The sequence below is a fragment of the Sminthopsis crassicaudata genome, chromosome 6 (assembly GCF_048593235.1).
Source record: "Sminthopsis crassicaudata isolate SCR6 chromosome 6, ASM4859323v1, whole genome shotgun sequence".
Taxonomy (NCBI): domain Eukaryota; kingdom Metazoa; phylum Chordata; class Mammalia; order Dasyuromorphia; family Dasyuridae; genus Sminthopsis; species Sminthopsis crassicaudata.
In genome coordinates this window covers 138,120,439-138,264,617 of record NC_133622.1, presented here as the reverse complement: position 1 = coordinate 138,264,617, position 144,179 = coordinate 138,120,439, and the positions used below count along the sequence as shown (strand labels likewise).

General features: G+C 34.9%; 1 protein-coding gene across 8 annotated transcripts; it reads right to left on the bottom strand.

Moving 5' to 3' along the window:
* Positions 1-44,059: 44,059 nt before the first annotated feature.
* SLC9B1 (solute carrier family 9 member B1) lies at positions 44,060-137,149 on the bottom strand. Of its 8 annotated transcripts, none has more exons than XM_074276213.1 (12): positions 136,985-137,149; positions 126,159-126,207; positions 114,562-114,673; positions 105,721-105,891; positions 96,095-96,237; positions 93,550-93,677; positions 91,742-91,917; positions 74,961-75,067; positions 73,910-74,059; positions 51,412-51,520; positions 50,685-50,821; positions 44,060-44,357 (listed from the first exon to the last, which is right to left on the bottom strand). In XM_074276213.1, the coding sequence occupies exons 2-12, from the start codon at positions 126,195-126,197 to the stop codon at positions 44,157-44,159; spliced, it is 1,473 nt and encodes a 490-aa protein (XP_074132314.1). In that variant the 5' UTR covers positions 126,198-126,207; positions 136,985-137,149; the 3' UTR covers positions 44,060-44,156. The 8 variants fall into 8 exon arrangements, with proteins under 8 accessions (XP_074132314.1, XP_074132315.1, XP_074132313.1 ...); XM_074276214.1 differs by lacking the exon at positions 136,985-137,149 and adding an exon at positions 130,326-130,412; XM_074276212.1 differs by lacking the exon at positions 136,985-137,149 and adding an exon at positions 128,554-128,663.
* Positions 137,150-144,179: the final 7,030 nt, after the last annotated feature.

The following is a 144,179-nucleotide window of genomic DNA, read 5'->3' as shown; positions in this document are numbered from 1 at the left end:
TGCTTTGCCAAGGGACCTCTTGCCCACTACGAAGAGACCTTCTTCTCAGTGATAACTTTTGTTATTTCTCTGTCAAGACCTTGTCACTCAGAAGTATGTATTCCTAGCAAAACTGGCTTCGCAGTGCCAACACAATAAACTTCCCTTTTGCCACTCAGACTTTTTGGGTTCGTGAATTCTTTCACATTGGACCTGCGTCGACCAGAGGGGGTTCCCAAAACTCTCTGCACTGCCACCAACCACATCATATGCATCAGATGGCATAGGATCTAAATTCAAAAAAGAAGTTAAATGAGTCACAAGAGGAAACAGACAATAAAACTATAATAGTGGGAGAACCTCAATTTTCTGCTCTCAGACCTAGGTAAATCTAACAATAAAATAAACTTTCTTAAGTTTTTTCTTAAACGTAAAGTGACATAAAGAATTTTGGAAAAGTTAGATATGGAAAAGTTAGATCACTGGAAAATATCAAATGGGAATTAGAGATATCATATATCTTTCTCAGCTGTGCATGCTACTTTCACAAAAATTGATTGTGTATTAGAGCATAAAAACCTCACAAACCAATGAAAAGGGTAGAAATATTAACTTTTTCTGACTATAAGGCAATAAAATTATATTTAGTAATAGCTTTGAAGTATAGATTAAAAATTAATTGTACTACAGAACTTAGCCCTTAAAAATGTGTGGGTCAAAAGAATAAACAATTTCTTAAAGGTAAAGACAACAATGACACAATACACCAAAATTTGTGGGGATTCAATGAATTGGTCTTGCACCTAAAAGAAGTAAAAAACCAACAAATTAAAAATTCTCAACTAAACACTAAACTAGAAATCCTGAAAATTAAATGAGAAATTAGCAAAAGTGAAAGTTAATCCCTCCACAAATCCTTATATTAATAATCTAGCAACTGATTAAAAAAAAAAAGTAGATAAACCATTGGGTAGTTTGATTTTTTAAAAAAAGAAGAAAATGAAATTACCAACATAAAAAAGAGATGAATTTACAATCAATAAAGATAAAATTTAAAAATTGCCCAAATGTATGGCAACAAAACTATTAATGAAATGGATTAGTATTTACAAAAATATAAATTGCTCCAGGTAATAGAATAGGATATAGAATATTTAACCTTATCTTAGAAAAAGAAATTGAACAAACCATAAATGAGCTCTTCAAGAAAATTCTCCAGATGACTATGAACCACTACATAGAATTTCCAATCCCTCTAATTTTGTCCGCCTGCATTTTGGATTTCCTTCACAGGCTAAATGTACACTATTTCAAAGTCCGATTCTTTTTGTTCAGCAAAACAACTGTCTGGTCATGTATACATATATTGTATTTAATTTATACTCCAACATATTTAACATGTATTGGTTGACCTGCCATCTGGGGGGGAGGGGAAGGAGGGGGAAAATTGGAACTAATGGTTTGGCAATTGTCAATGTTGTAAAATTACCCATGCAAATATCTGGTAAATAAAAACTAGTAAAATTAAAAAAAAAAAAGAAAAGAAAAGAAAAGAAAATTCTCCAGGATCCAACCAGAATAAAGGGAGAAACATACATATCATATAAAGGGTTTCATACAGCCTTAAGGCAGGTAGCAAAAGTAACTTTTCTTATTTGGGATGTTGAGTTCTTTGTCCTTCATTCTTGAAAAGGACTATGATATCAGGGAGATGATGTCATAACATGCAATAGAATTGGATTCCATTGAGGAAGGGCTGTGTAAGATCCTCAGCTTCACTTTCTCCTCCAGAGTCATCTGGGTCCAGATCAGGACAATTGGAGATGGCTCTAGTTGCAGTGGAGACTTTGGTCTTTTAAAGCCCTACGTTAAAAACAGGTCTCAAGTTTGAGGCCACATTCTTTCAGTAATTAGTGCTAGGTAGCAACTGAGGCAAAGAATAGCCTCTTTCATCTTTTCAAAAAAAAATTCAATAATAAATTTGGGAGAGGAAGACCCTCAAAATTTATGGCCAAACAGTAATGATTGTTATTTACATTCACTCTGAGACAATCTGGACCCAAACTATGACCAATTGATGCAATTAATGAGAGTCAGTGATTCGGATTTAAGGGATGGGCCTTTAAGAAGTATAGCCAGTAAACCCCAAGGGTTCAATCATCAAAAAAAAAAAAAAAAAATTAAGAGCACCTGCAGGTAAGGGTATGTGAACAGAGAAAAGAGGAAGAAAGAGAAGGAGGAAGGGAGGAAGGAAGATTGACATGTTATCAGCTGATAAGGCAAGGGTGGGAATGTGTTAAGTTTGGTTTGGTGATCAATTATTCCTTTGGTTTTGTTATTTGTTAACCACGATGTTCCTTGCAGTTAAATTCATCAGTTCTCTTGGTGGGATAGTATCTACTTATAAGAATGTCTAGAATGGTGGAGCCTTCCCTGTAAGATAGAACCAGAATAGAAAGCAGATTCAGAGTCTGTATTTACACAAATCTGAAAGCTCCAATTCCTCTAATTTTGTCCGCCTGCATTTTGGATTTCCTTCACAGGCTAAATGTACACTATTTCAAAGTCCGATTCTTTTTGTTTAGCAAAACAACTGTCTGGTCATGTATACATATATTGTATTTAATTTATACTCCAACATATTTAACATGTATTGGTTGACCTGCCATCTGGGGGGGGGGGGAGGGAGGGGAAGGAGGGGAAAAATTGGAACAAATGGTTTGGCAATTGTCAATGTTGTAAAATTACCCATGCAAATATCTGGTAAATAAAAACTAGTAAATTTTTAAAAAAAGAAAAGAAAGAAAGCTTGATTTATTTGACCCATAAGGTTACTTTAAATTAGTAGCACTCCTAAATTTAGAATATTCCAGTTCATCTATTTATTCTACTGTTGCAATGTTATGTTTTATTATATTGGCATGGCTATTCACTGAATATTCTTCCAGATATTTAAGTAGTTCTTTATTTCTTTAAGGAATATTCTTTTTCTATTCATTGTTTCTTAGATGTTTTTGTCATCATGCAGAAATGTGTGTGCTGTGTGGTGTGTGTGTGTGTGTGTGTGTGTGTGTTGTGGTTTTCGGAACTATGACCCCTCCTCCCCATCTAATGCCTCTGTATCTGTTCTTCTTCTGTGCCTCATTTGTATAATAAAATTATTATTTTTGCCTTTTTCTCAGCAGTTTTGCTTTTTAGAGCAACTTTGTTTCAGTCTTCCTTTTGGGCTACCTAGCTGCTAATGTCTTAATTGTACAGTATGCATTTCTATGTAAAAAATGTTAAGTTCCCTGAAATTAATCTTTGATATTGGCTCTTATATGTTAAATTTTCTGTTGAGTTTGGTTTTTAGAAAGTCCTGAAAATCTGCAAGTTCTTTGAATGTTCTTTTTTTTCCATTCAATATTATGGAAAATTTTGCTGGATATATTTTTGACTGCAGACCTAGTTCTTTTGATTGCCAGTGTATGAGGTTGTTGACAAATCCTATACAATTCTAATTGTAGCTCCAGCATATTTGAATTTTTTTTCTTGTTTCTTGAAGAATTTTCTCTTTGATCTGAGGGTTTTGAAATTTGGCGATACAGTTTTATATGTTTTCCACAAAGGATCTTTTTGAGGTAATGATCAATGGACTTTTTCTATTTCAACTTTCCCCTCATATTCTGTCATTCTAGGATAATTTTCTTGGATTATTTCTTGCATCACATCATCGTGTCAAGGTTCATTTTTTGGTCACAATTTTCAGGTAGTCAAATTATTCTTATATTTTTTAGTTTTTCCTCAATGTCTCTCATTTGATTTTAAATTGTTTTTTGGGTTCTTCTATAAATTTTCTCTGGACAGGGAGCCATTTAGCATTACTCCTTGGGGTATTTTTTTTTTTTTTACTTCATTGTTCTCCTCGGTAGATGAACCCTGTTCTTCCCTCTTGCCAAAGAACCTCTTTGGGTTCTTTCTTATTTGCCAGTTTATTTATTTATTTTAAATGAGAAGTATTAGTGTAAATTAGCTCTAATTGTGGTGGGGGGGGGAGGTAATGCCTCTAGCTTCACTTTAGAGCTCTCCTCTGACCTGGAACTCCAAACCAAAAGCTCCACTGTCCCACCAGTACCCACAGCCAGCAGCATCCCTATCTTACTGCTTCTGCACAGGATTGCATTTCAGCATCACATCTGGGCCTAGTGTTCTTAATCAGCCGAGATTCCCTTAGTCCCCACTTAGTGTTTCTGTGGAGCTAGTGGTGCAGTAAATAGAGCACTGGCTGTCTCTACAACCCATTATCATCACTATTACTCAATATTGTACTAAAAAATACTAGTTATAATGAGAGAAGAAAGAACAATGTAGAAATAAAAATTATTACTCTTTGCAGATATATGATGATGAGATTTGATAACACAAGTTCATATTTTTCTATCCATTATTTTGCTGTGTAGGACATAAATTCTATTCTAATTCTCATTTTTCTCTTAAATCACTCATCTAATAGTCACATATTTTCTTCAAATTCCACAGGATCTTTTCTCTCATTAACCCTTCTGGTGGTGGTTTCCTTTGGTGCTGGATCTAAAAGTATCTTAGCTTCCTCCCATTGGGCAATTCAGGGTTCGCCAACTTAGTTACTGCCCCAAGTGACATTTGGAGGCATCCATTTTGTTGCCAAGTTCTTTTTGCTCAGTCTTAATAGCGTCCAGACACATGATGTCCTTTCCCACTCCTTCTGTTCCTCACTTCTCTGACCTGAAATCAGGGGAATTAGAAGTGTTGTAACTTGCAACTAGAGTTGATTCCTCTAATTTGGGTCCTTGAGGCTCTGGGAAGACAGGGATATAGGTTATGGGGTTGAACCCTACTTCAATCCCAGACACAAGTCCTGCCCATTTCATTTTCTTTCTCTACTTTCCTGAAGAAATTTTTTTACAGCACAAAATGTTGCCCTTGCAGCACATTCTGTTACAGCCTCACTTCTGGTGCCTGTTGGGTGATGGACTAGGGATACTGAATGAGCCCATGGATTTTGTTTTACTTTTTTAAAAAGCCTCTTTTGGATTCTAACTATTCTAGACAGTTAAAGAAATTTTATCTTTGGGATATAAATTTCTATTTTGAGAGGACTGAATAGTCATGGGAGAAAATAGCTAATCCTCTTCCATTTTATTAGTCATGTGACTCCGGAATTCTCCATTTGCATGCATGTAACTTATGTATGTGTGTATATATATATTTGGTACTTCACTCTGCATCAGTTTATCACTCTTCCCATGCTTCTCTATATCTTTAATATACACCATTTCTTAATAACTCAATAGTATTCTATTCATGAATTCACAGCTTGTTAGTGATTCCCTTGTCAGTGAGCATCTACTTTGTTATTATGACAAAAGGTGCTGCTATAAATGTTTTTAATGTAACCCAGTAAAGTGTTGTAACAATCAACATTTCATTGCTGGCAAATAGGCAACATTTCTTTGCCTAACCTTTAGAAATCGTTTCTTAGTAGCTGTGTGTAAAATACGGCTCATATGGAATATAAAGAGCTGCTCTGAAAACTAGAGATGATAAATGTGAAAATCATGTAAAAGACAGATTAAACACGTATTGAAATGTGTGTACAAAGTACTATAGATAAAAATATTTCTTCTTATCCCCTCGCCTTCCATTCCCCCCCAAAAAAAAAGAAAAAAAAAGCTTTGTTTATATTCTACTGGTGAATGCAATATCTAAATTAGAAAAGTACACGACAAAGAAAATTTAAAGTGGTAGGGTAGTTAAAGAGAGACCAACAAAAAATTAATGTTGCCCCTGAGCTGAGCCTTGAAGAAGGGTAAGGAATAGCACTAGCTGAGGTGACGCTATGGTTCTTTTGTTTGATCTCACATGTGCTTCTCAGTTCCTGGTAAAAACAACTCTTTTGGCAACAATTACAATAATGCACTACTGCTTCTGTAACTGTCCAAGGAAAAAAAAAGTCCAAGTAAAGATCAGCCCTAATGATACCAGTTACCAGTCCTAATTCCCACTATTTTGAAACTAAAGTATTTCAAAAAGTAAACAGAAGAGGGAAAAAGAATAATATTTTGCTGTTATATGGATGAATCTTGTACTGATGGGAAAAAATATCTTCATTAAAATATTTAAATTGTACAAAGAGAAATTCCATTCAAAATAACTGTCGATAGTATAAGATATTTGGGAATATATCTACCAAAGGAAAGTCAGGAATTATATGAGCAAAATTACGAAACACTTGCCACAAAAATAAAGTCAGATTTAAATAATTGGAAAGACATTGAGTGCTCTTGGATAGGCCGAGCAAATATAATTAAGATGAAAATACTCCCTAAACTAATCTATTTATTTAGTGCTATACCAATCAGACTCCCAAGAAGCTATTTTAATGACCTAGAAAAAAATGACAACAGAATTCATATGGAACAACAGGAGGTCGAGAATTTCAAGGGAAGTAATGAAAAAAAAATTAAATGAAGGTAGTCTAGCTGTACCTGATCTAGAACTATATTATAAAGCAACAGTCACCAAAACCATTTGGTATTGGCTAAGAAATAGACTAGTTGATCAGTGGAATAGGTTAGGTTCACAGGGTAAGATAGTGAATAAAAATAGCAATCTAGTGTTTGACAAACCTAAACATCCCAACTTTTGGGATAAGAATTCATTATTTGACAAAAACTGCTGGGAAAACTGGAAATTAGTATGGCACAACATAGGCATGAACCCACATTTAACACCACATACTAAGATAAGATCAAAATGGATCCAAGATTTAGGCATTAAGAACGAAATCATAAATAAATTAGAGGAACATAGGATAGTTTACCTCTCAGACTTGTGGAGGAGGAAGGAATTTGTGTCCAAAGGAGAACTAGAGACAATTATTGATCACAAAATGGAAGATTTTGATTACACCAAATTAAAAAGCTTTTGTACAAACAAAACTAATGCAAACAAGATTAGAAGGGAAGTAATAAATTGGGGAAATATTTTTACAGTTAAAGGTTCTGATAAAGGCCTCATTTCCAAAATATATAGAGAACTTGACCCGACCTGCAGGTCTAGAACTAGGGGGGTCTGAAGCCCCGTGCCAACCTGTAAGCAAAGCTGGTAAGGCTACAACCTGGGAATGGGTGAAGAAAGCAAGAGGCGGAGACAATTCTGTGTAAGGCAGAAACGCTCGTTTATTAGAGGGAAATACAAGATTTATATATGTTTCCAGAGTATAGGTTTGAAAAAATAGTTCTGTGACTAATTAGGGGGACTTTTAATGATTAAAGAACATCTGGTGGTAGATATGTGTGTCCTTGTGATGTTTTATGGCAGGATGCTCTCAGACTAAGAAAGAATGCTTTATTGCTAGAACCTGGGCTTAATGATCTTCAAGGCAGGATGTTCTCATGCTTCACTATATTGCTTATCAGTTCTTTGGTATTTGGGGTGTGGGGCAAGAGGCTCCAGCATGTCTCCCTTCTTCAATTTAAAAAAAAAAAATAGGAGGGAAGGCATTTTGATTCAGAAGAATCACGTCTAGCCAATTTGAAATTTTAATTATTATAATCCTATTGTTATGGTTTTTCTCAATTCTATGCATAGGGAGGAGAGCACTGAACAGAGTGGAGAATTAGCAGAGGCTTCTATCCCTAGGGTCAGATGGTCCACTGTGACCAACAGCTATGGGGAACACCAATTTTTGTTGAGTTTGTCTGTCTTTGTTAGGCCGTTGAGTCATAGGTGGTCCTGTCTATTCTATAGTAGGCAGAATTCCTAATGACCATATGTATTGCAGGCCGATTTGAGACAGGTATCAAGCATACAGTCCTGATGATCTTCCGGTGCTCGTGTGTTGCTGAGGTCAGTACCTTTCTGCCTTTCAGGGAACAGCCAGTGCATTATGAGTTTTGCATCTTCATCTCCGTATTTCTCTCCCCTAGCAAAAATATGAGAAAGCCTGGCCTTTTATAAAGGCTTATCAGCCAATTAGAGGTTAGTATTTGAGGGACTAATTCTTATGAATATCATTTTGCCTTCTCTCTTATCAAAGGTAAAGGCCAATGCCTATTGATGTACAACAATTTTCATTACATCAGATAACTGTGAGATTTTATTTAACATTATCCGATCCAAACTTTCTTGATGTCGCCAAGCAGCATTGTTTTTTATCATAAATTGTGGTAGAGTCGCAGCTAAAAAAGCTACCTCCTGTTGTATTTTATATATTTGCATTTCCTCTATCACATTAACCAATGATATAGCTGTATCAAAAGAACTGTCTCGTTTCATTCTAGTTAATTTTCTTATCATGTCTATAGACAAAGAAGGATTTTTACCAAAAAATTATTTAAGGGTTTGGCACATACATCTGTGCAGGTGCGGGGTACGGGAGGGCTTCACTAGTTGACTCGTTCCGTATCATCTGTATCTTGACAGTTCTTTATTAATTGTCTATGCCCAGGGAGGGAGCCACTCTTCTCTGGAGCATAACCATCTCTAGGAATGGCTAGTTCCTAGCATCTAGTGTCAAAAATATACAGAGTTCATGGAACGGTCAAGTTCCCATAATTTGGAAGCTGAGGCCTGTTAGATTTGAGTGAGCTTATAATCCTAATATGAAATTTTAAATTTCTTAATCATTTGGCCTTAAGATCACGAAAATAATAAGAGGACTGAACTAGTGGGGTGAAATTAGAGTAAATTAATTTCATTTTCCAATACATAAGACAATTACACATACATAATATAACTAGAAAGAGTAATAATAATACTATGGGTATAGCTAAACTATTAAAATAAATGGTAGCGCTACCTGATCTAAATAAGAAATCATACCAATGGTGGTTAGTATCCGATGTTACTAAATGAGAGGCCTCGATAAGTTGTCCTGCAGCTATAAGAGTCTGTATTCGATGTTCATTTAATGTGCGCTGATAAGACTCTAATAGTTTCTTTATAACTAAAGATCTGTTTAGGATATCCATATATATGAAGTAAAGCAAAGTAATTAGGTAAGACAAAAGGTAACACATGAAATTAATACATAACAGCCCATATCTTAACTTGACAATACACAATAGTTCCAGTACACCAAAAAGAAAAGTACACATAACATTTTCAGATCATTGTTTCTTCCATGCTTCTAGTAAATTAAACATATAATCCCACATTGCAACAATCTCTGAGCATTTTCTTTTTGTATCTAGGTATACATATTTTGTAAAGAGCATTTGGTCCACTTAAATAATTTACTAATATTTCCAGTAAAACCCAAACTAGTAATAATACTATCATTAAAAAACTTGTAAGAATTGGCCTTGACATTTTAACGTATTTTGGTGGGGTAGGATCGTTGTGGGCAACTATTGAGCATTTACAGTCAAAGCTTGAGAAACATCTTGTCCAGCACTGCGCAATCTGCTGGCCAAGATCTCAAGGTCTATTGAATTAACTATACCCAAACCAGTTCCAGCACCACCAAATAGGGTATCATACCAGGTTCTTTTCTTTCTAACACAATTCATCAGAGGAGGAAAAGTTACATTATTGGTACAAGTTTTTAGGAACTCTTATGATTGATGGAGGATGGATGATGTAGGAGGGGGAGGTGTCAGTAATAGATATTTTATCTAATAGTGAGGTTTCAATACCGCTATCAAGATTTTATATGCACAGTTCATCAGTTGCTTTTCAATGTCTGTCTCAGCTTGTTCTCTGCATTCAGTTGGGAAGTCCACACCCTCGGAGTCCACCAGTCCTTTAATTCTGATGTGCTGAGTCCACTCTCTTTCCTGTGTAGCACTGCTGTATCTGGTGTCAAGAGGATCTGGAACAGTCCTTTCCAGTTCAGGGTCAGCTTGTCCTCCTTCCATGTCCCAACCAGGACCCCGTCTCCAAGCTAGAACTCATGCACTGTTGAAATCCTAAGGGAGGAGTCTGAGCAATAAGCCTGTTTAGTTATAAAGTTTTCAGATGTTACAGTAAAGACATAACATATTTCCTTAAAAACAAATCCTTGGTTTCAAATATTGGATACAAGGAAGAATTTTGAATCCCTTTTGGATAAGGGTGACCATACAACAATTCATAAGGTGACAATTCCACATCTCTTCAGGGGTTTTGTTTTAATTCTTAATAAGGCAAGGGGAAGGCACTTGGTCCAGGGCAATTGTGTCTCTAATGCCAATTCAGTCAGTTGCTGTTTAATTTCCTTATCCACCCTTTCCACTTTACATGATGAGGGAGGATGCTATAGCTTGGGCCACAGATTGGAGGATCTTAGCTGTGAAATAGGTGCCTTGGCCTAAATCTACCTGCTCCACCATCTCATACCCTGGAATGATATGCTCAAGAAGTACTTTTACAATTACTGAGGCTGTTGCCCAGGCAAGAGGAATGGCCTCCACCCATAAAGTCAGATGGTCCACTATGACCAACAACTATTTGAGACACCCCACTGACAGCAGCTCAATAAAGTCCACCTGTATGCTTTGGAAAGGCCTGATACCAGGAGGCCTTCTTCCTTTTAGACTTGTCATTGGGCCGCCCTATTCATCCTCTGACAAACAGGACACCCACTGACCAGTTGCCTGCTATTGTGTACAAGCCAGTGCCACAGACCTAGTCAGCAGCACATCACACAGGTCTCGGACACCCCAATGACTGCCCTGATGTAAATGTTGGGGTACATGTCTCATACCTGCTGTGGTCAGTATCTCTCTGCCATTAGGGAGGAGCCAGTGCCCCTCTTTTATCCTTCTGAGCACCAAGACTTTTAGATTCCCTCCTTCTCTTCTGGGGTAAGGGAAGGTGGAGGCACTGAAGGCAGAAATGCCAGAATTAGCACCATCATCTCCTCTGTACTTACAGATTCCTCTTTTCCAGGCCGCTTTGCCTCCTCATCTGCAAAGCAGTTTCTCCTTATCTCAAATGAATCTCCTCTTTGGTGCCCCTGCACATGAATCACTGCAGCATTCTTAGGTAACATAAGATTAGTCAAAATTTCAGTGACCAATGCCCTGTGTGCCAATCCCTTTCCTTTACTGTTTACCATTCCCCTTTCTTCCCATATTTCCCAAATATATGAACAATTCCCCAAGCATATTTTGAATCAGTCCTTCAAGCAATTTTAGGGCTTGATTTATTGCCTATAATTCACAAATTTTGAGTTGACCACTCTTTTGGCAAGAATCCAGCTCGAACCAGAGTCAAATCTTCCCCATTAACAATAGCATAACCTTTTTTCCTTTTCCCATTAACTATTTGTGAAGAACCATCTATGAACTATTCAGTGCCTTTCAACAAAGGGACTTCCTACAAATCTTCCCTAACCTTAGTTTGGTAATCAATCACATTTGGACAATCATGTTCAAGGGACACATGTTCCCCAGGGGAAGCAGATAAGAACATGGCTGGATTAAAGTTATGATCTGGTGAGAGTGCCAAATCATCTCTTTCCAATAGTATTGCTTCATGTTTTAAAATCCTTGAATCAATTAGCCACCTCCTGGCCTCTTTGATTCAGAATTGATTGAACCTGGTGCAGGACATTCACTATTAAACTATTCCCAAAGGTTAATTTCTCACTTTTCTTCTACCAACAGTGCTGTGGCTGCCCTTGCCTTAATTGTGATAACACTCCTAAAGCCACATTGTTTACTGTATTTACATATTGAACTATATCAGGCTTCTCTTCCAACAAATGAGTTAATAAAGGCTTAGTTAATAATGCATATTTATCAATCCAGGTTCTACAATACTCCACAAATCCTAGAGATCTCTGGAGACTCTTTTTAGTTTTAGGCTTAGTAATTTGAAGAATCCCCTCCACCTATACAGGATCTAGTTTCTTTTTTCCTAAGCTTATAAAATGGCCTAAATATTTTACCTCATGTTCCACAAATTGCAATTTGTCTTAAGAAATTCTCAATCCCTGTGCTCCTAAATAATTTAACAAACTGATAGTGACTTGGACAAGGTCACTTTTTTTCTTCCTGTCACAAAAAGATCATCTACATTTTATAAGACTTTTAACAATAAGAAATTTATCTTAGAAATAATTCAGAATTTTAGCAAAGTCGCAGGATACAAAATAAATCCACATAAATCCTCAGGATTTTTATACATTACCAACACAATCCAACAGCAAGAGATACAAAGAGAAATTCCATTCAAAATAACAGTCGATAGTATCAAATATTTGGGAATATATCTACCAAAGGAGAGTCAGGAATTATATGAGCAAAATTACAAAACACTTGCCACAAAAATAAAGTCAGATTTGAATAATTGGAAAGACGTTCAGTGTTCTTGGATAGGCCGAGCGAATATAATAAAGATGACAATACTCCCCAAACTAATCTATTTATTTAGTGCTATACCAATCAGACTCCCAAGAAACTATTTTAATGACCTAGAAAAAATAACAACAAAATTCATATGGAAGAATAAAAGGTCAAGAATTGCAAGGGAACTAATGAAAAAAAAGTCAGAGGAAGGTGGTCTAAGTGTACCTGATTTAAAGCTATATTATAAAGCAACAGTCACCAAAACCATTTGGTATTGGCTAAGAAATAGACTAGTTGATCAGTGGCATAGGTTAGGTTCACAGGACAAGATAGTGAATAAAAATAGCAATCTAATCTTTGACAAACCCAAAGATCCCAAATTTTGGGATAAGAATTCATTATTTGACAAAAACTGCTGGGAAAACTGGAAATTAGTATGGCAGAAACTAGGCATGGACCCACATTTAACACCACATACTAAGATTAGATCAAAATGGGTCCAAGATTTAGGCATTAAGAACGAAATCATAAATAAATTGGAGGAACATGGGATGGTTTACCTCTCAGACTTGTGGAGGAGGAAGGAGTTTGTGTCCAAGGGAGAACTAGAGACCATTATTGATCACAAAATAGAACATTTTGATTACACCAAATTAAAAAGTTTCTGCACAAACAAAACTAATGCAAACAAGATTAGAAGGGAAGTAACAAATTGGGAAAACATTTTTACAGTTAAAGGTTCTGATAAAGGCCTCATCTCCAAAATATACAGAGAATTGACTTTAATTTATAAGAAATCAAGCCATTCTCCAATTGATAAATGGTCAAAGGATATGAACAGACAATTTTCAGATGATGAAATTAAAACTATTTCCACTCATATGAAAGAGGGTTCCAAATCACTATTGATCAGAGAAATGCAAATTAAGACAACTCTGAGGTATCATTACACACCTGTCAGATTGGCTAAGATGATGAATGTTGGAGGGGCTGTGGGAAAACTGGGACACTGATGCATTGTTGGTGGAGTTGTGAAAGAATCCAACCATTCTGGAGAGCAATCTGGAATTATGCCCAAAAAGTTATCAAAATGTGCATACCCTTTGACCCAGCCATACTACTACTGGGCTTATACCCCAAGGAACTACTAGAGAAGGGAAAGGGTCCTGTATGTGCCAAAATGTTTGTGGCAGCCCTTTTCATAGTGGCTAGAAGCTGGAAGATGAATGGATGTCCATCAATTGGAGAATGGTTGGGTAAACTATGGTATATGAATGTTATGGAATATTATTGTTCTATAAGAAATGACCAACAGGAGAAATACAGAGAGGCTTGGAGAGACTTACATCAACTGATGCTGAGTGAAACGAGCAGAACCAGAAGATCATTATACACTTCAACAATGATACTGTACGAGGATGTATGCTGATGGAAGTGGATTTCTTCAACATAGAGAAGAACTAATCCAATTCCAATTGATTAATGATGGACAGAACCAGCTACATCCAGAAAAGGAACACTGGGAAATGAATGTAAACTGTTATTTTTACCTTCTGAATCCAATTCTTCCTGTGCAACAAAAAATTCGGTTCTACACACATATATTGTATCTAAATTATACTGTAATATATTTAACATATATATAAGACTGCTTGCCATCTGGGGGAGGGGGTTGGGGGAGGAAGGGAAAAAATCTGAATAGAAGTAAGTGCAAGGGATAATGTTGTAAAAAATTACCCATGCATATGTACTGTCAAAAAAATGTTATAATTATAAAATAAAATAAAAAATTTAAAAAAAAAAAAAAAGAAAGAAATTTATCCCAGAATGTTCACACAATTCTTATATACCCAAGTAGATGTTTTATAAGTTGAACATTGTACCAATTATTTTGTTTTTAAAATACCCAATACACAGAAAAATCCCAAATTACATATTGCCATAACAAAAACATTTTCAAAAGGACTATTATACTTGGAGACCCTTTAAATAATTGGAATCAATACAATTAATTAAAACTTCTATTTTCACATAAAGGAATCTGAAAAATTCTTAAAAACATCAATTAAACATTTTTTTTTTTATAAATAACCCTTTCAGACTATATATCACATTTCTGATCATATTCTTTAAACACAAAAACCATTATATATCTAAGGAAACAAATGTTCAATAAATTAACATCTTGTAAGAGCAGCTTGACCCTTTATCAGTTTGCTTTCTTCAACCAAAAACAGCTGCAGCTTCCTACTGCTGTTCTCCCCCTGTAAAAACATATCCTGTCTCACAGTCATCTCTCCGTGACTCCCCTTTCCAACTAGTTCTTTCTTTTCCCCACTGATTTCTTCTTGAAATCTTTTGCTCCCACTAATCAATCCTTCTTAAATCACCTTCATTCTCCTGTCCCATCTCTCTGTCTTTCTCTTCCCAATGCTTACTTACTTAAACCTAACACTTCCAAACCAATAACTCTTCTGACTTCATTTAAACTATTAATTGCTTTTTGTAAATCAATCTCTCTTGTCCCTTTTCTTTAATCACCTTTTTTTTTAAACTTTAAACTTTAAGATTCATAACCCATAATGATAACAAATTACCCAATGTTTCAGAAGCAAACCAAATAGTTTTTTTTTTGTTTTTTTTTTTTATTCTGCCTGAGTGCTTCAAGGCCACTAGTAAGAAGCTTCCCAGGCGGTATGGTATTAAGCAGATAAGATTGTAATGCAGTTACTCTTCTTTAGCAGACTTTGAAAATCTGCTTTTCAGAGAAACTTCCCCACCAGCTTAAAATAGTCAAGTTTTTTTTCTTTTACTTACAAATTGGTACAACAGATTAAAAAAGTTTAAAATCACAAACAATTTTATATTAAGTAACATTAAAATAATCAATTCCCAAATTTCTTAATCATTGTTTTTAAAACTTAACAAAGCTCTTAAATCACCAAAGCAAACTAGAGGCTTTTCCTAGGACCCCCGCTGCCAGAGAGAAGTTTGTTTCACCTTGAACATTCTTCCCTCCCAGAATCCAAACAGAGCTTCTCTAAACTTCCAACCCCATTTTAATGCACTTCTCTGCCTTCACAGGGAATGCCTAGATATTCCATGATTTAAGACCACTCTGAAAGAATTACTATTCTGAATGAATTCCAATTTCCACAATTCAGCCTGTTATTTTTCTAAGCCTGTAACACAGAGGCTGAATTCTTATCTCTTATGAGCTTGCTAACTTTTAACACAGAACAAAAAATTCAAAGCAGACAAACATACACAGACAGACACAGAGCTCTATTTTTCTTAACTTTTAAGCCTCTTTCTCTAAAGCTTTCTTTTAAGATCTTTTATAAAAGCTTATTCTTTAGAGAGTTGGGAACCCATGAATGCGGCAGATGGCATACTCACCATTGGCAATCTTTTGATTGCTGAAGTAGGGGGGTCTGGCCAGACGGGTACGTTCCTTCTCCTCGCCGATCTGCCGGGCTGCCACGAATCTTCAGGTCCCTGTTCGAGGGCGCCAATTGACCCAACCTGCGGGTCTAGAACTAGGGGGGGTCTGAAGCCCCGTGCCAACCTGTAAGCAAAGCTGGTAAGGCTACAACCTGGGAATGGGTGAAGAAAGCAAGAGGCGGAGACAATTCTGTGTAAGGCAGAAACGCTCGTTTATTAGAGGGAAATACAAGGTTTATATATGTTTCCAGAGTATAGGTTTGAAAAAATAGTTCTGTGACTAATTAGGGGGACTTTTAATGATTAAAGAACATCTGGTGGTAGATATGTGTGTCCTTGTGATGTTTTATGGCAGGATGCTCTCAGACTAAGAAAGAATGCTTTATTGCTAGAACCTGGGCTTAATGATCTTCAAGGCAGGATGTTCTCATGCTTCACTATATTGCTTATCAGTTCTTTGGTATTTGGGGTGTGGGGCAAGAGGCTCCAGCAAGAACTGTCTCTAATTTATAAGAAATCAAACCATTCTCCAATTGTTAAATGGTCACAGGATATGAACAGACAATTTTCAGATGATGAAATTGAAACTATTTCCACTCATATGAAAGAGTATTCTAAATCACTATTGATAAGAGAAATGCAAATTAAGACAATTCTGAGATATCATTACATACCTGTCAGATTGGCTAAGATGACAGGAACAAATAACGATGAATGTTGGAGTGGCTGTGGGAAAACTGAGATACTGATGCATTGTTGGTGGAGTTGTGAAAGAATCCAACCATTCTGGAGAGCAATCTGGAATTATGCCCAAAAAATTATCAAAATGTGCATACCTTTTGACCCAGCCATACTACTACTGGGATTATATCCCAAGGAAATACTAAAGAAGGGAAAGGGACCTGTATACGCCAAAATGTTTGTGGCAGCCGTTTTTGTAGTGGCTAGAAACTGGAAGATGAATGGATGTCCATCAATTGGAGAATAGTTGGGTAAATTATGGTATATGAAGGTTATGGAATATTATTGTTCTGTAAGAAATGGCCAACAGGAGGAATACAGAGAGGCTTGGAGAGACTTACATCAACTGATGCTGAGTAAAATGAGCAGAACTAGGAGATCATTATACACTTCAACAATGATACTGTATGAGGATGTATTCTGATGGAAGTGGATATCTTCAACATAGAGAAGAGCTAATCCAATTCCAATTGATCAATGATGGACAGAATCAGCTACATCCAGAAAAGGAACACTGGGAAATGTGTAAACTGTGAGCATTTTTTTTTTTGTTTTTGTTTTTCTTCCCAGATTATTTTTACCTTCCAAATACAATCCTTCCTTTGCAACAACAACAACAACAAAATTCGGTTCTACACATATATATGGTACCTAGGATATACTATAAGATATTTAATATGTATGGGAATGCCTGCCATCTAGGGGAGGGGGAGGAGGGAAGGAGGGGAAAAATTCAGAACAGAAGGGAGTACAAGGGATAAGGTTGTAAAAAAAAAAAATTACCTATGCATATGTACTGTCAAAAAAAAAGTTATAATTATAAAAATAATTAAAAAATAGCATGAAACTAAAAAAAAAAATTAAATTGTAGTTTCCATTAGACTTTTTGGTAAATACTTCTGTATTGTCAGAATCAAGGTACTGAGAAAGTACTATATATTCAGAATCAAGGTGCTGAGAAAGTCCTCTATATTCTGTTTGATTAATCAAATTGATAAATCAAACAAACACAATATAAAGTAGGAAAGCTACAAAAATAATGCATCTACTTAATATCATGCTTCTAGCAACAAGAAATGTAGGTGCCTATTTAATAAAAAATAATGTTTGCATATATCCATGTGTACATAATAGAGACACACACAGAGGCACACTGTGAGCTTGATTCCAAATGACCACAATAAGACCATATTATATAGTCTTATTATAATATATATATATATATTATATTATATATATATAATATATATGATATCATATATATATCATATATATTATATTATAATATTATATATATTGCAATATAGCAAGCCACAGAAATTTTTTGGTTTCCTAGTACATAAAAAAAGTTATGTTTATATTATACTATAGTCTATTAAGTGTGCAAATAATCCTATGTTAAAAAAACAAAACAAAACAATAAGGTACATAACTAAAAATAATTTAGTGGATTAGAAATGAGGAGGCAGAACCAAGATGGCAGAGGGCAGAGTAAAGGCAGGAATTCACCCAACCTCTCCCCCAAACTGCTCCAAATTCCCTTAAATAATGACTCTAACCAAAGTTAGAGTATCAAAACACCTAAAAAGACAGAATAGAACATTTTTCAGCCAAAGGCAATTTAGGAGCTCAGCTGCACATCCCACTGCAAGCTGAGCCAGTGCAATTCCAGCCCCTGTCCAGGCCCCAGCCCAACATTTGAATCATAGACAGCACTGGTGACTTTCAGACCTCCCAGCCCAGAGACGCCAAAGATCTGGTCTGTCGGAGTCCAGCAAGCAATCCTAGTGCAGGATGCCCTGGCCCTACCCGGATCCCAGTATCATCAAGGTGGGACCTCTGAACCAGCAATAGTGCTGGAGACTTCTGGACCTCTCTCCTGGGATACCAGAGAGTACTCAGAAGGTCAATGGAGAGTGTGGCAACAGGGTGGGATCCTGGTGTGCAGTCCTATTGCAAGTCCACAGCTTGGTCTTGGCTTCATTGGTCTTCAGCAATATTGCTTTAGCACACTAGATTTTACAACTACAGTGGGGCAGGGACACTCCTAACAGTTCCAGGGCAGAAAAGAGTGCTTTTGGTCAAGTTCCTAGTAGGATCTCTGAAAATAGCTGGAAAAAACTCCTGAAGCTTGGGACAATGCACTATCCATCCTGGAAACAGAATCCTATTTTAACAAAAGAATTAAAAGCCAAGCAATAGATTGGGGAAGGGAATGAAAAGATTTAGCCATAGAAAGCTACTATGGTGATAAGAAAGATCAAAACACATGGTTAGAAGATGTTAACAAAGTCAAAGCTCCTATGTCCAAAGCCCCCAAGAAAAATAAGAATTGGGCTCAGGCAATGGAAGAATTCAAGAGGGATTTTGAAAATCAAGTAAGAGGGATAGAGGAAAAATTAGGGAAAGAATTGAGAGAGGTGCAAAAGGAAGTACAAAAAACTAATGAGGAAAAGAATGCCTTACAAAGCAAAATTGATCAATTGAGGAAAGTAATTCCTTAAAAAATAGAATTGAGCAAATGGAAGCTAAAGCAAAACAAAAAAAAAAAAAAAAAAAAAAAAAAAGAAAGAAAAGAAAAGAAAAAGAAAAAAAAATAGAAAAAAAAAGTGAAATATCTCATTGGAAAAACAATTAACCTGGAAAATAGTTCCAGGAAAGATAAATTTGTAATTATTGGTCTCCCTGCAAGTCATGATAAAAAAAAAAAAAAAAAAAAAAAAAAAAAGAGCCTGGACATCATCTTTCAAGAAATTATCAAGGAAAACTGTCCTGATGTTCTAGAACCAGAGGATAAAATAGAAATTGAAAGAATCCCTCCAATCACTTCCTAAAAAAAAATCCCAAAATGAAAACTTCCAGAAACATTATAGCCAAATTCTGGAACTCCCAGATCAAGGAGAAAATATTGCAAGTATCCAGAAAGAATTTAAGCATAGTAGAGCCACAGTCAAGATAACAAAAGATTTAGCAACTTCTACTTAAAGGACTAGAAGTCTTAGAATATGATATTCCAGAGAACAATGGAACTAGGATTAAAACCAAGAATCACCTTTCCAGCAAAACTGAGTGTAAACTTTCAGAGGAAAAGGTGGTCATTCAATGAAATACAAAATTTTCAAGCATTCATGATGAAAAGACTAGATCTGAATGGAAAATTTGATTTTCAAACATAGGACTCTGGAGAAGCATAAGTAAGTAATCAGAAAAATGGTATCATAAGGGATTTAATAAGATTTATCTATTTATATTTCTACATAGGAAGATGATACGTGTAACTCATTAGAACTTTCTCATTATTATAGCAGTTAGGAGTCTATATAGACATCAGATACAGGTGGGAATGGAATATGAAGGGATAATATATTTTTTTAAATGATGAAATTAAAGGGTGAGAGAGGAATATACCAGGAGAAAGGGAAAGGGAGAAGTGAAAATTAAATTATAAATTTAATTTATAAACAGTATAAATTATCTGTCATAAAAAAAGAGCCTGATTTTTCCTTCTACTTCAAGTGTCTGTCCACTGAAGTCCATCTTCCGTACTATATACAAATAATTTCCCTTAAATATAGATTTGAGCATGTGACTGTCCTATTAACTCCTCAAATTTTTTCTCCTATTTTCTTTTTTTTGTTTTTTGTTTTGCTTTATTGTATCTTGATTTCTTATAAAGTCACTAGCTTCCATTTGCTCAGTGGAGAGGAAGAGGGAGAGGAAGTGAACCTTACTTTTATTAGAATTGGCTCAAATAAGAAATAACATACATAACTCTATAGGGGTATAGAAATCTATCTTAGCCTGCAGGAAAATAGGAGGTAAATGTGATATGGGTAGGGGAGAGAGGAAGTGTGATAAAAGAGAGGGCATACTGGGGGAGGGAGTGGTCAGTAGCAAAATACTTTTGAGAAGGGACAGGGTGAAGGGAAAGAGAATAAAGGGGGAGGGAATATAATTAGCAGTGGTAATTGTAAAAAACAAAAAACATAAAACAAAAAAACAAACTTTTAAAGTAAGTTTCCCTGAGGCCTCATTTCTCAAAAATAGAGGGAACTGCATTAAATTTATAAAAAAAGAAAAGCCCTGCCCCAATTGATAAATGATCAAAAGATAAGATCTGTGCCCAAAGGGCTATAAATTCTTTGACCTAACTACACCACTACTTAAACACCAAAAGAGATTCAGTGGGGGGAAAAAAAGGAAAATGATCTATGTACAAAAAATATTCACAGCAGCTATCAGGACAAAAAAATTCATGAATTGGGAACTAGTTCAATAAACAGTTGCATGTGTTTGTGATGGAATATTATTATTTTCTAGGAAATGAGGAGCAGGATGCTTTCAGGAAAAACAAAACAAAACAAAACAAAAAACCTGGAAAGTCCTCCATGTACAAAGTGAAATGTGCTGTATACAAAATAATTATGATCATGACATTCAGCTGCCTTCAGAAATCTGAACAAAAGAATCCATCTCTTTGGAGCTTTGAACATGGGTTACTATTAATCTCCAGTGGAGGGCTTAATTTAATGCTTTAGGGTTAGAATTTACTTAGATTAGAGTATGGAGGATTTAAACAATCTCCTCTATCAGCCTTTTCTTGACTGACCTACAAGGACTAGTCCTTGTTCCTTAATGAGGAAATAAAGAGATAAAGCTTTAATCCTAATTTAATAACTGGTTATTAATAACAGAAAAATCACTTCTTTCACTGAAGTATACCCAGTATTTGGGTTCTGGTTCATGAATGTAGTAGGAGTAGCTTAGATTGACAGAATATTAGAGTTAGAAGTCAAAAACAATGTTTATTAAACTCCTACTTCTGGGAACTGTGCTAGGATAGAAAGAAAGACAAAATGCTTCCTGCCCTTGAGGAGCTCACAGTTTGATGGGGAGACAACATGCAAACAACTGTGCAAAAACAAGTTATAGACAGGATATTTAGAAATAATCTCAAAGGAAAGACACTAAGATAAAGGAGGATTAGGCATAGAACCTTGCAGAAGGTGAAATTGTAACTGAGACTTCACCTCCTTCCATTCTCTCCATCAGATTACAGATTGGTCATTCCTCCTCTGTCTAGCATCTTCAACCTCTTTCTATATTGAAGTTTTTTTTCTTCCTCCCTTCAAATTTACCTATACCTCCTCTATCCTTAAGAAGCTTTCCTAGACTTTGCCACTCTCTGGTCTTTTATCTCAGCCAAACTTCTAGAAAAACAAAAGCTTTCTATATTTGCTGCCTCTATTTCCTCTCCTCTCAATCACTATCAATCCTTCGTACTCTACTTTCCAACTTTATCAGTCAACTGAAACCACTGTCTCCAAAGTTACTAATAATCACCAAATCAAAAAATTTTTTTTCAATCTTCATTCTTCTGTTTCCTTTCTACTACACTGACATAGATGATAGTCTTCCCTTAGTCTTTCCTGGGTTTTCATGACACCACTTTCTCTTAATTATCCTTTTACTTCTTTAAATGCCTTTTTTTCATCTCCTTTGTTGTCTTATCACTGACATCACTTCCCCAACATGTTAGTATTCTATTCAAGGCCTTCTTCTCCCTCCATATTTTGTAAACTCATCAGCTCCCATGAATTTAGCTATCATCTCCATGCAGTTGATTTCTAGACATATACAGTCTGAGATCTCAACAACTACCATGAGCTCAACTTTCATATCTATATAGATGGGATTTTTAGATCTAGTTATCTAGCCCTAGTCTCTTCCCTGAGTTCAATCTTGAATCACCATTTGCCTATTGAACCTTTCAAACTGGATTTCCCAGAGAATAGTTATTCATTGTGGAAAAGAGCCATGATCATCAGAATTGATCATTGCATAATCTTCTTGTTGCATAATCTCCTGATTCTGCTCATTTCACTTAGTATCAGTTCATGAAAGTCTCTCCAGACCTCTCTGAGATCATCTTGCTGATCATTTCTTATAGAACAAAAATATTCCATAACATTCATATACCATAACTTCTCCTGATGGGCATCCTCTCAATTTCCAGTTTCTTGCCACTACAAAAAGGGCTGTCACAAATATTTTTGCACATGTAGGTCCCTTTCCCTCCTTTTTGATCTCTTTGGGATATAGGCTCAGTGAGACACTGCTAGATGAAAGGATATGCACAGTTTGATAGTCTTTTGGGATTATTGAGAAGTGGAGATGTGAGTGGAGGTCACTGAGCTGGAAGCAACAATCTAATTCAATTCATAGTCATACCTGAAAAAGAATGCTTATCATAACATACTACACAAGTCAGAACTAGAAATCTAATGAACCCAAATTGTGGATGATATGTAGTCAACATGCAGCTCTCTCTCCAGAGTTAAAAGAATAGTGTTGACATTCTATCCAAATAGTTCAAGTTATTATCTCTGTATAATTCACAGCCTAGCTTATCTTCTACAAAAGTGTTCTGTTGTGCAGTGGATAGAACACCATCCCTGAAGTTAGGAGGACCTGAGTTCAAATCTGGTCTCAGACTCTTAACACTTCCTAGCTGTGTGATCTTGGGCAAGTCACTTAACCCCAATTGCCCCAGGGGGAAAAAAAAAGTTCTGTTTTTTTTTTCTCTTTGGCCATTTTCATGGTAAGTGGCCATGCTTTCCTATTGGGCATTCTGTATTACTGTTGGGCAAACTGTTTTACTAATGTAATTGCATTTCCAACCAAGCCTGTTGTTTTTTTTTTTCTTTGTTTCTAGATACGAAGGAAAATATAAGTCTAAATTAGGGGTTCTCAAACTATTGCCCGTGGGCCAGATGCAGCAGTCTGAGGACATTTATGAGGCCCGAAGGGTTATGGCAAATGGACTGAGGGGCGGAGACAGAGTGTGAGTTTTTGTTTTTACTATAGTCTGGCCCTCCCACAGTCTGAGGGACAGTGAACTGGCCCCTATTTAAAAAGTTTGAGGACCACTGATAAATCAACAGAAAGAATGCTGAGCACAAGACCATACTATGTAAGGGACCTATGTAGTAGATTCTAGAGATTATTTAATGGAATATGTGGTTCTGAAGCTTCTTTTGAGAAGAAACAAAGAATGGGAGGAATTGGTGGAATAGAAAGTAAAAAGATAGAGACAAAAAGACAGAGAGACACACAAAGAAACAGAGACAAAAAGAAAGAGCAGATTTATTAGCTAGTCTTTACATAGTGCCTACAGTATGCTTGACATTGTGTTAAACACTTTACAAATATTATCTTGTTTGATCTAACAACAATCTTTTGAGGTAAATGCTATTATTACTCCCATTTTACAGTTAAGGAAACTGAAGCAAACAGAAATTAAGTGGCTTGCCCAAGTGTTATGGGCCAGAACTCTGTACTTAAAACAAGGATTCTTACAAGATGCTAACTCAGTGGAATTGATAATACAATGATTACCTAGTTTAGCATGGTGATTAATAGTTCTCTAGTTCAGTACATGTACTTAGTACTTAATATAGTTCTATAACATTCACACCTATGACGATGTAATTAAAATAGAGCATATAAAGTGGGACAAACTCAGCCAATGTCAGAGCCAAAGAAGACAGAGGACTGGAGGCGGGAGCTCAAGCTCTCGGAGCCAAGGAGAGAGATTCATTCCATCTTTGGTCAGGCTCCTGGTGGCTCTCCTGGGGGGACCAAGGGACTCAGAGACAGATTCACTCTATCTCACACCACCCTGATGGCTGTCCTGTCCTCCTGCTTCCCCCACTGGAGACCAAGGCTGGTCTGAAGGGCCTCCAGAAAGCTAGCCAAGTCCCAGGCACCCAGACAGTAAACAATTTGGACGTTATCTCTGGCTATTCTCATGGTGATTACTAAGCTGAAAAGAAGGCTGGTTCAGAAACCTCCAGAAAACCAACAAGAACACTACACCCAAGATCATATAGTTAGTATTTAAGATCAAATTTGTACTCTAGTCTTCTTGACTTCAGGCTTAGCATTGTTTGCTGCACCAAGAAGCCACTCAGAGGGCAGAGAAAACAGGATGTAAAAGGACCATTTGTGTATTTAGAGAAGTTTGTCTTAGCAAGGAGAAGGGCTATTTTTATCATGTGAAACTGAAGGAGGAAATTGTGGATGAAGTTATCTGGATGATGAGTTGAGGAGGAGTAAAATATGAAGCAAGATTCTCAGGTGATAGAAAAAGGGAAGAACAAGTTATCTCTCCTATTTGAGGAGAGATTTCCTCCAATAATTCAGGAAGATTTTAAACAATCACCCCAGAAATGAGTGAATCAATAGCCAGATTCAGAACTCAATAAATTTTATTGTTCAGCAACACAGCTCATATTGAAATCTGAGCCAAAATTTGCCTTGGAATAAGACTAGCCATAGTAAACTAGTTGATTTGGAAAAGCTGTCATGTTCTATTCAAGATTAGTTAAAGTGTACCTGGCGGATACTCTCTCATCATTCATTTAACTTGTATAGTAAATGTAGAAATTTGCCTCTATTCTCATCCAATCTGACAGTCCTCGTGGATTACTCGACCTATCAACACTCCCACCCTTGTTCAGAAAGAGTACCTATTACAAAAGAATGCCCAACTTTGGGTCCTGACAAGCAGGTCCACATGGTAGAGAAATTCTCTATACTGTAGTTATACAAGTCTTCTCTTAGCTTTATCTTTGCCCAGGCATGATTCCCCATAAAAGACCAGAAATTTTTTCTATTGTTAGGGAGGGAGAACTTTGATAGAACATCTTTCTTTTTAAGTCCTAAAACACATCAGCCTATCAGTTTTGAACTTCCAGACTACTTTGTGTAGAATCTAAGAAAGTGTGTGGGGCAGCTAGGTGGCACAGTGGATAGAGCACCAGCCTTGAATTCAAGAGGACCAGAGTTTAAATCTGGTCTCAGACACTTAACACTTCCTAGCTGTGTGACCCTGGGCAAGTCACTTAACCCCAGCCTCAGAAAAGAAAAGAAAAAAAGAATCTAAGAAAGTGTGAATTATAGAACTTCTGAAAATGTTATATACACAATAATCCTGGCCCAGTGAAAGAGGGTTCATATAACCTTTACAACAGCACCAGTTGTGGAGGAGTTTATCAGTGAATACACCCTCTGGTAATGACATATGAGACATATTCTTACTCTTATCATATACATTACCTAATCTCCCTTGTTCTCAATCATGCAAAAGGATCTCTGGCTGACCTAACATGACCCAGCTATCCATTGGAATTTAAAGAAGGTCTTTGGATTAGAGAGACATTTAGGGTCATTTAAGAAGTTTTGTAATTTCTTGAAAGCAATCTATTCTTTTCTACTCTTGCTTTTTAAATCTGAGACTAAATGTCTATTATGCTGAAGGAGAAAGGGTGATAATTCTTTCCTCTATCATGATGTGGACAATAGACGTTCTTTATATTTTTCATATGTAGTTAAATTGGATTTTTTTCAATGGTCATCCAAGATGCTTTAAAGTGAGGTTTCATGTTAATAGTACAATATCATCCACAATAAGGGTAGATGTTGATATACTAACCAAAATGGTTTGAATCGACCAATACTACTGAGGTAGTCTGCTTATTTCTTTGGAAGATTTTCCTGGTTTCATGGTATTCTTTACAATTTAAAACCTATTTAATCTCTCACTTTCTCTCATTTGTTTTCTTTATTCTCTATCACCCTTCAGAAAAACCTTTAGTTCTTTTCTATATAACACTGGTACTTTGATAAACCAAATGTCCTCAAAAAATACCTTATATTGTACTTCTTACTATCAGAACAACTGGGTTATATTACTATCCATGGTAAAGTTCTGATAAAATGGCTCAATTCACTCATTTAACTCAAAGCCTCTTCTTCCAGGTGAACTATGGTTTTTACTGGATTTTCTTCATACCACAGTCCTGGCTGTTGATAATTACTAAATTAGAAGCTATTTAGGCCAGTCTATAGTAATCCTATAGATGGTAAAGTGACTTACAGGGAGTATAACCAATAAAACCCCCTAGGATTTCAGATTAGAAATAAGATCTAGTTTCTTTCAAAGAATGTGGCAAATTTAAGCAACTGAAACAATCTCAAATTCATCACACAGATGGTGAGCTCAGAGACTCATATGAGATAAAACTATTGTTTCATAAGCATTCTATGCTCAACCAATCCAAGTTGCAGTGAGCATACCTCAATTTAGACCTGTACCCATTGAAAATTCTCCTTTCTTATTACTGATTACTAAGCCACAGAACTCTTGTTTTTGAAACACTTAGCATAGTGCTTTGTAATATAGGTAAGTACTTAATGTTTATTAATTTCAGATTTTGGATATTATTAGAGATACCTCCTATATCTTATGGAGTGGGCAGAATTAAAAAACAACATAGAAAGCTATAGGAAGTTTGCATGTCTTCAAACTCGTGAAAAATTTTAACCAGTAAAATATGCTTGGCCTTGTGCCACCGTTTTAGGACAAACAGTGATGTATAAGCTTTAGTATTTAATAGCTTTCATGAATTGGGCAGGAATGGGTGTGACTAACACTCATCTCCCAGAGTAAAAGACCATAAAAAATGAGTCAGAATTGAATTGTTCAGGCTGTTAGCTCCTAGTTCTCAGACTCTTGAACTTGGGCTTGTTCTCCACCTAGTATCCATACTCCTGCTTCTTTTTCACCACTGGTAATTTTTCTGATGTCTTCTGGATGTCTTTGATTTCCATGGATTTATACCTACCTTATCTTTTGCTGTAACACTTGATGGATTGAACCTTTAAATGAATCTTTTATTGGGTAAGATGACAGGAAAAGATGATAAATGTTGGAGGGAATGTGGGAAAACTGGGACACTAATTTATTGTTGGTGGAGTTGTGAAATGATCCAACTGTTCTAGAGAGCAATTTGGAACTATACCCAAAGGCTCTCAAACTTTGATCCAGGAAAGGGACCCACATATGCAAAAAAAAAAAAAATGCCCTTTTTGTCATAGCAAAGAAGTGGAAATTAAGTAGATGCCCATCATTTGAAGAATGGTTAAATAAGTTATGGTACATGAATATAAGGGAATATTATTGTTCTATAAGAAACAATCATCAGGATGATTTCAGAAAGGCCTGGAGAGATTTACATGAACTGATGCTAAATGGAGTTAGTAGAACCAGAAGAACATTGTACAACAGAAACAAGATTATGTAATGATCAACTGTGATTGACTTGACTCATTTCAACAATGAGATGATTCAGGGCAATTCCAATAGACTTGTGATGGAGAGAGTCAATAAATATATTTAGAAGAATTGCATATGTTTAACCTATATCAAATTACTTGCTGTCTAAGAGAGGATGGAAGTGGGGAGGAAAGGTTTTACAAGGGTGAATGTTGAAACTATCTTTGCATTTATTTTGAAAAATAAAAATTATCTTAAAAAAAATAAGAAATGATGAGCAGGCTGATTTCAAAAAAGTCTGGAAAGATTTAATTGAACTGATGCTAAGTGAAATGAGCAGACCCAAGAGATCATTGTACACAATAATAAGATTATGAGATGATCAACTGTGATGGATTTGGCTCTTTTCAACAATGAGGTGATTCAAACTTATGATGGAAAATGCCATTCTTATTGAGAGAGAGAACTATGTGAATCACAACATAGTATTATCACCTTTGTTATTTGCTTGGGGTTTTTTTTTTGTTTCTTTTTTTCATTTTTGATTTGATTCTTCTTGTTCAGCATGATGAATATGGAAATATGTTTAGAAGAACTGCACATGTTTAACCTATATCACATTGCTTGGTGTGTTGGGGAGGGAGGGAGAGAAAGAGGAGGAGAAAAATTTGGATCAGAAGGTTTTGCAAAGGTGAATGTTGAAAACTCTATTTGCATGTAGTTTGAAAAATAAAATACTGCTAATAAATTTTTGTTGCTTTTGACATTCAGTTGCCCCATCTTTTATATACTGGAGACATAGCCTAAAGGAGATTAAAAACAAATTTGGGACTTATGAATATAGTAGTAGTAAGTGGAGCAGTGAAAATGTTTAATCAATAACCGGACTTTTAAAAAGTTCAAACAAAAGAGTTCAAACACTTACTAGCTTTGTGACCCTGGACAAGTTACTCAATCCTATTTACTCCAGTTTCCTCATTTTGTCAAATGAACTGGAGAAGGAAATGGCAAACCATACTAGCATCTCTGCCAAGAAATCCCAAAGTGGGGTCACAGAGAGTTGGACATGACTTAAAAAAAAAAAAAAAAAAAAAAAGAGTAACTACTTGACCTTCAGAGGATGAAAGATCCCACAGCTTTTAGGTAGGTCAATATAATCTTGCTCTAATTTCTTCACATAAGTCAATGAATAATTCCATATTCTTTATCCTAATCTGGTTATTATTCTAAACACTTCAGTAGAAGAATTCTTCCTTTAGTCTATTTGAAGAGTGGGGAAATAGCACTTAAAAAATTAGTTAAACACTGATAACAATATTCCCTTCAGATTAATCCAAAGGCTTCCCACTAAGATAATTTTCGAAAGCTTTCTTATTAAAAGTAACTAGGTAAGGTTTTGTGTTTCTACACATTCATTTACCACTTGTTTGTTCAGTTTGTTCAGTCATTTCTCCAACTGATGAACATCTTTCTTTCTACAAAAAGTCTTCTGTGAATTTTGATGTTTTCAGAATATTTTTGTATTTGATCTCCTTAGATAACATGCCTGGTAGTAGAGTCTTAGTGTCAACAGGGACAGACATTTTAGTTACCTTTTTTAAATGTCATCACAAATTGTTTTATAGGTTACTTCAATTCATAGCTCCACCAACAATGTCCTCCTATCCTACCTCCCAACATTAATCTCATTTTTTAGGTCATTTTTGCCATTTGATATAAGATGTAGGGTGAAATTTTAGAGTTATTTTGATTTGCATTGCTCTCACTAACATCTGTTTGAAGCATTGTTTCATATGGTGGTTGTTTAGTTGTTTGAGTCATATCTTTGTGACCCCATTTGGATTTTCTTGATAAAGATACTGGCATGGTTTGCCATTTCCTTCTCCAGTTCATTTGACAGATGTGGAAACTGAGGCAAATACTATTAAATGAGTTGCTTAGAATCACACAATTTAGTATATATCTAAAGCCACATTTGAACTCAAGTCTTCCTGAATCCAGAGTCAGTGGTCCTTCCACTGTACCATCTACCTGTCCTTTCATATGGTTGTTAATAGTCTGCAATTCTTTTGAAAATTATTTCTTCATATTTTTAACCACTTACATCAATGAGGAACAGCTCTTGGCCTTATATACTTCTGTTAACTCCTCATATTTTTCAGTAATTTTTTGGTACCCAAGAAATGGAAAAAGTGGATGCCTCAATTGAGTAATGACTAAATAAGCTGTGGTACATGAATATAATGGAATATTATTGTAGAGTAAGAAATTAGGACCTTAAAGAATTTGAAGACACATATTTGTATAAACCATTTTAGAATGAGATTAACAGAACCAGAAGAATATATATACTTGACTAAAGCAGTGATTCCCAAACATTTTTTGTTTCATAAAGTTTGACCTCACTCTTTAAAAAAAATTAATATTTTCCAATTACATATTATCACAATTTTAAACGTTCATTTTTTAAATTTTTGAGCTCTAAATGCTCTCCTCCCTCCATTTACTTCCCCTCCCCACATTGAGAAAGTATGCAATTTGATATAGTTTATGTATGTACAGTGATGCAAAACAGATTTACATTTTAGTCGTATTGTGGAAGAAAATGCCAACTCCCCCCTAAATATGAAATTTAAAATAGTGTGCTTTAATTTGCATTTATATTCCATAAGTTCTTTCTCTAGAAGCAGATAGCATCTTACATCATAAATCTTGATCTTTTTTTTTAACATCCACTTTTCCCCCCAAAATTTATTTTATTTAAAGAAATAGAATAAGAAAGAAGAAAAACAGAAAAGGAATACAAAACAAAAGAGAACGCTGTTATCTGCCCAGTGGAACATCAGGGATGATTCAAAATATATGACAATACCAGTTCAAGAAAATATGTTAGTAGAAAAATTTATGAGTGTCCATCTTTTCTTTATTTCCATGTAAATTGTTCTTTTGTTCACTGCTAGGCACCTCTTTTACTTTGTTCCCCCCCATTTCATCCCTCTCACCCCTATGCCTAAGCAAACTATAGATAAAGATATATTTATATATACATATGTACATATGTGCATATATATATATATATATATATATAGAGATATATATATATATATATATATACGCATATACCCTCATATAACACATATCTTTCCTATCCCTGCTGACCCTTTGCTTAATTCTGCTTCTAACTTGCCTTGGTATTACTTAACCTTCCCTTACCCCATCCCACCCCTCCCTTGTCTTCTTCCCTTACCCTTTGCTTTTCTCTTCACCCATATCCCCCCCTCCTTATCTATTTATAGATTTTGTAAGGTGTTAAGCCTTTCATAAGATATATGTAGTGTTGCCTATTTAATCTATTCCCAATGTGAGTAGATTTTCAGAATTATGAATCTTTATTCCCCTCTAATGGATTGTGTGTCTATTCTTCCTCTGCACCTAATTTGTAGACATAATTCTTATTTTTAACTTAACTCTGCCCCATTTTTCTTTTGAGCTGCTCTAGTGTTGATGCCAATCTTAAACATATAATTTTCCATGGAAACAAAACAATTTGTCTATTTGATATTGCCTCTTCTATTAACATCCACTTTTAAAGTTCATTTTGAATTTAAACACAAAAGGGACACACACAAAAAGAACATTTTCATATGCATATCATAACATTAAAAAAGGATTGGATTTCTATTTCACAGTGTTCCTTTAAAAAAAACTATGTAATAAATACTATTATTTTCAAAGCTACACTGCTTTTCTATGCTTCCAAGTTTTATTCTCTGCTGTACACTTTTAATTTTTTCTTCCTTCTTCCTCATCCCATCCTAGAGAAGGTTACCATTAGACATAAATGTATAGATACATAAATCTGTAATACTATACTATAGATACTTCAGCTCATCAGTTTTCCTCTGGAGGTGAATAGCATCTTCCTTGGTAGTTAATTTGAATATTTGTAATATTTTAAAGGAATTAGTTATTCAAAGTTATTCTTATGACAATATTTCTGTTACTGTGTACAGTTGTTCACATATTATTTCATGCAAGTCTTTCTGTATTTTTCTAAAATTTACCCAGCTCATCATTTCTTATAGCACACAGCACTTTATACAATTATATACTATAACTTATTTAGCTTTTCCTCAGTTAAAGAGCATCCCCCTCAATGTCAAGTTCTTTGACACCACAAAGAGAGCTATTATCATTTTAGAACATTTAAGTTATTTTCCTTTTTCCCTAATTACCTTGAAGGGGAGAAGAGAGAAATCTAATAGTGATATTGCACAAAAGGTATGCACAGCTTTTTTTTTTAAGCTTTTTATTTTCAAAATATATGCATGGGAAATTTTTCAACATTAACCCTTGCAAAACTTTGTGTTCCAAATTATACTCCCTTCTTTTCCCTTCCCCTTCCCTTCATCCTCTCCCCTAGATGGTAAGTTATCCAATATATGTTAAACATGTTAAAATATATGTTAAATCCAATATATGTATACATATTTATACAATTATCGTGTTGCATAAGAAAAACCAGATCAAAAAAAAAAAAAGAAAAGAGAAAACAAAATGCAAGCCAACAACAACAAATAGAATGAAAATGCTATGTTGTAATCCACACTCAGTTCCCACATTCCTCTCTCTGGGTGGGCTCTTCATCTCAGGATTATTGGGACTGGCTTTAGTCATCATCTCTTTGTTGAAAAGAGCCATGTCTATCAGAGTTGATCTTCATATAATCTTGTTGCCATGTTCAATGATCTCCTGGAATGTGGGAAAATTGGCATTGCTGGTGGAATTGTGAATGAATCGGACCATTCTGGAGAGCAATTTGGAACTCTGCTCAAAAAGTTATCAAATTGTACATACTCTTTGATTCAGCAATGTTACTACTGGGCTTATATCCCAAATATATCTTAAAGAAGGGAAAGGGACCTGTATGTGCAAAACTGTTTGTGGCAGCCCTTTTGTAGTGGCTAGAAACTGGAAATTGAATGGATGCTCATCAATTGGAGAATGGCTGAATAAGTTGTGGTATATAAATGTTAAGGAATATTATTGTTCTATAAGAAATGACCAGCAGGATGATTTCAGAAAGGCCTGGAAAGAGATACATGAATTGATGCTGAGAGAAATGAACAGGACCAGGAGATCATTATATATTTCAACAACAATACTATATGATGATCAGTTCTGATGGACATAGCTCTCTTCAACAATGAGATGAACCAAATTAGTTCCATTTGCTCACAATGAAGAGAACCAGCTATACCCAGTGAAAGAAGTATGGGAAATGAATATGAACCACAACATAGCATTTCCACTCCCCTTTTTTTTTTGTCCGCTTGCATGTTTGATTTCCTTTTCAGGTTAATTAATAAGGTAATATTATGTAATAATAAGGTAAATTATGTCTAAGTCCGATTTTTCTTATGCAGCAAAATAACTGTATGGATATGTATACATATATTGTGTTTAACATATACTTTAACATATTTAACATGTATAGGTCTGCCTGCCATCTAGGGGAGAGGATGGGAAAGGGAGAGAAAAAGTTGAAAAAGAGGGTTTTGCAATGGTCAATGCTGAAAAATTACTCATGCGTATATCTTGTAAATAAAAAGTTATAAAAAAATCTCCTTTTAGTTACATTCAATGTATACATTTTTATGTATCTAAGATAAATATTTACTATTATTCAGTAAAAAAAAAAAAGTCTCAGGTCCCATTCTTAAATATTATTGAAGAATTGCCCCCCAAGCAATGTGGGTTATATCTACTGACTTTTATCATATTTGAAATTAATATATTTTAGAATTATTATAAAAAGAGCTTTGACCTTGTAAATCCCCTGAAATGATCTCAGAGACCCCAAAGAGTCCCTCTACCATACTTTGAAAATGGCTGCCACTCTTTGCGGATGATATGATGGTATACATAGAGAACCCCAAAGATTCAACTAAAAAGCTATTAGAAATAATCCACACCTTTAGCAAAATTGCAGGATACAAAATAAATCCACATAAATCATCAGCATTCTTATATGTCACTAACAAAGTCCAACAGTTAAGAGTTACAGAGAGAAATTAAATTTAAAGTAACTAGTGACAGCATAAAATGTTTAGGAATCTATCTGCCAAGGGAAAATCAGAAACTATATGAGCAAAACTACAAAACACTTTCCACACAAATTAAGTCTGATCTAACTAATTGGAAAAATATTAAATGCTCTTGGATAGGACGAGCAAATATAATAAAGATGACAATACTACCTAAACTAATCTATTTATTTAGCATTATACCAATCAGACTTCCAAAAAACTATTTTAATGACCTAGAAAAAACCATCAATAAGCATCATATGTAATGGAGAAAGATTGCAACCATTCCCATTAAGATCAGGGGTGAAACAAGGTTGCCCACTATCACCATTACTATTCAATATTGTATTAGAAACGGTAGCTTTGGCAATAAGAGTGGAGAAAGAGATTAAAGGAATTAGAGTAGGTAAGAAAAAATAACAAAGTTCATATGGAAAAACAAAAGGTCAAGAATTTCAAGGCAATTAATGAAAAAAAAAAATCAAATGAAGATGGCCTAGCTGTACCGGATCTAAAATCATGTTATAAAGCAGCGGTTACTAATACCATTTGGTATTGGCTAAGAAATAGACTAGTTGATCAGTGGAATAGGTTAGGTCCAAAGGACAAAATAATTAACTCTAACAACCTAGTATTTGATAAACCCAAGGACCCCAGCCTTTGGGATAAGAATTCAATGTTTGACAAAAATTGCTGGGAAAACTGGAAATTAATATGGCAGAAACTAGCCATTGGTCCACACTTAACACCATACACCCAAGGTCAGGTCAAAAAATGGGTTCATGACCTAGGAATAAAGAATGAGATTATAAATAAATTAGAGGAAAATAGGATCTCTTAGACCTGTGGAAGAGGAATGAATTCATGACCAAAGAAGAACTAGAGATCATTATTGATCACAAAATAGAAAGCTTTGATTATATCAAATTGAAAAGTTTTTGTACAAATAAAATAAATGCAGATAAGATTAGAAGGGAAACAATAAACTGGGGAAACATTTTTATAGTTAAAGGTTCAGATAAAGGCCTCATTTCCAAAACAGAGAATTGACTCTAATTTATAAGAAATCAAGCCAATCTAGAGACTGGAAGATGAATGGATGTCCATCAGTTGGAGAATGGTTGGGTAAATTGTGGTATATGAAGGTTATGGAATATTATTGCTCGGTAAGAAATGACCAGCAGGAGGAATATAGAGAGGCCTGGAGAGACTTAAATCAACTGATGCTGAGTGAAATGAGCAGAACCAGAAGATCACTGTACACTTCAACAACAATACTGTATGAGGATGTATTCTGATGGAAGTGGAAATCTTCAACATAAAGAAGATCCAACTCACTTCCAGTTGATCAATGATGGACAGAGGTAGCTACACCCAGAGAAGAAACACTGGGAGGGGAATGAAAATTGTTAGCACTAATATCTGTCTGCCCAGGTTGCATGTACCTTCGGATTCTAATGTTTATTGTGCAACAAGAAAATGATATTCACACACATGTATTGTATCTAGACTATATTGTAACACATGTAAAATGTATGGTATTGCCTGTCGTCGGGGGAAGGGAATAGAGGGAGGGGGGGTAATTTGGAAAAATGAATACAAGGGATAATATTATAAAATATATATATATATATAATAAAAAAAAAAATCAAGCCAATCTCCAATTGATAAATGGTCAAAGAATATGAACAGACAATTCTCGGACAAAGAAATTGAAACTATTTCTAGTCATATGAAAAGATGCTCCAAATCAATAATCAGAGAAATGCAAATTAAGACAAGTCTGAGATACCACTACACACCTGTCAGATTGGCTAGAATGACAGGGAAAGTTAATGCAGAATGTTGGAGGGGATGTGGGAAAACAGGGACACTGATGCATTGTTGGTTGAACTGCAAATACATCCAAGCCATTCTGGAGAGCAATTTGGAACTATGCTCAAAAAGTTATCAAACTGTGCATACCCTTTGATCTAGCAGCATTGCTACTTGGGGTTTGTATCCCCAAGAGATCTTAAAGAAGGGAAAGGGACCTGTGTGTGCAAGAATGTTTGTGGCAGCCCTCTTTGTGGCGGCCAGAAACTGGAAACTACATGGATGCCCATCAACTGGAGATTGGTTGAATAAATTGTGGTATATGAATATTATGGAATATTATTGTTCTGTAAGAAATGACCAACAGGATGATTTCAGAAAGGCCTGGAGAGACTTACATGAACTGATGCTGAGTGAATTGAGCAGGACCAGGAGATCATTATATACTTCAACAACAATACTGTATGATGATCAATTCTGATGGACGTGGCCCCTCTCCAACAATGAGATGAACCAAATCAGTTCCAATAGAGCAGTAATGAACTGAACCAGTTATGCCCAAAGAAAGAACTCTGGGAAATGACTGTGAACCACTACATAGAATTTCCAATCTCTCTAATTTTGTCTGCCTGCATTTTGAATTTCCTTCACAGGCTAAATGTACACTATTTCAAAGTCTGATTCTTTTTGTTCAGCAAAACAACTGTTTGGTCATGTATACATATATTGTATTTAACTTATACTCTAACATATTTAACATGTATTGGTTGACCTGCCATCTTGAGGTGGGGGGAAGGAGGGGGAAAATTGGAACAAATGGGTTGACAATTGTCAATGTTGTAAAATTACTCATGCAAATATCTGGTAAATAAAAACTATTAAAATATTAAATAAACAAACAAACAAATAAATAAATAAAAGAAAATGGCTGCGCTATAATAACATAATAGTTTGTACTACTGAACTGTTGCACTGAGTGGAAGCCAAATTCTGAATAATTGAAAACCAGTTCTGGACTAGAACAGATAATGAAAGACATGAGAGCAGAATGTGATATATAAGACAAGATCACAAGATCAACTTTTGCTTTGTTTCCTCCGTTACATGGGAAGGTTTAATCAGTATGTAAAGTATCCAAATCTAGAAAAGAAAGCAATGATCAAAGAAATGACAAATCTTATTCCTTTTTGTTTTTATAGAGATGTTGCAGTAGTTTCCTTAAATTTTTTAAAAGGATTTCACAAAGTCTTTTGTGGAAAACATGGAAAGGTATAAGATTACATAATATAATTAAGTAGATTCAGAACCAGTAGGATGTTCATTAACTATCTGTTTGAAGATGGATCCTCTAATGACTACAGTTTGCAGACTCTACTGTGTTCTTTTTGTTAAAGATCAGGACAATCACTTGTCCCATTTTCCCTGATTTTTCAAATATCACTCATTGTAATTCAGCAATCATATTTGCCAAATTCTTTCAGTACTACAGGTTGTAGTTCATCTGAGTCTGATGAATTGAACTCATTAAAGGAAACTTCCTTATCACAGTATCAACTAGGTATTTTTATTCTGTCCTTTTCTATCCAAAGATCATACTTTTGATCAGAGAAAACAGAAGCAAAATAGTGAACAGTTCAATCTTCTTCATAACATGGGTCAACAGCACCTAATTCAGTCCAAACAGTGATTATATTCTTTGATTCTTTTCTTTCCTCCAGTATAAAAAAAATCCATATTAAAAAACACATTAGAGCTGACGGGTATGATGGGAGGGCTGGAGTCAGCATAATCCGAATTGACATCCAGCATCACATAATTCCTAGCTGTGTGACCTTGGGCAAATCACTTAATCTCAAACATCAGACCAAAATGGATCCACTGAATGGCAAATTTCTGCCAAAAAAACCAAACAAAAAAACCAAAACAAACAAACAAAAAAAAAACAACAACCTCAAACGGGGTCTCATTAAGAGTCAGACATGAATGAACTGCAACAAACAAAAACCATTCGTTATCTTTTATTTTAGTATAACTGAAAGTATTATTATAGGATTGAGCCTTTTTTTTTTTTTTTAATTCATTCATCCAATGTCTTTCCTTGACTATGTTCTGTGTACTTCTGTTAAAATTCAATAAACGCTTGTTGATTTTTTTATTTGGTGAATTAACAGTGGTCTGTCTCTGTGTTTTTAGAATTTCACTCCCAGGAATTTCTCCTCTCCCTCTTGGACTTAAAAGTCTCTTGGTAATCCCTACTACTTGTAAGTGAACTACCTGACATTGACCCTCCCCAAATCTGAGGAGCCTGTCAAGAGTCATCACAGTTTCTAAGAAGGAATAGTCACTTCCCTAGAAAGTTCACATCATTTTCATCCTAGCAACCAGTTCCTCATTTTTGATGAGAATCACACTGAGAACAGTATTCCCCTTCCTCTTCCCAGATGGTTTCCCCATCTTTGAAGAATGAGATAATAAACACTAAGGTGCGTAAAAAATGATCAGCTGCTCTATTTTTGACTGATATTTTGCAGTCCCTCCTATAGCTGTGAAAAATTGGTAGTTTTTTTGACCTTACTTCCTTCCTCTTTCTGTTTAGTTGGTAGATGTAAATTATTCTGAAGACAAGACCACTTCCTGTGAGGTAGGAAATTATAACTTTTTTTGAATATTGAAATATTGAATATTGTTTTCCACTTTATTTTTCTTGCTAAATAAGCAATGGTTTTATAAACTAGTATACAAATGTTTTTCATGATTTCACATATGGGTATTATATAAATTGCCTTCTCATTGGATGGGAGGAAGCAGAAAATTTAAAACTCAGAATTTTTTTAATGAATGCAAAAAAAAAACCCAAAACCCTAGTCCTTTAAAAATATATGACATACTTTAAAGTTTAATTCTCCATTATTATTTTCTTCAAAGTCTAAGCAATGAATAAAATTAAAAAAAAAACAAAAAAAAACAAAAACAAGATGGTTCTGGCATAACCCTGCTTCCAGTTCTCAGTAGTATGGTTCCATGAATTTTGTAGATTGAGCAGTTAGGATCATTGAAAATACACATAGTTTTCTAAATGCACTACAGATAATCTCTCCTTTCTACTAAATTTTATTTAAGATAGATTCCCTGTTAGAATATAAACTCCTTTAAGAAAAGAAATGATTTTATATTTTGTAGGAAATTATAACTTGAAAGGTATGTGAAATAGTGGCTATACTACAGGTCCTGAAGTTAGAAACACATGTGTTCTACACTGTGTGATCCTGGAAAACTTTTTAAGACAGGGAGGGATACAGAGTAGTTGTCAATCTATATTTCCTACATTCCTACATTCATGATATCTATTACCCTGTGTTGTCATTGGCCTGCTTCAAAAATGAATAGGGGCAGTGACATAATGAAGTAGATAGAGCACCAGCCCTGAAGTCAGGTGGACCTGAATTCAAATCTGATCCTCAGACTATGTGACCCTGGGCACTTAACCCCAAATGCCTCAGAAAAAAAAGAAAGAAAAAGAAAAAAAGAAAGAAAGAAAAAATGAAGGACAAACAACAACATTGCAGGCCTAGGAAATTCCCACCCCACCCCAATATCTTCCAAAAAGAATCCTTTTCTGGTAATCCAGTCCCATCACATCAGGTTTCAACAATTATCTATGAGATCAAATCTGCCTCCTGACATTAGACTAGTTTATCCAGTCCAGTCAACAAGCATTTTAAAACACCAACTATATGCTAAGATAAAAAGTAAAACAAAAATGGAGCCAGCTAATTGGTGCTAGTGGGCCTGAGGTCAGGAAGACCTGACTTCAAGTCCAAACTCAGATACATTCTGGTTGTGTAATGTTCATAAGTCACTTCTATTGCCTTAATTTCCTCATTTACAAAAGTAGCATGATAATAGGACCTATCTTCCCAGAGTGCCAGGTTTGGATTCAGGAAGACTCATCTTCATGAGTTCAAATCTGGTCTCAGATACTGTGTGACCTTGGACAAGTCATGTAATACTGTTTGCCACAGTTTCCTCATCTGTAAAATGATCTGGAGAAAGAAATGGTAAACTACTCCAGTATCTTTGCCAAGAAAACCACAAATAGGGTTACAAAAAGTAGAGCATGACTGAACAACTTAAAAAAAACTCATCTTCCACAGGAAACCTTTTTCTAGTCTACCTCAATCCTAATGCCTTTCCTTTGAGATTATCTACAAGGGATGACGATCAAACTAGTATTTGATAAAGATGTAATGTCTCAGGGCAGCTAGGTGCAGCAATGGATAGAGCACCAGCCCTGAAGTCAAGAGCAGCTGAGTTCAAATCTAGCCTCAGACACCTAATACATCTTAGCTGTGTGACCCTGAGCAAGTCACTTAACCCCAATTGCCTCAGGGAAAAAAAATAGATGTAATGCTTCAACATAAAATCTTTACCAAAAGGAATGTTAGAAACTATCTTTAGGTGTATTTGAAAAAATAAAATAGTATTGAGGGGGGAAAAAAGAATTGTAGCTAAATAGCAATCTAGTATTTTTTTAGCAATGGAAATTGGAATGGCATATTTGAATTTTAAAACTTTAATGACTGAAGGAAGAACAACTGGTGAAATATAGAAGAAACTCATCCAAAGGTGCCTCAATTTCAAAGATACTCACTGTTGTAATTTTGAGAGATCCAAAAAGAATGTGAAAATGTCAGAGATGGCATTCTTATATTCCTTCAAATTGCAGCTAAGAAGAAATCAGCAAATAATGGCATAAATGCTTCTTTTCTCCTCTCTATTAAATTTCTTCAAAATGTTCATTCAGGGGAGGATAGCGTTAATAAGGATAGCTTAATAAAAGTATGAAAAAAGAATAGGTAGGGGGGAAAATGTAAGGCTTCAAGAATTTGCATCATTCTAGTACAAAGGAGGATGAACTGGAGTGGGAAGATTGGTACTCCATTAGCCCATCAGGGAAGATCTAAGAAATTTGGTGGTACTAATGTTTATAGGAATTGAATTAAATTTTGAAACTAAACTCCCTCTCTTCCTAGGATAGCAAAGCGGCCTGGCTTATCATAAGAGGATTAAGAAATATTGGGAAGACATGTTTATGTGTGTATGTGTTCTTGCTATACTTTTTTTTTTAATTTTTAAAAATTAATTTTATAATTATAACATTTTTTGACAGTACATATGCATAAGTAATTTTTTTTTTACATTATCCCTTGTACTCCCTTCTGTGTCGAGTTTTTCCCTCCTTTCCTCCACTCCCTCCCCTAGATGGCAGGCATTCCCATACATATTAAATATGTTATAGTATATCCTAGATACAGAACTGAATTTTGTTGTTGTTGTTGCAAAGGAAGAATTGGATTGGGAAGGTAAAAATAACCTGGGAAGAAACACAAAGAATGCAAACAGTTTACACTCATTTCCCAGTGTTCCTTCTCTGGGCGTAACTGATTCTGTCCATCACTGATCAATTGGAACTGGATTAGCTCTTCTCTATGTTGAAGATATCCACTTCCATCAGAATACATCCTCATACAGTATTGTTGTTGAAGTGTATAATTACCTCCTAGTTCTGCTCATTTCACTCAGCATCAGTTGATGTAAGTCTCTCCAAGCCTCTCTGTATTCATCGTGCTGGTCATTTCTTACAGAACAGTTATATACCATAATTTACCCACTCATTCTCCAATTGATGGACATCCATTCATTTTCCAGTTTCTAGCTACTACACAAAAAGGGCTTCTTGCTATACTTTTCAAGTAAATATGTCTTTGTAAAAAGTAATCAGATTTTAATGGTCAAATGGAACTGGAGTACTATAGCATTGGCCTCTTTTAAAAAAGGGGGGGGGTAGAACATAGTGGGATTTAAAACCAATAGCAAAAGAACAGAGACTCCCCTCAATTCTGAAAAGGTACTAGAGAATCCTAGGGGTGAAAGAATGTAACCAACCAGATGCTCAGACAGGAAACCAATGTGTACAAATGCATAACTCATTAACAATACTTTTCCATATTTTGTTATTTTCAAGTAGTCAATGCAAGTGTAAGACATAGAGTAAAGAATCAAGTGCATTATATTTAGCTATAAAATTACAACTGGAAGTATAAAATTTCCAAAATTAAAATATAACATAAAAAAGATACTTGATAAATTTACATGGTGAAAAACATTTATTTCAAATAGAAATAAATATTTTATAAATATATATACATATAGTAGGATACACATACATGAATAATTTTAATTTAATAAAAAATTTACATTTCTAAAATTATGAAGAGTTCTAGAAATATAAATTTAAAGTTATATAGCACCTATCTCATTGTTTTTTAAACCAGAAACACTTGGGTAGAATGAACTTGTAAGAAATTAAATCTAATATTCATAGAGAACTCTTTAATGGAGTAGAATAAAAATCAATAAAGGTTCAGAATGCAGTTTTCCTTCTGAAAATTATTTGTTTACTATTTAATGTTTGCAAGGAGAGGCATTCATTGCTACTTAAAGACACAGATCATTTTCTACTTCTTACCTGGAAGGGATAGTTTGAATAGATGGTTAATCTTACATATTATCTAAAGTGTTGCACTTTAGACCTGATTTTCAAAAATTAGTTTTTAAGTTATCAGGCCAGAAAAAAAAAATGAGCATAAAAAAAGTTGATCCTGAGATAGAGAAGAGAGTAAATACAAACTATCGGTTATACACTGTTTTCTTTATATTTATACTAACTTGTCTATTAAAAAAAATGTAATGCTCACACAGTTTAATATCTAAAGTTTTGTGCTATCTTTGGTAAAACCCTCATAAAACCAATCCATCAAAATTAGAATGGACCCATCATTTTAGTTCTCTTATTACAAAAGAGTGTGTAAATATCTTGCTTTGTGCTACAAAGATCACTATCTTCCTTGCTTGAGGAAAAAAATGATAGAACTCTAGGACTTAGAGACTTCTCTGAAAGGAAGAAGACATATTTAAATGCAGTCTCTTGGTGGTCTTTAGAGAACTTCTGCATTGTCCCTTAAATGTCCAAATGAAAAGGATTGTGACTTTTGGGGATGATCTCTACTTTGAGCACAGCAATCAATTCACTCTATAAATATATAAAATAAAAAGCCTTTGTTACTGGAAAGGAAAATATTGTAAATACCACAATGGAGTATGTGACAATTTTAGTTCTCAAGAGTCTTAAAAATGATTTGCTCTCAATGCAAGAATGTTGTTTTTTTCTGTAGCAAATGAAATTTCTGTTTTCTTCCATTAAATTTTTTTTTACAACTGCAAATAAAATTGCCTTAAAATCATTGTTTGAACATTGTATCATTCGGGGTTTTTTTAGTTTTTAAAAAAATTTTTAAAATTAATTTTATAATTATAATTTTTTTGACAGTACCTATGGAAGGGTAATTTTTTTTACATTATCCCTTGTACTCACTTCAGTTCCAAATTTTTCCCTCCTTCCCTCTACCCCCCCCAGATGACAGGCAATCCCATACATGTTAAATATGTTATAGTATATCCTAGATACAATATATGTGTGCAGAACCAAATTTCTTGTTGCACAGGAAGAATTGGATTCAGAAGGTAAAAGTAACCTGGGAAGAAAGACAATAGTCCAAACAGTTTACACTCATTTCCCAGTGTTCCTTCTCTGGGTGTAGCTGATTCTGTTCATCATTGATCAACTGGAACTGAATTAGATCTTCTCTATGTTGAAGATATCCATTTCCATCAGAATACATCTTCATACAGTATTGTTGTTGAAGTGTATAATGATCTTCTGGTTCTGCTCGTTTCACTTAGCATCAGTTGATGTAAGTCTCTCCAAGCCTCTCTGTATTCATCGTGCTGGTCATTTCTTACAGAACAGTAATATTCCATAACATTCATATACCATAATTTACCCACTCATTCTCCAATTGATGGACATCCATTCATTTTCCAGTTTCTAGCTACTACAAAAAAGGCTGCCACAAACATTTTGGCACCATTGTATCATTTGTTAAGGGAAGGATAAAAGTACCTGAGTTTTAATTTTGTTCTTTCTTTATTCTTGAAACAGGATCTATAAAGAAGTTTGTTAAGATCAGTTTTCTAATGAAAGAAAGATTTCTTCTGTTAAGATCAGTTGTTAAAGGTGAAACTGTTTTCTTCCTTATGGTGTTTTGCTGATATTTCTTGCAGTCCACTGATTATTATAAAAGAGACTTTCACTTCTTCTCTTGAGAGATTTACTTATAAATAGCAATGAAGTTTTTTCTTGTTGTTACCTTTGATACTCCATCCTCCCTAATATTCAACAGAGGAGTATTTGTTGTTTTTGTTTGGTTTTGGCTTAGTGCATTTTGTTTCCACTTTTCTTAGGCCTGTTTGATAACTTTATGCTATTATTTTCTATCTGTAATTATTGCTAACTACACCTGGGAATTTCTTAATGTGAACAGATGTTGTAAGGCCGTACTGATTTTTCAAGAAGGAGGAGATGTAGAAAATTAAAGAGGAAAACAGGTAGAGAAGGCTATATATTTGCAGATGTGTATAAGCCTTAGATTCCACTCCCATTAGTTAACTTTCCATTTTCCACAATATCAGAATTTTATTAACAGATACAGGTGGTAAAAATGTTTCTCACTTTTTGAAAAAAGCATCTCTTTCCCCCATCTAAGAAATTAATTAAGAAATAATCTCTCCTGCTTCTTCAGGCTTGTCTAATGAAAGCACTTTAGGTCCCACTAAGCCAATGAGTAGAGCCCCATTTGGAGCTGTGATCAAGATTGCCAGAAATGCCATGGTCATCACGTTCTTTGCGTATACTTCCAAATGAGTTAGGTTCTTACTTCTTCCTGCTTCTAAAGCAAGAGGTCCTAAAACAGCCTATGTTTAGGAGGAAAAAGTTTGAAGTAGTAAGAAAAAATATTTAACAAATAATATTTGTTTCTTATTTTGCATTTAAGTTTTTTAAAAAGAAAAAAAATGATTTGTATTTAAGAAGTATAATAATTATTAAAATAACCAGCATTTAACAAGACACCCTGTCCATAGTTGGGAATTTATAAATATATTGTACAAAAGAATATTTTCAGTGTATAAATGTATTAGTTCACAAAGTACTAGGTTAATTATTCAAAAGGGAAAAATTAAAAACAACTGAAATCTTTTAAGAAATAAGCATTCCATTTTAGGAGCTACCTTATAAAGAACAGGAAATATGATGTAGCATAAAGAACGTTGGACTTTGAGACCAACAGCTGGAGTCAAGTCTTGGATTTACTTCTTATTACTTTGTGTGACTTCCTTCTCAGGGTTTCAGTTTCCTCACTGAGTTTAATTAGATTACTTATATGATTTTGTACAACTCAAAATCTATGACCAAATGATACCTTTGGTATTAGACTAAGTGAAAATTATGTAACAGCAGCTTCTCAAAGAAAAAGAAACTTAGAAACCTTCAGTATTTTTAGGGCATTTGGTGGAAGAATAAAAGAACAATATACAGAGTTTTTGAGGTAAGTTTTAGAGGGAATAAAGGGAAGTAGAGATTTAGAGCATATCATCAGATCCCTAATATAACAATAATTATGTGGGCTGAATACTTTAAAATGAGCCACTCTCAAAGTCAAAGCTAGAGGGGGCATGCTAGGGGTTGTGACTTTTTCTTTTCTGACCAGATGTATATTTTTATTGATGGAAGGTGCCAATGAAGAGTGACACCATTCTCAGACCTGAGATCCTGAGAATTGTTTGAGTGCTTTTAAGGCAAATAACTGTTTTTACCTTCCTGAGATGGAATTGCTAAGGTGGCAGAGCATCAACTTGACAAAACTGCAAGTGATAAATAGTGGAAACACTTTCATACCTACTGTAGCACTTAGAAATGTCACTTCCTAAAGGGCAAAAGTAATTTCATTTTAGTGTTTGTATCCCTTCCTGGTAGGGCCTGTGCCTGGCATACTGGAGGTATTTAATACATATTCTAAGATTCATTTCTACATCTTTATCTTTGATTTTGCCATTCTCCCTCTTCATCCTTCTTTACCTACCTAAGTTTTAACTATCCTTAAAATTCTGATCGTAATCCTAGATCCTCTATGAAACCTTCACTTAAATTCTAGTTAATATAGACCTTTCCTCTTGCTCTCCCATGCACAATATATTATCTTAAATGCAAATCTAGGTACCTGATTATATTCCACTTTGTACTTCATTATATATTATTTTTTATCCGTGTTTCTAACTATTCTTCATGTGCTGCCTGGTCTCCCCTAAAGACTAATCTTTTAAAGATCTTTATCATACTACTTCTGTACACCCATAGGCACAAACATCCAAAAAATATTGAATTAAAGCATCGGAAACTTGCTTTCTGTTCCCCATATACAAGATTCTGTTAACTGTCTCCATGCCTCTGCGTGGATGGTACCCTATATCTACTTCTTAGAATCTATGACTCAATTGGAATGCCAGTTCTATGGGAAGACTATCCTGATTCCTCAATTAGAGGTGCTTCAAATACAAAGTCTTTGTTATTTGGGTTTTACATTTAATTGTACATCTCCCTAATCTTAATAAAATGCAAGTTCCTGAAGGGCAAGAGTTATTTATTTTTATTTTTTCTTTGTTATCATCAGTGCCTGTTCAACATTGCATGGCACACGGCAGTCCCTTAATATATGCTTGATGAATGAATGAATCTTGAAATTGGTTTTTAAATAGTTTAAAACTTTAATTTTAATCTTTTTATCACCAGTGAAGTACAAAACCAAAAGAAACCAGTGTGCAGATGCAGAAGTCTCAACTATTTCAGACAGAAAACTAAAATACAACATGAAAGATTCTTAAAAGAATTAAATTCCTTTGTATTCAACAATCTTAACATATATACCCTAGTTAGGTATTTATGGATTCTGAGGGTTTAATTATTTTACCAAATTGAGAAAATTTTTTCAGGCTTGTGTCTAAATTCCTAGCAAAGTTAGTCTTCTGATGAATCAATTTTTTTTGTTCAAATTCTTTTTTATTATTTTGTCAAATGCCTGGCTTAAGAGGAAAAATGTTTTAATGAATCTATATAAACATATTTCATTTCATGTCTGAATTGAAATAGATAACTGTGGAAATGAATCATTAAGATCTAATAACTGAAACTAAACACTAAATACCCATTTAGCTAAGTTATCTAGATAATTTAAAGTAGTGCGCACTCACAACATAGGAGCTGGGCCTGTGATTTCAAAAGAGTAAGGCACTCTTTCTAACCAATGCAAGCTGCAAATTCTCTTCAGCATAAGCTGCTTAGAGGATGAAGAGAACAGCTTCAGTGACTTTTTCTGTATCATGTGACCATCATATGTCATAAGTCACACTTGGACCTAGGTTTTTTCTGGTTCCAAGGATGGCTCTATGTCCCCTACATCAAGCTGCCTCAATACACAGATAACACACATAAATCTATATTTACACATATAACACCTATACATATATAAATACCTGTACAGTATATATCATACACGTACACACACACACACACACACACACACATATCTGTACTGTACTGAAGAAGATTCAAGATCTTCAATCAGCCAATCAACAGGCACTCATTAAGTGCCTACTATGTGCTAGCCCTAGGGATACCCAAGACAGAAAATCATCTCTGTTCTCAAGGAGCTTATGTTTTTTATTTTTTTTTTCCCAAATTTCCTCCATTCTCTTCTTTCCCTTAAAAACAACTCATACTTAAAGAACTCTTTAAATTATGCAAAATGCCTTTCCTGTACCAACCATATGAAGTATGTTATATTACAAATAGTATAAATATTATTTCCATTTTGCAAAAGACAATAAAAATGAGGCTCAGAAGTATAACTTGCCTGAATTCACACATCTGCTAGTAAGTATGTTTTTCTGAATTCAAGAAATATTTGCTTCCCATTACACCACAGGGCTTTCAAATACATGGAATGGCTTGAAGTTTCCCTAGATAAACTACAATTATCAGATTATCAAGGAAGACTGAAGAATGGCATTTTTGTTTTCTGATTTCAATAGAATGAACACCTATTTATTTAGACTGGGGAATAGAGAGCAGAAATATTAATTACATCCAAATGTACTAAGTATTTTGGTTTTCAAGGTACCCAATATCTTTCAACATTATTCATTTAAATAATTTTAAAGCATTTTCCTCCATAATCTCATGTAATATTTTCCCTCTAAAATGTAATGTTCTCTGTTAGGTTTTTTGGGGGTCTCTGGGAGCAGCCTTCCTTTCAGTTCAGTAGTCACCACAAGAACATCCAGGTGTTAAAGTCCAAATCCTTTATTATCTCCTTCAAAGTCCTATCTCCTTCACTTGGGGCTCAGCTAGTTTTCTTAGAGGCCTGCCTCTCTCCTTGGTTCTGAGAACTTGAGCTCCTGCTTCCTTTTCTGTCCTCTGAATCTTTCCGAATCCAAAGATTTGTGCTTCAGCCTGCAGCCACCACAAAGGGGGGCAATGGAATGAATCTGTCTCAACCTCTGAGATCTTGTCTTTTTTGGTCCTGAGAGCTTCTTCCTTATATACTCTACACTGAGTATACACCAATCATTATATCATTATCTGTTGTAGGATTAAATCAATGCTAAACTAGATTTAACCATTGTCTCTTCAATTCCACTTAGTACCTTGTTTCAAGTTCTGGCCCATAATATCTCCTTGTAGGATTAAATCAATCATACTGAACCATGCTAAATTAAATAATTATTGTTTCTATCAATTCCATTGACTTAGTATCTTATTAGAATCCTTTGTTTCAAGTTCAGAGTTCTGGCCCATAACAATCCCATCTAGTTATATTTTCTAATTCAGATGTATAATTGCTTCAAGTTTTTCATCTTTTTTTTTAAGGGATCAATCAAGAATATACTTTCTGTATATACTTGCAAATGACCAGAACAGTTATCCTAATCTCATTTAGTTTAGTGACCAATCCCAAAAGCACTGTCACAGCAAGCAAAAGTTGTAGCTGAGTAGTTTTTGATAACTTTATGTTTATTAGATCCAAATATACCTGATGAAAAGTGCCTCTTTCTAGTGGTTAAATTTTAATAGTCTTTCTTTAGATAGAGAATTCAGATCCCAACTTTCTAGCTATTGGTTGTCTGCATTTCTTCTTTTTTCATGTCGACCCCTTCATTGCCATTTTCATTAAAACCTCAACTAGACAGTGAAGCAAGAAGTCTTTCTGGCTACTTTTACATGGAAGTTGGTGTAGAAAGGGAAAGTTCTAGCTTTGGATATATCTGAAGATTTCATTTGTCCATCGTATCTATTTCATCCAAACTGCGGATAAAGAGTTGATTCAACTTTGCTAATAATTGGATCATTTACCTGCACAGTGGACCTATTTTATTTTATACTTTTTGTTCCTGCAAGAGTTTAGTTTGTGTGATATAGGACGACTTAGGAGGTTAAAGCAAGAAGAATCATCATTAGTCAGGAGTCTCTACTGGTAAAATTCCTTCCTTTTTGGGCTTTTCAGCTTGAAGTTAGAGCAGAATCCAACCTAGACAAATAACAAGTATGATTGTGGGCAACTCATCTAACTGTCTCAGTTTTCTTATCTGTCAAATAAGCTGGAGAAGGAAATGGCAAACCATTCCAGTATCCTTGCTTAGAAAACTCCAAAGGAAGTTACAATGAGTTGGACATGACAAAACAACAAGCTTTAGCCTAAAATCAGAGAAGTCAAGTTCTAAGTTGAAGACCATCTACTCCAATCCCCTCATTTTTACAGATGAGAAAACTGAGGTCTAGGAAGGTTGGGTGATTTTTCTAAGGCCAAACAGGTAATAGATATCAAAGGCAAGTTTTAAATCAAAATCTTTTGGGTCCAGAGCCCCCTACACCAAAACCTGTCTCCTTGAGACCAGCAACAGCATGATGTGAGAGGATAGGCCAAAGCAGAAAACTGAGATGTAAAAAAGTAGTTTCACTTTAAATTTCAAGAAATATTGTAACATTTACAAGGTTTATGGAAACAAGTTTTGAACGAAAAAAATAGTTAACAAAATTTAATTCCATTCATTGTAATAAGTACTTGTGGTTATAATTTATGCAGTTAGAAGACTGATATGAGATTGTAAATAAAAGGCAGTAATTCTTTAAGACTTATAGATTCTGGAACATTCAACACCCAGTAAATTCAATCATTCTTCAAGTCAGAAAAAGTACCTCTCTTTTTAGAGCCTAATTTATATTTTTGAATAGCAAAGTATTGCTTTATAGTGTTTCATAAAATATCTCTCACAAAAATCAGTATTCCTCTTGAAAGTGAGATTTTAAAAAGAATATATCATCAATACTATTAGATAGTTTGGCTTTTTAAAGTTATTTCCAAAGTGCACTAAGTCACAGTTTCAAGGGTTACCTGAAGGCTAATCCTCACTGGATATTAAATCTTGGGACCCATCCCATCTTAAAGTCAAGGGGAGAACTTCAGGGATTCAGAGATTCAGAGCCAGGATTCGCAAGTTCAGGAGATTCACAAGTCTAAAGGAAAAGCCTGCTCATGGACTTCTGGGAGATTTACAACTAGGATTGACTTCTGGGAAACCCACAATCCCACACTCTTGGAGGCAGAGTCAAGATTTCATTCCCACTTAGTGCTAGCTGGAAGCTTTGGATTCAGAGGGAGCTAGAGACTGAAGCTGGATGGAGACGTTTTGACAGGAAAGGATTCAAGACTTTGAAGGATACAATATAGGATCTGGACTTTAACTCCTAGCTGCATTTTGGGATTATTGATCTGAAACTAAAACTAAGGCTGCCTCCAGAAGCTCCCCAAGAGATCTGCTCCTAGAGAAGGATCACAATTTAGAGACAAAGGAACATTACAATCTAGGATTTTATCTAAATCATTGATAAAAATGCTAAGCACTAAAGGGTCAAATACCAATTTCTGGGACAAATTCACTGGAGCCTTCCTTCCAAGTCTACATTGAATCTTTAAGAAATTTTCTTTCACTATCCAAAGATTTCGAATCTATTGCACTCTGGCTGGTGTGCTGTGTGTGTGTGTGTGTGTGTGTGTGTGTGCAAGCAATTAAAACAACTGCCTATCAGACTTCCAGTTGAGAACTCAAAATGATTTTCATAATTTAATAATTCCAAACACCTTATGTTACAAGTAATCTGTATCATTAATTGTTGTTTCCCATCCTTACCTGAACAGTGGCTTTGGGTATCCATGCCAAGGCAACAAAAATTTTTTCCTTAAATGAAAAACCAGCAAAACACACCAAAAAGAATGTGACGAAAATTCGAGCCAACAATGACAAGCTCAGTGTACCAACACAGATACCTAGAACAAATTTAAAAAGCCTGAGTTAATAATTCAAATCAACAACATATTAGCCAAGACTTTTTAAGTCTTTTAAAGATAACTAATTATCAAGAACAGCAATAACATCTTAGTTTGACATTCTGCTTTTTTTTTCAAGCTTTTTCACATATATTAAATCATTTTGTCCTTTTTAAATTAAAAAATAATACAAACATGATTGAATATAAAACAAAACATTTCTGGCTTGGGTAAAAATGATTCAATTGATGGAGTACAAAGTAGTGTCAAGTTATGGTGATAACAAATTTCAAGAGAAGCAGCATTTCTGTCAACAGACACATTTTCATATAAAGAAAAGTATTTTTCATGTCAGTTGAGCTTTTTAAATGACCTATAGATAGAAATCTTATTTGATTTTATGTTCCCAGATCATTCAGATTGGCTGCCTCAGAAAGTATTTGTTTATAGCACTTAAAAAGAAATGAGTGTGCTGAATTCAGCATGTATTGCTAGATAAGTTGTGTTTTTTTTTTTTAAGGGTAAAGGAGACAATGTAAAAAACTCCAAAATAATATTCAATATTTCTAAAAACTTCTCTAATGTCTTACCAATAGTATTTGATTCAAGATTTTCAACAGACACCTCTGCTCCAACCAGACCAAAAAGAAGTGGTTGAAAAATTTGCCATGTGCCTGCAATTATTTTTTGCACTTTTACCTATATAAAAGAAAAATAATTGGATAAGTTATTAGAGGACTGAGTCGAATTAAACAATTTTATTTAATTATAAATAATTTACATCTCACCCTTGAAAGTCCGATTTCAGGAGAGCAAATTTTTTCTAAACCATTTGCATCAGATTGATGATTTAATAAGACTTGTTTTTGTATTTCTCTAGATTTAGAAGAGAGTCAAGTATAGTATAGAGTGACTAGCTAGGTTGCAGAGGATGGATAAGCTCACCTGTTCTCTATCTCAGCCTCCAGCTTTGTATATCTGTAACACCATTAAAGCTTAACTAAGCCTTCTGAGACATTCTGGGAAGATACAGATAGAAATGTCTGCCAGAATGTGTCCAAAACAGATCTTTTAAGCACTCGTAAGTACTTTCTTAAGAAAGACAACTTTCCAAGTTGAGCTAGGTCATTAATCAACAGTCTGGAGTCTTTTCATTCAACCAATTCAGAATCCAGCTAAATGTATTATCATTTAGGTCACAAGGAACACATGTGAGAGTTAGTCAAATATGTCTTGCTGAAATCTGATCATGTTATCTATGGAACTTCCCTGATAGATCAGTCTAGTGACCATATTCTATTCCTCTCCACCCTTTCCCCTCCCCCCCTCGGAAAAAAAAAGTGTACTATAGAATAAAAGCTGACCTTGGAGCAAAAAAAAAAAAAAACCCTTGCGTTCAAATCCTTCCTCTTGTACATGTCTGGGTGATCCTGGCCATGAACCTTATCCTCATAGTTGGCAAGGCAGCTCTCTCTTGATACCTTCCTTTTTTTTTTTTTTTTTTTTTTGTTATTTTGAAAATTGATATGTTTGCCCCCCTCCTCCACTTCTGCAGTATCTCTTTTCTACTTCTGATTCCTTAAGGAACATCACTGATAGTAACTAGTACAATGATCACATCCATAATTTCTGTCAGCAAAACTTGCCAGGAACAACAAATCTTAATAGTCACAATTTTCTCTTGCTTTCTTATTTGCCCCCCTCAATTTTCCTGATTGTGCCTTATGTCCAATGCCAAGCGTTATTCTGACACAGTGAGCATTCTTTCATTTATTAATATCATGATGACAAAGTACAGATAGCGACTCAGCACGCAAAACCTGAGAAAGCCACAAGGTGGAGATGCATGCTTAAGCTGTTCAAGCTCATTTCTACTTCTGTCTAGGTATGCAGGAGACTGAATTGCTCTAAAACTAGAGAGCTTTCTCAGTTCTACACAGATGCAGACAGAATTGACTAAAATCTTTCTTTTTAATGTGTTGGTCTAAATAGGTTTCTTTCTAGGATACAAAGATTTCCCTAATAATTAATTATAATTAATTTGCATCTGGTTATGTTCCACCCTCCTTCCATTGATATTCTAATATTTTTTTCCTCAATTTGAGAAACCTAAAAGGATTACTCTGCATATAAATGAGCTATTTACTACATTAATCTCTTTCCTAAGGGGGAAATTAATTTTAACTATCCCCTTTAAAGTTTATGAACAATAGAAAATGCACTATTCCGAGTTGAAATCTGAAACCTCAATTCCAAATTTCAAATTCAAATTTCAAAAGCCAGGGAGCTTCCCTCCCTCTAACTCAATTAAAACTAGTATTCCCCAACTGTGCCCTAAAACTGTGGTGTTAGAGGATAAGAGTTCCTCAGAATTTTGGTCTTACAAGTAAAGGGTGTGAGATTAGAATGTTATTTATGTGGACCTGTCAATGAGTATTTGTTGCATAAATAAGCTTTCAATGTCCTTGTAGCACTCAGAAAGATGAAGATGAAGCTGCTGTGAGATATAACAAACACAGCTTAAGTAATTGGAGGTGTCCCATAGTTGGACTGACTAGATATTTCCTCCTACAGATCTCTTGAGAGAGGAGAGAAGAGGGAGGTGGGGAATAGGGGAGAGAGAGAGAGAGAGAGAGAGAGAGAGAGAGAGAGAGAGAGAGAGAGAGAGAGAGAGAGAGAGAGAGAGACAGAGAGAGAGACAGAGAGAGAGAGACAGAGAGACAGAGAGACAGAGAGAGAGAGAGAGAGAGAGAGAGAGAGAGAGAGAGAGAGAGAGAGAGAGAGAGAGAGAGAGAGAGAGAGAGAAACTGCCTTTCTCTTTCAAAAATTCCCCCCAGAGTTTATGATCTTAACTTGACTCTGACTTGGCACTTTTCATTAGCCAAATCCTTTCCTTATACCTGGGGCTTACTTCAGTTCTTGGCATTTAACAAAAAAAAAGGGGTAAAACAGAAAATTTTGCTATAGAAGGGACTGCCATAACAAGTGCTATATAAAACATGGAAGAGGGAGGATTCTGAGAAAATAAGCAGAATAGGTCTGAAAATTTCTAGCTCTCCAGATTTCCCCCGAAAACAGAACAGATTTGCACCTCAGGATGAATGATCATAGACTGGTCTCAACAAAGAAAAGTTGAGACAGAACAGGGGTCCTCCTGAAATAACCTGAGAAGAATGGAAAACAGATCCCAGGGATGACATATGAGAAAGTAGCAATTCCTGAGAAACCCTAAGGCTAGCAGACCCTGGGGAGTACCACAAATAGTATTGGCCAATCTGTTGATCACTAAAGTGTAGAACTCAAGGATGGGAACTACCCCCACACCCTTTACCATTCCTCAATTGCATCTCTAAGTCATCATATTTGCATCTCAACCTAAACTTTATTTCTCTTTCCTATAAAATTATCGTCTTAATTCTAACTCTGCTAAATTCCCTTGGAAATTAGCCCACTGTCAAACAGTGTATCTTCTTACTTTTGGCTCTTTGCTAGATTCCCCTGGGACTTTAGTCCATTTCGAATGGCATCACAATCGTAATAAATCTTTGCCCCTTAACTTGGAGACTTAGTGATTGTGCAAATTCTTTTGTCAAACCCACAACACTGACCAGAGGGACTCTGATCTTGTTGGGGTGTCTTCCCCCTCAATATATTTGGTACCTAACATAGTGGGCTCCACCCCCAACTTTTATGGTCTCCTTCTTAAAGTAAGCCCCTTTTCATTCTATAGCTGGGGGCACCCCAAGTACCTAGGAAAGCCTGTCTGGGCTGTCTGAGTTCCTTGCTCTGCAAATTTTCCTTGTCAGGAACACCTGGACTTGGAATCTCTTGTCATTTCTCAGCTAACTTCCTTCTAGACTAAGCAACCTTTGCCACATTTTCACCCTCCATGGGATGCCAGAGGAGATGAGACACTATAGGACTAGAAATTCTAAGGCTCATGGCAAAGATGGGATAGTTCACTTCTATTCCTAAATCTACTGGAGGGCAATTGAGAGTAGAAGTCCAAGAATTCCTTCTGGGACCACCTCCTTATCAACATGTGGATCCTATGGTTCCAGAAATATTTCTTCAACCCAGGACCCTCCTTCTAAACCCTCACCTTTCTGAAACCTCCAGACCCTGCTCCTCAGTCTCTCTCACATTGGGAACAGAATCCCTTTTTCTCTCCCTCAAGATCCTGATTTAGCTATTCCTTCTCTAAACTCTAGCCACCCAGAGAAATTGCTTTCTTTTTTTTGTGCTTGTTAGCAGGCTCTTGGGGTGAAATAGTCAGGGAACATGTGCCTTTTCAATGTCAGACCTTTCCCAGATTAAAGAAAAATTTGGCCCTTACTCTGAGAACCCCACTAGACATATTGAGGGATTTAAAGCCATCTCCCTCCAATTTGACCTTACCTGGGGAGATATTAACATCATTATCTCCTCTTGCTTCACCATAGACGAGAAAAAGAATCTGGGATCTAGCCCAGAAGTTTGGGGATGATATGGCTGAGTCCTCCTCATCTGATAGATATTTCCCTCTCTCCCTCTCCCAGGGATTATTACTATTCCAATCACAAACCCTGGGTGGGATTATCAGGAAGGAAACAGAGAATGGATCATTTTCTAATCTGCCTCATTGAAGGTATGAAGAAAGGAATTACGAAGCTGGTTAATTATGAAAAACTTAAGGAAGCTCTCCAAGGAACTGAGAAAAATTCTGCTCTCTTGCATGGGTGCCTTTTAGAGGCTCTAAAGAAAGACCTGGACCCTCACTTCTCTGGAGGGGATCATTGTCCTTACCATGCATTTCATTAGTCAGTCTGTTCCAGATATTTGGAGAAAGCTGCAGAAGTTTACCATGGGTCCTCAAACTTCTCAGATACAGGTGTTGGAAATAGCTTTTGGAATTTTCAATAATAGGGTATGAATTATGGCAGAGGAGGGAAATTGCAGAGCCAGAGGGATCAGAGAGCAGACTCAAATTATAGCTGCTGCTATATCTGAGAACCATGTGGGTTTGTGCCTTAGATGCCACAGCCAGGTCCATTGGTCTTGCAATTTTCTACAGAGGAAACCTCCAGACCCAGGTCCTAAGTGCAACTAGGAAAGGCAAAGGAAGAGAGAGTGTCTGCAATGGTGTCGAGCCACCTCTACCCAATGCCCTTTTCTCTAGTCTCCTCAGGACCAAGAGCCACAATGTCTATTGGTTTGGCCAGGCTCCCCCTTACTCCATCATGATGGCTGAAATCACATATTTTGGATGTGACAGGTAAATCCATTAAATTTCTCTTTGACTTTATGGGAAGCTGGTATTCTGTCCTGCCCTGGTATTCTAGCTCCACCACCCCTCCTCTCTTATGGTGATGTGGATGGAAGGAAAACTTAGGAACTGTTTTGAGATCTTCCTTCTGCCTTGTCAGTTTGGTGACCTGTTATTCAAACCTTCTTTTCTTATCATTTCCTCCTGTCCTGCTTGTTGGGGAATGATTTAATTGCAAAATTGGGGACCCAACTTTCTCTTCTCAGACCTCTGGGTGCTTTTTTTGGGCTTCTCTCATAGACTTCTAATATTCTATCTGAAATCTAGGAGGAAGTAGATTTCTGTCTTGGACCCAGAAATCTCTGGGTAGGTTATTCATGTCATCCCAACTTTAGTGCACCCTTAGGATCCCCAGCATGTTCCCTCACAGGCGCCAGTAACCCAGTGAAGTAAGAGATCAGAGAGGGATGCAACCCCTGATTGAAAAATTTCTTAAGTACAAGCTTTTCGTTCCTTGTCAGTCTCCCTGAACTTTAGATTGTAAAGATCATTTCTTTTGTATATCCCTGAATAACTTTTTAGGTTCCTGAAACTATAGTGTTTCTTTGTCTAAGGCACACATTGCCTGTCAGTTTGTTAAGTATTTGAGCCATGAATTAATTCCTACCCCCCATTCACTCTTGGAGAAGCAGCCAATCTTGTCACTCTCAATCTGCCTCAAAGAAACTAAACTCACTTTTGTCCCAGTGTTAGCACTGCCTAATTTAAACAGGGAAAAGAAATCAGTTTACTATGTGGTGAGCCTCAGTAGCACCTTGGAAGCTAAGCCACATCCTACTGGTACCTCTGCCAAGAGGTTTGAACTCTTTTGCTTTCACCAGAGCTTTAGAATTGGGGAAAGGAATGAGAGTGAACTCCATAGTGACTCCAAATATACCTTGCATGTTTTTTCATGCTCATGGAGCTAAATGAAAAGAAAGGGGATTTTTCACAACCAAACATTCCTTCATTAAGTATACAGGGGAAATTCTACAATTATTGCAAGCTGTCCATGGGCCTAGGTTTCTCTTATGTTTTGTAAAGGACACCAGAAAGGGGATTCATTTCAGGCCAAGGGAAACAGGTTTGCAGATTCAGCTGCCTGTGCTGCTGCCTTATTACCCCTAATGGCACCTTTGATTCCCTAATTCCCCTACTCCTACATTCCCTCATATTAGCTTCCAGGAATAGTTCCTTGCTAAAGAAGAAGGATATTAACCCTTCTCCTTCTGGGTATTTTCAAACACCCTCAGGCAAGTTTCTAATCCCAGAGGCCAGCCAGTGGAAATTCCTTTTTGGCCTGCACATTGCTATTCACTTGGGAAAGAATACCCTCCAATCCCCTGGGAAACCTGTTTTCACTGGTCAAACAATTAGACAGGTCTGCCTCATTCCAGCTTTTTTTTTTTTTTTTAATTATCTTCTACTTTTCTCCAAGATATTTGTTTTCTCCCTCACTACAGTGAGCTTTGTATCTTCCAGACTTCAGACCATTAATGAAGAATGGATCCTGAAACTCTAAAAATCCTTGAAAGAGAAAATCTCCTTCAACTCTGCCTCAGTGAGGGACCCGGCCCAAGGGAAACAAGACAAACAATTTCATTCTGTTATCTAGGTGGGGGTTGGTTCTAGTTCTTAGCAAAAGAATTTCAACCCTATTCAATTAAAGATATTCTATTCAAATTCCAGCTCAAAAAAAGAAAACAGCTCTCTAAAAAATAAAATGGATGAAATGGAAAAAAATTCCATAGAAGAAAAAAACTCACTTAAAAACTCAATTGGACAATTACAAAAAGATATAAAAAAAGTGAGTGAAGAAAATACATCATTGAAAATTAGACTCGAACAAGTAAAAATGAATGACTCAAAGAGAAACCAAGAAGTAGTCAAGCAAAACCAGAAAAATGAAACAATTGAAAAGAATGTCAAGTACCTTATTGGAAAGACAACAGACCTGGAAAACAGATCCAGGAGAGACAATTTGAGAATAATCAGACTCCCTGAAAAATGTGAGGAAAAAAAGAGCCTGGACACTATTTTCCAGGAAATTATCAAAGAGAACTGCCCAGACGTTTTGGAAACAGAGGGTAAAATAGACATTGAAAAAATTCATCGATCACCTACTGAAAGGGACCCTAAAATCAAAACACCAAGAAATATAGTGGCCAAGTTCAAGAACCATAAGACGAAGGAAAAAATACTGGAAACTGCTAGAAAAAAGCAATTCAGATATGGAGGAGTCACAATAAGGATAACCCAGGATGTAGCAGCATCCACATTAAAAGAATGAAGGGCCTGGAACATGACATTCCAAAAGGCTAAGGAACTTGGTATGCAGCCAAGAATAACTTACCCAGCAAAAATGAGCATCGTTTTCTAGGGAAGAAGATGGACATTTAACGAAATAAATGAATTCCATCTATTCTTGATGAAAAAACCAGACCTACACAAAATGTTTGATCTTCAAATACAGAACTCAAGAGATTTCTAAAAAGGCAAATTTCAGCTCAAGCTGAAACCCAGATTGCAAATGAGCCAACTTGGGACTCCACCCACTAGTCCCCACTGAGTGTGACCTGCTTGGGCTGTCCCAGCCTCCATCAAGATACCCAATATAATGGCTTCCTTCAACAAAGGTCTTTTGCAAATGGATCTTGGTAGGTCCCTTTACTGCCAGGACCTTCTGTCTACTAAGAACTGCATTCTCAGTGCAAAACTTCATTTTCCAATAGATCTGCCACTGTAAAGTCAGTGTCTTGGTAAACTGATTTCTATCCAACAATAAACTTTTATTTTGCATTTAATAACTTGGGAATGAGTGAATTCTTTCACTCCTAAAATCTGCAGCCGATTTTAAGGGGATTCTTAACAATTCTTTTATAGCCATTAATCTAGACCATTCAAACAGCATCATTAACTTTCCAACCTGAATACCACTGGCTATCTAATCCTAAAACTCAACAGCCCCTGTATGCTGCTGCCATCATCATTAAGTCTCCTCTCCTCAATCTGGACTCAGCTAGGCAGCCAGCTCTACCCTCTTTTGTCAGCCTGAAGCAGCTCCAGAAGATGTGGCCTTCCTTTCGTTGGCCTCCCAAATGAATGAGGAGGGAGTAAAGAGATGTGAAAAAGTAGCAATTCTTGAAAAAGTCTAAGGCTAACCAGCCTTGGGAGTACCACAAAGAATTCTGTCTGTAGCAGTAAGTTAATACTGATTCTGTTGGTCAATAAACTGTAGAACTCAGTGATAGGAACTACCCCACCCTATCATTCCTCAGTTATACCTCTAAGCCATCATATTAACACATCAACCTAATCTTTATTTCTTTTTCCTATAAAATTATCTTTTTGATTCTGATTCTTTGATAAATTCCGGCAGAAACTAGCCCACTATCAAGCAGCATAATTATCTCCTTACTTTTGGTTCTTTGCTAAATTCCTCCCCATTGTCAAACAGCTTAATTATCTTCTTACTTTTGGCTCTTCCACTAGATTCTCTTGGAACTTCAGCCTGCTTCAATAGGTGTCACAATTATAATAAATCTTTACCTCTTAACTTCTAGACTGAGTGTGCAAATTTTTTTGCCAAACCTACAATACCAACCAGGAGGTCCCTTCCCTCCACACCAGGCTTGAGTTTTAACTACATAGAATATTATTGCCAAATTTCAAAACCTCTCAGATCACAGAGAAAAATTTGCAAGAAACAAGAAAAAAAAAAGCCAAAACAATTCAAATATGCTGGAAGTACAATTAAAATTATACAGGACTTATCACTAAAAGACTTCAGGTCCTGAAATAGCACATATTGGCAATCAAAAGAACTAGGCTTCTGGCTAAAAATGTCATATCCAGCAAAATTATTCCTAAGATTGAATGAAAAAAATAAACATTCAATGAACTTGCAGACTTTCAGGACTTTTTCTCAACAGCCAAATCCAACCTTAATAGAAAAAAAATTTTTTTAAATTTTTATTTTATTTTATAATTATAACTTTTTTTTTTTTGACAGTACATATGCATGGGTAATTTTTTACAACATTATCCCTTGCACTTCTATTCAGATTTTTTCCCTTCCTCCCCCAACCCCCTCCCCCAGATGGCAGGCAGTCTTATACATGTTAAATATATTACAATATAATCTAGATACAATATATGTGTGTAGAACCAAATTTCTTGTTGCACAGGAAGAATTGGATTCAGAAGGTAAAAATAACAGTTTACACTCATTTCCCAGTGTCTTAATAGAAAATTTAACATATTGAAGGCCGCTATCAAAGATTAATTTCAAGAAATTTTAAATGGACAAATCATTTATGTGTTGTGCAAGGAAATGTATATTATATGTTTTAGACTGACATCAGTAATTGGATAGCTCAAAAGAAGATTGGGGCGGAGTTGAAAAAGCAAAACTGACCAGGAAAAGGTAAAAATAGTAATTATGTTATAAAAATGAAGTACAGAGAGGCATTGGAGGGGGGAGAAGGGCTTATATTTCTGAAAACTACTTCCATTGGGAATGGGTAGACAATGTTACATATATGCCATGAAAAGGGAGAAAGGAAGGAAGGAAGGAAGGAAAGGAAGGAAAGGAAGAAGGAAGGAAGGAAGGAAGGAAGGAAGGAAGGAAGGAAGGAAGGAAGGAAGGAAGGAAGGAAGGAAGGAAGGAAGGAAGGAAGGAAGGAAAGAAAGGAAGAAAGAAGGAAAGAAGGGAAGGAGGGAGAAAGAAGAGAAGAAGGGAAGAAGGGAGGAAGAAAGTTACCTAAGTGGTCAGTTCCAGTTGGATCCTCAATGGAATGGCTCTTGCACTACAATTTACAGAGGTTGCTTATTCTTCATTTTGGAAGAGAACCATAACATCAGGGAGGTGATGCCATGAGGATAGCACCATTCTTCCTGATAGCTGATTGTCTATGAAAGATAGGTGATTGACACTGACATTCGTTTTCACAATCATAATGAGTTCAGAATGATTCTAAGCTTGGGAACTTAGGTGACAGGAAGAATGGTGCTATCCTCAACAGAAATAGGGCAGTATGAAAGAGATAAATGTTTTGTGTAAAAGGTAATACATTCTATTTTGAACATATTAAGTTTTTGATACCTAAGGGACACCAGTGACCAATTAAAGATGACCAGTCAGTTATACAGAATGGAAGTTTAGAAGCAAGATTAGGGATGAATAAATATATCTAGTGAAGGACTCCCCTCTATGATTCCAACTTTCCTTTTGCCTATTCACATAAATGTTCAGTGTGTTTACAATTAGGTTAAATTCTGTCTTAATTCTTACATAGATTTCATTCATTGTATAAGCGTTTTCTCAAATAAACAGGTCTGGGAAGGACTTTAATTTAGAAAGGCCAAAGCCTGACTAAAGGGACATGATTTATTTATGTAAAAATTGCTTTATGTTAAGACAATTTTGAATTATTAGCTTAAAATTTTGTTAAGATGAATGCTTATAAAGCTGATATGAAAATATCTTAGAAAGGTAGTCACTTGACTGCTTTTTTTGCTTCTATGAACACTATGAATACTACACCTTTCTTTTGAAATTATTCTAAAGGAAAGAAATGGTTTGTTATAATACACAATTATAGTGGAAGAATTAATATATTACCTTAGTGATGTCCTTAAGCTAAATGATCAAAAGTTCTAAGAATTCATATGACATTTTTATAACCTTCCCCCCCACCCCCAGGCAATTGGGGTTAAATGACTTGCCCAGAGTCACACTGCTAGGAAGGATTAAGTGTCTGAGGCCAGATTTGTACTCAGATCCTTCTGACTTCAGGGCTGGTTGCTTTATCCAATGTACCACCTAGCTACTCCTCATATGACATTTTTAAATGAATTAGATATTTTTCATTTTATAACAGCTACAATATTATTATATGCAGTAAGCATAGTACAGTGTGAAGCACCATTTGACACTTTTGCTGCAGTAACTAAATCACATGCAGAAAATATCACATGCACACAAAGCAATATATACTCTTAGTGCATATGGAAATATACATAAAATATCCAACCTCTCCCTTTGATAAACCTAATCGGTAATGCATACTTTATAAGCATGTACATTATCAGTCTATATATGTCATTAATCCATAAATAAATGCATGAAAAATGAAAAAAAAATTAGAAAACATGCCCTTCCCCCCCAAAAAAAAACCCTCTGAAACCATTAACCTAGAGCTGGTCTAGGCCACGACTTTATAATCTGGGATCCATGAGCTTGAATAGAAGGATAGTGGGGTGACATCTTTATTTTCATTAACCTCTAAATGATATTTAGAATTTCTTAAAATTATTTTAAAACATTGTTCTGAGAAGGATACTATAGGTTTCACGAAATTATATGATCCAAAGAAGCAAAAGCTAAGAACCTTGGTCTAAACTGACCATCATAATCTTCAGATCTACAGACCAACATATGCCCAAACTTGAGCCAACAATTTTAAACCTTTTGAACCATTTTATCATTGAGGGACAGATGTCTACACATCTGAAGCCCAATTTCTACTAATTGTCTATGTGTCAAAGTTCCTTTTTTCAAAGAAAAGCTGATCTTATAGTAAAAACAAAAAACAAAAATATGTTTCTCATCTGAATTATCTATTATTTAGCTTATAAAATTCTCCCTACAACTGTGAGTGACCTCTTCTGAGAGTATGTTTGGCAGAATATCAATTTTTTTCCTGCTTTATATCACTAGGGAGTTTGGTTCAGAGCAACATATTGATGAGGGTTGGGGTCCCTTTAAGATTCCTAATTGCCCAACCCATGACTGACCTTGATTCACAAATTCTGGTCAAAGGCACCCTTTGAATATCCGGCCCCAGCCCCCCACTCTCAGCTCAGCTTCCCCTATCCCTCACCTGATCTGGGCTAACTAAAAAGCCTATCAGAACTAGGTACCGCCCATCATCTTCTAGGTATAAAAGAAACAAGCTGGAACGCTCTCTTTGCAGGAGCCCTCCCAGCCAACACATGGTATCCTTCCAACCATGTAAGGGTCCCTGCCCGCCCAGCGGCCACCTTTGGCCCTGGCGTCTTTCTAACTGAGCTTTACTTCCAAATTCCTATAATAAACCTTTTATTTATCAATCTAGGTTTTCAGGCCTGTAAATTCATTTTACAGGGGACACTGCGCCTCATGGGATCTATGCGCCGACAAATGGGGTTCCCCCTTTCCTTTCCCTCACTAATATCATTGTTTGTTTTTATTATAGCTCTTTTGAATGGGAATTATAGCTATTTGATAACTTCTTTCAGCTGATCTCTCAACCAAGGGATACACTAATTATGAATATTTACATTCTCTCCAACCTCTGAGATGACAAAAACATAAGTCAATAGATGAAGAAGATTCTTAGCCAAGAATCATTGGGAATGATATAAAGCCTGTGGTATCATTTTCTTATTATTATTTTCTCCCTGGTTAGGTCAAGATAATTTTTAGAATTAATTTTTATAAGATTTTAAATTCCAATTTTTTTCTTCCTCCCTCCCTCCCTCTTCCCTTCTTCCAAAGATGGTGAGCAGTTTAATATAGTTTATACATCATATGAAACACATTTCCATATTAATCATAATTGTGAAAAAACAAACAATTCAAAAGGAAAAAAATAAGTAAATAAAAAAAAGAATGCTTTGATTTGCATTGAGTCCATCAGTTCTTTATCTGAGCATTTTCCTTCATGAGTCCTTTGTATTTGTCTTTGGAGCATTGTGTTGCTGAGAAGAGACAATAATAGTTGATCATCACACAGTGTTGCTTATTTGAATTAGTCTTTTCAGGTTTTCCTAAAATCTGCCTGTTCATCCTTTCTTAATGAACAATAACATTCCATTCCATTCATATACCATAGTGTGTGACATCATTCTTGGCAGCATTATCTGTATGTACTGGAAATTCTATGTGTTGATATTTCTTCCTTGGGTTCCTGGTATGTTCAACAGTGTGTTATTGAAACAGGCAGACTATGAGTCTCTTTAAAAATGGCAAATATATTTTTAGACCTCTAGCTTCCTGTGAAAGTCAAATGTCTTTGAGGCACTGACTCTTGATGTCTCTGCTCTGATCAAGATATATCTTATGAGGCAATCTATACATGGGAGATGTTCTCTCTCAATAACACTTCACTTCACAACACTTCAGCAACTCCACATGCTTTCCAGTTGCTTATGTATATGTAGGAATACTCATTGTGTCAAAAAGACTTGACTTCTTCAAGAGAGAAGCCTTGCCAATACTTACATTCTCTAAAAATGCAATGGGAGTTGGAGCATTTTTCTTCTAATATGTCAAGCACAGATTTCATACTTTTCAGTGGTGTCAAGTTCCATTTTAGACTAATTTCTGATGATCTCTCTTGGCACTTATGTCCAAAAACATCATTTAGTTCTTTCCTGGCCATAGGCTAAGTGCTTGGGAAGCTTTTTAATGATCTGTGAGACCAATTAATGTCCGAGGCACTTTTGGATTCTACCATTATTTCAATAGCTAAAAAATATCCAGAAGAAGGCAATCAGGTTGATGAAAATCTTTAAATTTATGATGCATGAGGAAAGGTTGAAGGAATTGGAGATATATAATCGAAAGAAGTGAAGGTTTAGGAAACTGTAACAATACTCAAGAATTTGAAGGGCTGTGACTTGAAGGAAGTATGCAACTTTTGCCACTGGACCCAAGAGAACAGAATAAGGAACAACTAATGGAAGCTGTAAAGAAGAAATTTAAATTCAGAGTAAGGGACTTCTGGCTAAGATGGCGGCTTGGAGGCAGACAGCTGTTTGAGCTCCGCGTTTTCTCTCAGAACTTACTTCATGACAAGCCTCGGAGTTAATGCTTGACCGGAAAAGAAACCCACAAGTAATCACCAAGAGAAGACATTCTTGAAATTCTCCAGAGAAGGTCTGTGTTTGCTCGGAGGAGGGTCGAACAGACTGGGTGCAGATTGAGGGCAGGCAAGCCAGAGCAAGACAGGCAGCTCACACAGCTCAGACCAGAGGGGGAGGGGTACGATCTCTGCCGTTTCTGCAAAAAAGACTTTTACCCCAGTGTGGATACTCTGTCTTGGCAGCAAGCCAGGAGCAGTGGAGAGGGTGTAAACACTGGAGGTGAAGATTAAAACTCCAGAAAGCTAGCATCTCTCTGAACCGGCCACCCCCACCCCCCACCTGGAGTGACTCCGAGTTCTCAGAGGCTCAGAGCACATATGCAGCGCAGCCATCGCTGTCCTGTTAGTGGCTCTCTGCTGCCCTACCCCCAGTATGTAGAGGAAGCCCATTAACACCATCCAGCCCCATCCCCCGCAAAACAGACCAATTGTTTCTCTTGTCAGTTTGTTTTCTTCCATTCCGCTCTTGACAAAATGAACAAAAAATTCAAAAGGGCTCTAGCCATTGACAGCTTCTGTGTGGAGAGAGAGCAGACTTTAAATACTGAGGAGACTAAAAACAGACTGTCCCCAGAGGAATCCCCTAAGGGGGATATGATCTGCTCCTCAATACAAAAGAACCTCATAGAGGAAATCAAAAAGGCTCTCACAAGAGAGCTAGAAGAGAAATGGGAAAAGGAAAGGGAAGCTTGGAAAGAGAACCTGGAGAAGTCATCCAGAGTGGATAAAGAGATCAAATCATTGAGAAACAAAATTAGTGAATTAGAAAAGGCAAACAACTCCAAGGAAAACAGGATTAGTGAGCTGGATAAAGAAATCAGCTCTCTAAAAAATAAAATGGATAAAATGGCAAAAAATTCCATAGAAGATAAAAACAATTGGACAATTACAAAAACATATAAAAAAAGTGAGTGAAGAAAATACATCATTGAAAATTAGACTCAAACAAGTAGAAATGAATGACTCAAGGAGAAACTAAGAGGTAGTCAAGCAAAACCAGAGGAATTAAACAATTGAAAAGAATGGCAAGTATCTTATTAGAAAGACAACAGACCTGGAAAACAGATCCAGGAGAGACAATTTGAGAATAATCAGACTCCCTGAAAAATGTGAGGAAAAAAAGAGCTTGGACACTATTTTCCAGGAAATTATCAAAGAGAACTGCCCAGACGTTTTGGAAACAGAGGGTAAAATAGACATTGAAAAAATTCATAGATCACCTACTGAAAGGGACCTAAAATCAAAACACCATTACTATCACTATTACTATTCAATATAGTACTAGAAACTCTAGCCTCGGCAATAAGAGCCGAGAAAGAGATTCAAGGAATTAGAGTAGGAAAAGAGAAAATCAAATTATCACTCTTTGCAGATGACATGATGGTATACTTAAAGAACCCCAAAGACTCTGCTAAAAAGCTATTAGAAATAATTCAGAGTTTTAGCAAAGTTGCAGGATACAAAATAAATCCACATAAATCTTCAGCATTTTTATACATTACCAACACAATCCAACAGCAAGAGATACAAAGAGAAATTCCATTCAAAATAATGGTTGATAGTATAAAATATTTGGGAATATATCTACCAAAGGAGAGTCAGGAATTATATGAGCAAAATTACAAAACACTTGCCACAAAAATAAAATCAGATTTAAATAATTGGAAAGACATTCAGTGCTCTTGGATAGGCCGAGCAAATATAATTAAGGTGACAATACTCCCCAAACTAATCTATTTATTTAGTGCTATACCAATCAGACTCCCAAGAAACTGTTTTAATGACCTAGAAAAAATAACAACAGAATTCATATGGAACAACAAAAGGTCGAAAATTTCAAGGGAAGTAATGAAAAAAAAATTAAATGAAGGTGATCTAGAACTGTATTATAAAGCAACAGTCACCAAAACCATTTGGTATTGGCTAAGAAATAGACTAGTTGATCAGTGGCATAGGTTAGGTTCACAGGGCAAGATAGTGAATAAAAATAGCAATCTAGTGTTTGATAAACCCAAAGATCCCTAATCTTGGGATAAGAATTCATTATTTGACAAAAACTGCTGGGAAAACTGGAAATTAGTATGGCAGAATCTAGGCATGGACCCACATTTAACACCACATACTAAGATAAGATCAAAATGGGTCCAAGATTTAGGCATAAAGAACAAAATCATAAATAAATTGGAGGAACATGGGATGGTTTACCTCTCGGACTTGTGGAGGAGGAAGGAATTTGTGTCCAAGGGAGAACTAGAGACCATTATTGATCACAAAATAGAAATTTTTGATTACATCAAATTAAAAAGTTTCTGCACAAACAAAACTAATGCAAACAAGATTAGAAGGGAAGTAACAAATTGGGAAAACATTTTTACAGTTAAAGGTTCTGATAAAGGCCTCATCTCCAAAATATACAGAGAATTGACTTTAATTTATAAGAAATCAAGCCATTCTCCAATTGAAAAATGGTCAAGAGATAAGAACAGACAATTTTCAGATGATGAAATTAAAACTATTTCTACTCATATGAAAGAGTGTTCCAAATCACTATTGATCAGAGAAATGCAAATTAAGACAACTCTGAGATATCATTACACACCTGTCAGATTGGCTAAGATGACAGGAACTAATAACGATGAATGTTGGAGGGGCTGTGGGACAACTGGGATACTGATGCATTGTTGGTGGAGTTGTGAAAGAATCCAACCATTCTGGAGAGCAATCTGGAATTATGCCCAAAAAGTTATCAAAATGTGCATACCCTTTGACCCAGGAGTGCTACTACTGGGCTTATATCCCAAAGATATACTAAAGAGCGGAAAGAGACATATATGTGCCAAAATGTTTGTGGCAGCCCTTTTTGTAGTGGCTAGAAACTGGAAAATGAATGGATGTCCATCAATTGGAGAATGGTTGGGTAAATTATAGTATATGAATGTTATGGAATATTATTGTTCTGTAAAAAATGACTAACTGGAGGAATACAGAGAGGCTTGGAGAGACTTACATCAACTGATGCTGAGTGAAAAGAGGGATCATTAGGGGATCATTATACACTTCAACAATGATACTGTATGAGGATGTATTCTGATGGAAGTGGATATCTTCAACATAGAGAAGAGCTAATCCAATTCCAATTGATCAATGATGGACAGAATCAGCTACACCCAGAACAATGGGAATGAGTGTAAACTGAGAGCATTGGGTTTTTTTTTTTTTTTGTTTTGTTTTGTTTTGTTTTGTTTCTCTTCCCAGATTATTTTTACCTTGCGAATACAATCCTTCCTTTGCAACAACAACAACAAAAAAATTCGGTTCTGCACATATATATTGTACCTAAGATATACTATAAGATATTTAATATGTATGGGAATGCCTGCCATCTAGGGGAGGGGGTGGAAGGAAGGAGGGGAAAAACTCGGAACAGAAGGGAGTACAAGGGATAATGTTGTAAAAAAAAATTACCTATGTATATGTAGTCAAAGAAAATATTATAATTATTAAAAAAAAAAAATTCAGAGTAAGCAAGAGTTCCTATCAAAGAAATAGGAGATGGTCCAAATAGAATGGGTTGCCCCAAAAGGGCAGAGATCATCTTTGAAAAATAGAAGAGTGGCTAGAGACAAGGATATATCACACAAAGAAGGATATGTTTTTAAGCAGTCACCTGTTAAATTTAGCAGAGAAGAGAGTGTGATTTACATAAAGGCAGTGATTGTGGGAAAGATAGACTGGAATAATATAGAGAATTAAAATGTGTCTCTGGATGCAGAAAATAGACATCATGCCTTTTCCTTACCATTCTTCTGGTGCCTAAAAGAAGGTCCAAAAGAGGGATTTGGAAAAAAGTTCAAATCACCGCTGGTAAAAGATTCCAGTCAGTGCCTTGTGTCAAGGACCATAGTGTAAGGGCCCTTTAAATGGGCGCCACAGCTCATCGGGAGATTGAGGCCCGGAAGTAATTTCTGTGGATATTAGGACTGCCCTTGGGCAGGATCCTGGCCATATTGAGATAGCTTCGTAATGGGTAACTCTCTCGCTGATTGGCTGTGTGTGTGACCTCACAGGCCCTATGTAAGCCCACTGCAGGCAGCAATCGCCCTCTTTAACCTGGCCTTCTTCACCTTGGCTTCCTACCCTGGGTGGCCAAGCCAAGATGGATAGCCAAAAGAGGTAAGGGTTTTGGTAGTGAACACATGGGTCTTCTGACCAGGTGTTCACTCGGGAACCAACAAGTCAGGGCATCAGTCAGGGCATTATGTGAGTGGGTATAATAAAGGCTTTTAAGATTACACGTGGTTGTTCTTGAGTGCGCTACCGGTTATTAAGCTAGTAATTGTAACTGCCAGGAGAGCACGTTACACCATAGCATGGGAAGAATTTTTTTTTTTAAATAGAAATAAATCTTACAAATAACCATTAATTTTCCAGGAGCCCTTCACCAAAACTTATTTATCTCAAAGAAAATGTAATAATTAGACATTTCTTTATTTCTTCTTAGTACACTGTGTGACTGTTAGTACATAATAGGACCATCATTGGTTTACTCATGCTGTCACTTCTGCCTTTTAAATCAGAAAAGTAATAAAAAGTCCTTAGTATCACAGCATAAACAAATAAGATAACTAAATGAGTCTATAAAAACCTTACTTTCAACTATAGATGCTTCCTACTACTTTCATTGTACTTACAATGAAAAATATCAAGAGTGGGAAATTATTTTCTATTGGATAAATTTGTAGGGTTTGTCATTGTTGGACTAGATTATATACAAATTAAAGGATCTGTACAATATAAAATGGGTGAGAAAATTTAAGATATGAAGTTCTCAATAGACTAGTTCAAATTCTATAATTGAAAAAAAATAAGAACTATTATGTGATATAAACACACTCATTAAATTAGTAAAGATGGACAAAAATTATGAAATCAAAGTTGCTTTGATTGTGGAGAAAAGGTAATATTAGAGTTGGAGAATGTTATAAATGGAAGAAGTCTTTTTGGAAAGAAACATTGTAAAAGTTAGAACAATCATGTTATTCATTTGATCCTCTTTGATCTAGCACTTCTCCTACTAGGACTATATTATATAGACATTACTGAAAGGGGAAAAAAGACTTGTGAAAATAATTTATTACACCATTACTTAGAAACAGTAAAAAAATGTCAAAAACAATATTATCTGAAGACAACCCATGGATCTAACAGTGAGCAATAGCCAAATAAATTGTAACATATCTATTACAATTGTATCACAACTGCAATGAATGATTGAACACAATTCTTAATAAAGGATTATAAGATGAATGCAAAGAAGCTTGAAATATAAATAAAATAATGTAGAATAAATAAAGCATAATCAGAACATAGCAGACAGTGATGATAATGATGAAATCTGAAAAAAAAAATACATGGAAAAGAGGAAACTAGCTGGCATGGTGGATATAAAGTGCTATCCCTGAATTCAGGAGGACCTGAGTACAAATTTGGTCTCAGACATTTAACATTCCCTAGCTGTGTGACCCTGGGCAAGTCACTTAACCCTAATTGCCTCAGCAAAAAAAGAAACAAACAAAAAACAAACCAAAAAAAAAAAAAAACCAACATGAAAGATAGACTTCAGAACAAGGAAGGGAACAGAAAATTTTATTTCTTAAAAGGCTATCTTGCATAAAAAACAAGCTTCAAGTAAGCCCCCAGAAGTCAATGATTCTGCTCTCCTTTCTCTCTCATTTTTCATTTTTGTGTGTTTTAATGACTTGAAAATCTAATGTGAGATTAATAAGATAGAAAATAAAAACAAAAACAAAACAAAACAAAAAACTATCAGGCTATAAATAAATCTAGGAACTGGTTTTATGAAAAAATCATTAAGATAGGTAAGCCATTGGTTAATTTGATTTTAAAAAAGAAAGAAAACTAAATATCTCATATCAAAAATTAAAAGGGTAAAATCACCAACAATGAATAATAAATTAAAGCAATCAATTTAGCAACGTTTTGCCCAATCATATGCCAATATGGCAAAATTGGAAAAATGAAATTGAACAAGCCATTAATGAACTTCCTGGATTCACAAATGGATACTATCAAACGTTTAAAGAACAATTGATTCAAATATTATATAGACTATTTGGAAAAATAGACAAAGAAGAAGCTCTAACAAACTCCTTTTATGACACAAATATGGTGCTGAAACCTAAACCAGAAAGAACTAAATGTGAGAAAGAAAATTATAGACCTATTTCCCTAATAAATATTGATGCAAAATTTTTGAACAAAATGCTAGCAAGGTGATTACAGCAATATATCACAAGGATTATATGCTATTACCAGATGGGATTTACACCAGAAATGCAGCGTTAGTACAATATTAGGAAAAACATAAACATAATTAACCATATGTCAATTTAAAAAAACCAAAAGAAATAATATATGATTATCTCAATAGATACTGAAAAAGCTTATGACAAAATATAGGACCCATTTCTATTAAAAACACTAGACAACATTGGAATAAATGGAGTGTTCCTTAAAACGATAAGCAGTATTTATTTAAAATCAACAGTAAGCATTACTTGTTAGGGGAACAAGCAGAAGCCTTTCCAATAAAATCAGGGGTGAAGCAAGAATGCCCATTAACATTGTTGTTAAAAAGTACTAAAAAGGTTAGCTTTAGCAATAAGAGAAGGAAAAGAAATTGAAGGAACAAAACTATTCATTATTTGTGGATGATAGATGGCCTATCAACCCCAGCCTATCAACAAAAAAATTACTTGAAAAAATTAACTTAGCAAAAAAAAATTAAATTAGCAAAGTGCAGAATATAAGATAAATCCACAGAAATTATCAGTTTTTATATATATGACCAACAAAGTCTAGTAAGTCTAGTAGGCAAGTGATAGAAAGAGAAATTCCATTTAAAATAACTGCAAACAATATAAAATAATTGGGAGTCTATCTGCCAAGACAAACCCAGGAACTGTATGAACACAATTACAAAACAATCAACCCAGGAACTATATGAACACAATTACAAAATAATCTTCTCACAAATAAACTCAAATCTAAACAATCAGAAAAATATCAGTTGTTCAGGAATAGGCTGAGCCAATATAATAAAAATGATAATTCTGCCTTACTAATCAAACTACAAAAAAACTGATAGAGCTATAAAAAAAATAACAAAATTAATCTTAGCAAAACCAGATCTCAAACTATATTATAAAGCAATAATCACCAAAACTCTCTGGTACTGGCTAAGAAATAAAGTGGTAGATTAGTGGAACACATACAGGAGTCAATGATACCCTAATGTTTGATAAATTCAAAGACACAAGCTTCTAGCATAAGAACTCACTATTTCACAAAAACTGTGGAAAACTGGAAAACAATAGGAAACAAACTAGGTATAGATTTAATATCATATACCAAGATAAATTCAAAATGGGTGCATGATTTAGCTATAAAGAGTGACACCATAAGCAAAATAAAAGAGTAAGAAATAATCTACCAATCAGAGCTATGGGAAGAGAAAAGATTAATGATCAAACACAAGATAGAATAGAGCTCATTACAAAATGCAAAATAGCTAATTTTGATTATATTAAATTTTAAAACTTCTATACAAACAAAAGCAGTGCAACCAAGAGTAGGAGGAAAGCAGAAAGCTGGGAAACAATTATTTTTTAAATAGCAAATGTCTCTGAGAAAGGCCTCATTTCTCAAATACATAGAAAACTGAGTCAAGTTTGTAAGATTACAAGCCATTCCCCAATAGAGGAATGGTAAAAGAATATGAACAAGTACTTTTTAAACGAAGAAATCAAAATTGTCTATAGGCATATGAAGAAGTGCTTTAAATCATTTTTTGATTAGAGAAATTCACATTAAAACAACTCTAAGATACCCCCCTTCATACCTACCAATTGGCCAAAATGACAAAGGAAATTGATAAATGTTGGAGAGAATGTAAGAAAATTGGAACACCAATGCATGATTAGTGGAGTTGTGAACTGATCCACCCACCATTCCTAGAAAGCAATTTGAACTATGAAGGGCAAATAAACTGTGCATACCCTTTGATCAGCAATACCACAACTAGATCTGTATCCCAAAGAGATCATAAAAAGGGAGGAAAGAATCTACATGTGCAAAAATGTTTATAGAAGCCTTTTTTGTGGGGCAAAATATTGGAAACTGAGCAACTTGTGAGATATATACATATATATATATATATACTGAAATCCTGTTGTGCAATAAGAAATAATGAACAGGTAGATTTCAGAAAAACTGGAAAGACTAGTACAAACTGATGCAGAGTGAAATAAGCAGAACCAGGAAAATACTGTATAAGCAAAATTGTATGATGACCAACTATGATTGATGCAATTTCAGCAACAAAATGCTCCAAAGACAAATATAAAGTATTCATGAAGGAAAACATTATCCATAACCAAATAATGAACTGATGGACTCAGAATGCAGATCAAATCACATTATTTTTCACTTTAATAATCCTTCTCGTTTTTTTTCTTTTGAGTGTTTCTTCTTTCATAACTATGATTAATATGGAAATATGTTTTCCATGATTGCACATATATATTCTATATCAAAGTGCCTATAATCTTCAGAAGACAGGAAGGGAGGAAGGAAGGGAAGGAGACAAATTTTGAACTCAAAATCTTATTAAAATGAATACTAAAACTTTCTGGATATGTAACAGGAGGATGAAAGGATAAATTCTATTTAAAAAAAAAGAAATTGTTCTGAATTCCAAACAACTGAATAACAAAATTGCGAACACTGTTCATTGTTAAATGGAAAATTATCTGACCATTCATTATAGAAATAAAAAGTATGCAACGATTTACTATTTTTTATTCTATTAAATACCTTTTCATGGTTCCACTGTATTGCTGAAACAAAAGTCAACACTATTGCAGTCAGTCCTCCAGCTGCATGTAAACCAATTCGATTGCTGCCTATGACTGCCATAATAGATGTACCCATAAGGAGGAATGCTCTCTTCCAGGCAACTGTATGCTAGGGTAGAGACAAAGATATTTAAAGATTAATTTACATTAAACATTTAAGAAAAGATTTCATTATCTATGAAATTTTACTATTCATGTCATCAATATCTCTTGTGAGTCATCTTAAGTAATATCTGAACATTTTGTTTTGTTTTTCATGAAAATCTTTAAACCAAAGAAAACTTAAGCAAACTTAATGAGATTTTTACTACCTTGGCACTATTAACCATGAAGTTTTTAATGGGAAAAAGGAGAAGAAACAGTGCTTCCTATTCAGCAGCCCCTGAATAAGTAAGGATTGAATTGCAAGTAAATTAGATTTAAAAAATCAATTTAAGGCAATATTTAAAGATATGCCTTTCTGTACTGGTAAAACCCTTTATGTGTAAACTCTAGCACATTCTTCAACAATTGTCAGGGAAATAAAAGAAGTTTGGCTAGGCCAAACCAGGGAAGAGAAGTATTAAAATATAATTATGCTGTCTACATAAGCATTGAAGATTTAGGTCAACAGTGGCCAACACAGTAGGAAGGAAGAAGAGAAACAGATGTTACATCGTCCTTTTGGAAGGTTTACAAGAGAGGATCTGAAAATGAAAGGATTTGTAACTGTTGTATCCAATTTTGTGACTTCTAGAAGCTAAAAGGTAGTAATGGAAAGGAAGAACTTTGTCCATCAGTTAAGTAGATCATTCTTTTTGTTTCTTATATGCAAAAAATTAGAAACTTAAATTAAAAGCATTAATGAGGATTCTGTTATCAAGCAACAGGAATCTGCTTTAATATACATTAAAAACAGTTTTCACAAAAATAAATGTAATAAGTGATATTTTATGTCTTCCCAAATTATAGCTTTTCTTATTAAATGCTTAAGCACTACATTCCATCAAACAGATTTATTTCCTATTTACCTGATCGCTACTTGGAAAGTAGCGAAGAAAATATCCTATGATAATTCCTGCTGACACACCCAATATTATTTCGAAAAAACTCATGATGATACTCCAATATGCAGGACCTGTAACAACATATTATCAGGAGACCATTTTATTTTATTTCAATAATATTTTATTTTTTCCTCAATTGCATGTATAAACATTTTAAAATATTTGTTGTTTCATTTTGTTTTGGTTCTTAACTTTTGAGCTCCAAATTCTAGACCTCTCTTCCTGAAATGGTAAGTACTCTGATATAAGTTATATATGTGCAAACATATAAAGCATTTCCATAGCAGTCATTTTGTACAAGATGATGCAATCAAAAAAATTAAAAGGAATTAAGGAAGGAAAGGAGGAGATTATTGGGAGGGAGAAAGAGAATAGTATGCGTCAATCTGTATTCAGATAACATTAGTTCTTTCTCTGAATGAGGATAGCATTATTGATCATGAGTCCTTTGGAATTGTCTTGGCAGAAAAAAGCTAAGCCATTCATAGTTGTTCATCATACAAAGTTGTTGTCACTATGTACAATGTTCTCCTGATTTCATTTTGTATCTCGTTTCAAGATTTCCAGATTTTTCTGAAATTGTCCTGCTTGTCATTTCTTATAGCACATTAATATTCTATTATAATCATATATCAAAACTTGTTCAGTCATTCTCCATAATGGGAATCTCTTTAATTTCCAATTCTTAGCCACTATGAATATTTTTGTACAAATATTATATATGTATTTTGTAAAAATATGTTTATATAAATAGGTTCTCTTCCCTTTTTATTTTAATCTCTTTTGATACAGAACTAGCAGATATTTCTGGATCAAAGGGTATGCATAGTTTTATAGTCCTTTGGATATAGTTTCAAACTGCTCCCCAGACTAGTTGGATTAATTCACAACTCCACCAATAGTACAGCAGTGTCCCCGTTTTCCTACATCCCCTCCCCAACATTCATCATTTTCTTCTTTTTGTATATCAGTTCAAGAGACCATATTAAAGAAATATCTGCCTATGTAAAATAAAATATAGAAAACAAAATTACCCTATCAGCACCTGAATCACAAGACTTTGATGAGAATCAAATGAGAATATATATGAAACTTCAAATTTTATAGGATTTAGTATCTAAATGCTAGGTATTATGATCAAAAATGTAAACAAAAAATGTAAACTATAAATTTCTAAAACAGTTTGCCTTAGTCAGGTACTATATAAAAGAAAAAGGGGTAGCCTGAACCAAAGATAGCCCAACCTACTCTTCCCTCATGTTTCTTTACCTCACAATTGCCAGAAATTTAACCCCTCATACTCCAAAGTGGATAGGGGAGATAGGAGAGGGAGTAGATAGGAAGGGGCAATGGCAATAGGAAAGGAAGACCAAAGAAAAATTTTAAAAATTGAATTCAATATGTGCTGAGAATTTAATCTATTTAGAGGTTCTTCCTCCTCTCATTCTTAAAGTCAAAAAATAGGTACTAATGAAGTAATAGGGCTTTTAATCATTCCTTCTGATATTTGTTTCATGATAAACTGTATATGTCTGTCCATGCTCTTCCAAACCTTGGCATGCCCTCATTCCCATAGAAAAACAACATATACACATACACATAAATGTATATATATATATATATATATATGTAGACACACACATATGTATGTATATGTGTAAATATAAACATATGCATATATGTGTGTGTATATGTGTCCATATTATATATGTGTATATATTATATATATATATATGTGAACAGTATATATATTCCCATAGAAGAACAATAATACTATGTCTGTGCTAGGCAAATTGTTATCCCTACATTTTTTGCTCCTCTCGATTGGCCTTAAGATCAAGGGACCAGAGACTAAGACCATGCTGATAAGACAAATCAGTTTTCTTGGAGTCTTAGGTGTCAAGAATGCTTGCTAAATGGAGTTTCTCCTTGATATCACAATGCTTGCTATTTTAATTGTTCTTTGTCTGGATTTAGGAGGATGTTTGGAAAATAATTAATAGACATCCTTATAAAGATGAGAAGTTGGTTTTTAAACCTTTCCTGAGGAAAGGAGATGGAACTGAAGACGCCATGTTTGACAATAAACCCAAGGAAGAAATCAAGACTGTAAACGGAGATTATGTTAATTTGAAGGGCTAAAGGCAAAATGGTTCTATGGTACAGATTTAAGATTAAGAGGCACATGCTACTTAAAACTATTGTAAAAGTTTTTTCTGACAGAGAAGCTATGTCAATGAAGTATATCAGATTACATTTTAATGGGCAACCAACCAAGGAAATGGACACACCTGAACATCAGGGAAATGGAAAATGAAGATATAACTGAAAAGCCCCAGTAGCTAATAGAAGAAGTGTTAACCAAAAACAGAAAGTGCTGCTTTATTCTTGAATAATGATCCCAAGAAAAACATTCACAATTAGAAAGCTGAGATTTGGTTCATTTGTATTCTGTCTAATGGATAAAAATTTTCTCTCTTCTTCCATTCTCTTCCCCCAATTCTTTATTGTGAATAAAGAAACCAGTGACTGGGCATAGGCATAAAACATTAAATTAAAAAAAAAAACAACCCTAGGTGGCTGATGGTATTAATTTGAGCAACATCAAATTGGATATGGGGAAAGAGAAAAAAAGCAAACTGATTCTGTCTCTTTTCTCTATTACTAACATTTAACTTTTTTTTTTTAATATTCCAGTAAGTTATTTTGCTCTCATCGTTTAATGGCCACAATAATAAAACTCCACAAAAATTCTTGTATATTTTGTTTGATTGTATAATTTTAATGATTTTTAAAATTTTAACTTTTTTGTACATTGTTGTTACATGTACACATTTCAGTAGAAATAAACAATAAAAGTACAATAAAAAAAATTAATGCTAGATAGCTTCCCTTCAAGTCAAATATATATATATATATATATATATATATTTTTTTTTTTTTTAAATTTTTCATTTTTTTTTTTGAGGCTGGGGTTAAGTGACTTGCCCAGGGTCACACAACTAGGAAGTGTTTAAGTGTCTGAGATCAGATTTGAACTCTGGTCCTCCTGAATTCAAGGCTGGTGCTCTATCCACTGCTCCACCTAGCTGCCCCAAGCCAAATATTTTAAAAAATGCACTTTTTGTTTGAAATTTAGAGAGGGAAAGAGAGAGGGGAAGGGAGGGAGAGAAAGAAAAAGGGAGAGGGACAGAGAAGAAAAGCAGGGAGAGAAAGAGGGCGGGAGAGAGAAAGGGAGAGAATGATACTAACTTAGCCAGAGAAACAAATTTTATTTTGTTTCAAATATGAATAAAACAACTATGGTATGGTATATCAAGCCATTCCCCAAATGATGAATCGTCAAAGGATATGAACAGACAATTTTCATATAAAAACCATTAAAACTATCTCTAGTCATATTAAAAAATGCTCTAAATCACGACTGATTAGAGAAATGCAATTTAAGACAACTCTGAGGCACCACTTCACACCTCTCAGATTGGCTAAGATAACAAGAAAAGATAATAATGAATATTGAAGGGAATGTGGGAAAACTAGGACATTAATACATTTTTGGTGGAGCTGTGAAATGATACAACCATTCTGGAGAGCAATTTAGAAATATAGCCAAAGGGCTGATCTAGCAATGTCTCTACTGGATTTTATCTCAAAGGGATCACAAAAGAGGGAAAAGGATTCACATGTGCAAAAATGTTTACTGCAGTTCTTTTTGTAGTGGCAAGGAACTGAAAACTGAGTGGATGTTCCTCAAATGGGGAATGGCTGAATAAGTTATGGTATATGATTGTAATGGAATATTATTCTGTAAGAAATGATGATTTCAGAAAAGGCTGGAAAGACTTACATTAACTGATGCTGAGTGAAGAACAATATACACTGTTAACAGCAAGATTATCTGATGGACTTCGCTCTTTTCAACAATGAGGTGATTGAAGATAATTTCAATAGACTTGTGATTGAAAGAGCCATCTGCTTTGGTTTGGGGTTTCAGGTCAGAGGGGAGAACTGGACTGAACTAGAGGCACTTTAGGATTAGAGATGCTTACACTAATACTTCTTATTTTAAAAAAATGAATAACCAAAGAAAAAAATAATCTATCTTAGAAACTTACCATGGAAATAGGAAAGAACCAGGGTTCACAGAGGATGACACTGAAGTAAAAAAAAAAAAAAAAAAAAAAAGCCTTTTGTACCCAAAGAGTAATGTTAAATAGTTACCTGCCCAGAAAAAATTTATAGATAGAAGAACTCAAAAAAGATTTTATATATATATATATGTATATATATATATATACATATATATATATATATATATATATATATATATATATATATATGAACCATATGACATATATGAACCATTCAGGAAAAACAAGATTATGAAAAAAAAAGTTAAACAACTAGAAAAGAAGATACAGTGTCTTATAGAAAAAAAAATACTTTTTTTTTTTAATAGTTTTTATTTACCAGATATATGCATGGGTAATTTTACAACATTGACAATTGCCAAACCTTTTGTTCTAATTTTTCCTTTCCTTCCCTCCCCCCCCCCAGATGGCAGGTAGACCAATACATGTTAAATATGTTAAGAGTATAAATTAAATACAATATATGTATACATGTCCAAACAGTTGTTTTGCTGTACAAAAAGAATCGGACTTTGAAATAGTGTACACTTAGCCTGTGAAAGAAATCCAAAATGCAGGTGGACAAAAATAGAGGGATTAGAAATTCTATGTAGTGGTTCATAGTCATTTCCCAGAGTTCTTTCTTTGGGCATAACTGGTTCAGTTCATTACTGCTCTATTGGAACTGATTTGGTTCATCTCATTGCTGGAGAGGGCCACATCCATCAGAATTGATCATCATACAGTAATTGTTGAAGTATACAACGATTTCCTGGTCCTGCTCATTTCACTCAGCATCAGTTCATGTAAGTCTCTCCAGGCCTTTCTGAAATCATTCTGTTATAGAACAATTTCTTATAGAATAATAATATTCCATACTATTCATATACCACAATTTATTCAGCCAATCTCTAATTGATAGACATCCATGTAGTTTCTAGTTTCTGGCCACCACAAAGAGGGTTGCCACAAACATTCTTACACATACAGGTCCCTTTCCCTTTTTTAAAAATCTCTTTGGGATACAAACTCAGTAGCAACACTCCTGGGTCAAAGGGTATGCAGAGTTTGATAACTTTTTGAGTATAATTCCAAACTGCTCTCCAGAATGGCTGGATGTATTCACAACTCCACCAACAATGTATCAGTGTCCCAGTTTTCCCACATCCCCTCAAACATTCAGCATCACCTTTCCATGTCATTCTAGCCAATCTGACAGGTGTGTAGTGGTATCTCAGAGTTGTCTTAATTTGCGTTTCTCTGATTAATAATGACTTGGAGCATCTTTTCATATGACTAGAGATAGTTTCAATTTCATCATCTGAAAATTGTCTGTTCATATCCTTTGACCATTTATCAATTGGAGAACGGTTTGATTTCTTATAAATTAGAGTCAGTTCTCTATATATTTTGGAAATGAGGCCTTTATCAGATCCTTTAACTGTAAAAATATTTTCCTAATTTGTTACTTCCCTTCTAATCTTGTTTGCATTAGTTTTGTTTGTACAAAAGCTTTTTAATTTGATGTAATCAAAACCTTCTATTTTGTGATCAATAATAATCTCTAGTTCTCCTTTGGTCATAAATTCCTTCTTCCTCCACAAGTCTGAGAGGTAAACTATCCTATGCTCCTCTAATCTATTTATGATCTCATTCTTTATTCCTAGGTCATGAACCCATTTTGACCTGACCTTGGTGTATGGTATTAAGTGTGGGTCAATGCCTAGTTTCTGCCATATTAGTTTCCAATTTTCCCAGAAATTTTTGTCAAACATTGAGTTCTTATCCCAAAGGCTGGGGTCCTTGGGTTTGTCAAACACTAGGTTATTAGTTATTGATTATTTTGTCCTTTGCACCTAATCTATTCCACTGATCAACTAATCTATTTCTTAGCCAATACCAAATGGTTTTGGTAACCTCTGCTTTATAATATAATTTTAGATCTGGTACAGCTAGGCCACCTTCATTTGATTGAAAAAAAATTCTTTAAAAATTAAAATTGGGCATGGGGAAGTCAGTGAAGGTATAAGAGACTAAGACATAACAAAACAAAATAGAATGAAAAAATAAATTGAATGTGAAACATTAAGAAAAACAACAGGTCAATAGAACAGATAAAGAAAAGAAAATATAAGAATAACTGGATTACCTGAAAGCTGTGATCAAAAAAAGAATCTTGTCACAATAAAGCAAGAAATAAATCAAGAAAATTGTCGTAGAACATGAGGGGAAAGTAGAAATAGAAAAAATCTATCAATCACTATCTCAAAGAGATCCCTTTGTGGAAAACACATAATAATATTATTGCCAAATTTCAAAACCTTCCCAAAGAGAAAATTTTGCAATGAACCACCAAAAAAAATATTCAAATATGCTGGAGCTACAATTAGAATTGTACAGGATTTATCAGTAGCCACAATAAAAGACTGTAGGTCCTGGAATAACATATAATAGTGATCAAAAAAAACTAGGCCTGTGCCAAAAAATATAAAAATTATCTATAAGACTGAATGGAAAAAAAAAAGAACATTCAATGAATTTGCAGATTTTCAGAACTTTGTCTTAATAACCAAACCTGAACTTAATAGAAAATTTAACATAATAGAGTCAATATAAGATTAATTTCTTATGGACAAGATGGACAAATCATTTACGTATTGTGTAAGGAAATGTATACTACATATTTTAGAGTGACATCAGTAATTGGGTAGTTCAAAAGAAAAATTGGGGCAGAATTGAGTATGATCTGACTCTAAAAAGCAAAACTATTTAAGAAAAGGTAAAAATAGTAATTATATTATACAAATGAGGTGCAGAGGAAGAACAGACACAAAGGTGGTAAAAATAGTAATTATATTATACAAATGAGGTGCAGAGGAAGAACAGACACAAAGATGGTAAAAATAGTAATTATATTATACAAATGAGGTGCAGAGGAAGAACAGACACAAAGGTAATGCTACATATATGCCATGAAAGGAATTAGCACCTTCCAAAATTTATAAATAAATAATGGAGGAGGGGTGGAGCCAAGATGATGGAGAGGACACATGCTTCTTTCTGATTTTCTTCTATTACCCTTACACTAATTACCAAATCCAGCTTCTGAATTAGTTCTGGACTGGCAGAATCCATGAATATTGGGAATATATCAAATTACCAGAAGAAGATAATTTCGAAGATTATCAGAAAAGGTCTGTTTCAATACTGCAAGGAGGGAGGCAGGCCAAGCACAAGCAGGCCAAACACAAACACCAGCTCATGCTCTGTAGACCCAGGGTGGTGTGAAATGCATGTAATGGGGCTGACTTTGCACACTGAAAAATCTACATGAAGGAATTTACAGCAGTGTTGGCTACTCTGCCCTGGTTGCAAACCAGGAAATCAGCAGAGAAATTATAAAATATCCAACAAAAACAAAGTAAATAGTGAATCCCAAAACACCAGAATCTCATGGGACCTGGCCATGCCCACCCAGCACTTGGAGTGAGTCAGCATTGAACTAGCACAGCCACTGCTGCTTGTAGAGAAAGCCATTGCTGCTTGTAGAGGAAGCTTGGAAAACCTCCTTTGCCCTAAAAGCAGATCCCAACTTTTTTAAAAAAAATGAGTAAAAAAGCAAAGAAAACTCTGACCATAGTTTTTATAGTGAAGAGAAAGAGCAGATTTCAAACCCTGAGGAAATTAAAAGCAAATCGTCTCCAGATGACTCCCCAAAGGGTGGTATTTCACACGAGGCTCTTCTAGAAGAAATTATAAAAGATCTAAAAAGAGAGCTGGAAGAAAAATGGGGAAAGGAAATGAGAACTTTACAAGAGGGTTTGGAAAAGAAAACACAGAAATTATTTGAAGAAAATTCACTACAAAATAGTGAAATGGAAAAAGCATATAACTCCTTAAAAATAAGTTTGACAAAATGGAAAAAGAAAACAACTTCTAAAAAAAGAATTTGTGAAATGGAAAAGGTAAATAACTCCCAGGAAAACAGAATTTGTGAAATGGAGAAAAAAAGTAACTCCTTAAAAAACAGAATTTGTGAAATGGGAAAAAAATTCCATAGAACAAAACAATCCATTTTGGACAAATATTAAAAAAAGTTAAAAAAAAAAACTAAATGAAAAAAATAATTCATTAAAAATCAGAACTGAACAAATGGAAATGAATGACTCAATGAGACATCAAGAATCAGTCAAACAAAGCCAAAACAAATAAATAAATAAATAAATAAAAAGAAAAAGAATAGAAAAAATGTAAAATATCTACTTGGGAAAACAACTGAAAATAGATCAAGGAGAGACATCTGAGGACTATTGGACTTCCTGAAAATCATAATAAAAAAAAGAGCCTAGACACTATTTTTCAGGAAATCATCAAAGAAAACTGCCCAGATATCATAGAATCAGAAGGTAAAATAGCCATTGAAAGAATACACCAAATACCTCCTGAAAGAGATCCCAAACTTGAAAGTCCAAGAAATATAATGGCTAAGTTATCAGACCAAGGAAAAAATATTACAAGCAATCAATTCAAATACTGAGGAGCTACAATAAGGATTACCCAGGACCCAGCAGCTTCCACCTTTAAGGATCAAAGGGCCTGGAATCTGATATTCCTTTTTCTTTTTTTTTTTTTTTTAATTTTTTTTTATTAATAGTTTTTATTTACCAGATATTTGCATGGGTAATTTTACAACATTGACAATTGCCAAACCTTTTGTTCTAATTTTTCCCCTCCTTCCCCACCCCCAGATGGCAGGTAAACCAATACATGTTAAATATGTTAGAGTATAAATTAAATACCATATATGTATACATGACCAAACAGTTGTTTTGCTGAACAAAAAGAATCAGACTTTGAAATAGTGTACATTTAGCCTGTGAAGGAAATCCAAAATGCAGGTGGACAAAATTAGAGGGATTGGGAATTCTATGTAGTGGTTCATAGTCATCTCCCAGAGTTCTTTCGCTGGGTGTAGCTGGTTCAGTTCATTACTGCTCTATTGGAACTGATTTGGTTCATCTCATTGCTGGTGAGGGCCATGTCCATCAGAATTGATCATCATACAGTATTATTGTTGAAGTATACAACGATTTCCTGGTTCTGCTCATTTCACTCAGCATCAGTTCATGTAAGTCTCTCCAGGCCTTTCTGAAATCATTCTGTTATAGAACAATTTCTTATAGAACAATAATATTCCATACTATTCATATACCACAATTTATTCAGCCAATCTCTAATTGATGGACATCCATGTAGTTTCTAGTTTCTGGCCACCACAAAGAGGGCTGCCACAAACATTCTTGCACATACAGGTCCCTTTCCCTTCTTTAAGATCTCTTTGGGATACAAACCCAGTAGCAACACTGTTGAGTCAAAGGGTATGCACAGTTTGATAGGAATCTGATATTCCAAAAGGCAAAGGAACTTAGAATGCAGCCAAGAATAAACTACCCAAAACTACTCCACTAAACTGAACATTTTCTTCCAGGGAAGAATATGGACATTCAATGAAACAGGTGAATTACATTTATTTCTGATGAAAAGACCATTGCTAAACAAAAAAATTGACCTCCAAATGTAGGACTCAAGAGAAACTTATGGATATACATAGAGAATGCATATATAATTTGATTTTACTATTATAATATAAAAAAGAAATGAGGTGAACAGAGGATTGTGCCAGGAAAAGGGGAAGGTGGAGGTAAAACAAGGAAAATTACATCTCATGAAGAGGCAAAGGAAACCTATTATATTTGAGGGAAAGAATGGAGGGGGAAGAATCTTACTCTCATCAGATTTGGCTGAAAGAGACAATATTAGAACTATTTGGTTTACAGAGAAGCTTTTCTCACCTTATTGAAAAGTGGGAGAAGAAAGGCGAAAAGGGAAGGGGTAGGCTAACTAGAGGGAAAACAAAAATAGTAGGGGAAAGGAATAAGAAAGGGAAAGGGACTCTAAAGGGGGAGGGCTGCTTGAGGCAAGTGGTGCTCATAAGTAAAATACTGAAGAGGAGGAAAATGGGGAAAAGGAAAGAGAAAAGTATAATTTGGGCATAATAAGAAGGCAGGAATTATAGAATTAGTAGTTTTAACCGTAAATGTCAGTGGGGTGAACTCTCCTATAAAGCTGAAGCAGATAGCAGACTGGATTAAAAGCCAGAATCTTGCAATATGTTGTTTATAAGAAAACACATTTAAAGCAGAGAGATACATATAGAGTTAAGGTAAGAGGCTGGAGCAGAATCTATTATGCTCCAGGTGAAGTAAAAAAAGCAGGAATAGCTATCCTGATAACAAATCAAGCAAAAAATTTTTTAATTTTAATTAGAAGGAAGGCAATTACATCTTGCTATAGGGTACAATAATAATGAAGCAATAGCAATACTAAATATATATGCACCAAGTGGTATAGCATGGAAATTCCTAAAGGAGAAGTTAAGAGAGCTGCAAGAAGAAATAGAAAGCAAAACTACAATAGTGGGAGATCTCAATCTTGCTCTCTCAGAACTTTAGCTAAGTCAAGCCACAAAATAAATAAGAAGTTAAAGAGATGAACAGCATACTAAAAAAGTTAAGTATGATAGATCTTTGGAGAAAATTGGAGACAGAAAGGTGTACACTTTCTCCTAGGCAGTTCATGGAACCTATACAAAAACTGACCATATATTAGGACATAAAGACCTCAAAATCAAATGCAGAAAGGCAGAAATAGTAAGTGCATTTTTTTCAGATCACAATGAAATAAAAATTATATTTAATAAAATGCAGGAGAAAATAGACCAAAAAATAATTGGAAATTAAATAATCTTATCTTAAAGAATGAATGGGTGAAACAGCAAGTCATAGACACAATTAATAATTTAATTCAAGAGAATGACAATAATGAGACAACATACCAAAATTTGTGGGATGTAGCCAAAGTGGTAATAAGGGGAAATTTTATAATTTCTTAGATGCTTATTTGCATAAAATAGAGAAAGAGAAGACCAGGTGAATTGGGCTTGCAACTAAAAAAGTTAGAAAAAGAGCAAATTAAAATTAAAAATAACAGGAGAGACTAATAAACTTTTAGTAAATTTGATTAGAAAAAAGGAAAGAGGAAAATCAAATTGTTAGTCTCAAAAATGAAAAGGGAGAACTTTCCACCAATGAAGAAGAAATTAGAGCAATAATTAGGAGTTACTTTGTCCAATTTTATGTCAGTAATTTGATAACCAAAGTGAAATACCTATAAAAATATAGATTGCCCAGATTAACAGCAGAGGAAATAAATTATTTAAATAATCCCATTTTAGAAAAAGAAATAGAACAAGCTATTAATCAACTCTCTAAGTAAAAATCCCCAGGACCAGATGGATTCACTTGTGAATTCTACCAAACATTTAAAGAACAATTAACTTCAAAACTATATAAACTATTTTTAAAAATAGGGAACAAAGGACTCCTACCAAATTTCTTTTATGATACAAACATAGTTGCTGATATCTAAACCAGGTAGGATGAAAACAGAGAAAGAAAATTATAGACCAGAAAATCATCCCCAGGATAATACACTATGATCAAGTAGGATTTATACCAGGAATTCAGGACTGCCTCAATATTAGGAAAACTATTAGCATAATTGATTATATCAATAACCAAATTAACAAAAATCATATGATTATCTCAATAGATGCAGAAAAAGCAGTTGATAAAATCCAACATCCATTCCTAGTAAAAACACTAGAAAATCAGGGGTAGCTAGGTGGTACAGTGGATAGAACACCATCCTTGAAGTCAGGAGGACTTGAATTCAAATCTGGTCTCCTAGCTGTGTAACCCTGGGCAAGTCACTTAACCCCAATTGCCTCAGCAAAAAACAAACAAACAAACAAAAAACTACTAGAGAGTATAGGAATAAATTCACTTTTCCTTAAAATAATCAGTAGCATTTATTTAAAATCATCAGCAAGCATCATATGTAATGGAAATAAACTGGAACCATCAAGGGTGAAATAAGGTTGCCCACTCTCACCGTTACTATTCAGTATTGTACTAGAAATGCTAGCTTTGGCAATAAGAGTGGAGAGAGAGATTAAAGGAATTAGAGTAGGTAATGAGGAAACCAAATTATCACTCTTTGCAGATGACATGATGCAGATGACTTAGAGAACTTCAGAGAATCTGCTAAAAACCTATTAGAAATAATCCACAACTTTAGCAAAGTTGCAGGATACAAAATAAATCCACATAAATCACCAGCATTTTATACAACAGCAAGAAATATATAGAGAAATTCCATTTAAAATAACTCTAAATTTTATAAAATATTTGGGAATCCATCTGCCAAAGGAAAGTCAGGAACTATATGACAACAAAATATTTCTAGGCAAATAAAGTCACATCTAAACAATTGGAAAAATATCAAGTGCTCTTGGATAGATTGAGTGACTATAATAAAGATGACAATACTACCTAAACTAATCTACATTTTTGGTGCCATACCAATAAAACTCCCAAGAAATTATTTTATCATTTGGATATTTGGAAATTATCATTTGGAAGAACAAAAGGTCAAGAATTTAAAAGGGAATTAATGAAAAAAAAATCAGATGAAGGTAGCCTAGCTGTACCAGATCTTAGTACTGGCTAAAAAACAGACTAGTTGTTCAGTGGAATAGATTAGGTTCACATGACAAAATAGTCAATAACTAAAGCAATCTAGTGTTTGACAAACCCAAAGACCCTAGCTTTTGGCATAAGAATTCACTATTTGACAAAAACTGCTGGGAAAATTGTAAACTAGCATGGCAGATACTAGGTATTGACCCATACCAAGATAAGGTCAAAATGAGTTCATGATCTAGACATAAAGAAGAATATTACAAACAAATTAGAAGAACATAGGATAGTTTACCTCTCAGACCTGTGAAGGAAGAAGGAATTTGTGACCAAAGAACTAGAGAAATCATTATTGATCACAAAACAGATAATTTTTATAATATTAAGTTAAAAAGGTTTTGTACAAACCAAAACTAATGCAGACAAAGATTAGAAGGGAAACAATAAATAAAGGAAAACATTTTTACATTCAAAGGTTCTGATAAAGACCTCATTTCTAAAATATATAATTGACTCAAATTTATAAGAAATCAAGCCATTCTTCAATTGATAAATGGTCAAAGGATATGAACAATTTTCAGATGATGAAATTGAAACTATTTCCACTCATATGAAAGGGTGTTCCAAATCACTATTGATCATAGAAATGCAAATTAAAACAACCCTGAGATACCACTACACACCTGTCAGATTGGCTAAGATGACAGGAAAAGATAATGATGAATGTTGGAAGGGATGTAGTTAAAACTGGGACACTGATACATTGTGGATACAATACTGTGGAATTGTGAATGAATCCAACCATTTTGGAGAGCAATTTGGAACTATGTTCAAAAAGTTATCAAACAGTGCATACCCTTTGACCCAGCAGTGCTACTACTGGACTTATATCCCAAAGAGATCTTAAAGGAGGAAAAGGGATCCACATGTGCAAGAATGTTTGTGGGAGCCCTTTTTGTAGTGCCTAGAAACTGGAAATGAATGGATGCCTATCAATTGGAGAATGGCTGAATAAATTATGGTATATGAATGTTATGGAATAATATTGTTCTGTAAGAAATGACCAGCAGGATGATTTCAGAAAGGCCTGGAGAGACTTACATGAACTGATGTTGAGTGAAATGAGCAGAACCAGGAGATCATTATACACGGCAACAAGAAGACTATACGATTATTAATTCTGACAAACGTGGCTCTCTTCAACAATGAAATGATTCAAACCAGTTCCAGTTGTTCAGTAATGAAGAGAGTCATCTATACCCAGAGAGAGGACTACGGGAACTGATTGTGGACCACACCATAACAATCACTTTTTCCATTGTTGTTTGCTTGCATTTTTGTTTTCTTTCTCAAGTTTTTTTTCCCTTTTTGATCTGATTTTTCCTGTGCATCAAGTAAACTATATAAATATGTATACATATATTGGATTTAACATGTATTTTTAACATATTTAACATGTATTAAACTACCTGCCATCTAAGGGAGGGGTTGGAGGGAAGGAGAGGGAAATTTGGAACAGAAGTTTTGCAAGGGTCAATGTTAAAAAAATTACCCATGCATTTGTTTTGTAAATAAAAAGCTACAATAAAAAACTCACCAACTAAACCATTAAAAAAGAAAAGAAATAATGGGAGAAGGAAAAGGATAAGGTGGGGTATAGAAGGATGTATAGATTTATGTCATTGGGACAAGGTATGTAGATTAATGGGCAAGGGATAAAAGAAGGAATGTTGAAGGGTGTCATAGTATAATGTAAGATAAGAAAGGTTAGATTTTAACAGATTAACAGAAGTGGGATAAGGTGTGTAAATTAATGGGAATGGGATGAAAAAGGAAGGAAAGAGTAGGGGAAGAAAATAAGGGAGGGATCCATGAGGATCCATGAATGGGGGGAGATTTAGTAATAAGCAAGACAAGTTAAGCAGCAGAATTAAAATAAAAGTCAGCAGGGATAAGAAATAATTGATATACATAAACACTATAACGAGGATTAGGAGTAGAATTTATTAGAAAAAAGTAGGGCTAATATCATTGTTCTTAGACAAAGTCAAACTTAAAGATTCAATCAAGACATAAATCTGCGTTACATCAGCCATATTAATATTGTTTTATATGCATGTTTACATATGGGTAGATGCGTATAATGTATGTGTGTGTATATATATATATATATATATGTGTGTGTGTTTGATTATAGCTGAGTATGTATGTGTGTATGCAAGTCTGTGTATGTGTGTATGTAGATATTTGTAAATATATATATACCTGTGCTTAATTGCAGCTTGCTTGGGAGAGTTAAGGATGCAAGAGGAAAAAATAAAATAAAAAGTGCTTAACAGAGAACAAAATTATAACCTATAAGAAAGTAAAGAAAAGCTGGACATTTATAATTATAATTTCTTCTATTATATATGCTTTCTTGAAATGAAAATTTATTGTTATATATTTTGAATCCTTCTTGATGTTCTATTGAGCATAACAATGTTTTGTTTTGTTTAATTTTTTCTTTCTTTTTCTATCCTTTTTTTTTTTCTTATTTTGTATTTAGTTTAATAAATAAATAAATAAACAGTATTTTTCCACGGGGGGGAGGGGGGGAAATAATAGTAAGGCAAGTTAAGGAGCAGAATTAATGTAGAAGAATTAGCAGGGATAAGAAATAAAGAGATACATTTTTTCCTTTTGGATCTGATTTTTCTTGTGCAGTATGATATTTATGGAAATATGTATAGAAGAATTACATATGTTTAGCATATTTTGGATCACTTGCTGAATGGGCTGGGGAGGGAGAGAAAATTAGAACATTAGAAATTAAAACATAGAAAATTAGGGTTTTGTAGGCATGAATGTCAAAAATTATCCATGTATAAATTTTGAAAATAAAGGCTATAATTTAAAAAAAAGAAAGAAAGAAGAAATAAACACTACATACAACAAGGTTCAGGAGTGGAATTTATTGGGGGAAAAAAAGTAGAGCTAATAATCATTGATCTTAGTGAAACAAAGATTCAATCAAGAGAGAAATCTACATTATATGTCAGCCATATTATTATTTTAGACATGTTTACATATGAGTTAATGTGTGTATGTGTATATATATGTGTGTGTGTGTGTGTGTGTGTGTGTGTGTGTGTGTGTGTGTGTGTGTCTGTGAGTATGATGTGTATGTCTGAGGTTATACTTGAACTCAGGTCTTCCCAACTCCTAGGCAAGCATTCCATACACTGTGTTACCTAGATGCTTTGCGGAAGATTAATTATTTGATTTATTGTGTACCCTGTTGTTATATGTTACATATACTATTAATTTCTGTGTTAAGTACTATGGATACAAAGAAAGGCAAAAGACAATTCCTATACTTTGAGAGCTTATAGTGTAATAGGAAAAACCATAAGCAAAGATCTATGTACAAAAAGGATATAGTCAGGAAAAATGGGGGGGGAAAGGGGGAAACACTAAAACTAAGTACTGGAAAAGGCTTTTGAAGGTAAACTCTGAAACTTGACAGACACCAGCCTGAGTTCAAAACTGGCCTCAGACATTTTAACACTTCCTAGCTGTGTGATGCTGGGCAAGTCACTTATCCTCAATTGTCTCAGCAAAAAAACTCAAAAGTACCAGCTATGTTAGGTGCTTCAGACCCATACTATCTAGGACTTTGGATTAAGTTCTTTTTCTTTCAGTGCCCTAGACAAATGCTAAGACTATAAGTTACAGAACACTTGCAGATGTGCATTGGTTAGGGAATTTTTCTCAATGGGTGTTGCATTTACCAGTGAAATCATAAGCCTGCAAGAAATATATGCCTTAATTAATTTAACTTCCTGGCCTAAAAGCCACTGAAGGTCAAGCAGTGGTTTCCTAATGCACTAACAATTTTTTCTGCCTGTGAAAAAATGAAAAGAATGAAACCCTTTTTAAGCTTTACATTTTAATTAGCCCATGAAGAAGTGAAGTCACTATTAAGCAAAACAACAGAAAAATCAGGCTCGAAGCTATGGTTTGCTTAGTGTACCTGAAGAATATGTTATGGTCAAAAATGTATTAAAGCCGGTGATAGCCAGAATATCATCAAAGCTGCTTGCAGCAATCAGCACGGTGGGAATCCCCTTTTTGACACCATATCCTTGTTCTTGCAGTAGCAACATTGAGGGTACCACAACAGCAGGAGAAACTGCACCTAGGACAAAGCTGAAGCAGACACTTTGAACTCTAGTAGAAGAACATTACAGTTTAAAAAATCAATTGCTTTATAATTTTTAAAAAATTATTATTAATTCACATTTTAAGTACTTCTTTTATGCTAACATTAATGATGTATCTATTCTGTGTTATACTGTGTCATGTATTTCTAGAAAACATTTCAACTAAAGAAAAAAAGAAAAATATTTCACTGGCTCAGTATTATGATTGATACAAAAGAGAATTTCAGACATAAATTAAAAATATTTTTTTCTTCAAAAGTAATAGAAAAGTCAGAAGTAGCATAACCCAGGGAAGACAAAGTTAGCTTTGGAGTCAGGAAGCACTGTGTTTTAAAGACACAACACTGACACTACCTTAGCTAAGTGACTATTGGCATGAAGTTGATGGGCAAAGAAAGCTATAATTACATTCCAGTTTTTAGTTGTATAGATATAATTTCTCTTTAATAATTATATATAAAATGCAACTTTTGAAGAATGGTCCAGAAGTGGTTCAGAAGTTAATAATTTTTTAAAAGTAACAAAAGCAGATATAAGAACATGACATTTGTACATTATACATAGAATATCTATGTATATAATTACATTAAATATAAATTTCTGACAGCTAAATTATGGCTTAACCAAGGATAAAAGGAGATCATAACCACTGTATCTAACATTATTTCTAAGAAAAAAATGCACTCAGTGCATTATAAGTCAATTTTTGGGAAGACAAACAGTTGTAAATGAGAGATTGTTTAAATATAGTAACAATTATATCCCTAAAAATATTTCATTACTCTCTTCCCACCTATTAATATACTACTCACTTTTAAAGATCCAATTCAGGTTTTACTTCTCCCATTCCAGACTACAATTATCTCATCTCTCCTTGAATTTATTAAATACCCAATAGCTATGTTACAGGATTTAAAAGGATTCTCTTTAGTCTTGCTATTCTGATATTTAATTAAGTTACAAATTACTTGAGCTTAACTTATAAGATCCATTCTTGGCACATAATAAGTGCATTAATAATAATAAAAAATATCTGTTGAGTGAGTGAGAAATATTTAATGACAAAAGAAATTCCTTTGTACAAATAATATGGTATTCTCCATGACTCCTAGTCTATTCAGTACAACTTCTCAGCATCCTTCAGTCTAGGGAATCTAAAACTTATTTTGAGTTGATGGGAGAGAAGGAAGAATGATATAGAACATGAATCATTCAGTACTTCAATTCAAGACTGGCCAATAGATCAGTCTAGTTCCTTAGGGTCTATAGGAATTAAAAAATATACCTATGGATTCTAGGTATAAAAAGCTATGTGATGAAATTGACTTTATTTTTTGTCATCAACTTGTTTCGTTTGTATACTCTAGAGCCTATTACAGTATCTTGACTATAGTAGGTACTTAATACATGCTATTTAACTGAATTGAATTTCTAAGGTTTTCTGTGATAAAAACAAACAAACAAAAAAACAATAGCTATTGAAGGACAATGCCACATTTCAATCATATCTGTATATTTATATAGACAGTATGACTATTCAGCATATTGATATATCCATCATTTTTATCCCGGGATCCTGGTTTTGCTTATTTTCACAGGAAAAATGAGTATAAATTACCCTAATAGAAATCCCCATTTCCATGGAAACTTCATAATAAAGTGAGAAAAAACAGCAGCTGAGCATGCCTCTACACAACATGGGCCCATGGATAGTCTTAAACAAACTCCCTTTAATTTCTGCAGTGCCTGAAACATAGAAACAAGTTATATACAGATGGTCTTTAAAATGACACAAATAAAAACAATTTTAAAAACTCAATCTCAATATTTTAAAAAAAAAAACAATGTTTAGAAGCTTCAGAGAAATAGTACTCCTCTGGCTTATTACCCCTTCAAAGATTTGATTATATATCTCTTTATATTTTTAAAGATTTATTTTTTTACTTACTACCTAAAACAAGCAAAAATGATTAAGGAGTTATGACTATCCTAAATTTGCTGTCTATACACAAGCCCAGGTTTCCCCCGCCCCAACCTAACCCTATCATTCCTTCAAACTATCTTCCTTCTCCCCCCCCCCCCTTTCACCCTCTCAAATTCCTTGGACAAATCTATCTGCCTGACTTGCTTCTGTTTTTACCTGTTCTCACCTGCTTTTCCATCCCTTTGAATTTAGCTTAAATCTATGCTCTATACTTACTACTTTTGTGACTTTGTGCAAATTGCATAGCTGACTTGGGTCTCAGCTTCCTCATCAATAAAATTAAATGGCTGAATTACATGGCCTCTGGGGTTCCTTCCATTTGTAAATCTATTATCCAAAGAGCCCAACACTCAACTGAACCTGGTCTTTCCCAAGTTCGTCATTCCCTCCTCCTCTTCCTCCTTTTCTTCTTCTTCCTCCTCCCCCTCATTTTCCTCCTCTTTCCTGCTCCTTTTTCTTTTCTTCTTCCCTCTTCTTTCTTCTGTTTCTCTTTCTCTCCCTTCCCCTCTTTCCCCCATTTTGTATCTCTCTGTGTCTGTCTTCCCTCCTCTTCCTCCCCCCTCCCTCCCTCTCCTTCCTTTTCTCTCTTCCCCCCTACCCCTCTGTCTCTCTATCCTTCTCCCCCTCTTCTCCTTTCTCTCTTACTCTTCTCTTCTCTCCTCTCCTCTCCCCTTCCTTCCTCCTTCCTCCTTCTCCCTCTCCCTCCCTTCCTCTCTCATTCCCTTCCTCCCACCTTTCCCTCTCTCTTCCCTCTTTCTTTCTCTTCTTGTCTCTCCCTCTCTCTCTTGTCCCTTCCCCCCCTTCCTTTTTCTCTCTCTTTCCCCTCCCCACTTCTAAGATTTTTTTTCCTTGCAAATTTTTCTTTCCAGATAATACATTTTATTGTAATCTGAAATCAGACTGTGATTCATTGACTCTCTTTTTGAACCTGGGGGTCTTCCTTTAACACAGATAAGGTGGGTGACAGTTCCACTGTAATTTCCCAATCAGGTTATATCTAGAGTATTGTGGTCAGTGCAGAGGGTCACACTGGGGGAAATATACTGTCCATAAACTTCAACACAACCATGGAAGGCTGACTGAGATGGTGAGGGAACAAAAAACCAGGCCATATAAGAATTGGTTCAATTCTTGGTTTGACTTGGAGAAAGAAGGGATGCAAAGGGGAGGGAAGGGCAGGATTACTGATTTCCTCACTTTGTAGGATCATCAAATGGTTAGATTTATTCTTTGTGCTGTCAAGATCAAATAAGAACCCTCAGATAGAAAATACAGGGAATGCAGATTTTGGTTCCACATAATGATATGCTACAGAGGAAGAAGGGCTAGATCTTCAATTTCATTAGTACTAGCACTGTCAGATAAGGAAATTTCATTTATCAATATAGGTCAGCAGCTTCTCTGCACTTTAAAACCTTAGAGAGTAACCTAGAGAACTGATTTAAGCCATTTAACCTGGTTCTCATAATTATTACATGTGAAAGAAAGGGACAAAGAGGCCTGCTCTCTTTCTACTGAGTTATGTTGCCTCTCCATATAACTTTCTTTCTATAAAAATTAAAGCTGATCCTCTCTTTTCCTCTCAATATATACATACACATATATATTACAGCTTCAATTAGTATATATGGATATAGATATTTATATCTATTCTCTGTATATATGTCTATATATCTTTTCTCTCCTACCTTTAGATCTCTGTATATAGATTTCTCTTTCTATATTTCTTTCTCTCTCCTCTCTATGTATGTTTAGATATATTTTTCTATATATGTCTTACTCTTATCTATTTATATACAATTTATCTCCATATTTTCCATGTGTGCACATATAAATATATATATATGCATGCGCACACACACACACACACACACATATATATATATATGTATATATATATATATATATATATATATATATATATATGAAAGTTATTCAAAAATGGAATGGACTAATTCAAGAAATAATGGGTTCCCCCAAACTGATTATGTTCAAGCAGAAATTGGAAGACCATACTCTAAATGTCCTTTTCAACTCTAAGGGATATGGTTTTTCTACAATTTTTTTTTACTTTAACTTAGCTTTGATTCCAGACTCTACGCTAAATAATTATAAAGCAAATTGTGTCTCTTTCATTTCTCTATAATTCTCAAATATGAAATTCCAAATTATGATCTACCTGTGGATCAAGCCCAAGCCCAGCTCGTACCAAAATAATGGTAAGGGCAGTATTTCTCAAATTGGAAGACCAGGATTGATTGATATAAATATAATCACGGAGGACTGGAGTATTTCTGAGGATGAAACCAGCAAGCAACATCCCTGGGAACAACAACAAAAAAAGAAGTGTGTCTTGATTTTTAATTTTTTTTCTAATACAAAGTACAAGGATGTTTAATTATTCTCCCTCTAAGCAGAAAATATATCTTATTATTTCAGAAAAGGTCAAATTGCATATGAGTAGGAACTAAGATTTTTACATGAAGTTCTTTACAAACCACGGACATTGATTATCATTACCATTATTATTATTCTTAAGCAGCAATAAGACATGGGGAATAGTGGGCCCACCTTGGTGTCAGGAAAGCCTGGGTTCACTCCTCTTTCTGACACATGCTAGCCAGTGATAAAGGGAGATGACAAGCTACAAAGGAGCTGTTGTTGTGCATCAGGTTAGGGAGCTTCCACACTTAAAACTATAGGTTGAGACAAAAAGTCAAAATAGTTTATTGTTACTAGTAAGCTGGCTTTAATGAGGAGTTAGGAGGCATGAGAGGAGAGAGGAGCAGTATAAGTAATGAGTAATAGGTAAATATGGTAAAGAATTGGAAAGTTTCTGTCAGTGGATATACATTTAAAATGATAGTACCATAGATCTAGAGCAAGAAGAGAATTTAGAGGCCTCTGAGACAGACGTCTCTTATTAAGCACATAAAGCAATGGAGGCAATGAGAAGTGACTTGCCTGGGGTCCCACAGATAGTATTGGAAATAGTATTTGAATTCATCTCTTCCCTGCTCCAAATCTAGGTTCCTATCTACTATAATAAAGATGGATGTCAGTAAAGGGGTTGGCTGGGGTTGACTAATGCTTCATGTAGCTTTTTATGTGTAGTCCTTGAATATGTGCAGTCCTTGAAACAAATTTAAGAAGAAAAAATGCCATAAATTATGCTGATTGAAATTTTAAAATGATATTAAGATGAAGAGATATATGAAGGCATTCCAGACAGCAATGAGAAAAAGGTAGATCTAGGAATATAATAACTCTAAATTGGTGTTGGGGAATGTTAATAGTCTGTTCTCTTTTTTTTTTTTTTTTTTTTTTTTTTTGGCTCAGCCACCAGGGAATTCTGTCTCCTAGCCCAGGTCAATTTAATCATTCTTAATGTTTGGGTCATCTCTCTCTCTCTCTCTCCGAGATTAGCCACATAGTCTTACATGCCACATAGCCTTTCAGCTTGGGCAGGATGGGACTTAGGAAGTAGAAAGGGTGTGGCCCTGAAGCAGGAGGTTGTGCCACACAGGGAATGTAATATGCTCCTTGAGGTGGCAAGGGGCATGTCCTCTTGCTAGATCTCCTCCTTTGGTGTAATGTCAACTCCATACACCTCCTTCCACCTATGGCATTATGCCGAGTGGTTTCGCACAGGTAATCCCGGAAGAAAGGAAGCAAAAATAGATGGCTTTGAGCTGAACGCTCTTCCCTTGCTTCCTGCCTCACTTGCTGAGATGATATCTGAATAAAGACAGACTTGCTTACACCTCCCGATTGGCTCATCTCTGTGTTTATATAGGTGGGCTCTGAAGACTGGTATGACCCTGGCAGCCTGCTCCTTTTAGGAGATCAAACAGTCCAGCACATATAAGAAGGAGAATAAAAATAATAAGGAGAAACCTATTCTAATTCCTGAAATCACTATATAAATGTCAGCCTCTATTATTTTACTAACACAAATGGCAGATCATTGCCATAATGGTTCCAGAGTAGGTTGTGAGAGATGAAGATGTATTCAGATAGCCCAAACTAAAGAACCCTGAGAAGCCCTGAAAATTCTAATATTCTTTTGGACAATGTGTTTTACTCTCCACAGATGCACAAGTTTATAGATTGATTTCCTTCTGCTCATAAAACAGAAAAATTTTTGTGCAAGGCAAATAAACAATGCAGTAAGACTAAGAAGCTAAATAGAACAGAAGACAGGGCAGAAGGGAAATAAAGGCAGAGGCAAAGTACAGAGACAAAGACTAGGAAGGTGAAGAAGATTTTATAAAGCCAGGACGAACTGGTGGAGACTGAGTTTAGAAGGGAATGAGTACAGAGAAGTACAGAGAAGCACAGACCAACCCAAGGTCACAAGTAGAAGTGGGAACCCTGCCAAAGGTGATTAACAGGATTACAGATCAAAGCTACCAAGATGCAAATAGGCAAAGACAGAGAACTAAAAGAACATAGAAAATAAGGATAGCAAAGAAGCATTCCTAAGAGAGGAGTAGATGAAGAGAGATGGTAGAAAAGTGTGCAAAAGATTCACACAAAAAAGGCATGTTTTATATTATATAAACTCAAGTTTCTCAGATGCCCTCTGAATATCCTGAAGGCATTTCAAACTTAACATGCACAAAATAAAATGTCATCTTTTTGAAGCATACTTCTCCTAATCTTTGAATCCTTCATATCCATCCAATCACTCTAGGTTTGCAACTATGGGGTGCATCCTCCACTCCATGGACAAAATCTTTTGGCAAATATTTCTATCTCTTAGCTCCTCTCTTAAACATTTCCTCTCCATTCACACTGCCATCATCCTCATTAAGGCCCTCATTATCTCTTCACTTGGGATGTTAACAATAGCTTCCTTATTAGTCTCCCTGACTTAGATCTCTCAGCTCTGATTATTCTCTTTTCATTTCTAAGAGTGATTTTCCTAAAGTACAAATCTGATCATCCCCTACTCAATGAACTTCAGTGGCTGCCCCAGGTTGTTACAAGACACACACACACACACACACACATACACACACACACACACACACACACACACTTTTTCTGTTTGACATTTAAATTTCATTGCCACCTAATTTCCTACTTTTCCAGTCTTTTTACACATTACTTCCTTCCATAAACTCTAAAATAAAGCTAGACTGGCTTACCTGCTGTTGCTCACACATGATGGGCAGCTAGGATACAGTGGATAGAGTGCCACGCCTGGAATCAGGAATCTCCCTGAGTTCAAATGTGGTCTCAAGGCACTTACCAGCTGTGTGATCCTGGGCAAGTCATTTAACATTGTTTGCTTCAGTTCCTCATCTGTAAAATGAGCTGGAGAAGGAAATGGCAAACCTCTACAGTATTTTTTTTGCCAAGAAATGGGGTCGAGAAAGGACACAATTGAATAAAACAACACATGACTCCATCTTCATGCTTTTGCCTAAATTGCTCTTCTTCCTCAGATTCATCTTTGAAGAATCCCTGGCTTCTTTTAAAACTTGGCCAAAATGTTATCTTTTGAAGGAGGCTTTTCCCACTGCTTAACCATTTCCATCCCCTAGTTAATAAGGTTACTTAGCTGGGTGCTTGGCACCCTGGTAAGCACTTAATAAATGTTTGCTGATTGAAAGCTCCATTGAAGTAGGTATTAAGTCTCATTAACACCTATAATAAGAGGTGGTTTAATTGAATTGAGTATGTCTTTTCAAATTGAAGAACACAAGAAGAAGAAACATCACCTCCCTTCCTTTGTCTTAATTTGGTTAAGAGCCTATGTATTAGTATAAATTGGAAAGCATAATATTTAGTACTTCTCATTAATTACCTTGAGCTAGAATCTGTGTGCTCATCTGGTAGAAAACCATTGATGGAGAATGAATTCTCAGTATGAGTGAGAATTCCTTCTTACCAAAGTAGGTGGCAAAAATTCTTGTCTTAACTGATAAGTCCTAGGAAGTTAAGTCCTAGGAAGTTCTCTGCAGCATCAGAATTGCTCAAATATCATATACCTATCAGGTTTTCTGAATTCAAGCCCAGGGTCTCATGGCCTCTGAAGAGCAGGCATTCTAGGAAACCCTTTAATCAAGAGCTTTCTCAGGAAATGTCAGATTTAGAAATTACTAGGAAATCTAAAATACTGTGAAAATTATCATGAAATGTTAAATTATTAAAACCACGTTTATAAAGCAGTGCAAAAAGAATAGGCACTCCTATTCAGGAGTTAGATATGGAAACTTCCTGTTCCTCATGGCAAGGACTACTGAGAAAGGCATATTTCACCAATTGTTTAGCTTTTGTGTAAACTTTTGTACTACTGGGAAAATTGGGAACGGTGGCTTTTATCCTTAGCTAGGATATTAGTAAGTCTGTTTCAGAACTTGACACGTGGACCAGAGATACTGATAGCTCTCTCTGTATCTTATTCCAATGTGTTTCATATTTTGTAAAGATAGTAATTTTTTGTTACTGCATCTAAATTGTTTTGCTTACTATTTAAAAAACAAAACAAAACAATCTGGTACATCAGAGAAATGTCATAGACACTGTAAATTTTTATTTTAGTAAGGTATCTGACAAAAAATCTTGGGCAATTTTTTTGAACAAGATTGGAAGTTGTAGGCTGAATGCTGATACAACTAGGAAGACTCCAAGTACAGATGAATAGTACAGATTAATAGACTGAAATCAGTATCAAAGAAGGTGCCCGAGGGAAAATATACTGTCTCTGTCCCATCCAACATTTTTATCCATGACTTGAGGGCACATGTTTCAGACTTACTAGAGATAGCAAGATTAGGAGGGATAGCTAAAATTGTAGATAATAGAATTGGATTCAAAGAAATTTTTTTTTCCAGGCAGGAAAGCTAGGTCAAATCTAATAAAATGGAAATTAGTAGAGATTAGCTTCTAAATTATGACTCCAAAAATGAATAAGTGTAGGATGAGAAAGACACAGAAACAATAGTATATATATATATATATATATATATATATATATATATATATATATATATATATATATGATGCAGCTGTCTAATTTTCATCAAATGATGGCTGTAGATATGCACATCAATCAACCAATCATGGATATATCAAGTAATATAATCAAATATAATCAAAAGGAGTAGGGATACAAAGGAAAAACAATGTCTCATTTTCAGGGAGCTTGCATGGAATTAAATTTCTTACAATAAGAATTATCAGAATGACAGTAGGCCAGTTACTTGAACTCTCAGTGCTCTAGGCAACTAAGTTGCAGAGAGAGTTTTTATCTCACTTGGGGATTCTCTATATTAGTGATATCACAGGCCAATTTCCTATCTTTATTTTTTTGGTAAAAATTATTGAGGTATAACAGGGGGAAAGCATTTAAAAATATTCATTTATTTTCTTTGTAAAAAGTCAAGACTGATTAATTAAACTTGTCTAGACATCTTGAATCACCTTTTTAAATTTAAAAATATGGAAAACTTTTTTCTGAAATAGGAAAAAATCTTCAAAATATATTAAGACATTGGGTTTATAAAAAAAAAAATAATTCATGTAAAATTCAATCTTTTACAATTTGTTTCTATAAAGTTTGGCACATGTTACTTGAGATGAACAAAGAGTATGTGTAAAGTCTTACCAAAAGATGTGATTTTAATATAATCTTAGGACACCCGAAGTTAGTGATTTCAAGCTCCTATATGATAAAAGAACTGTTAACACTTCTAAAGTATCCAGCACTTAGCAGATATTGATCATTGCAGGACTCAGTTTTGTCATTCCCAATATTGCAGATAAATAATGCTATAAAAACATTATTTTGGAAGACAATTGTCATGAAACTATCAGATTGGGTTAACTATCCCAATAATACTCATAAGAATTGCTACTCTAATCTATATTAGGTTCCTGATCATGAGAACAAGAGCAGAATTCTACTTAACTTGTTTTTCAGAAAAAAAATTGTAGTCATCTCCCAGGACTTTTCTGCTTTTTCCATAAAGCTTACTTAAATAATTAAAGGCAAAATTATAATAAGAAATAAGATACAAGAGTAAAATAGAAGAATGAATAAATCGAAGATATATGTTATATATGACATACAAATTATTTCTTGTAAATATTCTTTTAAAAAGATATTTAGACTCAATTCTTATACCATGTATCTTAGTGGGTTCCAGTTAGATGACAGACAGACTTTAAAAAAAAAAAATTAAAAAACATAGAAGAAAATAAAACAAAGTATGGAAAGTTGCTTTAAAAAAAGATTTGACATAGAAGGAATTCTTAGAGGGCAAGATATATGTTTTTAAAACAAGAAAAGAGTATAACAAATATATAACTATTTATGATTAAAATAATTAGAAAGTTATCAGATTTGGAAAAAAATATTTACCACTAACATGACAAGTAAAAATTCCAAAGTCCATTGGTACAGGACTTTTTCTTTGTTGGTGGAAATGAATACTCTGCCCTATGTGTATGATGAGATGGAGCTGACAAGAGAGCTCTAGTATTTTTCAACTCTTTTGAGACTCTTCAAGCTTCAAGTTGTTTCTGAGTTTTGAATTGCTTCAAGAATGTTGCCTTCCAACTTTGAGAGGAAACATGTATGAGAACAATTTTGCTTTAAGTTACTGAAGGAAGAGACTGAGAAGACATGAGAGGAGTAAGCAATTCTTGTCTCATCTCCCAGATTGCTATAGTAAAAACTTTGGGGAGTTTCTTTTTGGGTGCAATCCAGGACCCTCTCTCTTAGTCAAGCTGAGTTAACTTAGTTCCAATGGGAGCATTCCTTTATTCTGTATTGTCTAGTGTAGAATATATTCTCCATAGGAGGCAGGTAGTTAGTGCAGTGGATAGAGCATCAGCCCTGATGTCAGGAGGCCCTGAATTCAAATCTTGACCTTAGACACTTAACACTTCCTAGCTATATGACCCTGGGCAAATCACTTAACCCCAATTGCCTCAAGAAAAAAAAAAAAAAAAAATATATATATATATATATATATATATATATATATATATATATATTCTCCTATGTATACTTGCTCCAATTTCTGTTCTGCTATTGAAGGGGAGAGTGAAACCGTGTTCCCTTTAAAATTATCACTCTGAAACTGTGTTCCCTTTTGATCTTGGAGTGTCAATCCCTCCTGGGAAATCATATCTCCCCGGACAAGTTAAGTGTCTTTTATCTTTTGGGGGATGCCAGATCCTTTTCAGGAAATTCTAGTTGGAGATCTGGGCCAGATACCGATAAGCATCTAGGCCTGGGGACTTTGGCTTTCTTTTCAACCTGAAGCCTAAGTCTCAAAAATTCCTTTTTAAAGGGTAATTTCTGAACTCATTTTTAGCAAAAAGTCCAAAGCAGTTTGTTCTGCCTCTTTGGTATAGTTGCTAGAACCCTGCCCTCTGAAAAGGCATTCTCTTTTCAGTGCCAGCTTCCATTTCCCTAATAGGATTTTGCCACTAAAGAAGTCAGTATCTTAGCAAAACTGGCTTCCTATCCAAGAATAAACTTCCATTTCTGCCAATTAATATTTTGGGTTTCGTGAATTCTTTCACATTGGACCTGTATGCCGAAAAGGGGATTTCCACAACTCTCTGACTGCCACTAACCTCATCACTATGATTTGGAAAAATGGGTTTCTTTGCTATTTATTCTGTGTTCATTATAGAGCTGGTTTTAAGTGGAGAAAAAGTAAAATCTTGAATATAGAGCACAATAATGACAAAGAAATCAAGGGTTAGATTGAAACAAATCCTATTCCTCAGACTAATAATATTTAAGGGAATAGAAACTTTTAGCCTTATATCTATCACTGAGAATAGCAGATTGGCCTTTGGCCTCTGGCCCCAACCACCTTCTTTCTCTCTTGGCAGGAATGAAAATATCCCTGGAGCAAGGTAGGAATAAAAGATGTAAGAGATTTCTACTCTGTCCCTTTGAGCTATACAAAAAAAATACATTTATACCTAAAATACATTTTTAAATGTAATTTTAAAATTATAATGATTAACTGTCACTGATGAGGGTTTCCAAGGATTTGAATGGACAAATTTTAAGAGAGGAAACATAAATTTTTAATAATCACTTGAAATAATGTCCAACCCTCAATAATTTTCAAAAAAGGTGTAAATTAAAACAACTCCAAGTTATTTTCTCTTTATCTTGGAAGCAATCTAAGAATTCTATACTAGAAGAAGGATAAATTGTGGCACAATAAGATAGTAGAATCTAGGGTGTCATAAAATTAACAAATAATGAGGAAAACAAAAAAATCTGGAAAAATTGGTTGTGAAACAATTAAAATAATAATAAAAAAAAAAAAACAGAACAGAGGAAAACCATATATGGGAAAGGGAGAAAGTTTGATAAACATTGTGTATATGTGTGTGTGTGTGTGTGTGTGTGTGTGTGCATTTTATACATGTCATCAGTTCATAATATATAGTAGATATATTAGCTCCTTGAGGGCAGGACTTATTTCATTTTTATTTCCCTAGTACTTAGCATGGTGCCTGGCATATAGTCACATACTAAATAAAATGCTTGGTCAAATGAGTATGAAACTGAGGTATCTTAATGGGGATTTGAAAAAGTGATTGAAAAGTTACTATCTTTTATGTGTGAAAATACATTTAAATGTAAAATAATAATTGACATATATTTTTAAAAATTGAGAGATAATTTCCTATTAAGTCCAAACTAGCTCCCTGGAGGTTTCAGGATCAGCCAGAGTCAGGATAAATAAAAGTCCTTGGTCTTTACAGGGAGAAGTTAAAGAAGCAGGCAAACTGCCAGGAGTTTTAAGATCTCTTCTTGATTCTGGAGTCCAGAATCTCCACCTTTCTCCTCCTCATCCTGCCACCAAGTGAGTCTCTGACCTCTGTTACCCCACCCTCTAATCCTTGCCTATGATTATCTTAACCCCAAACATTGAGCCAGCACCAATGGTGAGAAGGGCCATTTTTCCAAAATATGCTAATAGAGTCATTGTCTTATTATCAAATAGGCAATTAGCCTTAAGTGCTCCGTGGTTGGATTCAAGCATGCTTTTTAAGAGTTTCAGCCCTTTACAATTTCTGTATAATTAATTTTTATTAATAATACTAACATATTATTAATAAAATGATGGTCATTTGACTGTTTCTCTTAGACGAAAAGACTATTCATGGAACCCATTAAACACTTATTTGCTCTTTGAAGAGTGGTATTCCTGATGGAAAAAATCAACTCTGATTGGTTAGCAATTAATGACAGAATGAATATTATAATGAGAGTTTCAGGCATGTGATTTTGATCCCTCAGTTTTTGCCAAAGAGAATTATCTATATTCATATATCAAAAATACATCAGATGTCAGATGGAGAATCCAAATTTTCCCAGACCTTTCCCAGAACACAATGGGTTAAAATCCATCAATTTATTTAACTTTACCTTTTCAACCGATCTGAGTTCTCATTCTCAGTATCAACCTTACACTTTCAAAAGGTTATATGAATAATCTACAGGGGCTGATTTCTGAATGAAGAACTAGAAAAGGGAGAAAAACCTTGGTCCTAAATCAGTTATTAGTCATTACATACAAGAGAGGAATAATGATTTCTCTTATTACTAAGCAAATATATTTGGATTTATTAATTTTTTAATAAAACTTAAATTTTTGAAAAGAAAAAGATATTGCCTACGGGTATGGAACAAAATAATATAGTTGTCATTATACTAAAATGTTTGTCAGTGTTAACATACAACTGTAACCACCGAAATGTTCAAAATACATGCACAGTGAATTAAGAATACCTAAGTAATGTTATGCTTACCAAGAAGAGGAGGAAGTGGAGGCACTAAAGGAATCTTAATAAGATGCAAAAGATTACCACCAATAATGGCACAATAGAAAATAATTAACATTCCAAATAGGTTTCCACCAGGAAAAACTTCTTGGCCTGTATAGCTCCAGATTACAACAAAAAACAGCACCCCAAGAACACCTGAAATATATCAAGAAAATAGATATTAGAAATATATAATTCGTATATTGTGTATAATTATCCTTATAATACCCACCTGTATATAACAAAAGATTTCTTTTATGTCTAGTTATTCAGCCCATAATTGAACCTGCTTTACTCCTATGGAAGCAGTTATTTCTGCTTGAATGAGTACATGCTTTCACATGTGTCCAAGGCTTTAACAAAAGTGTTCTTCCTTTGGTATTTTATTTTAATTTTTATATTTTTCTAAATAATTTTAACATTAATTTTTAAATTTTGGAATTCCTAGTTTTCTCCCCTCCCCCCATCCTTGAAAAGGCAAAGCAATTTGATATTTACATATACAGTAAAACAAAACATTTTCACATTAGTCATTATAAAAGAAAACAGACAAAAAAAGAAGAAAGGAAAAAGAGAGGAAAAGAGAAAGAGTGAAAGTAAAAATAGTATACTTTGATCTGCATTCAGACTCTGTCCATTCTTTCTTGGGAGATGTATAGAATTTTTCATCATGAATTATTTGTCTAAAACAATTGTCTTAGATCATTGTATTGCTGAGAATAACTAAGTCATTCAAAATTGATCATTATTACAATATTACTTTCACTATCTACAATGTTCTGGTTCTACCCACTTCACTTTATATCAGTTCATTTAAGTTTTTTCAGGTTTTTCTGAAAGCATTATGCTAATAATTTCTTATACAAAAATAATATTCCATTATACTCATATATACCACAACTTGTTCAGCTATTCATCAATTGATATATATTCTCCTCATTTTCCAATTCTTTACTACCATAAAAGAAGCTCCTATTAATATTTTTGGACAAATAAGTCCTTTCCCATTTTTTTTATTCTCTTCAGGATATTGATCTAGTAGTGATATTGCTGAGTCAAAGGATATGTACAGTTTTATAGTCCTTTGGGCATAGATCAAAATTGTTCTCCAGTCCCCAAGGTCTTCTTTCTGGATGCAGATGGTTCTCTCCATCACAAGTCTAATAAATTGACCTGAAATCACCTCATTGTTGAAAAGATCCAAGTCCATGAGAGTTGATCATAACACAGTCTTTTTGCTATATACAATGTTCTTTTGGTCCTACTCACTTCACTTACCATCACTTGAATGACCCATATTCTTATAAATTTGATTCCCATATTTGAGAAGTGAAGACTTTATCAGAAAAACCTGCTATAAAATTTCCCTCTAGTTTTTGCTATTCTTGGCCACATTGGGTGTGTGTTTGTGTAAAAAAATTAACTTAATCAAATTACCCATTTTACATCTTATAATATTCTCTATTTCTTGTTTTGTCATAAATTCTTCCCTTATCCTTAGATTTGAAAAGTAGACTATTCTATGTTCCCCTAATTTGCTTATGGTATTACCCTATATCTGGCACTTAGGCTGCATAGTGGATAGTGTGCTGGTTCTGAAGTTATGAAGACTCATCTTTCCTGAATTCAAATCTAGCCTCAGACATTTATTAGCTGTGTGATCCTGAACAAATCACTTAATCCTGTTTGCCTTAGTTCCTCATCTGTCAAATCAGTTGAAGATGGAAATGACAAACCACTCTAATGTCTTTGCCAAGAAAAACTCAAATGAGATTGCAAGAAGTCAGAACTACTGAACAACAAACATCCTTCATGTCTAAATCATGAACCCATTTTGATTTTATCATGATATACAATGTGAGGTGGTAGTCTACACCTAGCTTCTGCCAAATTGCTTTCCAGTTTTCCCAGTAATTTTTGTCCAATAATGAGTTTTTTGTCCCAAAAGCTTGGATCATTGACTTTACCAAATACTAGATCACTATGGTCATTTATTACTGTGTATTATTTTGTAACTAATCTATTGCACTGATCTACCACTCTTTTTCTTAGCCAGTACTTGCTTTCTTTGCCATTTAAAAAAAGCCAGACATGTAACTATTGAAATGTGATGTTTTTCAATTTTTTGGTCATAAAATATTGTTTATTGTATTTTCTGTTTTAAAGACAGCTTGTAGCAATTGAAAGATTATTGTTTATGAGAGAATTCCTGTAGTGTCCTGTTGTCTCTCAATTGTAATCCTTCTCTGGGAGGAAGTTTCTTTTCTCTAAATCCTATTCTCTGTGAGCAGGTTCCTTGGGAGGCTTCTGGAGCCTCCAGCCAGAGTGAAAGTAGAATCTCGAATCCTTCTTCCTGAATCCTGGCTCTGAATCTCCTCAAGCTTCCCTGAAGTTCTCCTGGGAAGTCTTGTCCTTGACCCAATCTAGACTGCTTCCTCAGACTCAATGTTGCCTCTTTTTATCCTCCTAGAGAATGGGCTTGTGGGAACTACTTACAACCAAAAAACTTGCTCCTTTTAAAGGTGTGTAAACTCCTTTTCAGAACTTTTTTAAAGGTGTGAACTAAAGGTGTGAACCCTGAGCTAGAGAATTGTTAAGTACTGACTTAGCACCTAGTAAGAATCTAACATCTACCCCTTTATTTTGATTTAGAACATAGGGTAGTCATGACCTTGAAACATAAATTCATCAATATGAGAGGTATTACACATAATTACATAAATTACATAAACACATAGTAACATAACACATGCTAGAAGTGATGTAACAAATAACATGATCAAATAATCATAAATTGAGAATTTATACATGTCCATAAGTCCATTGTCCATTAGTTCCTGTGCCAGAAATCCAATAATTCCTGCAATTTTTAAAGTTCTTTAACAGTCTTGCCATGCTCTTTCAGTGTCAGATATTTCTTAGATTTTCTCCTTTGTTTTGAGATTTTTCTCTTTTTCTGTCTCTCTCCGGGTGCTTGTTGCCACTCATCTGTTTCCTTCTCCATCTGTTTCCTTCTGTCTGTTAAAATACAGGCAAACCCTCTCTCCCAGGCAGTTAACCTATCTAATTTCCTCCTATTTACCACTTTCTAAATCTCTTCTCATTAAAGTTGTTTGCACTGGACACCGCCCTGTTGGTTTAAAAGCCTGTATTCTCCCCAAGTGTAATCCATTTCTGCAATCTGATTGCCTTTTGGCTGTTTGATCAGGTAATCCCTTTCTGCCATGTGATTGCTTTTCTGCTGGTTGATCAAATCAGAGTCCTGAACTTTTCTAAAGGCTCTTTGGGTGTAATCTCAGTTGCCAACCTATCTTTTGATTGATATCTTGGAGCTGGGCTCCGCCTCTCATTTCCCTGGATCAATCTACATTTGGAGGCCCAGTGGAAGCCCTTGTGACATTTTGGACATGGAGTTTTAGATCTTCTCCTGTCTTCTCACTCTATCTCCATATCTACATTGAGCTCTTAGGTGTCCAACTTTTCCACATTGAAAACATTGACGAGTTTCTCTAGAAGTCCTTTGCCAGGAGGGACCCTGTTTTTCCATGTTCATCATAGTCTGGGTGTAAAAAGCATTTGTTCTCACTGTAGCACAGCGTCTTATGATCTCCTCTAAAGAAGCATCTTTGTCTAGTCCCCATATAATTCTCTTGCAAACCTCATTGGCATTTTCCATAGCCAAATGTCTAGTCATTATTTCTGTAGCTGCATTTTCTCCAATAGTTCTTTTGACAGCAGTTTGCAGACGTCCCACAAAATCTGCAAAAGGTTCATTGGGACCTTGCTCTATTTTAGTGAAAGCCTCCCCTCGATCTTTCTGTCCGGGGAGGGAACCCCAGCTTTTATTGCAGCCTTAGAAATTTGCTCATACACTGTTATGGGATAATTAATCTGTTCTGAATTCTCTCCATACTCACCTGCTAGTTGGTCAACAGTGAACTGTGTGTTAACTCCTGTTTCCATATTGTGTCTGACTTGGATCTTACCATAATTCATGAAACTCTGAAAGCCACAGTTTTGTCCAGGTTCTAAACATGTCCTTGCTATGGATTTCCAATCATTAGGGGTTAGGACTTCATAAGACAAACCATCTAGTAACATTTTAACATAAGCTGATGTAGCCCCATAAAGGATACAACCTTTTTTCAAATCCTTAATTTTATTCAAATCAAAAGGAGTATATCTTCTCTTTTTTTTTTTACCTAAAAAGTCAATCTCTTCAATCACAGGATATACATGTATAAAATCACTTACATCCTGTCCTTCTCTCATAGTTTTAACCAATGCTTTTTCTAATTTTGTCATAGGCTGCTTCACAGGCGATTCTGTTTGTGTTTCTGCCTCTTCCCCACCTCCTCCTTCCTCCACCCTTGAAGAGTTAATTGAGGGAGGAGATGGGAAATGCTCTTGTTGCTCAGAATTGTACTTAACTCCATTGTTATCTGATTCATCCTTTTCACCTAGTTTAGTTGGATCCTCCCCCTCTGGCTCTTTCTTCCTTTTCTTTAGTCTAACACTTTTTAAAGCCACTTGGATTAAATTGTAGGTATGAAGTGTATCTTTGGAAATTAAGTTTGGCTTGGAATTGTTGTGTTCTCCTAGTTGCTCTCCTACTAATTTCCACTCGTCTATATCTAATTCTTTTCGTTGGAGAACCAAGGAGTTGTGTGCTCTACAGTTTTTAAAAGTTCAGTGATATCCTCCAAAATTATAATCCTTGACTTTTCATAACCTTGATGATGCTCTCTAAACATTTTCCTTGAACAGAAACAGAAATCCTTGCCCCACATTGGGTGCCAAAATGTAGTGTCCTGTTGTCTCTCAATTGTAATCCTTCTCTGGGAGGAGGTTTCTTTTCTCTAAATCCTATTCTCTGTGAGCAGTTTTCTTGGGAGGCTTCTGGAGCCTCCAGCCAGAATGAAGGTAGAATCTTGAATCCTTCTTCCTGAATCCTGGCTCTGAATCTCCTCAAGCTTCCCTGAAGTTCTCCTGGGAAGTCTTGTCCTTGACCCAATCTAGACTGTTTCCTCAGACTCAATGTTGCCTCTTTTTATCCTCTCAGAGAATGGGCTTGTGGGTACTCCCAGGGGCTTGTGGGAACTACTTACAACCCAAAAAACTTGCTCCTTTTAAAGGTGTGTGAACTCCTTTTCAGAACTTTTTTAAAGGTGTGAACTAAAGGTGTGAACCCTGAGCTAGAGAATTGTTAAGTACTGACTTAGCACCTGGTAAGAACCTAACAAATTCCCAACATCCTCAGAAATCTGTTCTCATTCCTCACCACATTAACTCTCCTCTGTATTTATCTTGTACCCATCATTACTGAAAACCATGAGGAGAAAAAAAAAAAAAAGCTTAAAAGTGTTTGGGGCATATTCAGAGCATTTCCTCCGCCAATATCCACATTATACTACAAAATTCAGAATAGGTTTGAAGTTCCCTGAGCTTTTCATTGATGGCTTCATTTCCACTGCAGGTTCAAAAAGTTACAGTGGGTGATGGGAGCTCATTTCTCTAAAATAAACTTCACAATTTTTTCACAGTTTTTCCAAACCTAGGTCACCAATGAGTTTTGCACCTCTTAGAATCAAATTAATCCAAGGCAGTGATTCCTATTTAATGGTTTGCAAACCACTTGGGGGTTTACAACAATGGTTCAAGAGGTTTGCATTAAAAATTCTAACGTGGGACCAAAGCTTTGAATAACCATCTAATTACATGATAAATATATTTTCCCACTTTAACAATGAGAATGTGTATATTTAAAGTATTTTTGGTTTGCTTCTATAGCAATTCAAAACTTTGATGACCATATAGATGATGATTTCTATGTTTTTGCAACAATTACATCTAAGTGCTTGCTTCTATGTTTAATGTATTCTTGCCATTTCTTAACCAGTTATTAAACTGCTTCTAAATGACAATGTTCAACATTTGAATACAATGATTCTCAAGAGATGGACAGATAAACACACAAACCCTCATCTGTACACAGTATGCTACACTAAAGTAGTTTTCTCTTTACCCTTGATTATGCTGTCATTATTAACTCATTAAATAGGTAATTATGTGATCCATCAAGAAGGTTAAATTGTGGCATGTACATTAAAAGTTATATCAAAACCATCATGGACCAATGCAAACTGCAACCACAAGCTTTTTTATATTGCCTCTTGTAGTACTGAGGGTGTTTATTTATTCTCTACTTAAATTCTTTTTCTTCTATTTGGTGGATTTTCAAATAAATTAGTTTCAAATATTTAGTAGAGTTTGTGTGAGTATGTGAGAAAAGCAGATTCTACTTTGTAACAAAAATTTTAGGCTTCACTCCAAAACATTAGCTAAAAAAGAACCTCATCATGTAACAATATAACTTGTTCTATACAGTTAAGTCAATCTGTTTTATAAACAGATATATAAATCTGTTTTATAAACCGATTTTATAGGTTCCCCCCCAAAATATTCAATTTACTAGAACAAAAACTTAAATACTTTCTATGTACAAAGCCCTAAACCAGTTGCTTGTGATACAAATCTAAAAACAAAACAGTCTTTCCCTCAAAATACTGGGTACTTCCATTCTACAGAGAAATAATTAATGTAAACTAGGGTGGATTAGGAAAGTTCCAATATAACCTGATATGAAATTCTAGAATTGTAGACTATTGTTAATTCCTCATAAAAACCGAAGAAACTGAAATCTGAAATTTAAGGACATTTTTGGAGGCAAATGATGAAATACAGAGAAGAACTATGATTTCCCAAGTTACTTGGTACTCTACAAAAACAAGTTGTACTCATTTTGGAGCTCTCATATCTCACAGGTTCATTTTTTGCCTTTTCCTTTGTTCTTTGCTCCAAAGTGCAACAAACTATCATGAAAAGAAAATTTCTATACTCCCTCTCTCAATCTTCAGAGAAAGCACAGGAAAAATTAACAATAGTTTGTGTCATATGCTTAGATATGAACTGGAGAGGACAGCTCAATGATAACTGTTCCTGAACCTATATCCCTTCTATGAGAAGAGCAAGAAGATTTTGGATTCTCTAGGTAGCAGAATCCTGAAATGCTGACTTTTAGAAGAGAAAACAGATTTCCTAGCTAGCATAACCTTTGAAAATTATCTTGTGGATAACTTCAAATTCAAGAATTTTGGTGCTCAAGGATCTGGACACAGAACTTTTGAGAGAGATTGCCTGATTCAGCTTGCTCCTTGGAGAAAGGAAAAGATAGATCTAGAAAAACTGGTGAGAAGTGGTGAGTTTCAATAAACACCAAAGTAAATTTACCTTCAGAAGTCTAGATCACCAGTTAGCATTGTAAAGCTTGGGGAAATGATCTAATACTCTATGAGAAAGGCAATTATTGCCAAGACAGAGAGATTGCCTGATTCAGCTTGCTCCTTGGAGAACGGAAAAGATAGATCTAGAAAAACTGGTGAGAAGTGGTGAGTTTCAATAAACACCAAAGTAAATTTACCTTCAGAAGTCTAGCTCACCAGTTAGCATTGTAAAGCTTGGGGAAATGATCTAATACTCTATGAGAAAGGCAATTATTGCCAAGACAGAGGCTTGCTCTAGCAGCGGCCCCAATACAATTCCTTTTGTGAGATTGGAGAAGAGAAGCTGATGGTGAATTTGAGTATTTAAAGTTTCTTCATTTATACAGTGGCTCTTGTGAGTCTTTAGCAACTTAAATATATTGAATGAGATGAAACACAAAATGTTTCATATCCAACAACTATATTGCATGTTGAATGTTATGTTAAATTTGGGTGTCCTGCCAGTCACGTTTGGTTTTTTGTTTTGTTTTGTTTTTTGATAAAAGCTATTTATTTTCAAAGCATATGCATAGATAATTTTCAACATTTGCCTTTGCAAAACTTTGTTTTCCAATTTTTTCTTTCCCTTCCTCATCTCCTCCCCCTTCCCTAGATGGCAAGTAATCCAATATATGTTAAATATGTGCAATTCTTCTATCCATATTTCCACAATTACCATGGTGCACAAGAAAAATCAGATCAAAAAGGGAAGAAAATGAGAAAGAAAACAAAATGCAAGCAAACAATAATTTTTAAAAATAGAAAGAAAAGAAAAGAAAAAGAGCCATAAAAACACACACAGAAAACATAGAAAAGGATGGCAAAATGGAGCTTAGAAAGAAACCCAAAGAAGTAAGATAGTTCTAAAAGTTATATGTGGAATTATTAGATACTTAATAAACAAAATTATCAAATATGTGAAATAAATATTCATGGTTTCATATAGAATTTTTTTTTGGTATCTTGGCACATATTCTTTTTGGAGTGTTTAAATTTTTTTTTTTTTAATTGAATACAGATGTCAAAAAAGTACCTTTGAAGAGAAAATATCATGTAGAATCACAAAACTTGAGTTCCAATTCCAAGGGACCTTAGTATCTATCTAATCCAAATAATTTTAAGTCTAAAGAAAAAAAAATCAACATGAAAATGTCTAACAAAGATTTAAATATGAATCTACAAGAAATAAGTACTTTTTTATTTCAACATCCTTTACAATAATGCAAAAATAATACTACTATCTCAACTGAGTTGGGAGAAATTCCTTAAACATTTATTCATAAGTCCCAAACATATCATAGGATCTGAAAAATCATGAGTGAATGAGGCAACAAATTTGTGATAGCTTTTTAAACTAATCTATTTAAATTTTGGTTTTTTAATCTGTAGGATTAGGATAATAACAAAAAATTGTTGTGAGCAAAACTTTTTGTAACCCTTAAAGCACCACATAAAAGTGAGTTGTTAGAATTTCCCCATTCCCTTTTAACTTGACTTTACATACCATTTGTTATTATTTTGTTGACTTTCCCCATAGGTGGATTTATTCGAAATTTCTTAGTTTTCTTTGATTCTTCCAAAAGAATGGTTTCTTCAACTTTTTCATCTCCAAAGTTCTAAAACAATTAAAATCTTATCAGAAGCATTCTTCCCTCCCCGCCTCCCCCGAGGCAATTGGGATTAATTGACTTGCCCAGGGTCATACAGCTAGGAAATGTTAAGTGTCTGAGACCAGATTTGAAGTCAGATTCTCCCCACTTCAGGGCTGGTGCTCTATCCACTTGTACCACCCAGCTGCCCCAGAAGCATTCTTTTGATAAATGTTTTCTGAACTGAGTAAATTGTAGATTTTTTAAAAAATTATGTTCTTAGGTTATACACATACATTTATTTTATTTTTTAAATTAATTTTATAATTATAAAAAACTTTTTGACAGTACATATGCATGAGTAATTTTTTTTTTATAACATTATCCCTTGTATTCATTTTTCCAAATTTTCCCCTCCCTCCCTCTTTCTCCTCCCTCCCCTAGATGACAGGCAATCCCATACATATTACATGTGTTACAGTATAACCTAGATACAATATATGTGTGACATACATTTATTTTTAATATATGTCATGTTGATAGAGAAAGTTCAGACCAAAGGTTAAAAAAAAAAAATTAGAAAAAAAGGTGAAAATAATATGCTTCTATCTGCATTCATTTTCCATAGTTCTCTCTCTGGATGCAGATGGCATTTTCTATCCAAACTTTATTGGAATTACCTTGGATCACTGAATTGCTGAGAAAAGCTAAATCTATTATAGTTGGGTTATGTGTGATAATGATGAGGAAACCCCAAAACTCTTAAAACCTCCTTGGACTCTGCCTCAGGGAAGGGACCCCACCCCAAGCACAAATAGTTTCATCTTATCTAAAAACCCTTTGAATTCTATTCAAATTCTAACCCAGGCTGAAATTCAAGCAAGAAGCCCACCTGGGACTCCACCCATGGGCCCCTTCAGATTGTCCAAAGCCCCTCTATTATAAAAAGAGCCAAATTGGAGTCCACTCCTTGCAGAGGTCCCAAACATGGTATCCCTACGCTGGCCATGTCAAGGATTTCTGTTCACTGGAACCAACCTTGGCTCTGGTGTCCTTCTCTCTTTACTTAACACCTTTTAACCTTACTTCCAAACCCCATAATAAATCTGCCTTTTATCAATCCAGGTTTTTGGGTCTGTAAAGTCCTTTACAGAGGACTCTTGCGCAACTACTAGGCCTCATTTAACTCTGTATCCTTGCACCGAATCCAAACGGGTTGTAGGGAGCTCTATTTGACTTTCTGTACCCCGAACCTGCCACTAGACTTCAAATAAACCTAATTTCATTTAGATACCCCTTATCTACTTCTCATTAATAACACAAATTTCTTGTTGTGTTCAATGTTTTCCTGGTTTTGCTTGCTTCACTCAGTATTATTTCATGTAAATCTTTCCAGGCTTTTCTAAAATCATCCTGTTCATTATTTCTTATACAACAATAATATTTCATCACTTTCATAAACCCCAACTTATTCAGTCATTCCACAATTGATGGGCAGCTACTCATTTTCCAATTCTTTGCCACCACAAAAAGAGCTTCTATAAACATTTTTGCACATATGAATACTTTTTTCCTTTTTTGCATTCTCTTTGGGATATAGACCTAGTAATGACACTGCTGGATCAAAAGGTACACAGTTTATTTTAAAATTGTCTATTAAGATGGCGGCGTGGAGGCAGACAGCTGCTTGAGCTCCTCGCTTTCTCTCAGAACTTACTTCATGACAAGCCTCTGACTTAATGCTTGACCCAGAAAGAAATCCACAAATTATCACCAAGAGAAGACATCCTTGAAAGTCGCCAGAAAAGGTCTGTGTTTGTTCGGGGGAGGGTCAATCAGACTGGGCGCAGACTGAGGGCAGACAGCCAGAGCAAGACAGGCAGCTCACACAGCTCAGACCGGAGGGGGAGGGGTGTGATCTCTGCAGTTTCTGCGAAAGGGCTTTTACCCCAGTGTGGATGCTCCGTCTTGGCAGCAAGCCAGGAGCAGCAGAGAGGGTGTAAACACCGGAGGTGAAGATTAAAACCCCAGAAAGCCAGCGTCTCTCGGAGCCCGGCCACCCCCAACCCCCACCTGGACTGACTCGGTGCGTTCTCGGAGCCTCAGAGCACAGACTCAGTACAGTCATTGCTGTTCTGTTAGTGGCTCTCTGCTGCCCTATCCCCAGTTTGTAGAGGAAGCCCATTAATAACATCCAGCCCTATCCCCCGCAAAACAGACCAATTGCTTCTCTTGTCAGTTTGTTTTCTTTGATTCTGACAAAATGAATAAAAAATTCAAAAGGGCTCTAACCATTGACAGCTTTTGTGTGGAGAGGGAGCAGACTTCAAATGCTGAGGAGACTAGGAACAGAATGTCCCCAGATGTATCCCCTGGGAGGGATATAAGCTGCTCCTCAATACAAAAGAACCTCATAGAGGAAATAAAAAAGGCTCTCACAAGAGAGCTGGAAGAGAAATGGGAAAAGGAAAGGGAAGCTTGGCAAGAGAGCCTGGAGAAGTCATCCCATGCATTCAAAGACAGAATGGATAAAGAAATCAAATCATTGAGAAACAAGATTAGTGAGCTGGAAAAGGTAAACAACTCCAAGGAAAACAGGATTAGTGAGCTGGAAAAAGAAATCAGCTCTCTAAAAAATAAAATGGATAAAATGGAAAAAAATTCCATAGAAGATAAAAACTCAATTGGACAATTACAAAGAGATATAAAAAAAGTGAGTGAAGAAAATACATCATTGAAAATTAGACTGGAACAAGTAGAAATGAATGACTCAAGGAGAAACCAAGAGGGAGTCAAGCAAAACCAGAGAAATGAGACAATTGAAAAGACTGTCAAGTACCTTACCAGAAAGACAACAGACCTGGAAAACAGATCCAGGAGAGACAATTTGAGAATAATCGGACTCCCTGAAAAATGGGAGGAAAAAAAGAGCTTGGACACCATTTTCGAGGAAATTATCAAAGAGAACTGCCCAGACGTTTTGGAAACAGAGGGTAAAATAGACATTGAAAAAATTCATCGATCACCTACTGAAAGGGACCCTAAAATCAAAACGCCAAGAAATATAGTGGCCAAGTTCAAGAACCATCAGACAAAGGAAAAGATATTGGAAGCTGCTAGAAAAAAACAATTCAGATATGGAGGATCCACAATAAGGATAACACAGGATCTAGCAGCGTCCACATTAAAAGAACGCAGGGCCTGGAACATGATATTCCGAAAAGCTAAGGAACTTGGTATGCAGCCAAGAATAACTTACCCAGCAAGAATGAGCATCGTTTTCCAGGGAAGAAGATGGACATTTAACGAAATAAATGAATTCCATCTATTTTTGATGAAAAAACCAGACCTACATAAGAGGTTTGATCTTCAAATACAGAACTCAAGAGACTTCTAAAAAAGGTAAAAAGAAATCTTGAGAACTATACTTCTGTCAAAAAAATATGTAAAGAACATATGTACAATTTGTCTTAGAAAATAGAGGTGGAAAGGAGATTATATCATAAAAAAGTACAAAGTGGTGGTACTACATCTCATGAAGAGGCAAAGGTAACCTATTATATCTGAGAGAAAGAAAGGAGGGAGATGAACATAGCGTGTATCAATAGACATATTCGATTTATGGTGAAACTTATTCCACTTCATTGAAAAGTGAAAGGGAAGGAGTAAGCTAAGGGGAAGGGAATACAGTAATTTCGAGGAAAAGGGGTAAAATAAGGGGAGGATCTTTAAGGTGGGGGAGGGATCCTAAAAAGGGAGGGCTGTGAAAAGCAAGTGGTGTTTACCAGTTTAATACTGGATAGGAGGGTAAAAGGGAAGGAAAGGGGAAAAGCATAAGCAGGGGTTAATAGGATGGCAAGCAATATAGAATTAGTCCTTCTAACCATAAATGTGAATGGGGCAAACTGCCTCATAAAGAGGAAGCAGTTAGCAGACTGGATTAAAAGTCAGAATCCTACTATATGTTGTTTACAGGAAACACACCTGAAACAGGATGAGACATTCAAACTAAAAGTAAAAGGGTGGAGCAGAATCTATTATGCTTCAGGCAAAACCAAAAAAGCAGGAGTAGCCATCCTCATCTCAGATCAAGCAAAAACAAAAATTGATCTAATTAAAAGAGATAAGGAAGGGCATTATATCCTGCTAAAGGGAAGCATCAATAGTGAAGCAGTATCAATATTAAACATGTATGCACCAAGTGGTGCAGCATCTAAATTCTTAAAAGAGAAATTAAGAGAGCTGCAAGAGGAAATAGATAGCAAAACTATAATAGCGGGAGATCTCAACCTTGCACTCTCAGAATTAGATAAATCAAACCACAAAATAAATAAGAAAGAAGTCAAAGAGGTAAATAGAATACTAGAAAAGTTTGATATGATAGATCTTTGGCGAAAGCTAAATGGAGACAGAAAGGAATATACTTTCTTCTCAGCAGTTCATGGAACCTATACAAAAATTGATCATATACTAGGGCATAAAAACCTCAAAATCAAATGCAGTAAGGCAGAAATAGTAAATGCACCCTTTTCAGACCATAATGCAATCAAAATAACATTTAATAAAAAGCCAGGGGAAAATAGACCAAAAAATAATTGGAAACTAAATAATCTTATACTAAAGAATGATTGGGTAAAACAGCAAATCATAGACATAATTAATAACTTCACCCAAGAAAATGACAATAATGAGACATCATACCAAAATGTGTGGGATACAGCCAAAGCAGTAATTAGGGGAAGTTTTATATCTCTACAGGCCTACCTGCATAAAATAGAGAAAGAGAGGGCCAACGAATTGGGTTTACAACTAAAATTGCTAGAAAAGGAACAAATTAAAAACCCCCAGACAAACACAAAACTTGAAATTCAAAAAATAAAAGGTGAGATTAATAAAACTGAAAGTAAAAAAACTATTGAATTAATTAATAAAACTAAGAGTTGGTTTTATGAAAAAACCAACAAAATAGACAAACCCTTAGTAAACCTGATTAAAAAAAGGAAAGAGAAAAAGCAAATTGATAGTCTTGAAAATGAAAAGGGTGAACTCACCACTAATGAAGAGGAAATTAGAACAATAGTTAGGAGCTACTTTGCTCAACTTTATGCCGATAAATTCGATAACTTAAATGAAATGGAAGAATACCTTCAAAAATATAGCTTTCCCAGATTAACAGAGGAAGAAGTAAGTAGTTTAAATAGTCCCATCTCAGAAAAAGAAATAGACCAAGCTATTAACCAACTTCCTAAGAAAAAGTCCCCAGGACCAGATGGATTTACAGGTGAATTCTACCAAACATTTAAAGAACAACTAACTCCAATGCTATGTAAACTATTTGAAAAAATAGGGATTGAAGGAGTCCTACCAAATTCCTTCTATGACACAGACATGGTACTGATACCTAAACCAGGTAGATCGAAAACTGAGAAAGAAAACTATAGACCAATTTCCTTAATGAATATTGATGCTAAAATCTTAAATAAGATATTAGCAAATAGACTTCAGAAAATCATCCCCAGGATAATACACTATGACCAAGTGGGATTTATACCAGGAATGCAGGGATGGTTTAATATTAGGAAAACTATTAGTATAATTGACCATATTAATAATCAAATTAATAAAAACCATATGATCATCTCAATAGATGCAGAAAAGGCATTTGATAAAATCCAACATCCATTCCTACTAAAAACGCTTGAGAGTATAGGAATAAATGGACTATTCCTTAAAATAATAAGGAGCATATATTTAAAACCTTCAGTAAACATCATATGTAATGGTGATAAACTAGAACCTTTCCCTGTAAGATCAGGAGTGAAACAAGGTTGCCCACTATCACCATTACTATTCAATATAGTACTAGAAACTCTAGCCTTGGCAATAAGAGCCGAGAAAGAGATCCAAGGAATTAGAGTAGGAAATGAAGAAATCAAATTGTCACTTTTCGCAGATGACATGATGGTATACTTAGAGAACCCCAAAGACTCTGCTAAAAAGCTATTAGAAATAATTCAGAATTTTAGCAAAGTCGCAGGATACAAAATAAATCCACATAAATCCTCAGGATTTTTATACATTACCAACACAATCCAACAGCAAGAGATACAAAGAGAAATTCCATTCAAAATAACAGTCGATAGTATCAAATATTTGGGAATATATCTACCAAAGGAGAGTCAGGAATTATATGAGCAAAATTACAAAACACTTGCCACAAAAATAAAGTCAGATTTAAATAATTGGAAAGACATTCAATGTTCTTGGATAGGCCGAGCGAATATAATAAAGATGACAATACTCCCCAAACTAATCTATTTATTTAGTGCTATACCAATCAGACTCCCAAGAAACTATTTTAATGACCTAGAAAAAATAACAACAAAATTCATATGGAAGAATAAAAGGTCGAGAATTGCAAGGGAACGAATGAAAAAAAAAGTCAGAGGAAGGTGGTCTAAGTGTACCTGATTTAAAGCTATATTATAAAGCAACAGTCACCAAAACCATTTGGTATTGGCTAAGAAACAGACTAGTTGATCAGTGGCATAGGTTAGGTTCACAGGGCAAAATAGTGAATAAAAATAGCAATCTAATCTTTGACAAACCCAAAGATCCCCAATTTGGGGATAAGAATTCATTATTTGACAAAAACTGCTGGGAAAACTGGAAATTAGTATGGCAGAAACTAGGCATGGACCCACATTTAACACCACATACTAAGATTAGATCAAAATGGGTCCAAGATTTAGGCATAAAGAACGAAATCATAAATAAATTGGAGGAACATGGGATGGTTTACCTCTCAGACTTGTGGAGGAGGAAGGAGTTTGTGTCCAAGGGAGAACTAGAGACCATTATTGATCACAAAATAGAACATTTTGATTACACCAAATTAAAAAGTTTCTGCACAAACAAAACTAATGCAAACAAGATTAGAAGGGAAGTAACAAATTGGGAAAACATTTTTACAGTTAAAGGTTCTGATAAAGGCCTCATCTCCAAAATATACAGAGAATTGACTTTAATTTATAAGAAATCAAGCCATTCTCCAATTGATAAATGGTCAAAGGATATGAACAGACAATTTTCAGATGATGAAATTAAAACTATTTCCACTCATATGAAAGAGTGTTCCAAATCACTATTGATCAGAGAAATGCAAATTAAGACAACTCTGAGGTATCATTACACACCTGTCAGATTGGCTAAAATGACAGGAACAAATAACGATGAATGTTGGAGGGGCTGTGGGAAAACTGGGACACTGATGCATTGTTGGTGGAGTTGTGAAAGAATCCAACCATTCTGGAGAGCAATCTGGAATTATGCCCAAAAAGTTATCAAAATGTGCATACCCTTTGACCCAGCCATACTACTACTGGGCTTATACCCCAAGGAACTACTAGAGAAGGGAAAGGGTCCTGTATGTGCCAAAATGTTTGTGGCAGCCCTTTTCATAGTGGCTAGAAGCTGGAAGATGAATGGATGTCCATCAATTGGAGAATGGTTGGGTAAACTATGGTATATGAATGTTATGGAATATTACTGTTCTATAAGAAATGACCAACAGGAGAAATACAGAGAGGCTTGGAGAGACTTACATCAACTGATGCTGAGTGAAACGAGCAGAACCAGAAGATCATTATACACTTCAACAATGATACTGTACGAGGATGTATGCTGATGGAAGTGGATTTCTTCAACATAGAGAAGAGCTAATCCAATTCCAATTGATTAATGATGGACAGAACCAGCTACATCCAGAAAAGGACTGGGAAATGAATGTAAACTGTTATTTTTACCTTCTGAATCCAATTCTTCCTGTGCAACAAAAAATTCGGTTCTACACACATATATTGTATCTAAATTATACTGTAATATATTTAATATATATAAGACTGCTTGCCATCAGGGGGAGGGGGTTGGGGGAGGAAGGGAAAAAATCTGAATAGAAGTAAGTGCAAGGGATAATGTTGTAAAAAATTACCCATGCATATGTACTGTCAAAAAATGTTATAATTATAAAATAAAATAAAAAATTAAAAAAAAAAAAAAAAAAGAATAAATATAAAAATAGCTGAAAAAAAAATTATCTATTTATATCCTTTTGATCATTTATCAATTGGGAAATGACTTGTATTCTTATATATTTGATTCAGTTCTTTACATATTTTAGAAATGAAACTTATATTGAAAATACTGGCTGTAAAAATTGTTTCTCAGCTTTCTGCTTCCCTTCTAATTTTAGATGCATTGATTTTGTTTGAGCAAAGCCCTTATAATTTAATATAATAAAAATTATCCATTTTGGATTTTATAATGTTCTTTATTTCTTGTCTGATTGTCACCTTTTTTTTAATATGGGGATGAGGGCAGTTAAGTTAGGTAGTACAGTGTACTAGTACAGAATACTAGGCCTGGAGTCAGGAGCATCTGAGTTTAAATATGGCTTTAGATACTTACTAGCTAAGTGACTCTGAACAAGCCACTTAACCTCATTGCTTCAGAAAAAAATGGGGATATCAAATAAAGATTAACATCCTATGGTATTTTCATTGAGAAAAAATGATAATATTAATATATTTATGTAATGCATCAATTTGCAAACAGTGAATGAAGTGGCAATTAGAGGAGTTACAATAGTGTTTTAGAGTTCACCTTGAATAGGAGTATTATATTAACATGAGTGGTATGACATTTGGATGTGCACTATTCAGCATTACAAAACTAGCACTAAGTAATAACTCTGACTTTTAAAATGTTATTGTTGTTGGTCATTCAATAATATCCTGCTCTTTGTGACCTCATGATCAAAGACCAGGGGTTTTGTTTGGCAAAGAAGATAAAGTAGTTTGCCATTTCCTTCTCCAGTGTGTTCCTATTTTATAGATAAAGAGCTGAGGCAAATAGAGGCTAAGTGATTTATTCAGGGTCACACAGTAATTATTTTAATTTAGGTCTTCCTGACTCTAGGCCTGATATGCTATTCACTGTGCTACCTCCCTGCACCATTTTAAATATTGGACATTTTAGATTTTTAATAAATGTGGAAGGAATCCTCTCCCAAATTACTGACATTATACTCACTATAATAGCTGTTCTTTAAAAAAAAAAAATTTGTTGATATCTTTAATTTTAAAATTTACTTCTAGTCTTTAATACTTGTCTAATCCCACTCTCAGAGAGCCATCCTTTGTAACAAAGAATAAGAAAGGGAAAAAAAAAAATTCCACAAAACTAACCAATGCTTCCAAAAAGTCTGCCATTATACATGGTGTTCCACATTCATAGTTCCCATCTTTGCAAAAAAAAAAAAAAAAAGAAAAGAAAAGAAAAATAGGCAGGAAGTGCCTGCCTTTCAGATCTCTTCTGGGTAATGTTAGCTATTCTATTTTTAAATTTTAACTTTTCTTTTAAATTAAGAAAATCAACAAACACAAACATTTCAATATGCAAAGAAGAGGGAAAAACTATATGAAACTGTGAACTTGTAAAAGAAGAATGTAAATGTATATTTAAATTTAAGAAATCAATAATAAAAACCTGTGTTCTCTTTTGAACCTCCTTTCAAGGCTAGTTATTCTTATAATATTCTATAGTTAAAAGTTTAAAAAGGACTTTACAGGATATGAACAGACACTTTTCAGATGATGAAATTGAAACTATTTCTACCCCAATGAAAAAATGTTCCAAATCATTATTGATCAGAGAAATGCAAATTAAGACAACTCTGAGATACCACTACACATCTGTCAGATTGGCTAAGATGACAGGAAAAAATAATGATAAATGTTGGAGGGGATGTGGAAAAACTGGGACACTGGTGCATTGTTGGTGGAGTTGTGGACAGATCCAACAATTCTGGAGAGCAATTTGGAACTATACTCAAAGAATTATCAAACTGTGCATACTCTTTGATCCAGAAATGTTACTACTGGGCTTATATCCCAAGGAGATATTAAAGAAGGGAAAGGGACACATATATGCAAAAATGTTTGTGGCAGCCCTTTTCATAGTGGCTAGAAACTGGAAATTGAATGGATGCCCATCAATTAAGAGAATGGCTGAGTAAATTATGATATATGAATGTTATAGAATATTATTCTGTAAGAAATGACCAGCAGGATAAATACAGAGAGGCGTGGAGAGACATGAACTAATGCTAAGTGAAATGAGTAGAACCAGGAGATCATTATACACACTTCAACAACAATACTATATGAGGATCAATTCTTATGGAAGTGGAGATGAACTCTTATGGAGTGAGAGGATCCAATTCTATTCCAATTGATCAGTGATGAACAGAACCAGCTACACCCAGTGAAAGAACAATGGGAAACGAGTGTAGACCACAATGTAACATTTACCGTCTTTCTTCTGTTGTTTGCATTTTTTTTCTTCCCAGGTTATTTTTATCTTTCTAAATCCAATTTTTCTGATGCAACAAGAGAACTGCATAAATATGTATACATATATTGTATTTAAGATATACTTTAACATGTTTAACATGTATGAGACTTCCTGCCATCTAGGGAGGGGGTTGGAGGGAAGGAAGGGAAAAATTGGATCAGAAATGTTTGCAAGGGTCAATGTTGAAAAATTATTCATGCATATGTTCTGTCAATAAAAAGCTATTAAAAAAAAGAACAAGAAAGAAGATATACATAGGAAGGAAGTGATATGTATTTTCCAACTTTAAGACATAATTAAACCTCACAAATTTAAAAAAAAAAAAAAAAAAAAGGACTTTACAGATTATCTAATCCAATTTTACAGATGAGGAACCGGACACATTGAGAGGACATCAATTGCACAGAATCACATAGTAGGCAGTAAAGCTAGGATTTTAACCCAAGTCCTATCACTCCAGTTTAATCCAATAAATATTTACTAAATACCTTAATTGTCCTAGGTAGGAGGGTATAGAGACAAAAAAATGAAACCAAACCTATTTGGAAGGAATTTTCAAATTATTTGGAAGAGCTTAAAAATTATTTTAAAAAATTTTGTAGGGGCACAGTGGATAGAGTCCCAGCCCTGAACTCAGGGTGATCTGACTTCAAATCTGGACTCAGACACTTAACATTAACACTTCCTAGCTGGGTGAACCTGGACAAGTCACTTAACCCCAATTGCCTCAGCAAAAACAAAAACAATGGGCCCTGGGATCTTATGACCTGGGTTATGTGGTAAAAGTATTTGAGTACAATCCGTGGGCTCACAGTCTAAATGTTACTGCCTTGGAAAGATTAGAAAGAGTCATCATCAGAAGTTTGGTCATCAAGAAATAAGGTTCTCACTTATACCACGCTATTCACTCATTTCTAAGCCAGTGGGCTAGTCCTTATTGATCTTGCTCATTCCTCTAAAGCCTTGCTCATACTCGAACAACCAACCACTAAGAAATCTGATTAGTGCTTAGACTTTATATGAAAATATGAAAATGAAATGAAATATGAATGAACTATCTGAAGACTAAAATAGTTTTATGAAATATGATCAACTTTACCTGAGTAGCTGCTTGGGGGTCTTCACTTTTGGATTCCATGATGTGTTTGCTAGGAAGATTTAAAAGGAAAAGAAAACTTTTTTAAAAAGAGACTAAAAATATGCTCAACATCAAGTAAGAGAGGATTCCTTTGTCTTCAGATATTTCGTTTTAATTAGTTTGGGGTCACACACCTAGGTTCAAATTCAAGACCTACCACTTTTTCTCCCTTTATGATTTTCAAAAAGTAATTTACCTTTTCTTGGATTCACTTTCCTTATCTAGAAATGGAGAGATTAGAGAAGAGAAGATGTAAGGGACCTCCTAACTCTAAACATTATGTCTCTTATAGTTTCTCCTCTCTTATAGTTTCTCCCATTAAACTGCAGTAACAAGCAAACAATTTTCATTTTTGTCTGACCATTCCTCAATTTCTCTTGCTAATTCTTCATCTATCTCTTTCTAGGATACAATGGATACATGGATATAATATCTCTCTGCAGAAGATTCCCAAGTATATATATTCGACTTTAGTCTTTTTTTCTAATATATTTGTATTTCATTAAATATTTCCCAATTACATAAAAAAAACATTTTTGACACTCATTTTTTAAGATTTTTGACTTCTAAATTCTCACCCTTTCTCCTGCACTTCCCTCACACCTTGAAAAAGCAAGCGATGTGATATTAATTATATATAGAGTGTCATACAAAACATATTTCCATATTGGTCATGTTGCAAAAAAACCCAAGAAAAGTAAAGTAAAAAATATATAGTTTAATTTATACTCAGAATTGACACATCAGTTCTCTCTCTGGAGGTGGCCAACTCTAATGTTTGTTAACTGACTGAATCTCTTACCTGAATTCAATTCCTATATGTCTATCTGCCTGCTAGACTTCTACCTACATATTCTAAACAGTAATATCTCAAAATTTAATATCCAAAAATTTTATTCATTCAACATATGACCAAAACCTGAATTTCTTATTTATTTTCACCACTCCCAATCCAAACCTGCTCCTCCTCCAAACTTTCTGACTTCTGTTCTAAGACATTTAGAGTCAAACTTGAGATTCATCTCTTTTTTAAATCTTTTCTTCTCTATCATCATATCACCATATCTGGTTGCTAAGTCCTATTGATTTTACCTTTACAATGTCTCTCACAGCTGTCCCTTTCTTTGCATCACTTGGCCAACCACCGTATTTTAGTTCCTCCTCATTTCTTGCTTAGACTGTTGTAATAGGCTCCTATTTGGTCTTATTATTTTCAGTCTTTTCCCTCTCCAAACCACTTTTCCTTGCATAGCTACCAAAATAATGTTGCTAAGTCATGAGTCTGAGATCATTCCCCAGCTCACAAACCTTCAGAGAGATGTTTCTACTTCCCAATTACCTCTAAAAAATATTGAAATGATTATTTCTATCTCATATTAATAACACTTATTGCATTAAGATTAAAGGATTTTCCACTTCCTTATCCCAAAATTTTTGGAAAAACTTATCCACCCAGACTGAGAAAACTGGTGAATTCCTGTTCATTATTCTGGCCACAGAGAACTGGGTTAGAAGTAGATTCCCTCTTTGATATATATACTGATATACTGGGTCTCTTTGACCAAGACAAGGTGATCATCAGTACCTTTAAGATACTCATTAGAATGAGCCCATACCTCATTATAATATCCATTTTCTCATGAATTATCGACCACTTAGAATTGATTGCCACTCTGAAGAATATCTACTTTTCTGAGGACATGTAAACTGAGTCTATGGCCATGAGGGGTCTTGGGAATTTGATTTTATTGATAACATGCTAACATTAAAAATAAAATGATTACTCAGAAACTATGTCTTTCAAACTTTTTCAGTATCATAATATAACTTCTTACCCTGACATTTGAGGTCTTCCACAATTTGGTTATAGCCTATCTTTCTAAAGGCCTATTTCATATGACTTCTTTTCATGCATAGTTTCAGAAATGTAGACTATTCACTTATCTCCAACTAAACATTTCACCCTTGGGCTTCCTTGCATTCAGGAAGACCATGTCTCACAGTTGGAGTGAACTTTATCAACTCTACTTTTCATAATCTATCTTTCTCTGAGACTTGACTTAGGGACCACCTCTTTTGTGCAGCAGCCCTTGATCATCTTCTGCTGAAATTGTTCTCTTCATCATCAGATATTCGGGGTTCTTGTCCTCATCCCACCCCCAATTACTCTTACCTTGTGTTATATTGATCCAGTATAACGTTATTCCTGGAGGGACAGGATGATTTTTTAAAAATTGTGTTGTATTCCTACCTTCTAGCACAACACTTTGTACATGGTAGTTAATTATTATTAGTTAAATTTTAATTTGAAACTTTTTCAACAAAAGAAAAATTCAGTTATTGCATAGCATCTCACCTAATAAATTACAATTGACTGAATGAGTCTGCTATAGTAGAAAGAATTTCATAGGAGGAACTAAGATCCATCTGTTTACATGTAGAATCCATTTACAAGAGTTTCATTTCAATGAACTGTCTGGGACATAAAAATTGTTATTCATTGTCATGTCAGGGTATATATGTCATAAAAGGCTGTATATGTATAAGGGGTGTAATCCTGCCTGGGGAAATTGTAGTGAGGTCAGTGCCAGGTAATCATTCTGGGATAAGTTGCACACAAGCTTCAAGGTCAGAAAAATTCGTATGTCAGAACCTGGTTTAAGTCACCTGGTGACTTGCCTATGTATAAGTAAGCAGTGCAACTGGTATCAGGTAAACAGAACCTCCTAGGATCACAGATTTAGAGCTGAAAGTGACTTTTAAATCTAACACCCTCAGCTAACATACAAGGCAGAAATTTAGGAACCAAGCAATCTGAAAGGGACAAGGTAGGAGCAAAAATTGACAACAGGGATCAATAATCTGGAAAGAAAAAGGGATTACTGGATTTTGTATAACAGACATTAGCAGCAACCAGAGTTTAGGAACTGAGTCAAAAACTATTTTTGACCTCAGTATGTGGGAAGTTACCCTCATTGGGCAATACCCCTGAAATTCTTATTTTGTCCCTTTTCCTTTGTGATGGTTCACTTCTTCACTATCTGGCTTCTGAAGCTCTCCTAATCCTTTGATGGATGTTCAGCTTGCTCATTTACTTCCCTAGTCCTGTTCTCCCTGGCTGGTCCTGACATTGTAGTTCATAGCTGGATTTTCCCTAGGTTTTTTATTGATAAAGTAGCAACAGAAGACACTTCAGAACTGTGCTAGGACAACCAGGTCTTTCATCAGTTCATGTTAGTGACTTTTTTCCTGCTGATCATTTTGACAAGATCAGCTCAGCAGTTCTTTCTGATGACCCATAGACTCAGGTAAGCAATATCTGACCCAGAATCTCTGCTCTACCACAACTTCTGAAATAAGATTTTGCTTTTGAAATATGAGCCCAAGAAGATATGTCCTCTGGAAATACTGCTGAATCACACAAAGAAGTGAATTCTATCTTCTATTCAGAAGTGCTTCTAAATACTATAGGCCGACAGATTCTTAATCTGAGCAGTTCTACAAATATTTATCTAGAGCAATATTCTCTAAAGCTATTTTGATCATATACCTCATCAATAAAAATATCTCGAGCAAGCCACCCTATATATTCACTTTATTATTATTATAGTTTAGTCCTTTCAGTCATATCTGACTCTTTGTGACCCCATTTAGGGTTTTCTTGGCAAAGATACTAGTGGTTTGCCATTCACTTCTCCAGAACCCTTTACAGGTGAACAAACAGAGGTTAAAAAGTTAATTTAATTGTGACTTGCTCAGGATCACAAAGCTAGTTAAGTGTGTGAGGCTGAATTTGAACTGAGGTCTTCCTGACTCCAGGCTCAGTGCTCACTGTTCTCTATTATGCCCCCAGCTGCTTTCTCTCTCTCTCTCTCTCAATTTCTCTCTGTCTCTGTCTCTTTTTATATATATTTGCTTATTTATACATTTTGTAATGCACTACTATGCTAATAATTATGTATCTTAAAGAAATTAATAACACTTCTAAAATAAAAATTAAGAAATAAGAAATAAAAAGATAAAAATGAAATATTTGATTCTAGAGTCATTAGGGTATGACTGGAGTTTGCTGAGGAGTAACCTAGTCTGATTTTCAGGGTTGAGGAACTGGTATGGGAGGTTACTCACCATTTGCATCAGACCACAGACTCTTAACTGCTAAGGGACATCTGAGGAAGCAGTGATGGGAAACAAAGAAAATGATGATGTGTTGAGGATATTGTAGGAAAAAGGCAACTGCCCCAGGAATCCACACTCAGGACAATCACAAAGGAAGCCAGTCATGTGAAGAAATCGTATAGTTGTGTTAGAAAGAAGCCCATAGGTGGTCATGTGGGGAAAAAGAAGAGAGATTTATTATCATACAATCCTTTCAGTCAAACCATGGATAGACTCCTTGAATTCATTCCACAGCTCCTTACTTTAGAAATTCTTGCTATGGAGAAGGCTACCACATACTCTATCTGAATTTGCTTGACTTACATAGATAAGAGGCTAGGTGAAGAATCACAAGCTTCAGGAATTGCTTAGGTTTTATTGATTATCTTAATACATAAGGAAGTAAATAAAGCATTCCCAAAGCAATCACCTTCAATCTCAGTTTTGCAAAATGTATTTCTTTTTTCCTTTCTGGCTTAACATCCTGAAAATTCTCTCCACTGTGAATGAGGGACAATGCTTCCCTGAATCCACGAGGCTTTGTTTTAATAACTTGCTCAAGGTATTTTTATAGATGGGAGTATATGATCAAAATAAATGCTGTAGAGAAATATTTGTAGAACTGCTCAGATCAAGGACCTGTAGGCCTATAGCATTTAAAAGCACTTCTGAATAGAAGATACAATTCACTTCTTTGTGTGATTCAATATATAGTCAATATAATTTTAAATAAAATAATTTTCTTTTCTGCATTAAAAATGTGTTCAGCATATTAAATATTGTTCAATGCAGAGCAGGCTGGGGGAAATGTACAGGTTTTAAGGTGAGCAAAGAATTGTAGAGGAGGGTGGGTATAGTGGAAATTGAGACCACCTCCATATAGGAACTTGACCTCTCTCCAGCTATCCAGGAGATTATTCTCCTCAAAATTCCAAAAAACCTACCCAACAAGCTCTTTTCTTTCTTAATCAAACCATATCCTTCCATCCCATCCCACCCAAAAAGGAAGAAATCCAAACCCACAATATTCAATACAAAAAACTAGGGCTCAGTTCTGTATCAAGGAGAATCCTCCTGAAAACTGGACTTATTCATCCTGTAAATCTTTTTAGAAAGCATATTTATACCAAACATCCCATTTTCCTGATGTCTTAGAATGTTTTCTGAATTATTAGTCTCTCACACAAATCCGGCCTCAGACACTTACTAGCTGTGTGATTCTGGGCAAGTCACTTAACTCTATTTGCATCAGTTACTATCTCTCAAATGAGCTGGGGAAGAAAATGGCAAACCACTCCAATATCTTTGCCAAGAAAACCCATAGGATCATGAAGAATAGAATACAACTGAAATGATTGAACAACAACAATCAGGTAATCTAACTTCAAAATCCAGTTTCTTTCCACTCCTTTCATTTCTTTGTTAGAAAAATATGAAAATATATGCCGAAAAAAGTCATTCAATAAAATTACCATTTGAAAATCCTGTAAAAGCTTTTTCTTTCAAATTAATGTTTCATCATTCATTTTTATCCTGTGTTCTTTTATCTTCATTACTTTTGTCCTTTTCTTTGTGATCTTCCTAGGCCATCTCTACTTTCAATTTTATCTACAACATTTGAAAGGCAGTATTTTTTTTTTTTAGTTAGAAATGATAAATTTAGAAGATACTCTTTTCATGAAACTAAAAGTCAAATTGGACATTAGCTGTATTTACAATACCTTCATTTTTCTTCCTGATGAAGAAGTACATTCTACTAACAAAAAATAATTGATTACTATCTTTGGAAATTGTCCTAAAAGGTTATATCATTGTTTATACTTAAAGAATATCTAATAACTGCAATTTTACAATCTATTTTTAATAATAGCTTTATATTTTCAAAATATATGCAAAGATAGTTTTTAAATCCACCCTTGCAAAACCTTGTGTTCCAAACTTTTCTCCCTTTCTTCCCTATCCTTCTCTCCTAGATAGCAAGTAATCCAATATATATTAAACATGCAAATTCTTCTATTTATATTTCCACATTTATCATGCTACACACACACACACACACACACACACACATCAAGAAGAAAAAAAATTAGAAAGAAAAAAAAAGCAAGACAACAACAATAAAAAAGGTGAAAATACTATGTTGTGATCCACATTCAGTCCCCACAATTCACTTTCTGGATTCAGATGGCTTTCTTCATCATAGGTATATTGGAATTGCCCCCAAATCACCTCACTGGTGAAAAGAGCTGCATCCATCCCAGTTGATCATCACTTAATCTTGTTGTTGCTGTATATAATGTTCTCTGGGGTCTACTCACTTCACTCAGCATCAGTTCAAATAAGTCTCTCCGGGCCTTTCTGGAATCTTCTTGTCAATCATTTCTTATAGAACAATATATTCCATAACATTCATATAACATAATTATTCAGCCATTCCTCAACTGATGGCATCCATTCAGTTTCCAGTTCCTTATCACTACAAAAAGGGCTGTTACAAACATTTTTTTGCACATATGAGTTCTTTTTCATTTTTTATGATCTCTTTGAGTTACAAACCCAGTAGAGGCACTGCTGGATCATGGTTTGATAGCCCTTTGGGTATAGTTCCAAATTGTTCTCCAGGATGGATGAATCAGTTCACAACTCCACCAACAATGTATTAGTGTCCCACATTAGTTTCCCACATCACCTCCAAAATTTATCTTTTCCTGCCATTTTAGCCAATCTGATGTACTAACTCTGATACCTCAGAGTTTTTACAAGCTATTTTGGAACTAGGTCTCAAAACCTAACCAATATATCTTTTGATTAACATGATTACACAAATCTTCCCATACTCATAATGAATTTCTGAGCCAGAGTAAGGGTTTTCCCTCCAACCTTATATACCTCATTTTCTCCTAACACTATGAAGATATCCTTGGAATGGGACATTGGTTAGCTTCTATTTTATCACATGATAAGCCCATTTTCTTTCTTTCTCTCATGCATTTCTTTGGGTTTTTTTAAATTAAATTTTATTTATTTAAATTTTTCATAATAGCTTTTTATTTTTACAAATACATGCAAAAATAGTTTTCAACATTTATCTTTGCAAAAATTTGTATTCCAAAATTTTCTCCTTCCCTCCCTTTTCTTCCTCCCCTAGACAGCAAGCAATCCAATGTAGTTTAGACATGTGCAATTCTTCTAAACATATTTCCATATTCGTCATCATGCATTTCTTTGATAACTTCCTTTACTCTATTTCCCTTTCAGAATTCCTAGTTTATTGCATTTTATATCATTACAACCTCTCATGTCCAACATGAGCTCTCCTTTGCTCTTTCACCAATTCTCAATTCATTTCTTTGGAGATTTTAATGTTCCATAATTCAGTCAAGCAACATTGTATAAATGGTGGTATTAAAAAGAGGCATTTATTTCATGGTAGAACTTGAGGATCATTAAATTTCTCCAAAATGATCTAATCCATTCTCTTTCTCTTGTTCAATTTTGGGCCTTACTTGTCTGCTTGCAGTATTTACCCAAAATGTGTATAAACACTGCAGGGTTTCCATTCAACTTCATAGCATTACCTGACCATAGGCATTCTTTAACTATTTGGATTTTCCTATATTTTTATTAAGACCAAACTCTGTAGAGTACAGGTTCTTAATCTGGGGCCAATAGATCCCAAGACCTCTGTGAATAGATTTTAGGAGGTCTTTAGGAAGTCTATAAACTTAGATGGGAAAATTACATCTTTATTCTCAAAATTATACTCATAACTGAAATTTAGTATTCCCTTTTAATTTTTTAAAAACATTATTCTTAGAAGGATTCATAGACTTTACCAGACTGCCAAAGGAGTCCATAAGATACAAAAGGCTAAGGAACCATGCTTTAAAATGCTTGTCAATCTCATTTGTGTAGTTCTGTAGTTAAAAAGGTTTCTTGCAATAATAGAGATACCAAAACACAGAAACATTTCGAGGATTTCGTCACTTTCAAGGAATCTCTGCCATGCTAAATATCCTCTATGACAGTGATTTCAAGCATGTGTCCCTCTGTTGTATGATTTCCATAATATTAATGATAAAGTGAACATTTAAAAAGGTTATCTTTGTTGTTACATGTTTCAAAGAAACATGATTTTGACATATTTCATGGAGATCGTCTTACTAAGGGGAGAGCCTCCAAAGACAAACATCTCTTGTTACTAAATCAGATGCTTTTATCTAGTCAACAGTCAATACAGTGGTATTCTGTATGTGTTTTTTGTGCAATGACAAAGATGTAATGTACAGTGAAATATTCCTTACAAAAACCTGTTACCTATTAATACCCTCAACATTATGTCCTTGATGTATCTATAGCTTATTCTCATGAAAATTTAAATAGAAAGGAAAATAAAAGCTTATATAAATGAATTGGTATTTATTTCTCAGTTGATTTTTCTTATTAATAAGATCCAAAATGTTTACCATACGTTTCACAGTTTCCCTTCTTAAAATATATTGATAATCAAACTTAGCACTCTCAAATGGCAGTGATTCCTGAATGGATCTTCTTGATGTGTACTTGGTTTCATTTAGTATTCTTTTTAAATTTTTTTTTCTTCAGTGCTATTTATGCTTCCTTTATGAGCACATCTAAGTGATGTTAGAGACCAACTATGGTGACTCCACTCTTCTTCATGGTGAAAATAGTTTGTTATAAAAATCTTTGCAAATCTTGTTTATCTTTCATCCTTTACTGATCTCTTTTCAGTTTTTTCCTTAATGCTCTTAGATTGACTATGCTTAGTTCTAACTCTTGGCAAACCTTCAAACTTTTTATGCCATTCCAGCTTGCTGTTTTACGAGTGTCTATAGCATCTATGATGGTACCATCTTTCCTTGGAAGATTTTCTTTTTCCCCTGTTAAACTATACAAATGAGTTGCTATTACATTCTAATCCAATGCTGTTTCTGACTGCCATCTCTCTGAATGCCAAATATCTGCTGATTAAAAGTTTTAGATTTCTTTTAGTCTCCTAATAGCAAATGAGTGATATTAGCTAAAATCCTATAAAAATTATTATAATCAGCTTTGATGTCTTTCCTATATCTATTTCCCATTTTCCCAGATTTTTCAATCTGAAAAACACATACTACTTTTAGACAGCTTATAAGAATAACTTCCTTTGGGATATGAACAATTTTCATATGATGAAATTGAAACTATTTCCACTCTTATGAAAGAGTATTTCAAATCACTATTGATCAGATAAATGCAAATTAAGACAACTCTGAGATACCACTACACATCTGTCAGATTGGCTAAGATGATGGGAAAAAATAATGATAAATGTTGGAGGGGATGTGGAAAAACTGGGACACTGATGCATTGTTGGTGGAGTTGTGAATGAATCCACCCATTCTGGAGAGCAATCTGAAATTATGCCCAAAAAGTTATCAAACTGTGCATACCCTTTGATCCAGCAGTGCTACTACTGGACTTATTATATCCCAAAGAAATACTAAAGAAGGGAAAGGGATCTCTGTATGTGCCAAAATGTTTGTGGCAGCCCTTTTTGTAGTGGTGGCCAGAAACTGGAAAACGAATGTATGCCTATCAATTAGAGAATGGTTGGGTAAATTGTGGTATATGAATGTTATGGAATATTATTGTTCTATAAGAAATGACCAGCACGATGAATATAGAGAGGTTTGGAGAGACTTACATGAACTGATACTGAGTGAAATGAGCAGAAGCAGATCATTATACACTTCAACAACAATACTGTATGAGGATGTATTCTGATGGAAGTGGATATCTTCAACAAAGAGAAGATCTAATTCAGTTCTAATTGATTAATGATGGAGAGCATCAGTTACACCCAGAGAAGGAACAGTGGGAAATGAGTGTAAACTGTTTGCATTTTTGTTTTTCTTCCCAGGTTATTTTTACCTTCTGAATCAAATTCTTCCTATGCAACAAGAAATTAGGTTCTGCACACATATACTATATCTAGGATATACTATAACATTTAACATGTATAAGACTGGGGAAGGGGTGGAGGGAAGGAACGAAAAATCAGAACAGAAGTGAGGGCAAGGGATAATGTTGTAAAAAATTACCCATGCTATATGTACTGTCAAAAAAAATTATAATTATGAAATAAAAAAAGAATAACTTACTTTGGGTATAATCATTCATTTCAGACAGTCAAACTTTTAAAAAAAATCACTCAGAGAAATCTTCATTAAAAGTCAGTCATATTAGTATTATTTTAAAATGTATGTGTATGTTATGTATATATGTATATATATATATGTATGCATGTATGTAGTTATATGTGTGTTTGTATATATCTGTGCTTAACTATAGTTTGCTTGGGGGAGATGGGAAGAATAAAAGGGAGAGAAAAGAATAAAATAAAAAGTGCACAGCAGAGAACAAAAGAAAACCCAAAGGGAAGAAAAGATGGACAGTTCTGAATATAATATTTTTTATTATTATTTATGCTTTCTTGAGGTAGACATTTATTTTTATATCTTTTACATCCTTCCTTATGTTCTGCTGGGCACATGACACTGATTTTAGTTTTCTTTTCTATTTTGTATTTGTTTTAAATAAGTTACATAAAAAAAACAATAATTTACCTTTTTGAGAAGTACAGATGATCCTTTCATGAAATTTTTTGAATTAACTGTAAATCTTAAGGTCTCCTTTTAAATCATGGCTTCTCTCTCTATGGCACTGAATAAGTGATTGTTGACCTCTCTCAAGACTTACAAATAGTATATTATATAAAAGTAGGTTACTCTTTTCAGAATGATTTCACAAACATCTTATTTATGGAATGTAGAACGTAGAATATAGAATGTAGAATATAGAAACTCACTATGAACATTTATGTGTGGGATAAATACTAGCTGAAAATAAAGATAAGCATCTTTAATTCTTTCCCACTGAGGGAAAGAGTTATTCTACTTTTATTATGATATTCTCTAACAAATTCTCTAATAATTTTTTATGATATTCTGTCTTATGGTAAGCTGACCTGATTAAAAAATCTTTATTTGACTTTCAGTGTCTTAAGAAACCAATTAAATTCTCAATCCTTTTGAGGCATATTTACATAATTTTTTTTCTTATGACTGAACACAATCACACCTCACTGGATTAGCTTCTGCTCTCAACTCTAACCATCTTAGATCCTCATATTGAGACACAACCTCTGGTTGTCCCTAAATTACCAGTATACAACTCTGTATTATCTTCTATACAATGCAAGCCTGCTAGCATCTCTAGAGTCTCTTTTGCACTAACATAAATCTTTTCATTGTTCAACTCCACCCCACTACCATCCCTAGCCAATTACTAAAACAATCCTCTTTTATTATCTTCTGTGTAAATGACTTCTTTTCTTCCTCCAATCATCCTTTGTGCCAACAATGCATTCCACTTCTACCCAACACTACCCAGCACCAGTAAACCCAGCTGAAATAATTTCTTGTTATAGTTATAAAGGTTTATAAAAAAGTTTTTTCTCTGAGCAACCCTGTAAAGTAATGAAGGTCAAATATGTGAGGGGATTTGAAGTCACACATTGTCACAAGAGCTTTTGGTTTATACACAGCTAAGTGGTCTGATTTCAAGTTCAGTGTTGTTTTTACTATACTAAATCAATTTCTTTATTCTTATGTTAACCAAAAAACTACCTACACTTAACACCATACATCAAGGTCAGATCAAAATGGGTTCATGACCTAGGAATAAAGAATGAGATTATAAATAAATTAGAGGAATATAGGATAGTTTACCTCTCAGACCTGTGGAAGAGGAAGGGATTTATGACCAAAGAAGAACTAGAGATCATTATTGATCACAAAGTAGAAAACTTTGATTATATCAAATTGAAAAGTTTTTGTACAAACAAAACTAATGCAGATAAGATTAGAAGGGAAACAATAAACTGGGAAAATATTTTTACAGTCAAAGGTTCAGATAAAGCCCTCATTTCCAAAACATATAGAGAATTGACTCTAATTTATAAGAAATCAAGCCAATCTCCAATTGATAAATGGTCAAAGGATATAAACAAATAATTCTCGGGTGAAGAAATTGAAATTATCTCTAGTCATATGAAAAGATGCTCCAAGTCATTATTAATCAGAGAAATGCAAATTAAGACAACTCTGAGATACCACTACACACTTGTCAGATTGGCTAGAATGACAGGGAAAAATATTAATGAATGTTGGAGGGGATGTGGAAAAACAGGGACACTGATGCATTGTTGGTGCAATTGTGAATACATCCAGCCATCCTGGAGAGCAATTTGGAACTATGCTCAAACAGTTACAAACTGTGCATACTCTTTGACCCAGCAGTGCTACTACTGGGCTTATATCCCAAAGAGATCTTAAAGAAGGGAAAGGGATCTGTATGTGCAAAAATGTTTGTGTCAGCCCTCTTTGTGGTGGCCAGAAACTGGAAACTACATGGATGTCCATCAATTGGAGATTGGCTGAATACATTGTGGTATATGAATATTATGGAATATTATTGTTCTGTAAGAAATGACCAATAGGATGATTTCAGAAAAGCCTGGAGAGACTTACATGAACTGATGCTAAGTGAAATGATCAAGACCAGGAGATCATTGTATACTTTAACACCAATATATGATGATCAATTCTGATGGATGTGGCCATTTTCAACAATGAGATGAACCAAATCAGTTCCAATAGAGCAGTAATGAACTGAACCAGCTACACCCAGCAAAAGAACTCTAGGAGATGACTATGGACCACTACATAGAATTCCCAATCCCTCTAATTTTGTCTGCCTGCATTTTGGATTTCCTTCACAGGCTAAATGTACACTATTTCAAAGTCTGATTCTTTTTGTACGGCAAAACAACTGTTTGGACATGTATACATATATTGTATTTAATTTATATTTTAACATATTTAACATGTATTGGTCAACCTGTCATCTGGGGGTGGGGAAGGAGGGGAAAAAGTAGAACAAAAGGTTTGGCAATTGCCAATGTTGTAAAATTACCCATGCATATATCTGGTAAATAAAAACTATTAATAAAAAAGAAGAAGAAGAAGGTGAATTGTGAATCTTTAGAAAGGGGGGAATCAATCACTAATAGCCCCCATAATATCATCAACAAAAGGTCAGACTCAGCCAAGACAAGAAGTTAGAAGAGGCAATAGAGCCAAGCTCCTCCTTTCAACTATTCCACAAAGAACTAGATAACAGGTGAGACCAAACAAACCCTGATCAGGAAGTCCACAGGAAAATTATGAATTATAATTTCATTCCAGGACTTTAGACACTGGGAATGGGATTTAGCCAGGAGGATAGTCAGAGATTTGCAGCACAAGGACTAGGCTTGTGCACTAGGCCAAGGAGAGGTCCAGATCCAGCACAAAAGGGCTTGTGATAGTGCAGGGAATATGAATAAATGCCAACGACTGTCCTTCTGGCCTTTTCAGGAAATGGTGACAAATTGGAGTAAGGTACTAGACTAGGAAGAGGAATGAAAGCTTGCAGCATCTATATAGCTCTAACCCCTGAAGCTTACAGGGTCTTAGAACTGATTCCTAACCCAAGTCTGCAGCTTTTAGAGGAATACTTCAAGCAGGGAATTCAGATCAAGGAAGAAACTGAAGTCTATTGCTTTGAACCTGCAGAACTTTCTGTTAATAGTTTCTAAAACCAGAAGTAGTCTGCTAGAATTCAGGGAATAGCATTTCCTAGACCAAAACCGACACCAGAAATTTTTATAGGTCAGATGACAAGGACAGGAATCAGAACTGGATCAGACTATTATAAGCCTACTGAGTACTTTCATGTCCTGAGCCTAATTGGCCTCTGAGATCCTTAAAGAACACAGCACTCAACAGTGCTCCAAGATATCAGCAAAAGGATCCAAGAGGAAACATAGTAGTCCCAAAGGAGGCCCAAACTCAGCTTTGACATAAATTCAACTAGAATTCCTAGAAGAAATGAATCCAGAGTTTAAAAAAATAAAAAAAAAAAAAAAGTTAGAGATAAAATGAGGGTGCTGGAGGGGAAAAAAAAAAAAAAAACAGAAAACAGAAAAGAAACAAGAGCAATAGAGGAAAGACTTGGAAAGAGAATTATCATCCTAGCAAGAAAGGTATAAAATCTCACTCAAGCCACAGATTCCTTGAAAATAAGAATGAATGGGATGTAAACAGAGATATTTATCTCTAAAAATAAAGTAAAATAAATAAAATAGAGAAAAAGCAGATCAGTAAATTGGGCATGCACCTAAAAACTAGAAAATCTCCAATTAAACACTAAATTAATCCCAAAGCTATATAAACAACTTGGAAAAATACCCAAATGAGTCCTACTAAATTTCATTTATGATATAGATACAATGCTGATATTTAAGCCAAGAAGGGCCAAAACAGAGAATGAAAATTATAAACCAATTTCCTCAAGGATCCTGGATGTAGATTAGGATTGCCAGATGTAAACATAAGATCTTGTGTACTCTGAACAAGGTAAACAAATTTGAGGGGTTTTTGAGGCTTTTTAAAAAATAATTTAGAATCATTTTCTTCTCAGTTTGTGTCATAGGCATCCTTGTCACCATAATAGCTTTTTTTTAGTATTTTATTTTTACTAATATATGTAAAGATAGTTTTCAACATTCATTTCTGTAAGATTTTGTATTCCACATTTTCTCTCTCCCTCTCTTACCTTGACATCAAAGAATTCAATATAGGTTAAATATGTACAATCCTTCTAAACATATTTCCATATTTGTCATGTTGTATAAGAAAAATCAGACCAAAAGGTAAAAATACATAAGAAAAAGCAAATAAACAAAAAAGGTGAAAATACTATCCACATTCAGTTGCATAAGTTCTTTTTGTGGATGCAAATAACATTTTTCACAGTATAACCCTTTTGGTTGGGATTCTTTTACTGCCTGCTCATTCTTTCACTCTTAATTCCCAAGTTTGAACTCTTTGTAGTTATGGAAGGAATATTTGGGCCTCTTTTGGGCCTCCTATGTGTCCTCTTGGATCCTGTTGCTAATATCTTGGAGCACTATTGAGTGCTGTGTTTAGGGGGAAAAAACAACAGAAAAACAAAAAACAAACAAACAAACAAACAAAAACAAAAGGTCTAGGGAGCCTAGATTGTCTATCAAATTTTGGGTAATTATTTGATAGAGTAAGCCACAAGTAATACTTGAAGAATCAAGTAGTTCATTGATTGCAGAATTGCTAAATATACTAGGACCCTTAGAGTTTCAGAATTCCCTGTGTCTAATGGATAAGACAGGGAAAGGAGTGATATCCCAAGTTGTCTTGGTATGCATATGTGTCCAGTTTTTGTACCAGTGCAGCATGAGCAGCTGTTTTGGAACAAAACCTGGCAGAGAAATAACAAGAGGTTATCACTGAGAAGAAGGTCTCTTCACAGCAGGCAGAAGTCCTGGTAGGCAGTTATGCCAAGAGGAGAGAGAGGTCCCTTGGCAAAGCATACTACTTCAGATTTGGAGTTTAGAATTGCCCTTTATAACAGTCTGAGGCTAAGGTTTCCAGTTGAAAAAAGAGTCAATGCCTCCTGCCCTAGGTACTTATCTTGGAGTTTCAAGCCATTCAATATCAGGCCCAGATCTCCAATTGAATAAAATTCCTGAAGATCCAGCTATCCAAAAGATAATGGGGGGTGATTTGCCTGAGAATTCTATCAATACCAAGTGGTATGAAGAGGGGAGGAGGCATGAGACAGAGCAGCCAGTAGGCTGAATTATAAGCCCTATGGCTTGTGGGGGCCAAGAAGAGAGTCCTATGACCCAGTGTACAGACAGCTGGGATGTCTGTTGGAGTCTCACCCGGTGGGTGATGGAATGGCAGCCAACCAATGGATGATAGGCTATTGCCCTGTGTGGACCAAGCCTATGGCAAAATTTATGGACTTGGGGCCATGACAAGGTCACTTTGTTTTATATAAAAGCCCCACTATCCACTGAGAGTCCAGGCAATGATAATACTGATATATTGTCTAAAATAAGGTGTGTGGAGAAAATCCATGAAGGAGATATATAGGAGGTGGTGTGGGGCCTTTGACATGGGGGCAGGTGGATTATATAGGTCTATTACAAAAAGCAAAAGGCTGCAGTTCATGTCTAATGGATATGGCCACTGGTCTCTTCTATGTGCCCTCTCCTATTGCCCATAGTCTGTATCATACCAATATTGTTGTGGAATGGGTTACTACCTTCACTACACTAGGGCATCTCACATTGCACTGGATCTGCATGTGCCTTCTGCAGCTGGGGATGGGCTGTCTTAGCATTTGCAATCTACTACTATGGACAGTTGGATTTGGTACCAAACTTAGTTTCTGGTGAATACATGGTGTCTGAGGCACAATGGTACAGGCCATGAAGTAGCAACATGACCACACTCCTCCCCTGTTGGGTGTTAGCATTTGGAATGGATATTCTTGGTAGAGGTCCTAGAACTACCCTCTGCTGTTGGGAAAGTCCCCATGACATACATGAGGTAGGATGCTCCCTGAGATTATATGTCATCAAGTAATCATGATTACCTTCCCAGCTATTTGGACAAACATCATAGTTGCCCTATTGCCCTGTGGAGCTTTGTGGATTTGTGGAAATAAGGGTGGGCTTACCTGGTAGGAGGGTGGAAAGGGTGATAATAGTATAGTTGTATTTTAGTAAAATATTTGAAAAAAATCTCTCATGCTATTTTATCCTTATAGATGATATGGGAGAGAGATAAGCTACACAGTTAAATAAATCGTGAATATGTCAAATAACCAGACCCAGGATAGTCATTAATGGATTCTTATTCAATTTGAAAAGAAATTTTTAATAAAATATCCCCAAGGATCAACTGTCCTTGGCCAAGTTCTGTTCAACATTTTTTTTTTTTAAATTCTGAGGCTGTGTGACTTGCCCAGGGTCACACAGCTAGGAAGTGTTAAGTGTCTGAGATCAAATTTGAACTCGGGTCCTCCTGAATTCAGGGCTGGTGCTCTATCCACTGCACCACCCAGCTGCCCCTCTGTTCAACATTTTAATTAATAACTTGAACATAAGCATAAATGGAATTTTTACTAAATCTTTTATCACTGCAAAGTTGAGAGCAATCTCTAAAGTATTGAATGACAAAATCAAGGTTCAAAAAAACTGACAGACTAAAATGGGATGTAGATAGTAAAATGAAATATACTTAATAAAGATAAATGTAATCTTAAACTTTTTTTTTTATATGTTACAAATACGCAATAGGAGGCAAGACTGTCAACCAATAGTTTTCATGAAATCTAGGAACTTAATATAAATCAACAGTATGATTTGGCAGCCAATGAAGCAGTCATAATCAACAGTATATATAGAAGGCCAGGAGATTTGAGTCTTACAGTAACTTGGCTCACCAAAGCTCCCTTATTAAAATAACAGAGACTCCTTGTCAATATAATAAATTAATCTAGTGACTGAAGCAAAATGCAAACACTATTCTTTGGATTAAAAGTTAAACCTTTGAATTTAGGACAGGAAAGAATGTCTACAAGGAGACTAAAGGTATTTGGGAGAAAGATATCTGAGATAATGGTATAATAAACTTTATTCTGATGCATATCTCAACTATTTACATCTCTGTCTAAGTAACCAAGATTAAGGGGTTTAATCACTTACATCATAGTAGAATTTTGTTAGGCTATGGGAATTTTAAAAGAGTGTACTTTGTATCAAACCTATGAGCATTTGAAGTATATATACATATATATTTGTGTCTCTGATCAATAAACTTCGAAGAG

Excerpts from the sequence above, each read along its gene's own strand:
- SLC9B1 (XM_074276213.1), bottom strand. The coding sequence starts at position 126,197 with ATGGAATCCAAAAGTGAAGACCCCCAAGCAGCTACTCAG. Across the intron at positions 91,918-93,549 it reads AAATGGGGATTTCTATTAGG|CTTTGTCCTAGGTGCAGTTT; the intron begins GTAATTTATACT and ends TGTCTGCTTCAG. Across the intron at positions 74,060-74,960 it reads ACTTTCCAAGTAGCGATCAG|CATACAGTTGCCTGGAAGAG; the intron begins GTAAATAGGAAA and ends TCTCTACCCTAG.